The following is a 143452-nucleotide window of genomic DNA, read 5'->3' as shown; positions in this document are numbered from 1 at the left end:
TCTTGGCTCGAACTTTATCCAGCGAGCGTACGAGAAAGCCTTAGCAATGGCTAATTAACAACCGAGGATATATACAATGAGTAATATTATGGGGTTTTAATGATGGAGATGGAGGATACTGTACCTTGTTCTTGGTAAAAATCATCCTTTCATTCTTAAATTCCTAGATCCGTCACTATGTAATACAATGATCAGAATTTGGTAGATTTTTTCATAAATTTTAGGGTCATTATTAAGGGTGTTAAAATAATATATATCATATATTTTTATATTTAATTTTTAAAAATTATCTCTCTATATATGATTAATTGCATTTTGCATTGATTAAATATTTTGTATGAAAATAGATTCATTAAAGAAAAACATAGTAGGTAGATATCATAAATAAGATTCATTCCAGTTTTTTTTTTTTTTCAAAAAGAAAATCATTAAAATCTGGGTCTTTAATGATGATGCTAAATATGGATACATTGTGATTTTTGCCATGATATAATATCGCAAAGTGTGATTTTTTAAAATTGCCCGCAGCAATCTTATTTTTCTTATTTAAAAGCTAATTAATAATTTATTATAGGTAAATATCATTAATAATATTTAATTAATTTTCTAACGACCAGATTCATTTTTTAACCATTTAGATTTACTGCTATACAATTAGGCATATGAAATACTTGCTCACAATGGCCTGATGATGGAAAATTTAATGATCATATATATAGAGAGAAATTTGTGAGTTTACACATCCTTTCAATATGCACGCTTGCGTGATTTTTATATGTCAAGGTACATAGAGCCCTTTTCGAGTGCTTCAATTCACTTTTGAGAATCAAAGTACTCTGAGGAAGTTTCGGGCACTCGGACATGTGAGAGTCGTTCAAGAGTATACACCAAATGGGTGTGCAGACTAACAAACTTTCTCTCTCTCTATATATATATTTGATATTTTATACATCTTTATATAAGCAACCAAGGGCAACATATGACGTGGACACCTGATGTGACCAAAATCTAAATTTATTAATCTCTTTCATCTGCAGGCAACAACTTTCTTCTTTCTCATTTAATTGCATGCAAGGTGGTGTTGATTTTTACAAACCATCACCAAAGTCATGCCGATACCACTAAATCAGAACCATCCACATTGGTGCTAGTTTATACAAAATGCTGGTTTCTATAAATCAGCACCAAAATGATGATAGTTTATAAAAACCAGCACTAAGGTAGTGCTGAGCGAGGCCCCTTCCCCTCTTAAATAGTTTGATATAAAATAATAGAGTACTATAGTTATAGTAGCCTTATATTTTAAATAAATTTTACTAATCTATTATTTATAACTATTACTATAGTATCATTATATTTTAAAAAATTTACACATAAATTATAATTAATAAAATATTCTTTAAATACTCCTTCATTAATCTGCAGTCGAATGTTCAAATCAAAAGGAATTATTTCTCTCACGCATATATTCCAGACTTTCGCATCATTTGACCGAGTTATAAGCGAGCATGCTCTCATGCCTATGTCTCAGACTCTCGTGTTGTTCGGCCAAGTTATAAGAGATCATACTCTTACGCCTATGTCCCAGACCTTCGAGCCATTAAGTCCAGTTATAAGCAAGCATGCTCTCGCGCCTATGTCCCAGACTTTAGTGTCGTTTGACTGAATTATAAACAAGCATGTTCTTCTGCCTATGTCCCAGATTCTAGAGCCGTTAGACCAAATTATAAGCGAATATATTCTCGCGCCTATGTCCCAGACTCTCGTGTCGTTCATCCAAGTTCTAAACAAGCACACTCTCGTGCCAATGTCTCAGACTCTTGTGTCATTTGGCCGAGTTATAAGCGAGTATGCTCTTGTGCCAATGTCCCAAACTCTTGTGTTACTCGACTGAGTTATAAGTGAGCATGCTCTTACGCTTATGTCCCAGACTCTTAAGTCTTCCGACCAAGTTATAAGCGAGTATGATCTCGCGCCTATGTCTTAGACTCTCGAGCCGCTCGGCTGAGTTATAAGCGAGCATGCTCTTGCACCTATATTTCAGACTCTCATGCCGCCTGCAGCCCCGGTCCTTCGAATCAGGAGGCCTTGGGCGAAATAATAAAATGAGATCCCAAATAAATTTCTAATTATATATAATTTATCTACAATGACTTCTTCTAGCATTTCTATTTGCAAAATCTTTTATAATATTATCAGTTTCAAGATTTTCCAAGATGTCTTTCTCAATACATAAAATTGTCAATCCATTTAATCTTTTTTGAGACATTGATGATCTCATATATGTTTTTAATAATTTTAATTTTGAAAAACTTCTTTTAGCCGATGCTACTGTAACAGGCATAGTCAACAAAATTCTATAAGCAATTGCTACATTTGGATAACAATCTACACTTTGAACAAATTCAAGAATATCAATTGCAGACATTATCATATTTGGTAAAGTCATTTGTAATATTTTTAATTCAGTAAATAAATCATCTAACTCAACATCTGATGAGTTGTCATGAGTTAGAGTAGATTTTAAATTGACACAATATTTTCTCAATTCATCATCATCCAAAGTTCTTAAGGTTTTTGAATCAAATAAAAAGTCAAATATATTTTTAAAGGTTTTCATTTGCTCGAATCTACATTTTAAAGAAGGAATTACCATGTTCACAACAACAATAAAATAATCAATTCTAAAAGACTCTTCTAATGATAGTGAAACTTCATCATCTTCTCTTTCATTACATTGCCTTTTCCTAAAAATACGACGTTTTGTTGGAAATATTGGCTCTATATTCATATCTAATGCAAGACTCTTAGCAATAGTCAAACTTGCAGTATAACCATCATTCCTATACTTTTCAAAAAATGAGATTACACCTTCTAATTGTTTATGGCAGAGTCAATACACATAGATTTTGATTATAATTTCTTACTCACCATGTTTATAGCAAATTAGATATCATACCAAATGACCATATCAAGTAAAATTTCAAATTTTTCGATTGAATTAACTAAACTTTCAGCTTCACTTATTGACTTTGCATCATCACAAATATTGTTTAATTCAAGTAAAGCTGTTCTCACTTCCACAATTTGAAATCTAATAGCTTGAACACTTTTAATACAACTTTCCCAACGAGTATTCGACAAAGATTTGACAGATAATCCCTTCACATTATTAAGTAAAATTTTCCATCTCTTAGGAGAACTTGAAAATAATATATATGTGTTGCACTACTCCAAAAAAAGAAACAGCTTTAACATAAGAATGTGTCATATCACTAAGAGTTAGATTAAGACTATGACAAGCACATGATATATACAACGCTCTTGGATTTATTTCAAGTAACCTCTTTTGAACTCCTTGGTGTTTTCCATTCATATTGGAACAATTATCATAACCTTGACCTCTAATATTTTCGATACTAAGATCAAGTGATTTTAACACATTTTGTAATTCGTTAAAAAGTCCTAAACCAGATGTATCATCTACTTTTAGAAACTCTAAAAAGTGCCCCTCTATTTTCACTTTATTACTTGACATATTAACACATCATACTATAAAAGTCATTTGTTCTTGATGACTTATATCTGGGGTACAATCAAGAATTATTGAAAAATATTTTGTTCTTTAATTTTATTAATGATAACACTTTTAACATTATTAGCTAAAATAGAAATCAACTCATTCTGAATTTTATGGCCTAGGTAATGATAATGAATTTCATTACTTTGAATACGTCTAATATGATCTTGCATCACATAATCAAATTCAGCAATCATTTCAATCAACCTCCAAAAATTTCCATTATTGTCTTGATAAAATTTTTCATTAGATCCTCGAAAAGCCCAACAACGTTTAGAAAGATATTTTACAGTTGCTATTATTCTTGTTATAACTTGTCTCCAATGCTCTTTTTCTTTGGAAAGTTCTCGTTGTAAGTCTTTATCAATTGTTAGATTTTTATCTAATCGCATTTTTAATTCATTCCAAGTGTTCATGTTAGTTATATGTTCAATAGTATTTTCATGTTCTTTAAATCGTTCACTAAGGTGTTTCCAATCTCTAAATCCATCCTTTGCTAATGAACTTCTATTGTTTTCATATTTAACCAACTTACAACAAAAGCAATAAACTTTATCGACATATTTACTGTAAACCAACCACTTTCAGTCTCTTATTTCTCCATTACTTAAATGTATAGAATAATGAGCACAAGAAAAATGCCTAGAAGTATCATCCAAAGGATATACAATATTCATTTCTCTTATAGGTCCCTTTTCAACTAAAATATCACGTGCATTATTATCAAGATTATCCCAATTTCTTGGATCATATATATCAAGTGAAGAAATAAATTGTTCATCAATGTCAATATTCTCATTATCTACCCTATTTATAAAATTTTCATCTCACTCAAATTTTCCTTTTCTTCATTAACATCGTGAATCTCATTACACTCATCTACATCATTCACAATCATAGTTGAATTTTGTGTATTTTCATGAGAACTTTTAATAAAGAATTTATTAATAGCACATCTTTGTAATTCAGTCAATTGTTCTAGTTTTTTTTTCTTTTCTCACATCCAGAAAGATGTTTTTTAGGCAACATATTGTAATGTACAAAACCATAACAATTACAAAATAAAAGATAATTCAAATTATTTCACTAGTAAAGGAATAATAACACCTGGAATATGATAGTTTTTAATATTAATGGAAATGCCCTAGGTTGTTAAGTTAAGCACCTCATCAGACAACACATGTTAAAAGAAAATTAAATCATTATCAAATTAAAACTAATTAGTAAAATTATGGTATTTAAAGAAACAACAATACTAATTATAACAACATAAGTTCAAGCGCATAAGTTCAAGCAGAAACAACACCCTTTGTAAAACACATTAAAATAAATAATTCAGTTAAATAAAACTTAGCCACTTGAGAGTATCATTGTACCAACAGACTTAACATTTCATTTCCATTTGAAAGGAGAGTTATTTTGTAATCATTCTAACATCCTAAGATCAAGTCTCTTTATATTTGTGCTAAATTTTTATATTAGGTTTTCAACTCTAAGTCCAACTCTATCCATTGCACATTGTCATTTACAAATTACACCATGTATATCTGAGTTAACAAACAACAAATATGCAAAATGTAACCAGTTTTTCTATTTGATTTCCTTTTTTTTCACATATGAATAAATTCTCTCAAGACACAGTCTTATATATCATTATTGATTAACAAGGGCATGCACATATACATTAAAAGAAGTCTGTGGCAACGTAAAGACAAGAAAATAAATTTACACACAAAAAGAGAGAGAGAGAGAAGAAAGATTGAATTCTGAGTTACATACGCATGCTACAGTAAACAATTAAATTTTCCATAGATTATCTTGTAACTGCATACAATATATGCATGATCAATATGAGTTGACTAATTAAATCATTAGCTTAGCTGCATACAACCAAGAGCAATTCTTCAAGTGAGTAAAGAAAAACAACACTTTAAGAAGCTCACAAAAAAGTGGATACTGGAGATAAAACACAATATAAATTAGCAGTTCAAAATTAGCTTGTTAAGTTATTAAGTACATCAGATAACATCATAGTGAGACTTCTCCTTGGCCTTATTAACTAGTTCCTCATCCACCTTGGTCTATGAAAAAAATCACTTCCACTGCAATATCAATAGGCTTTCCTAACTATTTCGTCGAAGCATATTGATGATAGTAGTATATTCTTTCAAGTTCCAAGTTCAGTAACACCAAATGATTCAATGAATACACTATAGCATGTTTATCTGAAATATTTTCATAGATACCCGTAGCAGTGTTCACAATCATTGCTCTACTATAAGATTTAAGCTAGTTGTATATAAAGAAATAGCTTATAATTCACTATACCAACTATAATTCACTATGTTCATACTACTACATATTTTAATGAATTATAAGCTATTTCTGCAGCAAGTAATGCAAGAATCATTAGAAGCAGAAACAAAGTCTAGAAGTAAAGTTGAAGAAAGACAATTAAATCATTAGCTTGACTAAAGAAAACAGCACCTTGAAAGCTCACAATTAAATCATTAGTTTGGTTGCATACAACCAAGAGCAAATGAGCAATTCTTTAATTTTTTTCACAACGACAATAGACAATCAAAGCTCACAATTCAGTTCACAATGAAAATTCTAATTCAATGGGTTGTATTTATCATCTCTATGGATACAAAAATAGCAATAAAAAAAATCTAGAGAAGTGACATAGATGTGAAAGAAGAAGAAGAAGAGATGCGACATTGTGACAGAAATAGCCGTTGAAGACGAGCCGTGAGTGAAAGAAGAAGAAGAGATGTGATAGGGATAGAGAATTTCAAATAGAAAAGGAGGAGAAGACATATCTTTGAGTCCTCTTTCTCATAGGCGCAGGTCGACAGGTGCAAGCAGCAGGCGGCGCCACGACGAGCACCTTAACGAGTCTTTCATCACACATGTGCAGGCGACGACAGAAGCAAAAGCCCTAAATCTGATTTTCATTCCTGCGCTACACCTATTAAACATAATATTAAAAAATAAAATTTTGGGCCCCCAAAAATCTAGGCCCAGGGCCATCGCCCAAGATTGACCTCCTCCAGGGTCGGGCTTGGCCGCTTGACCTAGTTACATGTGTGCCTGCTCATACGCCTGATTCAGATATTCTCGGGCCACCTGATCGAATTATTCTAGCTCGCCGAATTATAAGTATATATGATCGCTCACACGCATGTGTTGCTGACCTTCTAATCAATCAATATTTTTTATATAAATCGTCGCTCGCTTGGCACACCACGTGAAGTGACGTTCACTTGGAACTCATCTTGCAAACCCAATTGCTCATCAACAACAGAATGTATAAGATTGCAAATACATGTTTTATAGCTTCCTCCCCCAATGGGCTTAGGGCCAGTGGCGGACCGACTAGGGGGGCTTCAACCCCCCCCCCCCCCCAGCGTGGCTGCCGTCCACTGATATCGCCGGATGATAAGAAAATTTCTGAGAGATGCAAGAGGATGAGAGGAGGCTTCAGCCTCCCCCACCTGGACGCTGCCCACGGCGCTTGCTGTCGCCTGCCAGTGCCGCCTGTGCGGCTGCTGCCGTGCTGGTGCGCCGTGCACCGGTGCAGCGCTGGCGCTGCCCTGTCGCCGCCGCGGTGATGCCGCTGCAGGCCTGCGGCGCTGCTTGCCAATCGCCATTCGCCACTGTGCGTTTGTCGCGTTTGTGTGGTGCGTCCGCGTCGGCGTCGTGCAGGTGGCCAGGTGTTGAGGTGCAGGTGCGGTGACAGAGAGAACAAGGCGTTTTTTTTCATATTCTTACTTCCTTAGTTTTTTTAATTAAATAATACATAACTTAGTGGTAAGTGGGCCCACGTTAAATAAATAAAATAATTATAAAAAAGTGAAAACATTAAACACGACATCTTCTTTTATTTTCTTTAATTCAATGCCGATTTGCCTCTTCGCTGCTACTTCACAGAACGGCGGCAGAAACCCTAAAGGCCTAAATCCCTAATCTCTTCCTCTCTCACTCCAACTCTCCTCCAACTCCAAGGCTCTAGAGTCTAAGGCTCCAATCCTCCAACCAAGTCTCCAAGTGTGGTAGTCGGTGCCTCTGAGCGACTGAGCCTCGATGGAGTCGCGGTCTCGCGGACCTACAGGCTGCAGTCTCGCTCGCGAACAGCCAAGCGGCAAGCGGCGGCGGCGCTGCGGTGGCAGTAGTCTCCATTCTCCAACCGGCAACTGGATCTCTAAGGCTCCAAGCTCCAACGTCATTTCTCCATAAGGTTTGAACTTTGAATTTAGATTTGTTATGTTTTATTTTTTTTATATAGTTTGATTTTTTTTTAAAAAGTACAGAATAGTAGTTTTCCATTATTATTTGATTTTTTTTTTTGTAAAATGTATAGAATTGCATTTGTACATTTTTCCATTACATAATTTATTAACGTTTATTAAAGTTTTAGTTTATGAAAGTTTTAGTTTTAATGTACAGAATTGTATTTGTACATTTTTTCCATTACATAATTTATTAACGTTTATTAAAGTTTTAGTTTATTAAAGTTTTAGTTTTAATATACAGAATTGTATTTGTACATTTTTCCATTACATAATTTATTAAAGTTTAGTTTTCTATTGCATTTGTAGTGGTAATTTATTAAAGTTTTAGTTCAACATATATTTTTTCATTACATAATTTATTTTATTACATAATTTATTTTTAGTTATTTATTTATATAGGATATGGAGAGATTTTTTAAACGAACTCGTAGTTCCGGGCCTTCCGGCTCTAGCTCCTCTAATGAGCCGAATGTTATTGAACAAGTGGAAAATCAATCCCGTGTAGGATTAAATTTGGATGATATTGTTAGTGATCCGGGATTACGAAAACCAATTGAAGACTTTGATATTGCTATTCCAGATCAAGCTCGAAGAGAGTATGTGCTCCGAGGGTCTTGTCAACCAAATGGTTATGTGTATCCGAAAACAACTTTTGGTAATCAAGAAAGAAGTTTTCAAGGAACTTGGTATAAAAAATATACATGGCTAGAGTATAGCATATCAAAAGATACTGCATTTTGCTTTTGGTGTTATCTTTTCAAATCGTTAAATAAAGAAAATGTAGATAATGCCTTTATAAAAGATGGATACAACAGTTGGAAAAGGGCATTAGAAAGATTCAATCGTCATATGGGGATTGTGAATAGCTGTCACAATGAAGCTAGAATACAATTTGAGGCTTTTCAAGATCAAAGGCATAGTGTCGAGAATATTTTACGAGTACATAGTCGCGATATGGAAATTGATTATCGCACTCGTTTAACAGCAATGTTGGATGTGACACGCTTTTTATTGAAGCAGGGGTTATCTTTTCGAGGACACGATGAGTCAACTAGTTCTTCAAATAGAGGTAATTTTCTTGAGTTGCTTGAATGGTATAGTCAACGAAATGAAGAGGTTTCTAAAGTTATAAAACAAAATGCTCCTGCAAATAATCAATTGACTTCCCCAAAAATTCAAAAGGATTTAACACGTGCTTGTGCTTCAGAGATCACACTTGCTATAATCAATGATATTGGAGATAAATTCTTTTCTTTGATGGTTGATGAGGCTCGGGACAGTTCAGTGAAGGAACATATGAGAGTTATTTTGAGGTATGTGAATAAAGAAGGATGTGTGATTGAACGATTTCTTACGGTTGTGCATGTGCCTGACACTAGTTCTCATTCTTTGAAAATGGCTATTGATACTTTATTTGTGCAACATGGTTTATCATTATCTAGATTGAGAGGCCAAGGATATGATGGAGCTTCAAATATGCGTGGCGAGTTTAATGGATTGAAATCCCTGATACTACAAGAAAATCCATTTGCAATGTATGTTCATTGTTTCTCTCATCAGCTCCAATTAGTTCTTGTTGCTGTTGCCCATGACAATTTTACTGTGAGTGAATTTTTTGGGTATATAACCATGATTGTGAATATATCTGGCATCTAAGAGGAGATCAACTTAGAAAGATTCAACATGATAAGATAATTGCTGAATTGGAAAGTGGAGAAATTACTAGTGGAAAAGGAAAAAATCAAGAAACTAGTTTAGCAAGACCTGGAGATACTCATTGGGGATCACACTACTTAACATTACTTCGTTTATGCTCTATGTGGTCTTCAGTGATAGAAGTGTTAGGAAATATACATGATGATGCCTCTTATTCTGCGAATAAAGGTGTTGCCGCAGGTTTAATTGAGAAGATGGAGAGTTATCAATTTATTTTTGTGTTACATTTGATGAAGTATATATTGGGAATTACAAATGAGTTATCACTTTCCCTACAACAAGGGGATCAAAATATTGTTCAAGCCATGTCCTTGGTTAGAAGTGTGAAATGTCGACTACAAGACTTCAGGGAAGATGGATGGCAGATAATTTTGGAACAAGTTAACACATTTTGTGAATTGAATATGATTCCAATACTTGATATGGAGGACAACATGCTAACTCGTGGTCATGGTAGGCGTAGAGGGCAACTCATCACTAATTTTCATCATTATCGTGTGGAGATTTTTTGTCAGGTATTATTTCTAAAAATCTTTTTTTTTGTTAAAGAGATTTCATTGAGTATTAATGTTATCATGGTTGCAAATTTAAATGCTAGGTTGTTGATTTAATTATACAAGAGATGAATAATCGGTTTTCAGAAGTTAGTACGGATTTGCTTGGTTGCATATCATGTCTTCATCCAAGAAATTCTTTCTCTCAATTTGATGTTCACAAACTCATCCATCTTGCTGATTTTTATCTCGAGGACTTCTGTGGTACTGATTATTTATTTTTGGAACAACAACTTATGAGTTACTTTTATAATCTGCGGGATGATCCTTACTTTTCTTCAATTGATGACTTGGGAATTTTTGCTAAGAAATTGGTTGAGACTGAAAAACATTTGGTGTTCCCATTGGTTTATCGTATGATAGAGTTGACATTAGTTTTACCAGTTGCAACTGCTTCGGTTGAACGAGTTTTTTCTGCAATGAAGACTGTGAAGACTGATTTACGCAATAGAATGGGCGATGAATGGATGAATGACAGTCTAGTTGTATACATTGAAAAGGACATTTTTTCTACAATTGAAAATGAGCAAATATTACAACATTTTCAACAAATGCAATCTCGTAGAATCCAATTGCCTCCTCTTGTATCGACTCGTTGACCGTCGCAATCGCAGACTTCTGTGCCAACCAGGAAATGAAGCTCACCTATGGAAGAAAGGTAGACTAATCTTTCCTAAACTTCTAGTTTTTTTCTCTTGCAAGTTAGATTAAATGTTCTCAATGTTACTTTATCAGGTTATGGTGAATCAGTCGAGTATTAAGTAGGACAATGGAAAGACTCTCGAATTCTAGTATCTTGGACTCTTGGTAAACTCTAACAATATCATTTCAATCACATATTGTAAGTATTAGTATTGCAGCCTGTTATATGGTTTAAATGAGAATCTTAAGTGTTCAATAAGATCAATTGGTTGTGGTTAACTTAATAGGTTAAATGGCTAATAGCTTTTGCATGGAGAGTGTTTTATGTTGTTAGTCATCAAGTGGGTTGCAAAATGAGATGTAGACCTATTTCTTATTGCTTCTATATTGACAGAAACATTTGCTATTAAACTGTCCTTTGTTCATCGTTGATTCCTCAAAATTTTGAACCTCTTTTTTTTTGCTCGGTTCTACGCTCTCTCTCATAAAAATTCCGTGCATATTACAATTTATGCGAATGACGTTCATGTTTATTTGGCTGCAGTTTCTGCAGTAACGTATATTATGCAAGAGTTGGAGCCTTGGAGGGATCAGCACAGTGGAAATGAATAGACTAGAGTTTAGAGCTTAGCTCCTTTGTCCGTTAGATTCCAGATTTCATATGTATAGTTTCTGCAGTATCGTATATTATGTAAGAGACTAAGAGTTGATGTAAAACTTTAATTATTAAATATTTTTATTTAGTCATAAAATAAATATCTGTAAAATTCAGTCCCCTGAATTTTTTTTTCCTGGTTCAGCCCTTGCTCAGGGCACAAGTAGTGTTACATTATCTTATCGATCATGTTTAGTGAAGAGGTCGACCAGGTGTTCATCTAAAATTTGTTAGCAGTTCAAGAAGACCGTGCAGCAACTGCAGCTCGTGCTTATGAACACCGGCGTTCTTGAAGGATGGGCGGGGAAGACCGAGGCCAGCAGAAGAAAAGTGGATGCGTTGGATGTCGACAATGTGTTTGAACCGACGGATGCTCTATCAGGACAGATACTGGAGTGCACGGCAGCGGACTTGGCGGTGGAGGACACGATCTACTCACTGGACAAGGCGGTGCACAACGGGTCAATCACCTTCGAGACATATTTGAAAAGTGCGAGGACATTGTGCAGGGAGCAGTTCTTCCACAGGGATTTTTGGCCAAGGCCCGTGCTGTCCAGGTGCAGGCTCAGGTCACAAGAATGGCTGCAAGGTTTCCACTCCATGCTTCCTAGGACGGAGCTTAGTAGTGATCAGATCTCGTATCATAAAATTTACTACCTTTGCTTCTACTGGCTATTTTCTGTTCAGATATTTGCTACATGATACATAACTGTTCTCGCTGAATAACTCATCCGATCCGCAACTGTCTCTTTCTTCATCCATCTGGAGATCCAAATTCTTGTATTGGAAATCAGGAAATTTGTTATTCCTAGTAGGCATGTTACACACGAAGAAGGCTTTGATTGTATTTATCAGATCTTGCATAATTTTGATAGCTCCGTCGTGTTTTACACAATATTTCTCACTGGAGTTAAATATTTCTTGTCAAGTCGTTTTCTCATCCTAACGTTTATAGTCTTATTGTCACGACACTTTTGGTTTATTTGCGAGTTCCATCTTGTAAAAAACAAAGTGTTATTTGGTGTTCTGCGGCGAACAGAATATTTTGATAATGGATGAGGAGTCTAATTTATTAATAGATACAGCAATCTATGGTAACATATTGTTTGACCACATTTTTTTCATCCTCCTTCAACTTAGTTTGGGTATAATCTGATGACACGGAAGATAGTAACACATTTGCATCATATAGAGGAAATGCAGTGTGGTGCTTACAGCATGTGCCTACGAACCCCTTGAATTGCTTTCGAAAACACTGCCCAGTATTCATTGTCGAACTGACTGAGTTGCAGAGACTACTTGTACAGTAAAATGAGACATCGTTGATAGCCATTAAGTTAACTCGAATGACATTAAAATGTTGATGTAATACATAAGCTTAGGAGGTAGTTTTGGTGAATGCTCGAGCATTAGCAGTAAGACTATGAAACAAACTTCCCAAACTCAATCTATGCACTCCTTTTGCCATCAGAGCGTACTCTCAGCTTTTGAGTTCGTGAGCGTTGGATCTCCGGTTGATGTCGGGAACATAGGGCTGAGAGGCGACATGTTGAAGGGCGATTGATACCTCTTGCATCGAAGGTCGAATGTGGGGCTGATCGTGGAGGCACATGTTAGTGATTACGGCGAGCTGGTAGAAGGGTCGGAGAGGGTAGTGCCCATGGAGCAAGGGATCTGCCAATTGGATGAACTTCCTCTTGTCCTTGATGAAAGGACGTGACTGTAAAACCAAAAACATCAGAAACTCTTAAATCCACAATAATATGACATTATGCATACATATGGAGACTATTTAGTTAATTTGTCGAAAAAAAGGATTATGCTAGGTTGTCTGTTTCTTGGAAGGGAATGTGTTGTAAAATCTGACTGTAACGTTTCAATAAGGATTGTTACATTTCTATAACTCGAATGTAGTATTAAATATATAAGATTTTGCATTACAGAGTCCAACTATAACATATCGATAAGGACCGATCATCTCCATGAGAACTTGGGTGTAGTATTAAATAGACAAAAATTCTCACACCATATATTGAATAAGAATAAATATTATAGAAAATTAATAGTCTAAAATTTGAAATATAAAATATAGTAAAATAATGAAAATAATAGATACGATGATTATGAGAAAAATTATTATTTTATGTATAGAAAATATAAAATAAATCGGTGAGAAGACAAAAATAATAGAGAACTCAAATTTTAAATTATTATACTAAAAAAAAAGTAAAACAACAAACGAAATGGTTATTGAACGCCCAAAGGATGTTCACATATCTCTATAATAACATGATATTGTTCACTTTAAGCCTAGACCCTCATGACTTTGCTCTTGGATTCTTCCCAAAAAGGTCTCATGCCAATGGAGATATCATACATCCTTTTAAACTCATGATCTTTACTAAATCTTTCCAATGTGGGACTTTGATTGAACCAGAACAATCCTTCCCTCAAACGAATGACCATAATTACTCTCATGGTCCGGACCTTCCCTGAGCATCCAGTCACTCTTGACCTGTTTCGGGCTTCCTGCAAGCATCCGGTTACCCTGACCCGCTCTGGGCCTCCCTGCGAGCATCAGTCACCCTGATCTACTCCGGACCTTCCCTAAGCATCCGGGTATCCTGACTCACTCCAGGTCATCCCGCGAGCATTCGGTTACCCTAACCCGCTCCAAGCCTTCCTCGTAAGCATTCGGTCACCCTGACCTGCTTCGGGCCTCCCCGCAAGTATCCGGTCACCCTGACCTACTCCAGATCTCTCCGCAAGCATCCAGTCATCATGACCCGTTTCGGGTCTCCCCACGAGTATTCGATCACCTTGACCTGCTTCGAACTTTCCCACAAGTATCTGATCACCCTAACCTACTTGACTTCCCACAAGTATTTGATCATCCTGGCCTCCTCGCAAGCATCCAATCAACCTGACCTACCTAGGCATACCCTCAACTTCGTTCAAGGCCACCCCACATAACATCTGGTCTGGACCATGACTCTGATATCATTTGTTATGCCCAAAGGATGTTCATATATCTCCACAATGACATGATATTATCCACTTTAGGCCTATGTCCTCATGACTTTGCTCTTGGACTCTCCCTAAAAGGTCTCATGCCAATGAAGATATCCTACATCCTTTTAAACCCATGATCTTTACCAAATCTTTCTAATGTAAGACTTTGATTGAGCTCCAATAAATAGTGATGAAAAAACTATAGAAATAATTAACATACCTTAAGTAGGATTAGATGAAAATACCAAATCAAGATTTTGGGATGACCTAAATGAAGTATTATAAATACTTCCGTCAAATAAAATAATTTTAATAGGAGATTATCTAAATAGACATATCAGAGTGAATAATGAGTATTATGAGAAGGTGCACGAGAGTTATGAGTTTGGATCAAGAAATAAAGGCTAATATATATATATAATTCATAGAATTAAATGGTGGAAGTTAAAGGATATAAAATAAGACATATTTAAGAAGAAGGTAAGAGTACAAGCATTAGGTGCAATATATGATGACTCTAATACAACATGAGATAAAATGATATCAAAGTTAAAAAAAATAACCAAGAGTGTACTCGGTGAATTAAAGGGGCATGCACTATCAAATAAGGAATCTTGATGGTGAAATGAAAAAATAAAGGAAAATGAACCACCGATAAAGACATATATTTGTAAGACAAAGGAAAATTTTAAAAAATATACAATAACCAAGAAGGCTAAGAAAGCAATGAATAAAATAAAGAATGAAACTTTTGAATGGATTATCAAAAATTAGATATAAAAGAAGGGGAAGAAGACATTTATAATAGCTAAAATTAGAGAGAGATAGACAAGAAATCTTATCCAAATAAGATATATTAAAAATGAATGCAAAATGATACTAGTAAATAATGGAGAAATAAAATAACAATGAAAAATATTTTTTCATCAACTTTTAAATGCAGGTTTAAACGAGCAACTTAACTTAGGTAATTGAAGTAGATCAAATGAGTATAGAAATTTAAATTATTATCGTAGAATTCAAATTTTAGAAGTAGAACAATCTTTAAATGGGATGCATAATGAAAAAACTGTTAGACCAGATGATATTTTGATTTTCAGTGTCGAGGGTCATAAGGCATTAAATGATTTATAAAATTATTTAACATGATATTTAAAATAAAAAAATATTTGATTAATAGAAGGTAAGTATTTTAGACGTACAAAATTGTGCAAACTATAGTGGAATTAAATTAATAACTCATATTATGAAATTTTGGAAAAGAGTAATAAAAAAAATAATTATGGTAGAAGATTACGATGATCAAAAATCAATTTGAATTCATGTTTAGAAGATTGACAATAGAAATTATACATTTTCTTAGACAACTAATTGAAAAGTATAGAATAGAAAAGCAAAATCTACACATGATATTTATTGACTTAAAAAAATCTTATGATAGAGTCTCAAGAGAAATTATAGGGAGAATTCTAAAAAAAAAGTGTTAGCATAACCTATATTAAATAATTAAAGATGTGTATAAGAATGTAACGACAAAATTTTAGACAGATTAACTGAAACATTTTCAATAAAAATAAAATTATATTAAAGACCAATTCTAAATCTCTATTTTTTTTACACTAATTATGATACTGTATGTGTGTTATTTACATATGATATTATTTTATTAGATGAGATATGTGAATAAGTAAATATTAAACTAAAGTTTTAATAAAAAATACTAGAAGTGAAAGATTTTAAGCTTAATATAATAAAAATAAAATATATATATTTTAAGTTTAGTAATATTAAACGTAATGAGACAATAGTTAAGATAGGAGATGACAAGTTATTTGGAATTAAAAGTTTAAGTATTTAAGATTATTTTTACAAAATAATGAAAGAATTGAAAGAGATGTCTTACATAAAATACAAGTAGAATAGTTAAAATGGAAGAGAATGTCGAATATTTTATATGATCATAAAGTACCTTTAAAATTTAAAGAAAAGTTCTACAAAATGACGGTTACGCCAGATATATTATATGTTGCTTAATGTTGATATATAATTCATGCATATAAGCAGAAGATGAAAGTTGTAGAAATGAGGATATTAAGGTGAATATGTGGATATATGATATTGTATAGAATAAAAAATGAGAATATTATAGAAAAAGTCGGAGTTAAATCTATTGAGAAAAAACTTCGTTAGACATGTTTGAAATGATAAACATGTACTTTGATAATCAATAAATGTTTTAGTTAGGCAATATGAAACTGTGACAAATACATACATCAAATATAAAAGACTAAAAATAATTTAATAATAATAAAATAAGACAAAATTTATTTAAATATAGATGATATAATAGATCACCTAATGGAATAAGGCATAGTGATAATAGTTGTTGTTGGGTGGGAAAACAAAGAAGTATTTCGAAAGAGAAAAAAACATACCCATTGAATCAAATTCTGTTCCCCTGATCTCTTAGTGCAGTCAAAAGCCATCCTTCCCGTCATTAGCTCCAAAAGAACCACACCGAAACTATAAACATCAGACTTAACGGTTAATTTGCCGCTCATTGCGTAATCTGGGGCGCAATAACCGAACGTGCCCATGACCCTTGTTGAGACGTGAGTATTGTCGCCGACAGGCCCAAGCTTTGCTAGTCCAAAGTCAGAGAGCTTGGGGTTGAATTCATCGTCCAAAAGTATGTTTGCTGATTTCAAGTCACGGTAAATGACAGGAGGGTTAACCACATTGTGCAAATATGTAAGCCCTTTTGCTGCCCCTACAGCAATTTTTACTCTGGTATTCCAATCAAGAGGTTCTTTATTAGGTGGCAAATCTGAAAGGAGAAGAGATAGCTCATGAGACATGCAGCAAAAGTATGATTTTAGACTATCGATATCAGTGTCTTATTTATGCAGATGTGCAAAGAAGCAGGCATTCTCCGTCGAGAATTAATGATTCAACGGTAGAAGCACAGAGAGAGGAAGCGTACCAAATAAGTGTTGTTCCAAGCTCCCCTGTGGCATGTACTCGTAAATCAACAGCTTCTCCTCTTCTTCTGCGCAGTACCCAATCAAGCTGACGAGATTGGGATGGTGCAGCATCGTCAACATCAAGCACTCCACGAGGAACTCTTGGCTACCCTGCGTCCCATCCTTGTTGAGCTGCTTAATTGCAACAACCTATTATTCAAATTTCAAAAGCTAGATCAACGCCATTACAAAATCTGAGCTTTTCAAATAAAAAAGAAGAGAAAAATGGAAGCATCATTGTTTGCCTGGCCAGATTCTAACGTCCCTTTGAAGACGCATCCGAAACCCCCTTCTCCTATCAGATTAGCCATCTTGAAGTTCCGGGTGGCGGCGGTGAGCTGCCGGAGGGTAAACCTCTTGGCCGAGGTCGTCGCCGCATCTGTAGAAATTGCCTCCGCTCCCTCCAATTCTGAGCTCAAACAACCGAAAACTAGTCACGCGAAACCCTAACCGAGAAACGATCTTGTACCTGCACAAGCATCATTGCATCAACCACCGGAAGACAAACCTTCGGAATCGGACGAGGGATGCTCGATGGGCCGTTCCCGAGCCTCCCGAAGATGACGCGAACTGACGCAGGAAAAGCACTTCATGGCTCCGGCTGCAGCACCGTTTTTCAAGGACTCAGAGGAATCGACATCAGCCAACTCCTCCTGTCCTGGCGCCTCCTCGGAATGGGGCGAATCCTTTCAAGGATGGGAAACGGCAAGATGAATGGCGGCTCGAGGAGCACAAGGGTCATGGCCGGGGAACTCGAAAGATAAATTGATCGAGGAGGAAGGGGAAGATGGTAAGAGAAGGCCATGAGACGGCGCGACTTCTTCGGGGCAAAAAGAATGGACGAAGGCAGAAGGGAAAGTCGGTGTTCCTTCCTTCCCCCAATTCTATTCTTGGAACCCTATTTAAATGACATTTAACAAAGGACGTGCTAATTCGGTGGTTATATTATCGAACTGCATGCTATAATTTTAAATTTATTTAAGCAAAATTTAACTATAAATTTTACTTTAAAAGGAACATTTTTTTAATTATCATAAATTTATTATTTATTTATTTTTAATTTAGGTATTCAGCTCAAAAAAAAAAAAATCCCTGCAATACATTATAGTCAACTTTAAATCTTTTCAATCTAACTATTTTACTATTATCCCAAGGCATGATATTCATACAAGTACCTGAATTGACTTATCATTCTGATTATTAAAAGATCATCAGTTTTTTTCTAACAAAAGTGCATTTAAAAACTAATAACATAAATGAAATCAATATTGTCAGTAAACACAATGGTAATAGCTACAGAATCATATATAGCTTAATAACTTTTGGTGTCTATACAGAAAGATTTGTGATCTATGGCATTCTCAAATGGCCTCCTCTCAAACCCCACCGTAATTTATTCTTCTTTCTCAAAAGATGAAGATGAGAAAGAAGAACAGAGAACCAGCATCAGTAGAAATGCACCATGAATGCACATAAAGGGAGAATGCAAAGCCTTATATAGATTGTTTTTTTTCATATGTATAATAAATTTTATATGTACAGAATTACATGTATAGTTTTTCAATCTTCTCATGTGGTTTATCCTCCTCATCGATCGTATCCAGTGCCGGTCTCCTCGATCGGCACGTCCTCAGACTCCGCGACCACATATCGTCCATCTCCGATTTCGGCGCATCGAGCGGCCCCGCTTCCACCGGCGCGGCGGCATCCGGCGACGCCAGCGCCGCCACGTCGGCCGTCGTCATGATCGCGTTCGCCCTCCGCATGGGGAGCATGACGTAGACCTCGCCGGCCTCCAGGGTCCTATCGGCCGGGAGGGGCACGAGGCGCCTGCCGACGCCGAGGGAGCTCGCGCGGACGAGAAAGTGGCCGGGCGCGTCGAGCATGAGCTCGGCCGCGGTGGCCGGCCCGTCGATGTGGCGGGCTTCGGCGCTGCCGGGAAAGATGATCTGAATGGAGCTCGCGCCGGAGCCGATGGCGCCGGCGGGGAGGGTGCAGGAGCAGGAGACGCAGTTGCCCATGGAAATGGAAACGGAATCGGAATTGGAGATTGGAGTGACGACGACGGATTTGGCATTAGCTGTCTCAGTGTTAATTCAGGGAGGAAATCGAGCAGAAGGAAGGAATTAAAAGGCGGTATTAATTTGAGAATTGAGGATTATTCTGGTGAGTTGGAATGTGAGTTGGCTTTATTGTTATAGAACAGGGCAAACCAAAATTTACAGAGAATATGGATCAGATCGGTCGTTTAATCCATTAAAATGAAAGAAAAAAAACGTAACGTCATAGTATTTATTTATTTTAAAAAATAAAAATATTAATCATCAGAAAATCTTTATCAAGAGTTCATTCCATAAAGAAGAAAATGATTAGGGAAGATACGAGACCAACAATTTTCTTGACGTGCTTTGGTTTCTTTCAAACCTGCAGGAATTGAAACATTGCAATATTGGTAGGGCGGATGACCTGATCTAATCACATGTTATTTTATAATATTCAAAACAACACATGCATTAACTGAACGATCTTTATTCCACTGTCAAACTGACTACTACCTACCTTCTCCAGCATGCTCTGACATGGCAATCCTAATTCAAGAAATGGTTTGATCCATGTATTAGAGTTCAGAAACTGGATTTGGTGAGTTCGAGTAAATAAGAGTTTGTTTCAATGATGGATATAATAATGTGGAAGACAATGACAATTGTTTCAAGTGTTTTCAAGCTATCCATGCAATTTATTATAAACTTTATGTACTAATCAAGATAAGGATGGATATAAGAATAACCAAATAGATTATGGAAGGACTTCATTTATGTAGTGAATTTTATCTAAAGCGTATTTTCTGTCTAGATGTTTGTGGTATGATTCTCTAAATAACATGCTCAATGTCATCGTTGGCATGGAAAATGCTCTCTAAAAGTTCATCTTTGCTAAACCATTTCATTTCACTCTTTCTTTAGGCAGGCAAACGATTGAAGCCTACTTATTGCATCAATTTTTCTAGTTGAAACACTAGGAATGCAACAACAAAGCTTGAGTTCTCACCCTGTGGCACTGTCTGCAAATAGCTAAGCAGCAAGTACTGCAACCATATTCAAGAATTCATTACCTTCACAGCATGTACAGTCTCACATGTTGCTATCAATATCTTCAATGCAGGCAAACTCTGGCAGCTGCATCAGATGTTTGTTCCTATACTCGCCATGAAGTTTTTCCAGCTGGAGCTTGTCATCTTGCATGAATCCATCTACGGCATACCAGAGACGGCACTGACTGCTCAGCTTGCATGGTTATCACTTACTGCTCGATCAACCATCTTATGAAAATAACCCAAAAATATTTGTTATTTGTTTAGGCAGGCACAAGCAAGAATGACGAAGACTTCGATAAACACAGGTGTTTTTGACATTTTTAGTTCTTTACCATCAGCTTCTCTTCTACAATGTCCACTTTTTTTTCCCGACTAAACTAAGTTCATATTGGAGCAAATAGAAAGGTTACAAGATTACCCCATCGTCAATAATTTTTCTTGCTACCAACTGAAAACATTCCTTTGTGCCCCTCCTAATGCGCATTCCTTGACTATCTCATGGAATTCTAAAAGTTAAACCATCTAATAAGTATACCCTGTTTTGTTTTTCTTGAACAGGAGTATTTACAGGACAAGCTGCTCGTGGCTTCTAGTGAATGAAAATAACGTTTCAACTAGTGCTAATGGCACTTCGATCCACATCTATGTGTGAGCAGATTGAGTCAATAACTTGGCATGGTTATGTTCTCCTTCATATGTCACAATCAGCATTGTTGGATCTTCAACACACCTCTCTACATGCTTTCTCGCCGGGCATCCTCGCACACTGCTGCATTTGTAGTATCCTCTGCATAGTTTTGGCAGATGAACATATTGGATGGTTTCATTGAAAAATAACCAGCAAATGAATAGCATTCAATATTGAATCAAGCTGAATATGCTACAGCATTTCAGAGCATAGACTACCATTTATTTGAAGAGATTACTCTGAAATATGGCAAAAGTGTTCCACAATGCTTTTATGAAGATAATTTGTTGTTGCTAAAAATATTTAGCATGCTCTTCGTTCATGATTTTGGTATTTAAAGGTCAGATTAAGCAATAATGAGCTTAAATTTACACAAGAACCAATAGTCTCATCTGCTAGTTATTGTTTTAATTGCAGATCAAAGAAATGCTGTGATTGTTTACAAGAAAAGCTACCTAATGTTACTACCACCAATCCCTTACAGTTTACAGAATTGGCAAATGACAGTTGTCGTTCTAAGAAGACCAACTAGACTAATAAGGCCTTATAGTTTTTTTACTTGAAGAATAAGAAAATTGCCAGTATTGTATGTGCACTTCTAAACTTAATGATCAATGATGAGTTGACTTCATCTGAGACAATTCTAGTATGACAACAAAGGTAGAGAATAGTGTGTTGGACTTGAACTATAAACATCTATTGTATAAAGTTATTAAATTCTGAGTTTTGAAAAGACAAGAAACCTAGAAGTTTTTGCTACTTGATACCTAGGATGCGGAGATCCCTTGATTGGTTTTTGCCCATACTTCCTCCAAGAGTAGTCATCAGAAGGGATATCTGCAACCTTGTTGCTTATAGCTGGAACCTTAATGGATCTCCTCACTCTCAATTTCCTGTACAAGAACAAGCAAGGGTTGATTTCATCTAAATCAGAGCAGCTTCTTGCAGGGGAAAAAAACAAAAGAAGAAATGAAATCATGTCAGAAAAGCTCCAACCTCTTCTTGGAACAGTGGCACCTGCTTGCTTTTACACATTTGCCATTCCCTTCATCACCTCCACCAGTGCACCTCTTCCTGTTGGGTAGGTGCCAGTTTATTGGATTGACCGACTCTGATCCACCAATCAGATTAAGGCCATTCCCACCCATGCTTCGATCCATGCTCAGGGATGACAGGAAGGACCTCGAAGACGACACAGTCCCTGTGCAACTCGAGTTATTGCTCCTCCCATACATTCCATTGTGGAGCTTGAGCTGTTGCTTTAGCTGAAACAATTGGCTGTTGTGGTGCTGATGGAGGAAATGAAGATGGGCAGGCAAATGGTTGCTGAGAGCAACTTGAACATTGCTTTTGGAAGCAGTCTCCATTTCCACTCTAGAGTTATCAAGAAGCATTCTGGAGGGGATTGGTGAAGCAAGTTTGGAAGAGGAGCTCAAGCCAATGACTGGATTTTGTGGTAGGTCTCTTGGAAGGAGTTGGAGCAATAGTGGAGAAAGGTCAGGTCTAGGTACTACTGTGCGATCTAAGAAAATACTATGATTAAATTGGAGCTGTTGAGGATTCTTGGGCCTCCTAAATTTTGCATGACCCACACCATTACTGAGCACGGAAACAACCTTCTTAAAGCTAGAAACAGCCTCCCCCGTCTCCGCCATTAGATTTTTGCAAGCTAAGGGATGATCTTGGCTCTCAGTCAGTAAGCTCAACACTCTGTGGCAATTCTCCACGGCTGCCCGTGTAGCTTCTTCCACCCCTTCCATCTCAACAAAGCAACTTCTCCAACTCTCTCAACGATCAGTCTCCTGTGACTCAACTTGGAGCAGCCGTGATTAACGGGACATATAAAAATGGCACATTCAACAAGATTTAGCAATCTTTCTCTACCTTCAAGTGTGAACATTTGAATCACCGAAAGCAGACTGATTGAAAAAATACAAGAGGGAAGATTGAACGGTCGTCATCTGAACAGGCTACGATGGCTAAAAAAGACACACGGCATCCAAGGGCCTCAGACCAGGTTAAAGTAAAAGAAAAACCCAACGCCAAAACCAGTTGGGAGGAAAGAGGTAAGCAAGCACAGGGTATCCAAGATCCAATTTTGACCACACCGATCAGATAAAGCTACTGTCTTTTGCAATGCAACAAGCTTTAGACAATAAAGTTAAGATTCCGAAACAGAAATATGTATGAAATAGTTCGTCGCGGACCAACGAAAGAAAGCAAAAATGCAGAGAAAATAAACCCTTGCTGGATTGAAACCCTAGGAAGCGCTTGCAGATGTTCTTGGTTAGTCCTCCATCAGTGAAGGAATGAAGGTCTAAACATCGGCGATGGCGCAGATTGACGCACTTATTTATCGAACCATGGAGGCTCGCGAAGCCGTACTCTGGCTACTTCACTGCTCGAAAGGCAGATCGCTGCCGTCTAGAAATGATCGGACGGTTCAAAGGCAGACTGGGGCCTATTCGCCTTCCATTGCGAGTGGCGTTAAGCGGTTTAAGTTCTGCGTCAGTCGTCCGTTGTCGCGTTGCAATTTTCACATCTTGCTTTTTTGAGTTTGGGATTCCCTCCAAGTACTGTGGAAATCATATTGATCTGACGGTCGCTAGTCTCCAAGCGGACGGTCAAGATTCAATGGAGCGTGGATTCTGAACGAGGGAAAACTGGGAGAGATCCTGGCCATTTCAGTTGCGGCAGCAAATGTTTTGGCGACACGCCGACATTTCATGTTGACCGTGACAGATTGTTGGGCGGGTGGGACCCAGCTCTGTGTGATTGAGTTAAATATCCTTTTTTTTTCCTTATAAAATAATAGTTTAAATAAATTTTGACGCAATTTACAAATTATATATTTCAAATAAATTTACAGGCAGAGAGTTTCAAATATTTATTTACAGTATATTTCATGGCTCAATGGAAACCTATAGTGCTCTGAATACAACAATTGAAGAATAATACAAAACTAAGATAGTCAAATAATATTCGAGTCGACTATCTTAAAACTAAGATCGAATTCCACAACAACTCGATCGAGGCAGTCAAATAATCTTTGCTGCAAACACTATCAAACTTTTACTTTACAACGTTTTATCGTGCACGGATCTCCACAATATCTACAAAAAAAATGGCAGTCTTTAGCCAAAGAAAAAACAAACACAAGATCGAAGGAAAAAAGTAAATAAAACGAGAAAAGTGAAAATCCAAGTCTTATCTTGCTTCCACCGTTCCACGCTCCGCGTGCGAAGTGGAGACAGATTGAAACAGGCAAGAGACAACAACAACAAAAGGAAGCCTAGCCATGCACATAGACATAGGAATATGGATAGGCAAGGAACTCCCTACGAGATTGTAGATTTAGGACTTCGGACCTAAAAGCTTCAGACAACAACACTCCAAACACGTAGAAACAGAGGTTAATCTTAACTACAAGTCTACAATCAGCTATTGTTTATTTTGCTAATTCTTTTAAGAAAACCTTTTTCTCCGGATGAAGGTTTGAGACGATAACATTATATATACATATAATTCTAAATAAGTGAATTTGTACCATCTCAATCTCTCGCGGTATCTATAGGAAGAAGAAGAAGAAGACAGAAACTAATGGGACATGGTGTCGACTCGAAAGGGGGTGTGTGATTGATTCCTTGGCGAGGCAAGAGGAATAATGCCAAAAATCAAAATGCAGCTCGCTCGTCTTTCTATGTACAGATTTCTTGCTTGGCCACAGTTTCCAGACTTACAGAAGAGCATAACAAACATTAGCCACAGAGGAGATGGAAGAAACTCAATGCTGCAGGCTTTTCTGTTTTGATGAACTTGAGAAACTTTTTTTTTTTTACTTGGCTATTTTCTGTTTTTTGTTCATCAAAATTTTTGGTCGATTTTCAATCTTCATACTCAGGAATTGTGTATATATATATCTTTTTTGGGCGTAATTAATTTTTGTTATGAGTGGTGCCTTGTTCATCAGGCAGCATTGTTAATTTATCATTTTTTGGAAGTAAAATTTGACTTGTCCAAATGATTCCTGATTGGACTAGACATTAAAACTGAGACTAAAAAAATAACTCAGAATGAATTTTTTAAAAACAAATCAAATCCACACATTGATAAAAGATTTCCAACGTTAATTATTTCACAACTTTATAATAAAATAGCAAAATAGGAGGCTAACCACCCAACGTTATTTTTTTTTTCGAGTTGCTTCGATCAGAAACTAGAAATTAGATAGGAATTCAAAATTTGATTTCATTCAAAATATGACTTAACAAAGTTATCACATTATCTGACTGATTATTAATTAAGCACTAATTTTTTTTTATCGATCTTCAAAATGAGTCTTTAAATTGAATATTCTTAAGTGACAATTCATTGAAACTCAAAAAAAACAATGCAATTTTATGTTAATAAAATAAAGGTTGGAGACCAAGCAAATATAAATAATGCACAAGAAAAATAAGAGACTGTGTTTAGCATAGAGTGCACCCCAACTACTACTATTGAGGGGAAATTACATACATATATTTTGTATATATTTTCTCAGGATTTGTAACACAATCAAACATACAAATTACGATCAAACACCACATCACAAAGCTAGTATGCAAGTCAATTTTGAATTTCAGCTTCATTTATTTTTGAGATTTATTTGGAATTAAGCAGTAGGAGCAATAATTATATGAATGTTTCTCAATATCTACGTAGGATAACCTCCCATGTCTTCTATCTTCATCATTTGGATTCCTTATTTACTTTAGTGATTCTGCAGAGACACCGAAGGAGAAGACATGGGCTCAGGTTTCCGGACACTAGAAGCTGCCGGAGCAGCGTGTGATGAAGAAGCTACTTCTAGGGTGGTTGAAATATTAATGTCAAAATTCATCACCGGTGTCGGAATATTCTCTGAATGTTCTGCGAGACTGGCCGGTGGCGGAGCACTGCTGCTTCTGCTGTTACCCTGCCACAACTGGGAACTCACTAAATATTAGAATCCAATTCCATGCTTTAATTAACTTAGATATTTATTAATTAGTGAGAATTTTGACTTATGATCTGCCCATGCATTGCATGCTAGCTTAATAATGTTATTACCACAATTTCTTCAGCTAGTTCTGAATGCCGATCTCGATAAATACCGGGCGATGTGGGGAAGAGTGGCAATTCCTTTGCTGCAGGGATCTCCTCGTGGGTCATGGCTGCAAACGTAATACATATGGTGATCGAATCAATAATCACATATATCTTAAAATTTTCTTTAATTTTCATACTGAAACAATTAAAATATACAAACTCAAACTCTTACCATTGTCCAGGCATTCGAAGAAATTCAAGTCCATGATCTTAATGTTCTCCTTCTCAAGGATCAGCTGATCAGAAGCATTCAACCCTCGTTTCCACTCCTCTTCATACCACGGATCAGGTCACAAATCAGTGACGTACGGCCGTCCCAAAGTAATATCAGAATTATAAGTAATCAATTCTGAAAAATAATGGAGGAAACAGACTCGATCTCTCCTAACAAATTAAAATATATATTCTTATCCATGATATATTATCTCGTGCTCCAGAGGCCATGCATGTATGAACTTAAAATTAGAGGTGCAAATGAAAGACTAATTAGGTGAAGAATAATGGGAATCATGCATGAAGAAGGAATTGAGACTTACCCTTGAACTCCTCTGCTCGATTTGCTTCGTCCATTGTCTCTTAATTCGATCGAACACAAAGAACACCAGGCATGGATGTGCATGTGTATTTATAAGCATAGACGACGACAGAAGAAGAAGAATAAGAAGAAGAAAGTAATGGGACATGATGTCGACTCGAGAATGGGGGTGGTTTCATTGAAAGGAAAGAGGAATAATCCCAAAAACTAATATGCAACCTGCTCGTCTTCTATGAACAGATTTCTCACCTGGCACCCGAAGGCAACGGGGGAAACTTAATGCTTCAGAATTTTCTTCTTTCATGTTTGAAAGCACATAAATATCTTCTGTCCCACTTCAGTTTTTCCCTTGATAAATATCAATATTTTGGTATCTATATTTTTAATATAATTAATTAATTGATTCGAGACATCTACACGTGTCTACGCAAAGTATGGCCAATAAGCTTATTCACGACCACCCGATTTATAGTCAACTGCAATCTCCACCACGCAACTCCTCCCCGCGCGGATCCCACCTCACTATAAATAAAGCATCAGCCAACAATTTAATTATATTAATCGCCTTCGTCAACCTCTCGACGACTGCCTCACGTATACATATTCGCAGACCATGGCAAGCCTCAAGATGGCCGTCGTCGCCTTCCTCCTCGTCGCCGTGCTCGTGGCGTCGTCCGCACCGGCCGCCGACGCCTTCGGCTGCTTCAGCGACTGCTACGATCGCTGCGCCAACGGAAAGATTGGCAATGTGGCCTGCGCCACCATGTGCTCCCAAGCCTGCATCAGTACCAAAGCCGACAACATATTGTCCAATGACGGACATTAACCACTTCTAAGCTACGTACATCAACTGGGAATAAATAAATAAATAAATAAATAATTTACTGTGGATTTATCCAGAATAAACTCATCGTGACATTTTCTTTTATTGTTTCGATCTTTGATCTTATATAATATTGTATGTTTGCTAGTCGATTCTATAAATAATTTTCCTATATACGTGAATTCGATATTAATGGTTCTTATTATTGTTTGTAAAAAAATATTACTTCTTTATTGCTGAATTAACTTAATAAATAGCCTATTGTTATTCGAATCATTGCCAGCCAACCATCAACTGAAACTTAAAGTGGACCCCATCAACAAGTCTTGTCTCAAGCCTACGTCAGCTCTCCAAGTCTCCCGCACCGTCGAGATAACTCTTGACCGCTTGTATTTTAATAATCGAAATAAAATCTTTATCTTTAATTATTCTTTTTGTTGCTCCCGAGCTGCTGCGAACTGCCTTTCTCAACTGCAAGTCGAACTGTTTTGTTCTGGGACCTTATGGACCGCCAAACCTAAGGTTTTTTTTTTTAAAAAAAAATTATTATCAATTCGAAATGATTTTTAATTCACCTTTATAAAATTGAAAGAAATAAGTTATTTAATTATAAAACATTTATATCATAAATAAATATAATTTTAAAAAACAAAAATATTAAATTTATATTTAAGAAAAGCATAATCATTCCGGTAGAAAAAAAAAATCATATTTAAAATAATTTTTTAAAAAAGAGTTAGCAGAAAATCGCCGATTACATAATTGTATACCCCCTTCTGCTACATCCTCGTGTCTGATAAAATTGTGGCCCTGCAATGGTAAGATGTCAGATGTGCGATGACGGGTAGGTTTGAGATTTCGTTTCGAGAACGAAGGCCTTGTGTTCCCGACGTCCTCATCTGGAGGTCCACCGCCGGTCCCCGCGTGCATTGATCGAGAGAGCTCCCTTTGCCTCTTCGTGCCTCATCTCTCCGTTCCCCTTCGTCGGTTGACCCGGCTCGCTTCTTCACCAATCTCGATCCAGGTCAAAGGGAAAAGGGGGAAACTGATCGCGAATTCGATGCTGCAATTGCTGTTGGCGGTGGCGTTCTCTGCGGCGCCGCTGACGCTCTACGTGCCGCCGATACGAACCCTCAATCCCTTTATGCAGGTCTTGGAGATGTTCGTCAGGGACGTCACTGTGTACTCGCAGCGGGCGTACCTGCAGATCCGCCTCGGAGTCTTCCGGATCCTCGCCGTTGTCTCCCGCGCCTTAGGTAGATGAAATCCGAGTACACGCAGAGATCTGGTTCCTCTTTCGCTTCTTCTTTCTTCTTCTTCTTCTTCTTCTTCTTCTTCTTCTTCTTTTGAAATAAGATGCAGAGAAACCAAATTGTTTTTGTGTGTGTGAGATTGTGGTATGATGTAGTATACAAGGGTTTTGAGTACAAAAATGCTTCTTTTCTTTCTCCTTTTTTGGTTGATAGGAATTATGACGATCGATCAAGTGTATATTGACTTTACTGTATGGCAATTTTTTCTTTCGGCGATTGGAAGTATGAAGGTAGCCAGAGTTGCAGTCGCGCTTTCTCTTTTTTTCTCTTGTTTCATTCATTTTGACGCAGCGATTCGACTTTTTGTTCCCCCCTCTGCAGTTTAGTAAGAAGAGTAGAATTGCTTTCTGGACTCATGTGTTTCCTAATGCTGAATGCGAGTCATCTTCTCTGATTGAGATCGGATTCATAATTCGATTTTGTAAGAGTACGAGTAGATTTTGGGGCAGAAGATGAATACGTATGTCAGGTTCAGATATGAAGATCAACACATTTCAAAATTTAAAATTGTTCGATAAGGCATTGAAGTTGAAATTTATCGGGCTTTGTCTTCTTCTCTTCTCTTCTTTTTTAACAAAGAATTAAGATTAGGAGTCTCTTAGGATTTTCCTGTTCGTTAGAAAACAATTATAATGTTTCTTATCTTTTACAATTCTGGAGCTAAACTCATTATTAATTTTAAACTTTGGAGTGGTTGAGTCCACCACTTATTCCACGTAAAGGCTACAATTTTCCTCTGATCATTTTGCTTCCTTTTGTTGTTATGCTCCTTTTTTTTAAAAGATTCAGTAATTCTCAACAAGTGACTAGGCCTGTGACATCAATTAAACTTTTGGATCATGTCGGTTCTCTTCAATGTATTTATGAACTTTACTTTAATCATTGCCTAATATATTATCCAACAAATTTCACTAAACTGGTCTTGTGAGCCTGTAAAAATCATTAAAATATGAGCATGGTCATTATTATGATAGTTTTTATCCTTTCTTTCAGGATATAATAGTGACTGTAACCTCCTTTGTGATTTGGTAATATAATAATGAATTTCAATGCGATTGATCCTTTTACCATCTTATTCTTCCGTTTAAGTAAACACTGTAAAAGCCATAAAACTACCACGTGCGAGAACAGCATTATAAAAATATCCTCTCCTTTTTTCTTTTTTGCTTGATAAAAAGTTTCCTCTCCTGTTTTTCCGCACTCTTGACAGCGAACCGACAAACGGCATCTAACTTTGCTGTTAACGACCCAGCGTAACTGTGCCAGGCAGTAACTTTGTTGGGTGGGTTCTTTTGATCTAGAGAACATGCTTTATTTAAACAAAGAACATGCTTTTGATTAGAGCCACATAGTTTGAAGCAGAAATTTATAGATTCGTCAAAAAGAAAATCATAAAAAAATTAATTTGTTATCTTACAAATCAAAACACACAAATACAAACTAAAAACTACGAAGCCTCTGAAAATCAATATATTTTAGAAAAATGGGCCAGCCGTCGCACTTGGTTAACTGCTGGGACTCTGCTCATCTGTCGCTGTAAACGGGGCCCTCGAGTGCGGGCCAGGACAGTTTCATTCGACACGGGAAGCTGTTTCAGCGGGGGAATAGAAGTTTCGTCCCTTCGTTCCTCGTTCGCTCCGCTTCGGCGCTTCCCACGTTTCCGATCGCCTTGAGGCCGAGCGAAGCGTAGCTTGCTCAAGAGATCCAAGTCGTTTTTTGCAGCCATACGAACTGTTCATGTTTTTTTTTTCTGTGCAGAGATTGACGAGCCCTCGCCCTCTCCCTCTCCCTCTCGGTAAGTTGATGGGTTTAGCTTGCATTTTTCGACTCAAGATCTCCATCTAGTTTTGCAATCGCTTATTTATTTATTTTTTTGTCGAATTCCGTCGCAGGGGGCGTTAGTAGCTGAGGGAGTTGGCGACCGTGGCATTGGGGTTGGGCGCTGGAAAGGGGAAGACGGTAGGTTGGCTCCCCTTTGCTGTAATTGATCTCAGTCGGTTTCTTCTCATTTTCCTGCACAATCACGGCCATCGCCTTATCTGGAGGCAGTAGGTATCCATTTGCATTCTTCCCTTTTATTTGGTACATAGATTTATGGTTATTCTTGGGACCAGTCACTCCAGGGAGGACAGAAAGAGGGAAGGTCCACATAGCCAATTCACAACGAATTTAGGGAATAATGGGGTTAAAGAAGGTTGGCAAATATGATGTCGGCGGAACAATTGGACAGGGGACCTTCGCCAAGGTTAAGGTTGCTGTCAATACAGAGACCAGTGGGAGCGTTGCCATCAAAGTCCTTGCAAAGAATACCATCCTCGAGCATAAGATGGTCCATCAGGTCTCACGGTTTTTGTAACTTGGAGAATCTTTATTTTTTTTTTCATAGGCAATGGAATTTTGCGCATTATGAGTTACCCGTGTTTATTGGCTTCAGTAACTTGAGGTTTGGCTAGTTGAATCTCAAGCATAACAACTATATTTTCAATGGATAATCAGCTAAAATAGCTGTATTCGTGCGTAGTCATCAGTTAGATGTCTCTATTAGCACATTTTTTTTCACCTTTTGGTTCAGATTAGAGGATATATTGCAAGTTCTATGTCCAAATTGAATAAAAACTACTTCAAATTTACTGCTGCCCATATAGCATTCCAAAAAGGATAGCAAGGTGACGAGTTATTCCAAAAAGGATATCTTCTTTCTTGTTTTACTTTCTTCTTAAAATTCTCTACTAAGAAAATTTATCATTCTTTAATTGCGAGTTCTATTTAAGTTTTGTTTGATTATGTTTACTATACGACATCCTGTTTTGTTGTTTTACATGTTGACACGTATGATTTTTTATAATACATTAAGTTACCAGTGGAGAATTTATTTTCTCATGGAAAAACTAGTTAACTTCAATGTTTTCAATTTCTTTTATTTCAGAGGTTGTGCATAACTATAGTAGTTATACTATCATGACAATAATTTTTAATTGCTTCCTTTAGTCTGAATCTATTATAATCCTATTTCCTAATTGAGTGTTTTGTTTGTTTGGTTCAGATAAAGAGAGAAATATCCATAATGAAGATTGTGAGGCACCCGAACATAGTAAAACTACATGAGGTATGTACCAAATGGCTTCTTTTCAAATCCATGTGTTCAACACTTGCGATACATTTTTTTCTTTTTATATTTACAAAGAACTTCAGAGCAGCTTCTTCAATGGGATTATCAGGTTTTAGCCAGCTCAACAAAGATATACATCATCCTGGAACTTGCCACTGGTGGTGAATTATTTGATAAGATTGTAAGACATCTAACTTGCTCTTATCAGATGTGCATATCAATAACTAAAAATGAGTCATGATTGTTGCTGAGTTTCTTATACATTAAACTCTATTATTACTGTATTTTTGTATTGCTTTTGTGCACAGCAGCACAGATATAAGTTGAAGAGCTTGGTTTAGATTGTAGGGCTGTATGCTTGAGTTTTTAGTTGCATTAGCAAATCTGCATATTAATTAAGTCTGTTTTTGGTGATCATGTAATTCAGTCTCATATTCTTCCAATTAGATTTTAATGAGCTGGAGGAGATTAAGAGGTGCTCTAGTACTCATATCCTTATGTGTATAAAGTGGAGATAGTTGCATCAGAGTCTATGAACTAATTCTTGGGAAGTTTATGTCATATGAGTTAAATTGATTGTGGCATGCAACAACTAAGAATTGCTAGATAAAAATTAACTTACAATTACTACATATAGAAATGAATAGAAAATGGATATGTTATTAAAAGTACATTCCAGATTGTACTTTCAACCTATACATATTGAATTTTTTTACACAATTTCTAAATAAGTTTTACAGGCATGCCCAACTTAATTCTAATGATTCTCTCAGTTATTGTTATCATCTTCTGTTTTTTCAAACTGTTTAATACATATAAACATGCAAATAATTCAACATAATTTAATGCTTTAATTTCTAGCATATCAAAATTTGGTCCTTTTGTATTTAAGTTGGCAATATTAAAATCTTTCTACTAAAAATGTTTAATTTCTTACAAGTATTAGTAACTATATTTCATTTTATTGCTTATAGACTTTTACTTGTATTGCTTTTCATGAATTTTGTTTTTTTTTCCTTTTTCCTAACTCTTCAACTTTTTATCTATCCAATTACCATTAATGAATGATAGCCCCAACCAGGGTAAATCCCTTTTAACAAATTGCCAATGACGGGACTCTAACATGGCCTAGAGAAGTCATATGTGTGCCCAATAAAGTGATATAATTGATAGAAATAAAAGTCATTATGTCGAACCACTATCACAACTAATACATAGAAATCATTAGATCTACAAAAGACGTAAATTCATGTCCTTGACGACTAGCATTTATGAACTAACATTTTGTATTACCATAAGTTAGGCATATTTATGAGTCTCACATTGCCTAACTAGGTTATTAATTGGACACCTAAGCACGTGCACATACCATTTTAAAAGTGTGTCTTGGAGTTTTTTCTCAATAGTTGGAACTCCTATTTTCTTTCTAATGTTCTTGTTTTTTATCCCTTCCTTCCTCTTATGTCCGCATGTACCTTAACATCCTCGTCTCTGTGGCTTTGTTCTCTCGCTCGCGTGCTCACTTCATAGTCCAACATTCACAATGCACAACAACTTTTACAAAAAAATATGGTTTGATTTGGACCCTTAATATTCTTTTTTCCCAAAATATGTAACTCACTTATAGTCAAAAGGGTAAAGAAAGATGACCTTTTAATATTTTAATCAAAGGAGTGCCATTTTGATTCTTCAAGAAAAAAGGTTTTTATGGAATCTATTGTATTTTATGAACACTTGTCCTATTAGAATTTCCAATTATTTTGTGTATCTTCCTTCATTTAGCAAGTTTGGTTCTCATTATTGTGTTGCTGATAACAACATAGTTTTGGTCGTACCAACCAAAACAGAGTTTGTCTTAGCCACTGTCAATGAAATCAATCAGAAACAATAATATTCACTTTTATAACCCATCCTTCAATTTTGTTTTCCGATCATTAGGAGGAGATAAAACAAAAAAGGGTGGAGAGGAAGAGAAGCACACAATATCGACTGAGACACTAAGATTCTCTTTTCATGATTTATCTTTTGAGTCCATCTATTTGTCACAAGGAGCTATAACATTAAAAAGAAAAGGGAGGAGAAGAGATACACCAATTGAAGCATCACTAGTAGCAAAGGGAATTGACACTAGAGTAAAAGAATTACGATATATACATAGTTTGTACTTGTAGTTGTTCCAATTTCAATTGTGAAACAAGTTAAACTCTAGCAGTCAATGGGCATGTGGATAAATCGATTCTAATACCAGCACAAAATATTATTTGTTATAGGTCTTAGAAAATTGATTAAATTCAATAAGATGCTATAGGAGCTAATGATCTCATTTGATGCACAACTCGTTTTGGTATTAAGAAGAAATAAGCATTAGTCGAGATGCTTATTATATATATTTTTTGCAACTTGTTACTCTAGTATTTTAATTCAGTTAACTTTTTAATTGTTATAAAGATGGTAAACAAGTTAAGTGAAAATATGTGATTAAAGCTCATTGGTTTGATCCTAGAACAATTTGAGGTTTGAAGCTCTTGCACGCAATGAAACTGCAAGTTTTGCCTAAATGTGCTACATGTGCCTAATAAAACCCATTTGGTAGTACTCATGTGCACATATATTTTAGTATTTTTCTTGGTCTATACTTAAATATATCCAAATGTTTATTTTAGTTTTTCTCTTACATTTTTTTGGGTGTAAGTTGTTCACATTCTTTTCCTCTTTCTCTCCCTCTCTCTCACTCTTGTTATTTGATTTTGCTGAGCTTTTTTATACTGAATTTGAAATTTTCTTTCTTTATTTTCTCTCTACTTATATGAATATTTTAGGTACACCAACGAAGACTTAGTGAGAATGAGTCTAGACGGTACTTTCAGCAGCTTATTGATGCAGTAGACTACTGCCATAGCAAGGGTGTGTACCATAGGGATTTGAAGGTCTGGTATGCTTGTGTATTCTTCCTATACATTCTTTCCATGATTTTGACTTTCCTTGATGTCTTGAAATATCTAGCCTGAAAATCTTCTCCTTGACTACCAAGGAAACTTGAAAGTCTCAGATTTTGGACTGAGTGCATTACCCCAAAAAGTAAGTGTGACTTTCCTCTGAGGTCTGAAGCAACTTTTCCATTGACTTGTGGGTTTATTTTTGTTTCAGGGTGTTGGACTTCTTCGTACAACTTGTGGTACTCCCAATTATGTTGCCCCTGAAGTATGTATATATATATATATATATATATTTCAACCCCCTTAGTGTTTTTGGCAGTTCATGTTATACTATTTTGCAAATGGTATATTGTTTCCAATTGAAACAAACAAATGTGGATGATGTCGATCTTGGTAGATGATAAAACCTAAGTAATTGAGGATTAAACGTTCAAATTTGGCAGTTGACCTCAATCATCTGTTTGCTGATTGTACTAGCTTCCGTATTTGGTAACTATTGTCGTTCATTTGTTTGTACTAGCAAAGTCTGATCATATGGCACCCTTTTTTTAACAAGGTGAACTTCCACAAGATACGAGATGTAGTAGCTCGAGTTTAAGTTTGGGGCTATATCCCCTGTTTTACTAACCAAGTGCCAGTTGGTATGCTAAAATTAAATTGGCTGAAGAACCACTTTTTATAGGTTTGTTAACTTTGTTGTCCTTGGTATATATAAGTAACCAACCAACTATTGATTATTGAAGATAAGAGATTATGAATTTTAGACTGTACAAAATCATGTAACTGCTATAGTGCAAAAGAGTCTAAACTAGCCTGGAGATAACTTGCACCGGAGATTTCGATTTTAGAGGGGACATTGTTTTTTTTTAATTTTTTATTTTCAATGAGATTGCCTATAAAAGAGATAGTATGGTATAAAGCTTTTGTGCAAAGGGTCGCAGGGGCGGATTTACCCTAGGACTCGGGGGGGCCACGGCCCCCCAGATTCAAAATACGGCCTTAAGTCTTCGGCGGTGAGAAGACGAGAAAGGGAGGAGAGGGAGAGGAAAGGGGAAGAGTGAAGAGGGAGAAGAAAAAGTAAGGGCTTAACACGGGTAAGAGGGAGAAGAAAGAGACCTTTCTCTCTCTCTCTCTCTTTTCCCTTTTTCTTATGGATTAAATAAATTATTTAATTAAAAAATTAGAATTTCTTAAAGAGGATTTACAATGATTAAACGGTTTGAAAGTTTCAATGGGTGATTAACTGTATTTATGCCAAATTTTATGTTCACCCATGTAGTTTTAGAAAATTATCAAATTTTCAGCAAACATTACTGACCAATAAGATCTGTTTATCATGTCAATCGATTTGAATCATTTCTATGTCAGGATAGATCTAAGAATTCTTTAATTTTTAGGAATAATTCGGAAAACAGCCAAACGATTGGAGGATTTATCAACATAGAAAGTAATAATTAACACAAATTTTCACAGTTGCATACAAATGGAGGATTCAGAGCCATAACTCGTTAATTTAACATTGTTTGTGCCGACATATTGGAAGAGACACAATGACAAAAATAAATTTAACATTGTTTGTGCCAACAATGTTAAAGGATGGAAGTTAAAGGATGGGAAACAACATATATTTAAAGAGAAGGTAGAAGTACAAACATTAGGTGAAATATACGATGACTCTAATACAACATGGGATAAGATGATATCAAAGTTGAAAATAGTAGCTAAGAGTGTCCTCGGTGAGTCAAAGGGGCATGCACCGCTAAGTAAAGAATCTTGGTGGTGGAATGAGAAAGTACAAGAGAAAGTGAAGGAAAAACGAATAGCTTATAAGGAATTATATATTTGTAAGAACGAGGAAAATTTAAAAAAATATACAATAGCCAAGAAAGAAGCTAAGAAAGTAGTGAGTGAAGCAAAAAATAAAACTTTTGAACGGTTATATCAAAAATTGGATACAAAAGAAGGGGAAAAAGACATCTATAGAATAGCTAAAGTGAGAGAAAGAAAAACAAGAGATCTTAGCCAAATAAAATGTATTAAAGATGAATGTAATAGGGTATTAGTAAGCGATGGAGAAATAAAAGAGCGGTGGAAGAGGTATTTTCATAAACTTTTCAATGAAGGTTTAGGTGACCAACTTAACTTAGGTAATTTAATTAGGTCAAATGAGCATAGAAATTTTAATTTTTATCGTAGAATTCAAACTTCAGAAGTAAAACAAACTTTAAATGAGATGCACAATGGAAAAGTCGTTGGACCAGATGATATTCCGATAGAGGTATGGAAGTGCTTAGGGAAACAAGGTATTGAATGACTTACAAAATTATTTAACATGATATTGAAAACGAAAAAAATGTCTGATCAATGGAGGATAAGTACTCTAGTTCCCTTATATAAGAATAAGGGAGACGTACAAAATTGTGCAAACTATAGGGGTATTAAACTAATGAGTCATACTATGAAACTTTGGGAAAAAGTAATAGAAAAAAGATTAAGGAAGGAGACCATAGTGACAGAAAATCAATTTGGGTTCATACCTGGAAGGTCGACAATAGAAGTTATACATCTTCTTAGACAATTAATTGAAAAATATCGGGAGCAAAAATAAGATCTACACATGGTATTCATTGACTTAGAAAAGACATATGATAGAGTGCCAAGAGAAATTATATGGAGAATTTTAGAAAAGAGAGGTGTTAGTGTAACATATATTGAACTAATTAAGGATATGTATGAGAATGTAACGACCAGAGTAAAGACTTCAGGTGGAGTAACTGAAGCATTTCCAATAAAGATAGGGTTACATCAAGGATCAGCTCTAAGTCCCTATCTTTTTACATTAATTATGGATGAACTCACTGCACACATTCAAGACACAGTACCGTGGTGCATGTTGTTTGCAGATGATATTATTTTGGTAGATGAGACACGTGAAGGAGTAAATGCTAAGCTAGAATCTTGGAGGGAAACACTAGAAGGGAAAGGTTTTAAGCTTAGTAGATTAAAGACGGAATATATGGAATTTAAGTTTAATAATATTAGAAGTAATGAAATAATTGTTAAGATAGGAGAGGACGAGTTGCCTGGAACCGAGAGATTTAAATATTTAGGATCATTAAAATGATGGAGGGATTGAAAGAGATGTCTTACATAGAATACAAGCACAATGGGTGAAATGGAGGGGAGCGTCGAGTGTTTTATGTGACCGTAAAGTACCTCTTAAACTTAAAGGTAAGTTCTATAAAATCGCAGTTAGACCTGCTATGTTATATGGAGTTGAATGTTGGGCTATGACTCGAGCACATGAGCAGAAGATGAGAGTTGCAGAGATGAGGATGTTAAGGTGGATGTGTGGACATACGAGGATGGACAAAATAAGAAATGAGAGCATTAGAGAGAAAGTAGGAGTTGCATCTATTGAGGAAAAACTCAGAGAGACACGTTTAAGATGGTATGGACATGTACTTAGACGACCAATAAATGCTCCAGTTAGGCGATGTGAAACTATGATAAACATGCATATAAAACGAGGAAGAGGAAGACCAAAAAAGACTTGGTTAGCAACAATAAAACAAGATAAAATTTATTTAAATATAGATGATGATATAATAGGAGATAGAGCTCAATGGCGTAAAAGGATTCATACAGCCGACCCCACCTAGTGGGAAAATGCTTGGTTGTTGTTGTTGTTGTATTGTTTGTGCCGACATATTGGAAGAGACACAATGACAAAAATAAACTTTCAGAATGACGACTACTTGCATAATTCATGAAACAACAATTATTCTTGATTTAAAAATCAAGAAGAAAGAAATCTCCGGCATCAGGCGAGGAACCCATGATTTACTCCCTCAAATTCACAAGACTTTCTCCCAGTCTAATCGGCATATTTATGCTCTTATATCTACCCTAATTTGCCATGATTTTTTTTTTCTTTCTCTCTATTTCTCAAATCGAAACCACAATCAATGCCGCTGAAACACAAAACAAAGTTTTAAAATATTTTTCACAACATAACTGTTGAATAGAAAAATGGAAGGCATGGATATCAACAAACAAGGAAGAAGAATAAGACGAAATGCAGAAATTGTCCACCTTGCAAGCTAAAACCCTTCGATTCTTCTCCTGGAATCCACTCTTGCCCCTCCAAAGATAAATGTGCATAGTTGATCTGATGGTATTCATCACTTATTATGCCCCCACCCCAAAAACAAAAAAAAAAAACCTAAATCCTGGATCCACCCCAGAGGGGTGATACTTTAGATATCTCAGCAGGAGAAAAATATATTGCAATACTTTTAAGCTAGTCTTAGGATACATAATATTCAACTCTTGCATTCATGGGGATCACATTTGCTTGTTAGGACTTTTTTTTGTTTCATATATTTATCTCTTTCAAAGTTGTTATGAATAATTCTAATTTTAAGAGGGGCATTATGCTATGGGAGTTTTGAATATCTTGGATATATCCTTCAGTAAGGAGATATTGATAAAGTTATTATTAACATGATAAAAGTTGGATGGTTAAAATGCAAAGAAACTTGTAGCTTGTCCCTTTGGCTGAAAGGAAAATCTTTATGAGACCATACTACGACCTGCTATACTGAATATGTAAGATTGTCGGAGTATTAGGAAGCAACACATAAAAGATTAAGGTAGCAAAGATGAGAACATGAGGATGATGTGTTGCTATGTTAGAAAGGATAAAATAAAGATATTAATATCTGGGTGCAATTCAGTGATTAAAGAAATTATGTCGAGATAGATGGAGGTGTTCAAAGGCAACCAATATATTTTAGAATAGCTGAATCAGTTACAGTTTAAGATTTAAGGGGTAGTGCAAGATTGCTAGAAACTTTAGTTAATCAATTAGAAATAATTTAATTGATTTGGATATTACTAATGCATAGCTTTGTCATAGGGGTCAATAAAGGGATTAGATCCATCTAGCTGGCCTTAAATAGTTGAGGGCCTTGAGGCAATCATCACTGATGATGAGATGACATTATGCTACAATTTTTCTTGGTTCGGTTGGTAGAATTTCAAAGATATCTTGATAAAATCAAAAGAATGCCTAATGCTTCTACTTCTAATTTGTCTCTAGATTTATTTCTCAAGTTACTTTTTATGGTTCACTTAGAAAATGAATTGATGCTTCTTATTGGTTTAATCCTGATTGATTTTTTTTGAATCAAAACACTCTAATCCTCCTCACTGGAGTGCATTGTCTGTCAATCTTGCATAAAGTTCATAGACTATAGTTTTAGTTTGGTGATTCCTAATCAAGCAATCACCCATTTAGGTACTTGGTCATCAAGGTTATGATGGTTCTGCTGCTGATATATGGTCATGTGGTGTCATTCTATTTGTCCTGATGGCTGGATATCTTCCATTTAATGAGGTGGATCTCCCAACTTTGTATAAAATGGTAAGTGATACATCTCTTTAAATTAGCTTCTTCTCATATTATAAAAGGTAAAGGATACATATTCATCCTTAGTGAGCTTTCTTTTGTGTGTGTGTTTTTTTTAAAATTGATGTGGGTTATCCTCTTTTCCTTTTATTTTTGTTTTGATTGTCTTAATTAGTTAAGTCATATACTTGATCCTTATGAAGAAACCTATACTGTTGATCCTTCAAAAATTTTATTTTTGTTTTGTATATGCATGTTTTTTTAAAAAAAGTGTATGCAGATTGTATAGGTCTAGCTTCTTCAAAACCATTATGCATGTTTTTTTTTCAATTTGATAAATTTTGACATAAAAAATAATGGTTGTTAATGTACTTTTATATTATTTGGTTCACATAGGAAATATGATGCAAATTATGAAATTTGTGTTGTTTGATACATACAGAGATAATTTCTTCTAATCGTCTTTGATGTGGGTAGAGATCATCTTTATATATGTTTGACCTTTCTACGTTGTTCTCTTTCATTTTGGGCTACATTTTCTGGGAATACAGATCAAATTGGAACTAAGAACATGGAGTGCAAATGTTGGATTAATCTTTTAATTCAGTAAGCGGAATTTGTAGATCATTTTTGAAGATAATCTCTTTCATAGATTAAATACATAACAAGAGAAGATTGGTTTTATGTTTCTGTCCCCAAATACTATTACTTATTTAGTTGTGTTTTACAATCACATTTAATACAATAGTCTGATGTAATTATCACTTTGTATTTCTATTATCATGCTACTTAATGTCTTGGTGAACACACCTAAGGTGAGTCTTCTAATTCTTTTGTTGTTATATAGATCAAGGCTGCAGAATTTACTTGCCCAATACACTTCTCTTTAGGCGCTAAGTCATTGATACATCGAATACTTGATCCAAACCCCAAAACTGTGAGTATGGAGACAACTCTCTCATCTGTGATTTGGCATTTTAACATCTGAAATAATGTAAAGGTTGCATTTTGTGCTCTCTGATTTTGTTTTAATAGAAAATCCACTTGGATTTTGTCTACTGAACAAGGTTGTAGCTGTTCTTGTCAATGGAGTTTCAGACTGAGTCTGTGTTATCTCAGCCTCAATAACTGCAATGTTCAGATCTATAACATGATAATATTCCCTTAATCACTCATACTATTAAGTGGTACTATTCACTATTCACGTAATCACTTATACCAGTAAGCGGATAATTCTTCACATTTATCAACATATTCAGTTTGTCATTGGCAAATGTAGGATGTTAATAGCAAAGACTCATTGAGTCATTGTCCCTATGGTTGGCACTTGAGACTTGATACAAAAGGCTAGTTTGTTTTGTGGAAAATAATTTAGATGAGTAAAACACTTTCCAAAGAATTCTTTTACAAAAAAAATGATTATTTTCCCTTGTTTGACTATGATATAACAAAAATATGTTTCTTTGGTTTCTCTTTCTCTTTCTCTTCAATTCCATTCCATGACTGGCAAGAATGTTCAGTGGCTGTTGGCTGATCAGTTGGTAGGGATGGAGATTGTTTATTGGTTGGTTTGCAAATGGGGACAATCGAAGATTACTGGTGGATGGGCAGGTGGGGATGGTCAAGAACTGTTGACCAGTTGACAGACTCATGTGGGGTTCACTAAGGGCTAGAGGTAGTGGAGGGGGTTTGAGGGAAGAGAAATGACTCGCTCTTTTCAAGTGGAAGTCATTTTCCTTTATGATACCTCATGACTGGCAAAACGTTATCCATTGCCCATGATTGTTTGGCGGGACAAACACTAAAAGAACTGAAAAGTATTGTTCAGAAGATATTTTTCACAAAATGAATGGACCTAGTTTACCTAATCTTTGTTTCTAGATTCCCATTAGCATGTTTTTCATTTTCCAGTATAGACTTTAACTTTTGAACCTATTGTTGGTGTAATCTCCGGTTTTAGAAAAAAGATATTAGCATGTGATTTTTATAGTTCTAGCATTTTTGGTCGACTATGAGGTGACTAAGATGTGCTTTGTAAATATAATTATTAGTCACACCATAATTAATTCCAGTAAAGATCTCAGGATGTACAATAATCTACTTTAGCTTCTCTTGAAGGTTTATTTTATAGTGCATTTGCAAGGGAGATCCAGGTTGTCACTTAAGATGAGATGCAACATGCCATCTCATGTCTGATTCTTAATGAATAAATTATATATATTAATAGTTAATAATATGCATGCAAGTGTCTAAGCTTACATCTACTCTATTACAGACACACATAATTTACATAGACGATACATTTAAAGAATAATTTTCATCTATCATGTATACCTAGTGAAGCGCATATTATATGCTAACTAATCATGGATTATATTTGCAAATTTTCTATGAAGTTATTATCTTCTCAAGAAGGGAACTTGTCGAACAAGTTTTCATCATAATGACCACTGAAATCTTTGTTGTCAATCTCTTTCAACTATATTAAGTCGCGGTCCTTTTATTTTCCCACAGCTGAGACCATAGTTGGCAAACTTGGTCTCCCAATACGGATTGACTGAGTTGGATCACCATTAGCAATGACCGATTTCATTGCAGTTGATTTCTCGATCAATTCAAAATTATCTCAAATGTTGAAAAAATAATAGTAATTAGAGTAGATTTCAGGAAGAATAGATGAAATTAGAAGGAATCAACCGAATTGGCTGATTCAAGTCCCAAATGATACCAGCTGTCAGAATAGAATTGCCAACGACAACAAGATCCCAAACTAGCAATCTGTGGAAGAAGAGGTGTTGAGGTGAGCCATGTTGACCAGCGGTTTCTGTGTTAGGCAGAGGAGGAGTCTAGGATTCCAACATTGGTGTAGAGTTTCAAAGAGAATGTTTGGCAGAAAATGTTGTTCATTAACTATAGACAAATGAAGCCTTTGGGACATTAGTAAGCACATTCTGGTTATCATGATCAGTATTTTCACACAGGTATATTTTATGCACTTTCAGAAAATTCTCATTGGCCCTCATGCTAGTTGGCCTTAACTCCCAAGTTCAATGTGTTATCCATAGTAAAGCACAAATGATGAGATTAATGATAAGTTTCTTCTTTAAAAGTTGATGCCTAATCTGATAATAGTATCATGATGTTTCATCTTACACTCTTAGTATAGTTTGTTCTGGTTACTTGAATTACGACATGAAAGCTAGCATTCTCTTATGTGCTTCAGGTAGAATCATCACCAATTGGATTCTAAAAAGTTTAAAGCCATGAGTTTAAGCATAATTGATGTTATTTGCTTTGGTCTTTCTTCTAACATCCTGTGCTTTCTTATTGAAGCGAATTAGCATTGAAGGTATTAGAAGCGATGGATGGTTCCAAAGAAATTATATTCCCATTCGACTGGGCATAGAGGAAGAAGTCAATTTAGATGATATTGATGCTGTTTTTAATGATATTGAGGTGTGTATGCCGCCTGACTGATTCTATCTTTCATTTTGAATTTCACATTGTCTATTTCACATAAAAGTTGATTATGATATGGATTCACCTAGTAGGGTCTATATCAGCCAAAACTGCTATGATTTTTCTGAGAAATCGGGACTTAGACAATGATGTCCAAGCAAAAATATGCTTAAATTACAAAACTTGCCCAGTATCAAACTTATTCTCTAAAAAATTCTACACGGATTAGGTAGAGGTCTGTTGATTCTTCTTGAAATCAACTAGTCGAACTTATACTTATTGAATAGGTACCAGAAATTTAAAAGGAAAATTCATTAAAAAAAAATGAAAAACAAGGAGACAGCCGAATAAAGTGGCAATCCAAAGAATGTCACTGGTCGCTTTTCATTGTGAGAGCCACTGTGTTTTAGTTGTCACTGCAATGTGTTATTGTGGTCACTTCTTTGATTCTCTACGTGATGAAGGGAAACAGAATAAACCATAATATATAGTCCCCCCAAAGGTAAACCTTTTTAAGCTTTTAATGAAAGATTAATATAAGTATAGAATATTATGGATATTGTGTCCAAATATTTATTATGATGGGAACAATACATTATAACTCACAAGATATACTAATGTACCAGACAGACATGTCAACTGTTTGTGACAGGGCTAGGCATTGGCTTGGGATGTTCTAGCTTGATCTGGACCTAGTCCAGCTTAACACAACCTAGTCTCTTCTTGGCCATGGCCCAACTTAGGCATTGACCCAGCCAACCTCTAGAATTTCTTAAGAAGTAAAAAAGTATAAGTTATTGAAAAAATTAAGAATTGGAAAAAATGTAAATTTATTCAGATTTGCATTTTATCATTCGCCTGCCTACATATCTTCCTTAGTGGGATTTGAACCCACGAAGTTCTATTTCCAGTATGCTTATGGCTAGCCTTCTATGTGTTGGGGTTGCAAGGTTGCAAACATAGTCCCACATTGAAAACACATGGAAAAGATCATGGGTTTATAAGAGAAAGATATCTCCATTGGCATGAGGCCTTTTGGGTAGAGCCCAAGAGCAAAACCATGAGGGCTTAGGCCCAAAGTGGACAATATCATGTCATTGTGGAGATATCTAAATTCTTTTCGATCCTACAATTGGTATCAGAGCCCGGACTGCCAGAAGGTTTAACCGCCGACTGTGCACAAGAGCTATGGTCTGATTGAACCATGTGAGTACAATATTAACCTCGAACAAAGAAAGTGGGGGCTCCTATGTTCGGATCAAGAGGACCAGACACCTGGCAGGAAGTCCTAGTTGCGGCTAGGCAAGGAAGTCCTAGTAGGTCGGGTGGACCGAGGGGCAGGAAGTCCTAGTAGGTCGGGTAGACCGAGGGGCAGGAAGACCTGGTGGGTCGAGGATCGGACGTGGGAAGCCCATGGTCCTTTGTTTGAGGGGGGGATTGTTGGGGTTGCAAGGTTGCAAACATAGTCCCACATTGAAAACACATGGAAAAGATCATGGGTTTATAAGAGAAAGATATCTCCATTGGCATGAGGCCTTTTGGGTAGAGCCCAAGAGCAAAACCATGAGGGCTTAGGCCCAAAGTGGACAATATCATGTCATTGTGGAGATATCTAAATTCTTTTCGATCCTACACTATGCTCCAGTTATTCCTGCAACAGCATCATTGCTATCTTCATTGTCGGTGTCCTATTGTTTTAAATTTAAATAACCGTTTTGAGTACTTTTGATTCTTGTTTTAATCCAGCTGGTAAAATTGATAATATTTTTTTACAATTAGCAGATATTGATAGTGCAAACAGTGTTTATGCACCATAACACCAACAAAGCTCCAATCTCCATGGCTTGGCATCTGAAACAGTTTAGATTTTCTTTTCCACAGGATCAATATGTAACTGAGCAAGTGCGAGATAATGATACTGGGCCTCTTATAATGAATGCCTTTGAGATGATAACTTTATCTCAAGGGTTGAACCTTTCAGCTTTATTTGATAGACGCCAGGTATAAACTTTATATTTCACAAAAATTATTGAACTGGTCTTGCTTTCAAATGTTTTGGCCTATATTGTCACATTTGAAATATTAATAGGTTATTTCACTTAAGTATTTGTTTATCATGTTTAGTTGATGGATTTGTGGTAATACCGAGATTAAATCAAGAAAACAGTAAACATCATTTTGTTTCATTCTTTACAGGATTATGTGAAACGTCAAACTCGGTTCATTTCACGCCAACCAGCAAATACCATTGTAGCAACAATAGAGGCTGTAGCAGCATCTATTGGTCTAAAGGTCCATTCTCAAAACTTTAAGGTATATAGTTCCACTGTAATGGCATTTCTGTTCACTATCTTTTCATGATTTTCAACATGTTATTGTGGTAATATGCTTCAAAATAAAGTTAAGTAAGCCTCACCTTTATGAGCTACTGAAGGAGAAGAGAAAAAAACAGTGCTGAGCATGTAAGTTGTTTTTCAAATATGCTTGCTCGTAAACATGATTCAGGACCCAGGTTGTATATATTAAAGCAGCTGTTATGGAAATTAGACAGTAACAAATCCATTTTAAGAGTTGTACATCTTGATATGGGAGACATGATTTAGATACCTTATGAGGATTTAGAATTATTGCCTCACAAGATCCTTCATTTTTATTTACACCTCATCTCTTCACTACTATCAAGAATTTTATATTATTGCATGTACAAAAATCATTTAGCATTTTAAGTGGTTTTCAATTGATCGCCTAATCATTGAAAAACTTATTCATTAAATAATTACTGTTGCCTCGGCTATTTGATTATTTCACAGATGAGGCTCGAAGGATTATCTTCAAATAAGATGCATCAGCTTGCTGTTGTGCTAGAGGTACTCTTATCTAATCTTTTAAAATCATGACAATTATGAAAATTTTCAGTCTAAAACAATATTTTTTACTCACATTTGTAATTAATGTAGGTCTTTGAAGTGGCACCTTCACTTTTCATGGTTGATGTTCGGAAGGTTGCTGGTGATACCCTAGAATATCACAAGGTTATACATTTATTTTCAAGAAATACATGGTTAATCTATTTGTTTACAAACCAACCTGGTTCCTAATCACATGGTTCAATGAGAAGATGATGTTTATTGCTTATATCAAATTTCTCATTTTTTTTATGTTTCAGATTTTGGAGTCGGTGCCATCATGTTTCTGCTAATGTCTTGTTTAATAATGTTTTCAATGAATAATAAAGGCTGACACAGTGTCACGATTAAGGAGACATTTTGTTTAGATTGACAGGATTTTGGTTTGTACAGTTAGGTTTGCCATCAATAACCATTGTCATTGTCTGATTGCGTGTTTTGTTCTTTTTTGTTTGTTTGTTAGAGTGGTAGATTACAGACAGCATAAATATGATTGTTTCTGATTTCTAGTGTTTCAAAACAACCTTCGTATGGAGCCTCTTCCATATGTTTATTTTGTCATTAGTATTGTGAAGATGCCCTTTTTCAAAGATGGTAAATAAGGGATTTATAAGGTGTATGTGATGCAGGTGTGGGGCAAATATAGCCATACACTAATACAAAAAATAAATAAGTAAAACTGCACCATTAAGTGTGAAATTAAGGAGTGAATATACCATCATATTATTCTTCTTGAGTATCATTTATACAAAAGACCCTCCCATGCATTCACTATATGTAGTTCCTTGATTTACCTCTTCTGTGTTAGCCGTGGGACCGGTTGGCGGGGGCGCTGAGGGTGAGCGTTTTGCCTTTGCACAATTGAGTATCATTCATACCCTACAATGAGGTAGAGATCAATTTCCGGCGGGCACATGCCCTTGGGAAAAAACTCCTTTTATCCCCTAGCCGGTCAGATACAAGATGACCACGTGATTTACCTCCCTTCACATAACCTGGAGACAAGCTTGAGGAGTGCCTGTGAGCGTAATCACTTTACTACAATTGAGTATTATTTATACCAATTCAAGTTTGATTTGACCAGCCCTTAGCGGATTGAGATTAAGTGATTTTGTTATATAGGGATAGGTTATCCTGCTTGGTGGAAGTCATAAAGGCTTGCATGATAAAAACAAATAGTAAACTGTAAAAGTGACAATGCATGTAATAGTGGTTTCAAACCTTTTTAGTTATCACATGTAGATAAGGAACAACATGTTTTCTGGGCGTTACACTAATTTTAGAGCACAAAATCTTAGTCCATTATTTGTGATTATGTATACCTTGCTTGTTACATAAACCACTAAATACATTCTTCTATGAACTGCCTTTTGAAATACCACACTTCACTGCATCATCATCAAGTTGTATTTGTTAGGTGGTTGTATGAAGTTTCTCTCTCAATTGAATTTTATGTCAGACTATTTTCACTGCTAATATTTAGATCTCTTAACCATATAAACTACTTGATTTGTCGTATTGTCCTATCCTCATCTTTTAACTATTTAACTTAGTTAACTATGGAACCTATTGCCAACTCTTGGTGCCATAGACGTGCTCAAGTATTTTTGATTTTATCTTAGTAAACGGATTTAGTCCGGTGTTTTTATTTTTGCTAGATTACTAAATTTTACATGTTCTCTAACTGGAAATACGCTTGATCAACAAAGTTCCAGATATCAATGTCTAACGTTATAATTTTCTATTAATGATAACTATGATTAATATGTCTTGTGGATGATTGGTTACTAATGTGAACGTATATGATTATGCTTGCAATCTTTGAATCGTACTGCTCTAGGAACACTAGCCTTAGATAATGATTAATTCTGTTGTAGTTTTACAAGTCGATGTGCAATAAGCTGGAGAGTATTATCTGGAAGCCAAAAGTAGACGCTAAGTCAGGTCTTCTCAGAACAAAGACTTCTTGATATCAACCTGAAACACAGATGAATCCGTACAGAAGAATAGTTCTGCTTGGGAACTGTCTATCCACTGCTCGCTTCACGGCTCAGTATTGTTTATGATTAGCCAATAGAGCTTGTAGGTTGTATCGCATAATGTATCAGTGTGATTATGTAGCTGGTGCTAAATGAGGTGGACAAGATTAACGAGGAACACTGTAGTTCAGAAATTTAGTTGTCTTGAAGGCTTCTGTAATAGTTATCTAATTCATGTTTCTGCTGAGTGAAGTAGATATAATGTTTGTTTTATCTAGTTACCAAATAGTCGGAAGAAATCGTTGGGAAAGGGGCCTATTGTTGAAGGTCCGATATCTGGAGACAGCCAGACAGGTATCAATTTACTGTCAAATTTTCCCTTTTTTCTGTGAAAAACTTCATTTTGCCTTTTGTTCTTTCCCAAAATGTTCCATAATAGTCTTTTACGGATATGACAATGATTCTACCGAGGAGAGGATGAACCAATTATCTCTATGAATCATTATTTCAATTGACCAGAAAGAGGAAAATTAACCACATAGTTATTAATGCAGCGTCTTGGTTAATCCAGTCATCCAGTTCTTTAAAATTTTCCACGAAAGTGCGAATGGCTCAAAAGTGGGAATGGCTTGTCCCTCGAGTGTTCCAGAGTTATCTTCTCATTGGAGAAAGACATGCGGATGCCTAATTAATTATGAAAGATACCTAGCTAATTAACTATGAAAAATGTTTTACGGCTAATGCAGCGACTTCCTGCCTTTAACATAAGTGGATGTTAAATATTTAACTAAAAAATATATTAATATTTTAATAATATTAAAATCTTAATAATACTTTTCAAAACTAACTAAACTTTGAATGAGACCAACATGGCCACCACCTAGTCTCACAGCCTCATTATATTGCAAATGTCTTTTTAATTACTTGACTTTGTCTGTGTGAAGACTTATTCAAGTCTATGTTTAATGGGAAACTAATTACGTGTCTTACTCCGTTAATACGGAGACCACTGTGGAGACATGGACATGGATCTTATCTGATCAAATCATCAATATACGAGTCTTTCAGTTTTATTCGTCACTCGATTAATATCATAAAATTCATCTTCACGGTGATCATTTTCCTCGCCCTCGATCATTTTTTAGCCATAAAAAAAAAAATAATCCTAGCTGATTGCGATTTGCAGATTCATTATTTTGCTTTGCTAGTCAAGTCAACGCGTGCGTAGTTCATCAATCTGAAATATTAATTTCCAATTATAACTACTGGAATGATGTCCGAAGACTGACGACGGGGTCAATAGAATGAACACCGCGTTTTAGTTCAAACCTCGCCTGCCACGGAACAGGCCATTGCCATTTGCTACTTGCTAGCTAGCGACTCCTTTGTTTTGTGTATAAAAGAGCGAGTAGTTGCGAGCCTTTGGATCATCAGTTACACACAAGTCCCAATCCACTCCAATTCCTCGCCTCAATTCAAGAAGTTAAAGAGCAGTTTCTTATATCTCAGGATGGTTCAGGTGAGTGCACTTGTACAGCTTTATATAAGGAATTGTTACATGCTCTTCTTCTTCTTCTTTTTCTTCAGCTTCTCTGTTTAGTTGCTGATTGAATTTCTGTAAACATAAAAAAATAAACAAATTCAGCAAAAGATGGTGATGAAGCTGACGATGGAAGACCCCAAGAAGAAGGCGAAGGCTCTCAAAACTGCTGTCGGCGTGCACGGTGCGTTATTAATCACTTCGTTCGTTCGCGAGGATCAACTTCCTCTGTTTTTTCTCTGCTTCTTCATTCTCGCGCTCTAATTGATTATGCTTTTATTTGCTACCGGCATATATGCATGCAGGCGTCATATCGGTGGCGCTGGAAGATGATAAGATTGTCGTCGTGGGAGATGTTGACTCGGTGGATCTAACAAGGATTCTGAGGAAGAAGATGGGGCACGTGGACCTCGTCAGCGTGGCTGAAAACAAGAAGGAAGAGAAGAAAGAAGAGAAGAAGGGAGCGGAACCAGTAGCTGTAACTTGGCCCAACTATGGCCCTTTCATGCAACAATATCCTATTATGATTCAGGAGGATCCGTATTATCGAGAACCAACTGGTTGCATAATAATGTAGAAGAAGAGATGATCTTGCAGCAGAGAGAGTGATGAAACTATACCATACAGTTTGTAGTTGAAGTGGCATCATCATTTGTAAGAAATCTATATATAAGTTTCTGATGCAGAGAATGTTTTTTTCTAAATTGCGATTGGCAAATCATTTAGCCGGATAATAATCATAATATTTTTTTTTCTCTCTCTCTCAAGAAAAGATCGATCATATATCCGCGTTGATGAATCAATAAGTTATAGTTTTAGAAAAATAAAAGTAAACAGTAAAACTATATTAAAAAAAGTTTTAGAAAGTAACTTTATAATACCAAATGACGTTATTTAGATTTCTCACGCGACTTTAGATTCGCATGAGATCACAGTGGCGGTGTAGTTGATTAAGTTAAAGAAGTACCTTTCCAACATACATGCGTCATTAAATCATGAATCATATTCCTGTGTGCGTATCTACAACTTGAATATTCCCGATTCGAGCGTGAACCGATTTGTGTAGACGGCAATTAGAAAAACAACTTTTAAAAAAAATTAAAACTAAATGAAAGGCTCATTTTAATCTATTTAATGGGAAACGAATCACTTGCCTGATAATTTATTAATTTTAAGAAAAGATTCTTGGGATATTGATCACCAATAAAAGAGCTGTTGTTCTCCGGAACGGTACGGTAGTTGAAGCATGGGATATTATCATATGAAATTTTAGAATCAAAAGTTGATAGGGACTCAGGCGAGTGAATCGTCTTTTGCCCCATCAATAAAATAGTCGTTAGCCACTTGAATATCATTATAAAATTCAACTATCCTAGCTAATTGTAATTTCCCAAAATGCATTAGTTTTATTTTACTAGTCAAGTCAATGGATGGGAAATTTCTAAAATATATGACAAACGACCTAACAATACTCATATATAGTGTGTTTTCATCAATTTAAAATATTAATTCCCAATTATAATACCATTATAACTTAGTATAAAAGTTTTAAGAAAAACCCAAAATTTTGTTTTTGAATTCATTAGAACTTTATAAAAGCTATAATAAATCGGGAACAGAATAATGAAAGGTATAGGAAAAGGAAAGATTGGTTTAATATATATGATGTTTTTTTTAAAAGAACAGTTCCAATCAACTTCATAATTAGGGACAACTTGCACTTTCATGTTCAATAATGGATCCATCACCCATCAAAAAAATATTGATTCCATTCTTAAATCTTATCTATCAGATAAGATCGATTGCAAAAGCTCTCAAAATTGTTGTCACATGGTAATAACAACGGATTAAAATTCTCATAAATTTCAATCAATAATTTTTTTAACATATTATTAGTATTATTCAATTATAATAACAATTCAACGATTTTTTTTTTTTTGTTCTTATTCGCTCATGACATCAATGGAATCACCACGCACGCCTAGACAAAAGAACACATGTAATATATCACATGTTATAGATTTATAGACATTCAAAACTGTTTATATTATATAATAACAAGTTACAAAGAATCTTGAATAATTAAGCTTCAGATAACTAGATTCTATCGACTCTAGAGCGGCAAATATAGTGGTTAAAGGTAAGAAAATACTTATAGCGAGAAAGAAGACATTGTTTAAGGAAAAAACAAGAGAAAAAACAAGGCTATTATTTGAAATTAAGGATAGAAAAGATCACTTGAAATTAGGATAATTTTATATCTAAATCACTGTTGACTCTTATGAGATTCATCTTCACTAGGAGTGAGTCAATATTAAATCTATTTTTAATTAATTTGGTAAATTTATAGATCCAATTAATCGAATACACACCCTCAACCCTCACCCATTTCTGTGGTTTGACAGTCTTTTGGATTATAGCTAGGAATCCAGCTTTATTTTTGCCTCTTAGATTACGTCGAAGATCCAGATCCACTTGCTTGAATAGCCAACGACAATATTATAAAAAAGATCTCGTTGTCGGACTTGGCTAGAAAATGTCCATGCCTTCCAGATCTAATCCAAGAATAAAGACCACGTCACTACCATGACGAATTGGCAAAATCATTTATTTTTTCGAGTGAAGAAAAACGATATCATAATCTGACTCACATCATATGGTCGCATCGCGTTGATCCGAATCCAAAACAGAGGCCAAAATATATATTCAATTTAACCGGAATTATAAGGAGGCCACGTCCGCAGCCAATGAATTAGCGACAAATCAACAACTACTTACTATAGCCACAAGAAAATTCATTAAAATCGCTTTCGTTGATTTATTTGCGAAAGCTATTCTGCGAGGAAATTAAAACTATCGCCGCCCCATGAGTTTATTGACTAAATAATATTGATTTAATCAATAAATTAAAACTAAATAATATTGACTTGAGTATTGACTTGGGTTACTGCTATTTAATGAAAATTAATTGCTATTTAATAATAATTAAAACTAATAATATTACGGGTTTCAATCAGCACTATAAGAAATTTAACAATTAAGTCAGAAGATTTGATCGCTAACGGATCACTAACTGTTAGGACACCTAAGCGAGAGTGAATACTTCACGTCGATTCTTCTTCTTAATTAGGATGGATATGTGAAGCTGACCACTCCATAATACTAACATCTTAATTTTTTGTATCCATCTCCTTGAGCTAATTAATCCAAGAATCAATACTAATAATCACAGTTTTCATTATAAACTCTTATTCTCATAACAATATTGGAAAAATCTTTTACAATAATATTAGAATTTGCAACTCTCATTCAAGTAAAAACACAACACAGACAAAAAGTAAAAGGGATTAAACATGATTCTCCTTGTTTGAGTTGTTTGAGAGAGTGTTACTGATGAGATCTTGATTTTGAGCATTGGATTGTAATGGTTACAAATAAAGTTCAACAATGGTGGCAAAGGTGAGTATGCTCGCCCCCAGTGCCTTTGTCAATTCGTCCCAGGGCTAATACGGAAGAGGTAAATCACGGGTGATTACTAACCTTTGGAATAGTGCTTAGCGCATGAGGGAGGTATTTACCTCGGCTATGTCGAGAATCGAATCTCAGACCTCATGGTGGCAGCACCTTATGCACTAGCCACTAGACCGTCCTGAGGAGACAAATAAAGTTCAACAATGAAAACACATGAAAATGATCATGGACTTATAAGAGAAAGATATCTCTATTGGTACGAGCATTTTTGGGTAAAACCCAAAAATAAAATTACGAGGGTTTAGGCCCAAAATGGATAATATCATACTGTTATGTAGATATCTTAATTTTTATGATTCTAACATTAATCTTAGGTAGAAAGAACGCAATAGAGCAATGGAGCAGTAGTCCTCTTTGTACCCTGAGTCTCGCTTTTAAAACACTTAAGAATTATTTTTTTTTTTAAATTTTTTTGGTCATCATCAATCGATTAGCAAAAACCCTCAATTGATTACTGATCGTCTGACTATTCGTTGAATGGTCATTAACTCTAGATCGTCTGATTATCCATTGAATGACCAATCATTATCAACTGGTACATCATTTGACTAACTTTGGAATTCCGGATTTACATTCCATTCGATTGGTAATGCAAATCCCGGAATTTGAAGTTTTAGCTCACCAATCAATTGTTGATTTTCATCCATTGATTGGTAAATTCTAAAATAGGAGTTTTTCAATTCCTAAACCTTCAAGCACATATTCTACATATTCCATTTACTGTACCGATCGAAACTAATTATCTTAGGTCAGGTCAGATGAACCTTTTATTTCTTGGACTTTGTATCTAGAGTTTTATCATCTATACGTCTTCATCTACTCTAATATCCGATCGAGCAATCACCTCTGATTCCAGCCTTTTTGTCAAAAATCTGGTTATCCACCTTTTTACATGTCTCTTACCTTGTATCCCATCTTCGAACCTATAAAAATTTCTTCTTACCCAGAATTCAGTACTCGATAATCCAGTCTTTCGACCTGGAAGACTTTTCGCCAAGTACAGCAATCAGTTAGTCAAAGCTCTGTTCATCCGACATGTTTTTTAGAATATATATTCTTCATATTATTGTATAGAGAGATTCAATTCAACGAATGAAACACGTCAAAATTGTCAGCTCGTGTCAATTTATATAATGATTATAATGCCAATATACATAAATACTAAATTCAGCTGGGGGTTCCGATTAGGATTGGACTTAGGCTGTATTTGGACTTAGGATTATATAATGATTATAATGCCAATATAATGATTATAATGTCAAAAATAGAAGGAACAAGAAGGTTCTTCTAAAGTTAAAAGAACCATACATTAAGGATACATGTAGTCAAACAGATTAAGTAAAAAAAAAATTTAGAAAAAACAGGAATCTTATACATACAATTTGATGTTGCTTTATTGAATCAATGTTTGACATGGAATTCATCACAGTTAATTAGTTTTTTTTTTTTTTCAATTGTCAATCCAAATGGAAAAGTTACACAAAAAAAAAATGGCATTATTTAGTTTCAAACCAGCAAACTGGAAAGGTTTAGCAAATACAATATATAAGAAAATGATAAAGACTGTAAATTATTGAATGTTATTAGCAGTCTTAATTATAACTATTGGAATATTAATTTCCAATTATAACTATTGAAATGATGTCCGAAGACTGACGACGGGGTCAATAGAATCAACACCGCGTTTTAGTTCAAACCTTGCGTGCCACCGAACAGGTCATTGGCATTGCTACCTACTCCTCTGTTTTGTGTATAAAAGAGCGAGTAGTTACGAGCTTTTGGATCATCAGTTACACACAAGTCCCAATCCACTCCAATTCCTCGCCTCGATTCAAGAAGTTAAAGATCAGTTTCTTGTATCTCAGGATGGTTCAGGTCAGTTCACTCGTACACCTTTATATATGGAATAGTTATTTCCTCTTCTTCTTCTTCTTCTTCTTCAGCTTCTCTGTTTAGTTGCTGATTGAATTTCTGTAAAAATAAAAAAATAAACAAATTCAGCAAAAGATGGTGATGAAGCTGACGATGGAAACCCCCAAGAAGAAGGCGAAGGCTCTCAAAACTGCTGTCGGCGTGCACGGTGCGTTATTATTAATCACTTCGTTCGTTCGCGAGGAATTAACTTCCTCTGTTTTCTCTCTGCTTCTTCATTCTCGCGCTCTAATTGATTATGCTTTTATATCCATGCAGGCGTCGTATCGGTGGCGCTGGAAGATGATAAGATTGTCGTCGTGGGAGATGTTGACTCGGTGGATCTAACAAGGGTTCTGAGGAAGAAGATGGGGCACGTGGACCTCGTCAGCGTGGCTGAAAACAAGAAGGAAGAGAAGAAAGAAGAGAAGAAGGAAGAGAAGAAAGATGACAAACCAGTAGACCTAGCTTGGCTTGGCCAAGGCCCTTTCATGCACCCCCCGTATCCTTTTGTGATTTGGGAGGATCCGTATCCGAATTATTGGTAACCAGCTAGTTGCATAAATAATGCAGAAGAAGCTAAGAGATGATCTTGCAGCAGAGTCATGAGTGATGAAACTATACAGTGGTTGAAGTGCCATAATCAGAAATCTATATATATCTCAAGAAAAGATCGATCATATCCGCGTTGATGAATCAATAAGTGATAGTTTTAGAAACTAAAATTAATCAGTAAAACTATATAAAAAAAAACGCTTTAGAAAATAACGTTATTTAGAATATAATTCTTAGGTGTCTTTAGATTCGCATGAGATCATAGTGGGCAGTGTAATTGACAAAGCTAATTGAAGAAGTACCTTCCCAACATACACGTTATTAAATCATGAATAATATTCTTGAGTGCGTATCTAAAAACAACTTGAATATTCCCGATTCTAGCGTGAACTGATTTGTGTAGATGGCAATTAGAAAAAACAACTTTTAAAATAATTAAAACTTAATGAAAGACTTATTTTAATTACTATATTTAAAGGGAAACGAATCACTTGCCTGATAATTAATATTAATATTAAGAAAGACTCTTGAGATAGTGACCACCAATAAAAGAGTCGTTAGTCACTTGAATAGCATTATAAAATTCAACTATCCTAGCTAATTGCTGTAAGATTTGCAATACATCTTAAAGGATGTATTTCTTTTAAGGATTTAATTATCATCAGTTTTAAAGTATATAAAAAAAAAGAAATAATAACCTTTTAGATGACTGACTTGAATTCATCGTAAAGATTAGTGCTTCTTACTTGTCGCCGTAGTATCCCGCGAGCGCAACGGACATCTTCCAAAGGATTGAGCCGGCAAACACTTTTCTTCTCAAATGGGGAAGAAGAAACCAGAAGGAAGAATTAGGTTCAGCATACTCTAATGAACCCTATCTCTTCCCTTTTACACTTGGCCCAACATATGGGGACTATTTATCATAAAATCTCATCCATCATTAACAGCCCATCAATGTTAATGAACCGAGTTATAGGATCTACACATTAAATCCATATCTATTTAATCCAAACTCTCTTTATATGCATGAAGCATGAAATCACTTAATTGGTTTAGTTACTTTATTGGTAATTGGTTATGTATGTATTAATCAAGTGTGAGCCCATCCTTATGGAGATTAGTTACTTTATGATTGACCATTCCAAGAAGCCTTAGAGAATGATCTACATATGTTCGTATGTATAAGTTTCACCATCACTCCGCATTGAGCTCTTATTACTTTTGTTAGTTGTTTTTCCCTTGATACACTCTATGCAGATTTCAAAATCTGACATATCAAGAGAATTGAGAATTTCTAGTGACATTAACCTTTCTAGGCGTTATTTAGAGATATGTCCTAAATGTCTATGCTACAACATGGATGAATTCTCATTTGTCACACCACGCTTCACACCTATACTATGCATCACAAAGATTATTCGTATGAGTTTCAGTGTCTAATCTATATAGTTTGTCAATCAAGGAATCAGTACCACACAAAATGGAATTACAAAAAAATACTAAACTTTCCATTTCCAAATGAACAAGTGTGTCTGGATTTGTCCAAACATGAAATAGAAATTAAGTTTCGTTTAAAAGACGACACTACAAATGTATTTTCCAAATTCAAAAGTACATTGTTCCCCAAACAAACTCTAAAGACACCTATTGCCTCTACTTTTGTCTTCTTGCCCATTTCGGTATAAATGAATCTTTCGGCATCAATTAGCATTTGGCTCGTGAGGCAACCCTGTATAGTTACACTTATGTGAGTAGTTGCACCAGTATCTATTAACCAAGTGTTATTAGGTACTGTAGCTAGGCTGACTTCTGAACTAACAAAGTTGATAAGTATATCTTTCTTTGCATGTCAGTTGACGTATCTAAGGCAATCCTTCTTCAGATGACCTTTCTTTTTAGAAAAGAAACAAGTTAAGTCCGGATCTTGTTGCTTTTGCACCTTATGCCCTGAAGCCCCAGACACTGCAAGTTGTTTACCCTTACCCTTACCCTTACCATTACTCTTCTTCCTTTTCTTGTTCGAATACTGAGATGAGGATGCATAGTGAGCACTTTGAGATGTCTCACCACTTAACCTCTCTTTTTCTTATACACACTGAGCTATGAGTTCATTTAGTGTCCATTTCTCTTTTTGAGTATTATAACTAATCTTAAAAAGAGTGAACTGTGTAGGCAGAGAGATTAAGATGAGGTTCACAAGGACACTTTCAGATATATCTAACTTTAGTGTCTTAAGCCTTGTATCCAAGTTAGACATCTCCATGATGTACTCTTTAATGTTATCCTTCCCTGTGTACCGCATGGACACTAACTTCGTGAGAAGTGTAGTAGTCTCGACCTTTTCGTTTGAGGCGAATCGGTTCACTAATTCCTTAAGGAAGGTTTTAGCATCCTCCTTCTCAGTTATGGAACCCTTAGTGATTCCAGAATTGACATTTTCATGATCATTAGACTTATGCGATTAGATCGCTCCCACTTGTCAAAGTTTACCTTTTGATCTGTAGTCGAATCATCAGTCAAAGGTGTAGGGCGATCATACCTAAAGGCATAGTCCAAATCCATGCAACCCAATAAAATCGTAATATGCTCTTTTCATGGTCCAAAATTTGTGCTAGTAAGCACGGGAATGTTGTTCAGATTATCAGACATTGAGAACACTACATAAGCATATGCAAAGAACATAGCTCAATTTAGTAAACAAGGCATGTATCTAGTGCAATAACAAAAGCAATAAATAAAACATGCATCTATATAGACATACATAGAGATATCTAGTGCAACATTACATTAAGTCTTTGGACTAAATTATAACTTGCTATTGGTACTCTCTAAATAACTCATGATCACCTTCATCTGCCATATAACTCGCCTTCCTTTGGGCCGGTGCATCATGTGCATGATACTTTATTCATGAGCTTCTTTATTTAGCTTATATTTTCTAGCCACTCAAAATACTTCCAATCGGCCACACAATGCCCCTTTCTTTGGGCCAACACACCATGCACATGATCAAGAAGTTTAACTTAATTTGTGAGTTTCCTTAAACATATATCCGACATAAGAATGATTTTCTTTTGGGCCAATCACCATTAGCATGGACATACATCCCTCTACACTAATACTCCTAGTCTCCTTAATAGTTCTCGCTTTGGCGATAGTATTGATTCGACTAAGTAGCAAGAGCGAAAAAGAATCTAGGAAGAAATTGCTAAAAACTAAGCTAAATTCAGTTATCAATCGATTGGTATTGGATATCAATTGATTTACACCCTTTTAATTGATCAAGAATGGATGTGAATCGATTCACACTGTGCCAATCAATTGAACATACATGAATCGATCCATTGATCGATCCAGAAAGCTTCTGTTCGCTTGTTCATCCACCCAAATCAATCAGTTGATCGATTGACCAACGTCAATCGATTAACCGATCGATTCAGAAACCTTCTGTGGATAACCCAGCGAACTCCAATCGATTGGATGATCGATTGATGAATCTCAATCGATTAGTCGATCGATCCAAAAGCTCTTTGTTGGCTTCTCCTAATTTCAATCGATTAATCGATCGATCCAGAAGCTTCTACTGGCTTCTCCCAATTTGAATCGATTAGTCGATCGATTGGTAACCCCAATCGATCATCCGATCGATCCAGGAGCTTTCTGTTCGATTCTTTCGAACTTCAATCGATTGGCTGATCGATTGGTGACCCCGATCAATTAGTCGATCGATCCAAGAGCTTTTTGTTCAATTTCTTCAACTTTCAATCAATCAGCTGATCGATCTAGAATGATTCTTGTCATGAATTGCAGTCTGAATCGATTGATTCCTCATGCCAATCGATTGGTGAAGATCAATCGATTAACCGATCAATTTAGAGCCGTTTTGTTCGCGAACTTGAGCATCCCAATCGATCCAATCTTACATCAATCAATTGGTAAGCACCAATCGATCGAGCGATCGATTCGAGTTGCTTCTGTTCATGAATTCACGACTCCCAATAGATTGGGAACCTTCCCAATCGATTGATATCAAAAAATACTCATTTCTGAAATGCGATTTTCTGCCCTAAAATCACGTCGCTAATCTCATTCTTCGCGAATAATGCAAAAAACTCGATTCAAGGGTTAAATCCTAATCTATTTATGCTACATTCAACGAATATACATCAATTTCGCTCATCCACATGGAATCAAATGCAGAAATTGATGAATTTGTGCAAAATAAACGTTGAAAATCAATCCTTACACCTTAAAATTGATAATAAGCAATCCCTAAACTCTGATACCATTGTAAGACTTGCAATACATCAAGAACAACTTAAAAGATGTATTTCTTCCAAGGATCTAACTATCATCAGTTCTAAAGCACAAGAAAATGAAACAATAGCTCTTTAGATGACTGACCTGAATCCATCATAAAGGTTAGTGCTTCTTACTTGTCGTCGTAGTATCCTGTGAGTACAGCGGACGCCTTCCACAGGATTAAGCTAGCAAACATTTTTATTCTCAAATGGGGAAGAAGAAACAAGAAGAAAGAGCTAGGTTCAGCATACCCTAATGAACCTTATCTCTTTCCTTTTATACTTGACCCAACCTATGAGTACTATCCACCATAAAATCTCATCCATCATTAACAGCCCATCAATATTAATGAATCAGGTTATAGGATCTACACATTAAATCTGCATCCATTTAATCCAAACTCTCTTTATATGCATGAAGCATTAGATCATTTAATTAATTGGGGTTAGTTACTTTATTGACAATTAGTTATATATGTATTAATCAAGTATGAGTCCAACTTTATAGAGATTAAGTCCACTCATGTGGACTCAATTGAATCTAGTCCACCCATGTGAACTTCATCTTACAATTACAATTTTACAAAATGCATTAGTTTTATTTGTTAGTCAAGTCAATGGGCGGGAAATTTCTAAAATATACGACAACAACCTAACATGACTCATAGTGTGTTTTCATCAGTTTAAAATATTAATTTCCAATTATAGCTACTATTAGAACTTAGCATAAAAGTTTTAATTAACAAAAATCCAAAATTTTGTTTTGGAATTCATAAGAACTTTATAAAAGCTATAATAAATCGAGAAGAGAAAAAAAAAAAAAAGAAAGAAGAAAAGTATAGAAAAGGAAAGACAGGTTCGATGTTTTATAAAGAACAATTCCAATCAAATTCATAACCTTGGATGCCTTGCAGTTTCATGTTCAACAATGGATCCATCATATACCTCCCATGTAATGGTGCAACGGTAAAATATCTTTTTAGTTTTTTAAATATTTAAGGATCAAGTTCTCATTTTAATAAATTAATGAATGATTTTTTATAATAAATGATTAATTTAAAAACGCTAGACGGATGGTTGCGCTTCTTAATTTACCATAATGACAGATCGAAAGCTTCTATGAGACTGAAGTAATTATCTTAGAGTTAATAAACTAGATATCTGGTGTGCTAACTATAAAAAATATATATAAAGGATCCATCATAAATATTAATTCCACTCTTAACTTCCTCGATCTGTTCATCTGAATCCAAAACAAAGGTCATAATATATATCCAATTTAACCTGCAGCAATTATTGACTCGATTAAGTTTTCTTCATCCGTGAATATTGACTTGAGGTAGTCAGCTAATATTCCAACTGAGTCGATATCAACACATTAATTACTATTTAACCATAATTAATTAAATTTGTGATCACTTTTAATATATCAAACTAGCGATACACAGTCTGCATAAGGCTGAATTAGTTGCGCTCGCGTAGACTTTTCGCCAACTACGGCAGTCAGTTAGTCAAACTGTTTTCATCCAACATGTATCCGTCGAATATAGCGCGCGTCTTAGATTCTTCATATTATTGTATAGAGAGATCCAATTCAACGAATGAAACAGGTCAACCTACAGCGTCTTAGATTCTTCATATTATTGTTTAGAGAGATCCAATTCAACGAATGAAACAGGTCAACATTGTCAGCTCGTCTCAATTTATATAATGATCATATAATGCCAAGTTGAGCCTGTTTCTACGTTGAGGTAGTACGGCTTCTTATACCAGTCAAAACAAATAAATAAATTTTACTTTGAGAAATGCCCCTCAAAGTTTTAACTGCTTTTTCAAAATACCTGAAGAGTGAAGATCTAAATATTATCAAAAGTACCCTCATAATCTTAATATTATCAACAATGCTATTCTTCTTGCAAAAGCTTGTTTCCTTGTGTAACATGACTGAAAACAATGCAGAAAGTCTGCCATTATTTTCAAGAAATATGAAAGCAATTCTAGAGCCACATCTAATCAAGGATACAACTAATTAACACCATGTCTGTTGAGGTCATAATAATAACGATATTCTTTTCTTACCTTAAATCACAATCCTAAATTCCTAATCATGAAAGCAAGCATCTGCATCCTGAGTTTAAATAAACAAATCATTGTAACGAACCAAAACCTCAGCCTCCGCGGATAGGCTCATATGAATGAAGTCGCTAAACAAATGTCACCATACTAGATTTCCTCGAAGCAACAAATACTCCAACTTATCGACATTATTCTTAAATGATTTACATATGGAAAAATAAGAAACATATGCAGCCGAGCTGTACAAGCCGACAACGAGAAGCGTTTGTTCCCAAACATGTAGCGTGGCCTTATGTATCATCAACTTGAGAATGGAAAACAAAGCTTGGAAATGTCGTTGTGATGTCCCTACAAAAGGGTAAGATTATAGTGGTGAGAGATCATATATGAACAGATTGACTTTCTAATGTAAAAAAATGATGGATGATTGTGAGCACTACTAGTCACTTAAACTGTCTTATAAACCAAAATCATAAATAAATGTATCATACAAAACTAATGAATCTGATCACTTGGCCAGCCGTTCCTAAAAAAATCATTTGAAGCCATAGTACATGAGCATTAGAAAATTGAAACACAATTTCAATGTCCAGCTATACGACTGCAATCGCCAGACTATAGCAAGCAACATCTGTAATAAAAGAAAAAAAAAAACATAATAACCCCATGCTCACCTGTATTAAGCCATATTTTTTATTTTTTTTGTTTGATCCCTAAATAAGTTTTTGTTCAACTAAAATACACAATCACCATGCACTAGTTCAATACAGTTAACAGAAATGTAAAATTTGCTCAAGACGAACTTACTTTGTGATATACTTAAGAAGCAGTTTAGTTCAAGAAACTTAAATGGCAGGTCTTCATATAACTACCACACAGTAGAAATTATTTTCTTAACCTGTTCATGGTATATAGTTCAGCAAAGATGTTGAGAATTGAAGAATAGGCTAGTGAATGAATTTGTGCAGGTTACTTTTAGGCAAGCTTCATGGTCACAACCAACATCCATTAACAAGACTTTACAGAGTCAATGATCTGAACAGCACTGCTATGTGAGTACAAAACACATGAATATAATAGGGTATGCATGTCTCAAAGTGGCATGAAATAAATAAAAGAAATACCTAGCACAATGAATTGAAGAAAGAAATCTATTCCTATGTGAGAAACTTTGGCATGAAATTTACAAGGTATGACCAGGAAGTAAAATAAGATTTATATTTCAAGTAATTGTGCTCTGTATATATATTTTTCTGTATATGTCACTATAGAATCACTGCGACATTGAAACCTGTTGTCTGAGAAATGAGCTCTACCTCAACTACTGAGGTAAGGGTGTTTTACAATTATCTTCTGTACAGTTGCGTGTCGACAACAAAGCTAAATTTGTGGTGTCCTATCATAAAAATGTCCACCTTCTTTACCTATATATGTATTTATTTAAATCAGTTGTTTATTACTCACCATGTTTGTTAGATTAATAAGTCATCAATTCTTTGATCAGTAAATGGAATTTTAATTGTATAATATTTTGTTCATCCCAACATACAGAAGGTTCACTGAATCAGAGACTAGATCACCTGAGGTATTGGAGAGTCATATTTTTTAAAAGAGAGGGATGCCGCAAGACAAGACTACGCCATTCTTCTTTATCAATTCTTCCATCATGTTTTGTGTCAGCCTCCTCAAAAGTCTACAAAATATAGAAGGAGCAAGAAGGTTCTTCTAAAGTTAAAAGAACCATACATTAAGGATACATGTAGTCAAACAGATTAAGTAAAAAAAGTTTTTTTTTAAAAAAAAAACAAGAATCTTATACATACATTTTGATGTTGCTTTACTGAATCAAATGTTTGACATGAAATTTATCACAGTTAATTAGTTTTGTTTCCAATTGCAAATTCAAATGGAAAAGTTACAAAAAAGGGTACTATGTTAGATAAAGATTCTAAGGATAATCATGTTTAAGTTAAAAAACTATGAGAGAATTTTGTACTAAAGTTGGCTTTGGAAAATAAGATGCTAAATGTATAAATGTGAGTGCCCTCAAAAACGATTATATAATCAAATCAAAATTAAAAGAGAATTTTGGAAGAAACTAGATGAAATTATTCACTGTCTCCAAATAGCTGGAATAAACAATGCTTAGCTGCTGCTGCTGATGATGCCTATTGATCCCGCTCAACTATCTTGGACATAGAAATTGAACTCATTGACAAAGTTTTTCACATAAGCTGGATTTAAGAAGCGGACAGAGATTGTAAAAAAAAGTAAAAAATGCAGCAAACAGACTTGCCCATGTTTTGAAATACACAAGCTGGACACGAGGTTCAGAAAATAAAGAAAATTATTTAGATCATAGATTCTGGAAGCCTGAAAGAAATCATCCTATACAAGGTTCATAGTAACAAATTTTCTACTCTGACAAAATTCAACCCTTAATATCCAGGAATATATTTTTATCCAAATTTAGTTTCAAACCATTAAACTGGAAAGGTTTAGCAAATACAGAATTTAAAAGCAACCTTGTCAATGATACTTTCTATCACATCATCTGAAAGATTCATTCCAGACTCAGAAAGTGTTGCAACTACCATTTGCTTAACCTGGATCAGAAAATGATAAAGATTGCAAATTATTGAATAATTAGCACTCTTAATTCCCAGTTAGCAAATCATATATAAGAAATAAACTAAAAAATCCAGAGAAATTCAGAACATTCAATTCCAGTTGGTAACCTGAAATCTACTGCTTAGTTCAAATCATGATCTCAATAAAAATTGTTTAACATAATAAAGAAAGCAAAGCAAAATCTGGTTAAGAAGCTCTATTAGAAAACTATCGAATGTGAAGCTTCAAAACACTGAGTTGGCATTGACATGTGTATTTTGCCAAATTTGACTTATGCATTTCTATGCCGCATTATCATCTGAGTTTGCATTGACAGCAATAGGAGATATATACATGTAATAGCATATTGTTAAAGTTAGCCAGGCATTTTCTGGATACATATTCCGAAGAAATCAGAAGGCAAACTGGTTCAGATGGTTTAGCAACAACCACCTGAATCCTAATTATTCAGGGTTAGCTAAAGGAATCTTCTAACGCATTGAATTCCAAGGATTTAGATACTTTTTACACTATTTTTGAAGTCTAACCAAAATCTAAACCTTTAATCTTTATCAACTGGATTTAGCAGCGTTGGCAGTTTTGGGGGCAGTTTAAGCAACATGAAATTTATTTTGAGGAAACCAGAACCAAAAATATTGTTAAGATTGCTAACCAAGATGCAGCCTTTTGTTAGCAAAAAGGGAAAATTACATCTTTCAAGTGACATTGGCAGTTTCACAGACAGCTTATGCATAAATTAGAACAAAAATTATCCTTCAGATGCTAGCTAACCTAAAAACTCTTTGCCAGAGAAGAAGGAAAATTAAATCTTTCTTCAGTTTTCTAGATCAAGATAATATTTGTCCTGAAAAGTAAATACATTCTTCTACTTGTTCGTATAAAAAAGGACCTCATGGAAAATGCTGGCTTGTCATTAATTTGGTCTATTTAATCTAAAACATCATAAATAGATAGAGTGTATGTCTTCAGATTTCCTCACAACTCTGACATTTTTCTAGACCTTCCTATTAGTATGTTCAAAATGAAACTTATACTGCATGGGAAGGTGTTATATTTGAAAAATGTCATGTGGGTCAAATTGATGGAAGTGTACCTCTTGTCTTTCAATGAAACCTTGCTGCTTCAGGTCATATAACTTGAAAGAGACTGCAATTACAAGATAAGTGTCTTGAAAATTCCATATAATCAAGAAACATTTTTTTATCAACAGAAATTGATTAATTTTGATCAAAATATAGTGGTTAAATTTAGGCAGGACCATAATACATATAAAAGGGCAGCCTGATGCACGAAGCTCCCGCTATGCAAGGTCTCAAGGAAAGATTCATTGTACGCAACCTTACCCTGTTTTTTTTTTTTTTGTAAGAGGCCGTTTCCAGGTAGGACCATAATACATATGTAAAATGAAATTTAGTAAACACAATCGCCAATAACTAAACAAAGGTGATGATTGACTAATCACGAGGATACCACTAGTGTGGGATTTAGACAACCAGTAAATAAGAAATGTCAATAGCATTTTAGCACATTGCTGGGACAATTTAAATTTCATAATCAGAACTACAACAATGCACCATTCAACACAAACTTCCCATTATCCTAGAAAGTGTGAATTATTAAAAAAGGGGCGAGCCTGCTTTAACTAAAGGGACAGACGGTACCATGGCTGGAACCTCTTGTTTCAGAGGGTGAATCCATCAAACTTAATCAATCATTAACTAGCAACCTAAATGTGGAAGGCTTTGTAAGGGAGATGCAAAAGCAATGTTGGAACTCCAAGGTTGTTTTGGTGTGATCAACAAGTTAAGTTAGATCCTGTGTGTTTCTAACCTTGTGTCTAAGTGTGCAGGAGCTTAGAAGCACAGGTAGTCGAGCGGAAGACGCAGCTAGCGAGAAGGACGGCACGCGGTGCGCCCGAGGTACGAGGCGCTGCGGGAGAGTACACCGGCGGACGAGAAGGAAGCGTGCGGTGGTTCCGAGGGACGAAAGCTGGAGCGGAAGATTGCTCGGGGAGCAAGAGACGCAGCTAGCGAGAAGGTCGGCACAGGGTGCGACTGAGGGACGAAGACTGCGAATGAGTACGCTAGCGGACGAGAAGGAAGCACGCAGCGATTCCGAGGGACAAGAAGCCGAAGCGGAAACCCGCTCGAGAAGACCGGAACTTGGGTTCGGGTGAGCCCTTTTCCGGATGACAGAGATCACCCAAGCGAGCGAATCCGGAGTAGAAGACCCGGACTGAGGCGAGCAGAGCCGGAGCAGAGGACCCGGACCGAAAAAGTCAACCAGAGTTGACTTTAGGGTCCGGGGTGCCCTGCCCGAGGCGCCCGGAAGGTTCCGGGCGCCTGGACCTAAAAAGTTGACCAAATCGCGTCAAACGCGATCTGGACGTTGGGAGATAAAATTTTATCCCCCCAGGGCACCCGGAACCCTCAGGGTGCCCCGACCAAAGCTATAAATATAGCCTTGGTCCAGAAGCTTTTTCAACAACTCAGAAATTGTAATTCCAACACTTGTGCGCTCTCAGTTGTAGTTTATCTTCTTTCCTTTGTGCTTCATCGTTGTACGAGGCTTCTCCGCCTGAAGGAGTTTTTAAGTACGAGCATCTTTCTTGGATTAACAACCTCTCCGGTTGTAACCAAGTCAATTCCGGTGTGCCTCGTTTTTTTATTTATTTACTTTCTGCTATTACTTTTATGCAAGTGTTCTGTTGAGAGTTCGAGAAAGGTGTTCTTTTATTTTGCAGGCTATTCAACCCCCCTTCTAGCCGGCCGCCAACGGTCCTACAAGTGGTATAAGAGCCGAGGCGCTTCAGGAGGACTAACCGCCAATCAAAGCAAAGATAATGGTCGGACCAAGCATCCACCCGCCGAAATACGAAGGGGATTTCGCAACCTAGAAAAAACTGATGCAGGTATTTTTCACAACAGATTTTGAATTAATTTTAACAATGGAACTTGGCTTTGTAGCTCCAGAGGGTAAGGAAAAAAAATCAATGGACGAAAAAGGAGCAGGTTGAGTACGTGGCGAACGGCAAAGCAGAATACCATCTGTTAAGCGTTCTTCCGCCACAAAAAGTCAATCGAATCGAAAACTACGACTCGGCAAAGGAACTTTGGGAGAAGTTCCTCGATCTGCACGAAGGAACGTCCGAAGCCAAGCTCGCCAGAAGAGATCTACTTCGCAATTAACTCACCAACCTGCGACTTGGGGAAGATGAGACAGTTGCGCATCTGCACTCAAGAATCAAAGAGATCATCACCGGACTGTCGAATCTCGGAGAAAAGGTAAGTAACCGAGATTCGCTAAGGTACGCATTAAATTCGTTTCCGAGAAATTCAAAATGAGCATCACTAGTAGATGCCTTTTACATTTCGAAAGATTTAGAAAAAATTTCATTAGAAGAATTCTTTTCAACATTTGAAGTGCATGAGTTAAGATGTGCAGGAATAAAGGAGCCCAAGAACAATGTCGCCCTCAAAGCTACGAGAGACGAACCTGAGTCGGAATCTTCTCTCGACGATGAGGAAATGGTAATGATGGTAAGAAGATTCAAGAAATTTTGTAAATCTAGATCTACTAACCATCCACAGGGAAAAAAGAAAAGGACGATCCGTTGCTACCACTACTACGAAGAAGGGCACGTCAAGGACAACTGGCCCAAGCTGAAGAACAAGGACAAGAAGAAGGGTAAGAAGCCTATCCAAAAGCGAAAGGCCCTAAAGGCGAGTGGGACGATACGTCGTCAGAGTCGGAAGTCGAGGCATTCTCCAGACTTGCTCTAATGGCAAGTCATCAAGACGACGACTGCGAGTCAAGCTCTACCGAAATGAGCATCGAAAGCATCGATGAAGGGGGAGCCACGTCGGAAGAAAGCAGCAGTTCAGGGGGAGAAACAGACAACGAGATCAATAAGGTAAGTCAGGTACGATCTCTTCCTCCCGACAAAATGTTTAAGTTCGTTAAACTTCTAACAAAAGATTGCTGCAAATTAGAAAATAAAAATTTAAAAGTAATTCTAGCTAAGTCTTGTCCCTTAAAAGAATTAGACAAATCAAAATTAGAAAATGAGAAATTGAAATCAGAAAATAAAGATCTGAAAATTCAAGTAGATAATTTGAAAAACCATGCATGCTCAACTACCTTTAGAAAATTTAAAAATTTGAATTGGTATTATAGATATCACCAGGGACAGATTAGGAATATTTCAAGAAAATATATCCCTAAGAAATATTTGGTTAACCCAGTAGGCTGGAACCTTTATTGGGTTCCTAAATCTTGCTTAACCTAAATTTTAAATAGAAATTAGCGCTTTCAGCGAGAAAATTAAACAATGAATTTCTTTATAAGGCTTTGTCTAAGGAAGTGGTTGTTGCTCTAATAACCAAGAAGGCCTAGTGTCTCACCACGACCTGGAAGCCAAAATATCGAAATAAAATGTTTAATTAACTTTCTGATAAAAAGCATTAAGGTTGAATTTAAATAATGCTTTAAAAAGTTATTCAAACAATTTTTTTTTAAAAAAAAATTCTTTCAAAAATAATTTGTTTAAGATTTTTTTAACTTAAACAAAAAAAAATTCTCAAAAATCATTTTTTTTTGTTAAAAGCTTTTATGAAGTTAGAAATTTCTGGTTAAAATTTTATTCTTAGAAATATCTTCAAAAATAATTTTTAACAAATCTCTCAAAATTTTTGTGAAAAATTATTTAACTTAGAAAATTTCTCTGATATTTCTTACTTAGAATTTTCAAAAATATCTCTTACAAAGTTGCCTAAGTCAGAATTTTTTTTGAAAATTCTTTTACTTATAATTTCACTTAGAAAATTTTCTTAGAAAGTTGTTTTTACTTAGAGATGATTTACGTGAAAATTTTTTAAGTCTCAAAATTTTCTAAGTATTACCCTTAGATTTTTCTTGCAAACCCTATTTTTTTATGTGATCAACGGAGGAGAGGAAAAGTATAAATCTAGGAGGAGGTAGACCAAAAATAATTAATCTATCCTTTTGCACTTAAATTGCAAATTAAATTAGTTTTATTTATTTTTGTCTATTTTTTACCCTAGCTTAACTTGGGTTGTTCACATCAAAAAGGGGGAGATTGTTGGAACCCCAAGGTTGTTTTGTTGTGATCAACAAGTTAAGTTAGGACCTGTGTATTTCTAACCTTATGTCTAAGTGTGCAAGAGTTTAGGAGCACAGGTAGTCGAGCGGAAGACGCAGCTAGCGAGAAGAACAGCACGTGGTGCGTCCGAGGTACGAGGCGCTGGGGAAGAGTACACCGGCGGACGAGAAGGAAGCGTGCGGTGGTTTCGAGGGACGAAAGTCGGAGCGGAAGATTGCTCGGGGAGCAAGAGACGCAGCTAGCAAGAAGGTCGGCACGGGGTGCGACCGAGGGACAAAGACTGCGGATGAGTACGGTGGCGGACGAGAAGGAAGCACGCAACGATTCCGAGGGACGAGAAGCCGGAGCGGAAGCCCGCTTGAGAAGACCGGAACTTGGGTTCGGGTGAGCCATTTTCCGGATGGCAGAGATCACCCAAGCGAGCGAATCCGGAGTAGAAGACCCGGACCGAGGCGAGCAGAGCCGGAGCAAAGTACCCGGACCGAAAAAGTCAACCAGAGTTGACTTCGGGGTCCGGGCCGCCCGGAACCGTCCGGGGCGCTCGGAACCCTTCCGGGCGCCTAGACCTGAAAAGTTGACCAGATCGCGTCAAACGCGATCTGGATGTTGGGGGATAAAGTTTTATCCCCCCAAGGGCCCGGAACCCTCAGGGCGCCCCGACCAAGGCTATAAATATAGCCTTGGTCCAGAAGCTTTTTCAACAACTCAGAAATTGTAATTCCAACACTTGTGCGCTCTCAGTTGTGACGCGATCTGGATGTTGGGGGATAAAGTTTTATCCCCCCAAGGCGCCCGGAACCCTCAGGGCGCCCCGACCAAGGCTATAAATATAGCCTTGGTCCAGAAGCTTTTTCAACAACTCAGAAATTGTAATTCCAACACTTGTGTGCTCTCAGTTGTAGTTTAGCTTCTTTCCTTTGTGCTTCATCGTTATACGAGGCTTCTCCGCCTGAAGGAGTTTTTAAGTATGATCATCTTCCTTGGATAAACAACCTCCCTGGTTGTAACCAAGTCAATCCCGATGTGCCTCATTTTTTTATTTATTTACTTTCTACTATTACTTTTATACAAGTGTTCTATTGAGAGTTCGAGAAGGGTGTTCTTTTATTTTGTAGGTTATTCAACCCCCCTTCTAGTCAGCCGCCAACGGTCCTACAAGCAATACATTAAGATCAATTATGGGTTCAAGGTATTTTATTTTTATTTGCATCTGTTATTTTGGCACAAATTTTTTGCTCTTAAAAGTAACAATTTGAAAAGGTGCAATAGTGCAAAATAAATTTCTAGGTGTGGGGATTTCTTAACATCAAGTTGGTAAAAGGTGCCAAATTCTTGGCAATCCATATATACAAAAAGAAGCTTGCCGATAGTTTTAATAACACAATATAATAAATGTTTAAGTATATTATTAGCAGATAGTATCAAGATATTAAATTATGGGAATTTCATAAAGTGCATATAATAGTAAGAACTAACCAGTTCTATGACAATGAAATAAGAAACAAGAGGATGCAACAAACAAACTGGTCAAGACTATACCATCCATTTTAATCATAAAAAAAAACAATGAAATCAGAGGCATACAATCAATTTTGTCATCAATAGGAGCATTAGGATGGAAGACAGACAGTGCACGTGCAAACTCTTCAAATCCTAGAATTCCATTGTGCTTTGTGTCAAATAAGTCAAACACCTGCAAAGTTTCTTTAAAAATTTCAAGACTCTAGATCATAAACTAAACTGAAAGAAATTAAGTGGTATCCAAAGATATAGCCTTGAGATGGAAACAATTAAGGGAATCCACAGCACCTCATTATTAATTCGCAGGAACCTACAATTGAAAATAGAGTGCTACTACTAGTTTGAAAAAACATTTCATGGCTCATGCAAATTTTGGAAGAACCATCAATTTATGGTTCATAAGATTTTCAAGCTTGATGACATAAACTGCCCACATTATTTTGTTTCTCCTATATTGTTGTTGGAACCATCTAAGTTGTTTGCAATGATGCAAAAATAGATGATACATACACATTGGTAAATCTTGAGCTATCTGATATTACAAACAGCTCAATCTTTCCAGTAAAAAAAATATATATATTTGGTGCATCTCTCTCTCATTTTTTTTTTGCCAATACATAAATATGTGAACAAGTTCTACTTAAGCATCCAAATCTAGATCCCTCACTTTTGTGATTAATTTAATTCAAAATTCATAATCCACACACATATGGAGAGAGAAAGAGACCCGATCAGCGAATAAGCTCTCCTTCTTTCTAGTCTTGAATAGTGCCAACTGAAATTCTTCCTGCATGATAGCAAAACATGTTTTAATTCTTGAAGATCCAATGATGCAAATTAACATAAAATAGGATCATTCCTAGAAGGGGGTAGGCCTCTACCATTTAAGATAAATGTGATTATCGAAGCTCCTGAGTAAGAGGATGAATACTATAGAGTCCTATGCATTTAGCATGCTACAAAGCATATGATAGCTTGACTACAGCTCATTAATCAGACTAGGGAAATGAGAATAATTACGTCTAGTACCTTATTGATTAGTCCATCATCAATCACAGCACTACTAATCTTTTTGAATAGCTCATATAATGCTTCTATTTCACTTACACTAACTGCAAAATGAACAAGCACACCTTTAGCTAGAATTGAATGACAAATAACAATGATGAGAAGTAAAGGATGTATCCAACAGTCAATAATAGCAATTTCAAACCAAAACTGCTGAAAATAACAAAAATTGAAAAAGAATATATAAGAAATTGATAAGTCATGTAAGAAACTAGTAGCTATTGCAAAATCTTGCATATATACATCTCTAGGTACATACACACTGTTTCCCTAGCTAACCGTTCTGGATCCTTGAGTTCTTTGGGCTGATACAAATCAAGATCACAGCACTTTCCTAGGACAGCAATGAAATGCTCAAACCATTCTAGGCACTGCAACATGATATCTTCTGACTGTTAGCACACTCCATACCTGTAATTTAACAAGGCAAAAGTAATTAAAATATTCCTGGTACTTTAGGGGAAATAGAAAAGCATCATATATTGCTAGAACAACCTTTTCCACATTTTATATTGCATTGTAGTTCAAGCTCACGAGTAAGGTAGACCCCAAGATGCAATCAAACTAGAATCTGAAAAAAGAAAATCCATTAGGTCATAAACTCAGGTTCAAGAAATCAGGATGTAGCAAAGATGCAGGATCTTCTCTGGTGTAACATCAGGGGTAGGAAGAAAATAATGTAACGCCAGATTCTTCTCTGGTGTTTATATTTCTTGACTTTATTATGATTAAATAGCCACAATTATTATTAATGACTATAATTATATTGGTCATCAATGAAGAGACAAGTTTGGTGTCCAGTTGACTAGAGGGTGGTAAATTTGCTACAATGGGGCCTAGATCAATTCCTGGTGGACACATGTCCTCGGGAAAAAAACTCCTCACAGCTTGGGATGAGCGTAATTACCTTTTGCTACAATGAAGAGACAATTCTCATATTCATGCAATATAAGAATGAATAATTTAGAAGATGAAAAATTTATTTTCACATTCATGCAATATGAGAATGAACAGATTGAATTAAAAGACATTTGAATGTACACATTGATGGAATGTGTAAATGAAAGGTTACAAAATGGTCCTCCCTATACCCAATATATAGGCCTTTGCTCCATCAAAGAGGCTAAGCAAGGAGAGAGGTCAAGAGGGAGAAACACAATTGTATTAAGGGGCTCTAGTTTCTTCATACTCTAAGGTCATCATGAGCCAAGGTATGTTTTAAGTATCATATTGTGAAAATCATTTATTTCAAAATCTTGGGCATTAAGGAATATGCACTATGAGAAACTTAATTCGCATATGCATATTCATGTTGATAAAGATATATGTTATAACACCATTGACGGATTGAAAGGCAAAATTTTCATATTAAAAATACCTACACGCAAATCCATCATATGCTCACTAAGAATCGAATCACGTTAGACTATCTTTCGTTAATTTCCTGTCCGTTTCAAGGAAAAATCGAGCCTTTTCTCCTCAGATTCACAGAAAAATTATCAAGCAAATTAGTTTCAACATAGTTTTATTAGCAACCACGGACATTATTTCACCACAGCACGAGAGCATGATTTGATCCCCACGAAAAACAATCAAACAATACGGGCGAATCAGTCGAGTAAGGGTGCCCATCTGCGCCCGACCTCGAATCAACCAAGGTATCGCAGCTGGGAAACCAAGAAACCCATATAAAGGACCTTCTTTTCAAGAAGAATCACGGTTCCCAACAGTGAGGACTGAGGAGCGTATAAATCTACCCGATCTAAAGCCGATGTCGTCGCTGGCGATCCTCCTTCCAGCTCCGATCAAGGCAGAGGGGGCTCCCAATAATAGAAGAACCGGCGTAGAGGGAAACTGAGATGCGAATCAAAATAGGTGCAGCCTGGAGGCGAGCAATAGATGGGAAGAATAAAACAAAACTGGCAGTCGGATTTCGTGTGCTGATATTATTTTGTATTGTTTAAATTTATTTTGCAATATTTCATTGAATTTCCATATCTGGAATTTTAAAATTTAATCTAAAATATTCTCTCTTCTAGATCACAAAATTATTTCCACTCTAGGAGTTTATAAAATGACTTGAAAGATCTCATCGCAAAGCTACTACATTCTAGACATCTACGAAACTAACAGGTAACATCACCAAGTTATTATTACTATCAATGAAACAAAAACATGAATATCACCAAGTTATTATTACTCTAGATATCAATGAAACAAAAACATGAATATGAACCTTGTGAAATAACCTCTAACACAAGGAACATCATCCTCAAAATGGCATTCGTTAAGACACACTAGAAGAACCAAACAAGAAACTGTCAAATATCGAGCCTTTGTGAGTTGTTCGTTGTCTCGATATAGCTTTCTACATGCCTTGAATAATCGCTGGACCAAAGAAATCTTTGTCCCAAAGCCCCTCACAATCGAGCATCAGAAACATAAGTGGGAATTGGATTTCTCTTGATGTTGGCATAAAGAACACAGCTTGTCGGTTACATATGACATTATATCCGTTATCCTCAATCGCCCATGAACCACTAACTAAAGGATGAGTCAGTGCTTAAGTAGCAAACTGGTCCTCCAAATAACCGATGACCAATAAACCATGGTGGCACGCAATCTAAACAATTCATATGCATTGACTGCCCCCTTCTTTTCCACTGCAAACCATTCTATCATCTTCATGTTCACCGCTCCTTAGTTCCCCATTCTTTGCAATCGATTATCACAAATTTGTAATAAGTGCTTGTCAAAAGAGAATTTGACGACTTTCCTTGCTAATGCCAAAAATCTACACCTTTAAGGTAGTGGTGACTCACTCATCCAACCCAAAGTGAATGCATCTTATTCTGAACATTCCAAAGTGTCCGGCATAATAGAGCGTTGTTCCAAGCTTACAAATCCCTAAGACCATAACCCCCTTCTTCATTCAGTAAATATATTGTTGTCCAAGAGATTGATAGATACTTAGTAAACCAAATGAAAGATCAACACATATCATAGAGTTTATCAATCAGCACACAAGGCCTTGGTAACATTCAACATCTTGAAGCACAGAACGTATTAACTCTAACCGACCAACATAAGATAAGATATGTTTAGGCTATGTCGCAACCTTCTTCGCCACCCCATCAAGTAAATAACTGTAGTTAGCTATGTGAAGTCTCTCAGTAGCTAGGAAAATGTCAAGGTATTTAAATAGGAAAGTATACAGAAATAAGATGATTTAAAGTATATTATTACGAGATTGATCATCAACACTGCCATGTAAATATTGAACTTCAATGGATTAACTCGGAGTCTAACCTTGTCACAAAAATCTCTGAACACCTCCACCAAGATAGAGATATCGGTTCTTGCAAACATCAATAGATCATCAACATGAGCTAGGTATGTAATTTGGGCACCTCCACACATAGGAATAAAGTGAAAACCGGACATGATCTAACAGTTGTTTTCGGACGTGACGTGATTGGGATCGACCTTACCATTGGCTTGTATGTGATTATATTTTTTCTAATGATATCATATTTACCTCTTTATAAAAAAAAAAGTGTGAAAACCAGACTGCCATGATACATTCTTTAGTTCTCTAAAAAAAACCTCCAAGCATAGTGCAAAAAGAAGGGTGAAAGTTAATCTCCTTGCCTCCCACCATTAATACTTACAGAGCAAGAGACCGTGGAGACACATTCATGAATCCAAGCTCTACTCGCCCGCCTGCAAGTATCTGGTCACTCATGACCAGCTTCGGGTCTAGTCATCCCACATGGCATCTGGTTTGAACCATGATTCTGATATCATTTGTTATACCCAAAGGATGTTCATATATCAACGCAATAACATGATATTGTCCACTTTGAGACTAGGCCCTCATGACTTTGCTCTTAGGCTCTCCCCAAAGGTCTCATGCCAATGAAGATATCTTACATCCTTTTAAATCTATGATCTTTACTAAATCTTTTCAATATGAGACTTTAATTGAACCCCAATACTGTGCAAGATTAATGTTCTCCCTAATGGAGCAGCCTTAAATAAAAGTCACTTGCGCCGGATCTAATAAAACATTCATTACCTTCGCCAACACCTTTGAGATGATCTTGTAGAAGACGTAAAACACAATATTGGTCAGAAGTCCGAGACCCATGGTGAATGATCAGATTTGGGTATAGCGCAATCAAGGTGTAATTCTATTGCTTGAGAAGCCGCCCATGCTAGAAAAACTCATAAACTGCAGCAAAAAATTTTGCTCGTACTGTGTCCCATACTGAGATAAAGAACTTAGCATTAAACCCATCGGGATCAGGGGTTTTATCCTTCCCAATATCAAATAGTGCAAGGCCAATCTCCTCATTGGCCACATGCATGGCTAGCTTCTTCATTTGGCCATTAGACAGCTTCCTTCCATCCATGTTACTACTGTCCAATGGAATACAAGGTTCGCTAGCTCCCAACAACCCTTGAACATATACCACAAACTCATTGCTAACCTTCTCCAAACTAGATGTTCGTTCTCCGGACTATTTGATGATGACGTTCTTCTTGTTGTTGCACTTCACCAAATCATGGGAAAATTTGATACACTTGATACAAATTGATAAATTACATAAAATATTTTATTCTAAAATAGCGATCTTTTACATGAGAAGTTAAGATATCGAACGAGATATTATGTATCCATTGATAAATTGACTCCAAAATCTAGTAAAATAAATATCTATAATATCTTATAGGTACCAATTACACCATCCCATAGGACACATTACATAAATTGACCATATGTAAATAATGTCCCCGTGCAATTTGCCCAATAAATGATTTTAAATAAAAAAAATTAAAAGATTATTCTTGAAATTCACACGGAGCCGTAGTACAGTTTAAACGATTTTGGCTCACTTATTTTTGAATTTTTTAAACTAAAAACAGATTTTTAAACTCAAAAATTTTAAATATTCCTTGAAACTCCAAGTCTTTTGTTAAATGAATAATTTTGAATCCTTAAAAATAATTATGTACTTTTAAAACGGACCCTTGTAGTACAATTTAAATGATTTTAGCTAGGGGTGTAAATGAACCAAGCCGTTCGTGAGTTATTTGAAGCTCGATTCGATAAAAGCTCGTTTGAGCTTGTTTAATAAGGCTCGTTAAGATAAGCAAATCAAACTTAAGCTTCGCAATACTCGGCTCGTTAGCTCGTGAATACGTTCGTTAAGCTCATGAATCAACTTTTAAATTAAAAAAATAATAATTTTGATATTAAATTTATAGATTTTACACACTATTTATAAAAAAATATAGACAAATATATTAAATTTATCTATTAGAAAATTATAAATTTTAATAAGAATATTATAATTTTCTCTAAATATATAATTTAATTTTTAATGAATATTTGAATTTATAATTTATACTTATTAAGCTCGTTTAAGCTCGATAAAAACTCGTGAGTCATGAATATATTCGTTAAATAAAGCTCGAACTCGGCTCGATTATAAACGAGCCAACCTCAAACATTTAAGAGTTCGGCTCTGCTCGGCTCGGCTCGGCTTGGCTCGGCTCGATTATATCCCTAATTTTGGCTCACTTATTTGTTGTATTTTTTTAAACTAAAAATAGATTTTTAAACTCAAAAATTTTAAATATTCCTTGAAACCCCAAGTCTTTTGTTAAATGAATTATTTTGAATCCTTAAAAATAATTACGTACTTTTAAAATGGAGCCTTTAGTACAATTTAAATTATTTTGGCTCACTTAGTTTTTTAGATTTTTTAAACTAAAAACAGATTTTTAAACTCAAAAATTTTAAATATTCCTTGAAACTCCAAATCTTTTTTAATGACTTATTTTGGATCCTTAAAAATAAATACATACTTTTAAAACGAAGCCTTTAGTACAATTTAAATGGTTTTGGCTCACTTATTTTTTGGATTTTTAAACTAAAAACAGATTTTTAAACTAAAAAAATTTAAATATTCCTTGAAACTCCAAGTCTTTTGTTAACTGAACTATTTTGAATCCTTAAAAATAATTATGTACTTTTAAAACGGAGCCTTTAGTACAATTTAAATTATTTTGGCTCACTTATTTTTTAGATTTTTTAAACTAAAAACAGATTTTTAAACTCAAAAATTTTAAATATTCCTTGAAACTCCAAGTATTTTTTTAAATGAATTATTTTAAATCCTTAAAAATAATTATGTACTTTTAAAATATTTTTAACTAAAATTTGAAATGTTTTTTATAGGACAGAATTTGGTGTGTGTGTATAATAATAATAATAATAATAATTTATTTTTAGTCTCTAGTTTTTTTATGATATTTTTTTTATGGATACTGCCATTTTTGTGAAAATAAGAAATTATGTAGAGATTTGTGGGAGTTTCCTCTAGAATATCAAGGTCTTTTTTAATTGAGAAAAAAGTTGTCTTGAGTTGTATAAGTGATTATTTGGGATTTGAAAACACTCATGAAAACCTTAATCATACCCAAAAATAACTTATTTATTTTTATAAAAAGTATTAATAATATTCTTAGAGTTTCAAAAAATTATTTATATTTTTAGTTAAAAATATACATCCATGAGTTTTAGTTTTTTATTTGTAAAGATTAATTAATTCTTAATGACCATCTTAAACGCATTTTATTTTATTTTATTTATAGAAATCACTCTCACATGTGAAATGCACTTTTTTATTTGTTAAAAATTATAAAATCTTAATCTTAATTTTTGATATAAAAATGGTTAAAAACAATCTTAATTTTTTTAATTAAGGGAATGACCAATTAGTCATCTAAGGAAGAAAATAAATAAATTATATTTTCATAATTTAACAAATACACATTGAATTAAACAGATAATTAACTCTTTTTAATTTTCATAAAATAATTTAAATTATTCCAGTCCTTTGGTTTTTCTAATTTATACTAAATCTATAGTTGAATAAGAATAGAGCAAAGAGCAATAAATAGACACATTAATACATATTCACATCATCCCTTAATTCATACATGTATACATATGAGTGCAAATTGTTTAACAGAAACAAAGGATTGAACCATGGAAAACAAAACTACACAAAAATATCAAACATGTAATCCAGATTTTCTTCTTCATCCCAGTTTTTCTTCTTCGTTCAAATGCCATTTAGCCTTCACTCAGCTGCTTCTGCAAATCTGCAAATGAAGACTGTCAAATGGTTACTTTCTGCTGCAATATCTGTCAATATTAATTTGTTTGCTATAAATAACATAAATCCAGCATGACTGCATATCCAATACCGTCACAGGCTTCCTTCCTCATTGTTCTGCCGGTGCCATGCAGCAAAACCATTTCTTCTGCTATCGCAATGAGATGATTAATTAATTATCAAATGTAAACGAAAAGTTATAAGAGTAAATAATTATCTTACAGCATGTGCCTTGGAAGTATAAGGTCCTTGTTTAAAAGCCATCTCCTCCTTGCTAGACTTCCTCTGTTCGTTAGTCTTGGCACTTGTTTTCCTCTCATCTCGAGCTTTGTTAAAGATCACAGTGAAACCCTCTGCAGAAGCAGGATCATTGACATCCCACTCGCCAAATTTGGGCAGAGGACGACCCTTGTCCTGTCCAAGACAAAGAAACACATAATTAATTCTAAAACTTATATCATGAATTATGAAGATTTTTTGTACGAGCAAATATACTGGAAAACAGAAGTTTGGATCTATCATCCATTGGCTGAATAGCGAGGTTAAAGAAGAGAGGAAAAGAAACCAGAAACTATTGAAACAAAAGGTGCTGAATATAAACGATCGAGACTTACAGTCATTCTCCTTTCGAGAAATCGAGAGGAGGAAATGAAGAGGAGGGGAGGCGGCGGAGGAGGAGAGAAACCAAAAGGGAGATGGTTCAACAAATTACGTCAAAGGAGGGGCATGTTTATAGTCCGTAACAACTGTTGATAGGCCGCCATTAACGGGAGACACAAATAGCCATCCAAGAAGAGGAGTTTAGTTAATTAATTAAAACTCTTTTTTTTTTTTGTTTTGAAAAAAAATGAAGTAAATTAAAACGGATCTTGATTTTTGGTTTGGTTCTATTTCAAAATTTATTTTGTCTCAATTTGGCGTTAGTTTCAATCAACAAAAATAGATGGCTATTACAAGCCTAGGTGTATTTTTGCAATTGATTTTAATTATAAATATCAAATGGAATGTGTTTAAATTATTTTCTAAAAATATTAGTTTTATGGTTTTTAGACCTACTAATATCTTTCAACTTTTTTTTTTATAAAAATAAGTTCAAATAAATTCTGCGAGTTTTTTTTTTTTAAAAAATGTGATCATAAGTGGAGATAACCATAAAACTTATCATTTTCATTTTTTTATAGGTTCATCATTTGATGTATCTGTCCCTAAGCATTTCACTAATATTCTTTCTTTATGCATATCATTTTTCTTAAACTTAACACTACACGAGCTGAAATAAGTTGCTTTGTTTTTATTAGAAGAACAAAATCTTTACATCTTGTATATTTGATGCTTAATGTGCATCCCGATGCAGTATAAATTTAATGCAATTAGACCTAAATGTGGACTGGTAACTTTATCAGACCAACAGTCAGATCATCGTCTCGAATTTATCAAGCTTTTTAACTCTTTGCATGGATCTGAGTACTAGAATCAGGAAGACACCTGCATGTTTGTAAGGAGTGAGTACACTGCCAAGTTTACAGATTTTTTTTTTTTTAAAATTAACAGACCATCTTGATCTGTGAGTGCACAAAAGAAACAAAATAAAGGCAGGGAATAATGTTAGTAAAGATGAAGAAATTGTTTAATTGTCCCTCATCTCGTTTGAGGAGCTATACCAGAATTAAATGTCATGGTAGGTGGAGATATCCTAGTGGCAGCAGAGGTGAAACCATCACTTGGTTCCCTCCACTGTCTGGAATGAAAGAAAATCACGGGGGTTTAGTCTAGCAATAGCAGCTTATGCAAGGAAGGATTGAGACAACCAACAGAATATTTTACACTAACTAGGAATCAACCCTAAGACTATTGACATCAACACTCTTGCATGAACTAACTACGCTAGACAGAACGAATATCACAACTCAAAAACAAACGAATAGTCACTATTTTGCTACCACTCAGAAATCTGGTGGTGATCATGAAACAAAAATTGCAACTAAAAAACCTTAAGTTGCCTGGACAAGGAGGTGGTGAGTAAAGCAGGATGCAAACAGTGGTGCAGAAGGGCAAGCCATCCTTTCTTTGATGAGAAAGGGTTATTCCTATATCAATAGAGAATAAATGGAGAGTTAAAGCTACTCCATCTTTAAAGATTCAAGCTTACTCGACAATGACTGTGTGGATCGCCAATCTTGTGTGCTGGAGAAAAAATCCACAAAATGGGGCGGTTTGGATCAGTGAATATGTTGGTTGGCTTACTATGTTACTGGAGGTGGCAGCACCACAATGAAACTGGGGATCATTGACTACTCAGCTGTACTGACCGCACTTAAATAAACGTTCACTATGCAAGATGAGTTTGCATCCGTAGACTATAGATTGCTTCAATTAAACAAAGTTCAAAATTTGCAGTTTTGTTAATAGCTATGTTAGACTAATCACTCACCAGCACCAATAAAAGATCCATTTGCAATCGGTTGGTTTCCCAGACTGCTCAGTGTGACTCCAATATTCAGTAAGGTTCCACTTGCGGCTGTATAAATGGTAGCCATCTGCAACACTGAGGCTTTTCTTGCAGCTCTTTCTGACTGGAGAATGAGTTAATCATAAAGAATCCATGAATCACATTTAAGTTCTAAAATCTTGACATGGATATTAACACATGGTGGCAATCAAGAGGAAAAAAGGGGAATGGTAAGTGAACAAAGCATGCCAGTCAATTAGCAGCACAGCTATAAAAGCCACAAAGGTACATAAAGTAACAATTTCATTATTTAATTATATTACTTCCATTTTTACAATCAGGTTATTTACGTACACAAAACAATTGGTATGATATTCATTATTATTTCAAACGAAAATGAACAGAAAAAAAAAAGGAATATTTAAAATGGCTGAACAAAAAAAATCCTAAGAATTTTACATAGTGTAAGAATATTGGTATGATTTTCACTATTATTTCAAAAATAAATAAATAGAAAAGAAGCTAAGGAATAGTCAAGACGGTTGGACAAAAAAAATTCATAAGAATTTTACATAAAATGTAAGAAAAAAGTTTTTCTAATAACCTCACACATCCATCTTAGTCTCCTCTCTACTTATTTTGTATGTTTTATTTCCTAACTGCCAGATAGTTGACACAAGAAGTATGACCAATTGTACCACTGTCTTATAACTTTTAATCTGAGACGCACATTAATCACAGAAATCCTACAAGTTCTTCATAATCACTTTATATCCTATTGACGATATTCATTAATTATAGCACCTATATCAGTAGTAACACCTATGCAAAGACTATTTATATCACATTTTGAACCATTGAGCTTTATGCAAATTTATCAATAGTAGCACCTAGATCTTTTAGCACTTTTAGTTACCCCAACTAAAATTTTCTTTTACTTTGCCTCTCACATTTTTAATTATAATCAATTCAATATGTCAAATTATAAAATCTAATCAACATATTGATATCATCACAATTCACAATCTTTTTCCCCCTCTTATTCGAAAAACTCAAAATGCTACTGTGTGATTAATTAGGTGCAACACCCTAATAGATAATAAAATGAACAGAAACAAGTTATAAGGGTTTGAATATGTTCAAAGACAAACTTGAATTTTTATTAGAATTGATTAGAATATAAAATGTGAGAGACAAAAGGAGACCAGTGAAAACAATTTCAAAGAATTAATGTGATATACATAATCCAGAGGTTACCATCAATATAGCCTTATGAAAGTTCAATGGCCCCATAAGATCCATGTAGCCGTATTTGGGACTCATGACATTGTAGGTTAAACAAAATCAAATACTTGCTACATTCTTGCCTTTCCAATACATTATCATGGTTCATTTATGAGAAAAAAGCAGATCATCTTTGCCGTGGTTGTATAAATTCCACAAAGAGAAGACCAATTCGCAAGATTTCTGCCAATATAGTCTCAAGAAGCCTTATCACAAGATGATGGTGGTTACAGCATTGGTTATGTAGATCATGATTAGTCAAGATTTAGTAATGCCAGGAAACCTTCAAGTATTCCTAATCAAGATTTAGTAATGCTAGGAAACCCTCAAGTATTCCTTTCCAGCAAATGAGTCTGTAATTCTAGAACAAATCTTTCTGAGTAGTCATATTGGTCATAATTATTCTATTGAAAGGAACAAACTATATTGAATCAGCATGAATAAGGAAGCAGGAATGACTGTCAAATGGATCAAATCCTACTAGTATTCTTTTTGGAGAAAAGGGTTTGAGCAAAAGCTTCTCATTCAGCAAATGCTCCAATATTGTTTCAATGGCCCATTTCCCTTGTCATCCATGTCTTCAGTTACAAAAGGACTCCTTGACAAAATGCAGTTGCTTAAACATAGGAATATTGTTAAGTGCAGTAGTGCATAGTGATACCTCAAGCACTCTAACTCGGAGTTTTAGATCTCCTGACTCGAGTTGGGTCACAATGTCTTCTATTCTCTGTATCCTGTATGGCATTGAGATTGTAGAATCCCGAGCCTGCAATTAATGAAGTGAAAATGAAATCAAGAAAAAGGGAAATCTAGTCAATTACTTTGAAATTTTAAAAAAAAATACTGGAAGTTGCTTGGAGCAATAATCTCAAGTTTGTGAATATTTGTAATAATTTATCAGGTAAGATTGTCGATCATGCTCATGTTATGCTACCATTAAAAGCTAGTGAATAAAGTATAAAATGGACAAGAAGTTCTGCATAGCAATATCAAAAAACATAAATTGCTAAACTAAAACTGAAATATTCTCCGAAAAAGCCATTAGCATGGTCAGGCATACAAGTGCAACTCTTATAATAACAAATTGTATATAACAAGCCATCAGACTGAGAGATGGGAAGAAAAGCCAATAAGATATATTCCCCATACATCATTAGCTTGTTTACGTATCTCTTGAACAAGTTCAGCTCCACCCCGTTGTTCCTGTCGTATGTCAAGTAGTTCCTGAAGGTTTCATTAGAAGTAAAATTATCAGTTGTGAGCTATGGCCAAGGGATATGGAGTTAACAATTAGAAAGCAAAATAAAAGGGTGTTAAAAGCAAATAGAGTTGGTTTAGGATTCTCATACAGATGGCACTGAAAAAAATATAAGTGAGAAATCGTTTAAAAGAAATGAGACCAATGAATCGAAGGATGAGAAATTTCTTTGAGGAAACATGCCCTGACTTCACAAAAGATGTTGAATGAAGAAGGTCAGAAACATGAATGGTGTTGAAGACAATAATGTATAGCTTGCGATGTGAGTATTAATGATGGGAAAAATAAAGTAAACCATCAACTAGCCACCAAAACCAGGACTCTGACGAGTAAAAAAGCATGAACCATTTTGACCTGAGCATATGGAGCAGCAATCTTCACAAAGGAAAAGTCAGGATCCAACGTATACCCAATACCTGCAAGAACATAATCTAGTATGAAGGCTTAGTGCATAAATGTGCCGTCGGAGTTTATTGCTAGCTAGATGACAATAAAAAACATGGAAAAGGAGGAAAATCCCATAAGAGATATATGCAAATCACAATAACAAAGGTTTTACAACATGTTCCAAAATTCCAAAAAAAGAAATTGACAACCTGAAGAAATAAGAAAATCATGGAAAATTTTATGCCATGTCCAAACCTCAACCACATCAAAATTTAGTCACAAATTTATGCACTTCAAATAACTATGAAATGTCCAATCACCATTAAGAGCCATAAAAAGAAATCTTGAACAAGAACAGCCACGAGATGTCAGAAATTCATGCTATTATCGGAAGTCAACTTCTAATAAGAATTATTGATTGTTGGTAGAGTTGATGAGGACCAACTGTAGAGCAAGACATTTTTCTCATTTAAAGATTCAAAATTAAAAACAAAAAAAAAAACAATCCGGTATATGAAGCTCCCGCCAATACGAGATCCCGGAAAAAGGTTGGACTACATTGAGTCTATTGTAAACAGGTTTACTCATGCATTACAAGAGATTGTTTCCACGACTCGAACCCATGACCACAAGATCACAAGACAACAATTTTACCGTTGTTCCCCTTCTCATTTAGAAATTCAGAATGCTAAGTAAAAAAGGCAAATCAATCATCAAGCATAGTTCTTTCAAAGAAAGTCAACTCAAGTAACAAAATCGATGAAATACACTCATGTTTCTGGGATCTAGCACCCATATTTGTTCCCTAATGGTTAAAACTGACAAAGGGTTACGTAGTAGTGTGATCATCATGTTTCCTAGGTTAAGAGGAATAAGAGTGACCATTCACTATAGGTCAAGTGTTAAAAAAAAACAGTGTAGCAAAAATGTAAGAATGAATTTATGGGGAGGATAAATTAATAACTTATTTTTCTCCAATCAATCAGGTAGCACTAAGAAAGCAAGAGAACATTAAGTGGTATAAAATATAGAAAGACAGCTAATAGATTATATAGTTAGGAACAATTTAATCAACAAGAGTTAAGAGTGCATCAGATGAGAGACTATAGAACATAGAAAATATAGCCAAACCAGAGAGGTTAGTCGTGCCTATAAGGTAGGTCAAGTCTAGTGGGTTTGACAGGCCACTCGAGTCAATTAGGCTGGACAAGTTGAGCAATCGTGACAGGTAGCGTCATAAATGAGCCAAGACAAACCAAGTTTCGTATTGCTCAAACTTGAAAGGTAACCAAGCTAAGATAAACCGAACCTAAAATTAACCAAGCATAACGAGGGATAATGTTCCTTATAGACTTGGAAATAACTAGGCCCTCTTTCCTACAAAAGAAAAAAAATAACTAAGAAAAGAAAAAGATAAAGAAAAAACTCACATGAAAAATATTATAAAATATTTTGACTTTGATTGTGTTTATGGAAGGGAAGAAAAAAAGATAACTTAAAATTTTAAAATTTTATTTCAAACAACTAAAAAATTATTAAAATCTAAAATAGATTTGAAAAGATTTTTTAAATTTTAAAGTTTGAATCTGTTGTGCCAAAGGATGTTTACATATCTCTACAATAGCATGATATTGGAATCATTGCACATGAAAATGAGTTTTATTGCAAATTGGACGGAAGCAAAATAAAAAAATAAATTGGAAAAAGAATTTTCCAGTAGTCTATTTCCCATCAGCATTTTCTGCAAAAGGAAATGAAGAAAAAAGTGGCATTAGAAAAATCTTTGTTACCTTGTTTCCTTCTAATTTCTTTCTCTTGTATGAAACGCACCCTTAGTCTTGTTTTAACTTATAAATTTGCTTTTGAATTCTGCTTCCACTCTCCATAGTTGAAGTTCCAAACTTTTTCTAACTTAACTCACATAAATCAACAGACTAGAATATGTAACATATAGCAGGAATTGTTTCAGAAAACAAACATACATCAGAAACTTATCATGAATATGACTAGCATTTTTATTAGAAATTTTAGATTAAAAAGAAAGCTTTAGTGAATATGATAGAAGTTATAGGTATTATCCAAATTCTGCACCTTCCAGAGTTGAAAATGCTCTTATTACAAACGTAAAGGTAGATGGGAAGCGGAATGGCTGATCAGTTGCTATTGCAAACAAATCCTACAAAATCAACCGCATTAGAGTATTATCTACAGAAATAAATTTGTAAAGTTTCACTCAATTAGTTATTGTGGTTGCTCCAAAAGGTTGTTTATTGATGCATGAACGCACCTCGCCAATCGCTGCCAAAGTCTGTTGCTGATCAGGTGTTTGACTCAAAAGATTATCCAAGAAAAATTGAATCGATCTCCTCACCTAAAAATCATCATAAAGTAGTTAAGCATTAATACAAGATATCAATGGTTAGTGGATTAAGAATACAATTCCATACAGAGAAGAACAGGTTCTACTAACTGGTGACAAGTCTCCTGTTGGTTGTAGTGCTTCAAGATCAATCAGAGATTTCATGACCTGTATAAAACTTCTTGTTAGAACCAAGAACAATGCCAAATGACATAATAATTTTCACAAATTAATGAATAATCCTGTGAACAGATACTAGAAGCTTATTCAATTTAGCCAAGTTACAGCAACAGGGATATGAAGATTTTACAGAATCCAAAAACAAAAGGTTTTCTTCATATCTCATTGAAATGGCATTGGTCTGGAATTTGGCCATGTTTGTGAAAAAAACAAGAAAAAAAACGTACGAAGTCTTCAGTGGCAATCCTTCAGTTTCTGGAGAGATTATTCCAGATCAGAGATGGTATTTGAGATGCCCACAATTTAAGAGACTTAGAATTAACGATGTTCAAGGTCAATCAATAACGTCCAAGTTCAGAGTTGGAGTCAAATATGACTTGCAAAGATAATGCTTGGAATCAATATCATCAAGGCTGAAGTTGAAGGCGGAGACTGCTGAAATCTTGGCATCCAAGTTTGGAGCTTCAGTTGAAGACAAGTTAGTACCACCCTGTTCAGACCAAGATTCCAGATGCACCTTGAGACCATGATCCATCTTAGATCAGAAGATCTTCATGGAACCCTACCAGTGGCAAGTGAGCTTCTTCTTGTCAATTAGTGTTGATTGATACCAACATGTACTGACACATGATATGCCTATTGGCACCAAAATGAATTGTTTTGGGCAACCAATGATATGTGGCATCAGAATGACATTCTAAACCTTGGTTGAGATGCCAGAAGTTGGAGATGCTTTGAGTCAATAGACACCAAAATGAAACTGTTTTTGCCAGTCAGTGATATTCAGCATTAAAACAACATTTAAAACATTGGTCAAGGTGCCCAAATTTGGAGACTCTTAGTCAATAACACTAAGGTTCAAGCTAGAGATGAAGGCACCTAAAGTAGGACAGGCTTGGGGTCAATGATGTCCAAGGTTAGAACTAAGGCTGGAGACACTCGAAGTCTCAGTCTGAGACATGTGGAGTTGGAGTTGATGACATCCAAGGACAGAGCTAGAGTTGAAGAAGCACCCAAAGTTTGGCGAGTGGTGTCGTCCTATCAAATACAGAGTGCTCAGTTTCTTCTCACATATATTTTTATCTTCTTGAGTTTGAAAAAGTCCAAGGGCCCTCTAGACAAAGCAATGGGTAAGGAAAGAAGACACTTAGAATTTGAGACATCCAAGGCTGGAACTAGCCCTCTAGTGTTGCGATCAAAGATGAAAACTTTGGATGTTGTGTGACAATTTACCCTTGTTAGGATTTCTGATATCTTCTGTGACTTTACTGCATGCTTGGGAGTATGCCTGAATGGAGCTCATCATCCCTCACTCCAGTGGTTACTATGTGAGCCCCAGCCCACCAATGTCTTTGAGATTCCCCGTGTTATTACTGGGTGGGTATGTATACTTAGGATTTTGTTCTTTGTGGGATCATTTCATGCAAGATTGCTAACTTGGATCACTGTCACTTGTATGTAGCTGGATCTCTATACCTTCTCAGATCATTGCTACATAGCCTTACTGGTTCTTTGTGCTTCCTCAAGTCATTATGGCATTGGAATACCAAAGCCCTAGTGATGTGATTCTAATGATTGTTTAGCGACTTTTGGATTCAAGCACAAAAGATTATTTTCCATCTGCAACATTCTTCCTAATACTGAACCATAGCCTTTCTATCAATGATGACCTGAAGAGCACAAGCATAATGCAAACTACCAATAGACTAGATATACAAGACGAAGCAGAAACAACTATTGGATTTAATCTTCTTTGGTAGGCTAACAGGGAATTGGTTAACATGCGGATTCATGTCATTAAGAATCCAAACCCATTAAGTGATCAAATTATTATTATAGCAGATTTGAGTAATGGGTATGAGTTTAGATGTATGGAACCCTTTAGTCTGTTCCGTTTTTATTGATGGGATGATAATGGAGCGGGTCCACCATATATATAGGGTTTGGTCCCCGTTGGATTAGGGCATAGTTGTGAAAAGCACACGCCTAGCGTCATTTGTGCGTGGTAGTGACCCAGGTGCAATACTTGAAAGAAGCGTGCTTAAGCGTGCACCTTGTGAGAGGTAAGACGCGCTTAAGGCACGATTTTCCTCGCCTTATTGAAGTGAAAATAAAAATTTAAAGCCCAACCCATACCTTTAATTACCCTTTCAATTAATTAGGTTGCATGCACAAGGCACATTTTTCTTGAGTAACTCTTCCACTCCCTAGAAAATGAACATCAACAGGTTGCATGCATACTACACATTTTTCTTGAGTGACTCTTCCTCTCCCCTAGAAAATGAACATCAACCATTAGGTTGCATGCATGCGACACATTTTTCTTGCATGACTCTTTCTCTCCCCTAGAAAATGAACATCAACCTCCCTTGCAAACTTATTTCTCTTTACATAGCTCTTCAATATTTTAAGTTTGTTTTCTCTTTAGTTTGAAATTTAATTTTGATTATGAAGATAAACTATTTAAATATTTGAATGTTAGTGAATTTTATATTTACATTATTATTTAATAGTTTATGGATTATAATTTTGTTAATGAAATACGTTGGCAGAAATTTCCTATATATGTTTGAATTGAATAAATTTATATCCAAAACGCTTTACTTTCTGTAAGGGGTGTGTCTCACCTTATGCCTAACACCTCAGGCCCCATAACACCTATGCGCTTTTGGACGCCTCACGTCTTAAATAACTATGGATTAGGGCATCTGACTTTTCTCTTTGCTCCCCATTGGTGAAAAGTTTATGGGTTGTCACCATAATTCCTCTGGAAGACCAGCACCCCCCCTTCGTTCTTCTTCCCTCCTCCGCAGGATTTCAAGGTTTAGAGGACGACACATTGAGACGATGGCTCTTCCGCTACATTCAAGTCTATCATCTTATCTCAGACATTTATTTTTACTGCTATAGAACTTGATGAAACTATATCTTCTTGTATATTTTGTTTTCTTCTATTCAAGTTCATTCTATTTAGAATTCATGAGGTTAGGAAGCAAAATATCTAACAAATAGTATCAAAACTATGGCTATTTCGTCATTTTCTATGGCATTAAGGTTTAGGTTTTCGTCGATTTTGTTGTTCTACGCTAGATTTGGATTTGCTATGCCAGCTGTAATAATTTTCGCAAAGAACACGAAAAACAGCAGAAACTGCCTCCATTTTGTGAAAACTGTCACATTTGATCAGCGAATAGAGGTGTTTAGGGTTTCGTCGTAATGCACCACAACCATGGTGCCCAACACTACCAAGCCGTGTCATGTGTTGGGCATTTCACCCTGATGCACCACGTCCGTGTCGCCCAACACAACTAGCCTGTGTTGAGCGTCATGCGGTCGAATATGGCGGTGTCAAATGACACAGCCGGGTCGTGTTAGGCGTAGAATGTGCCAACACGACCGTGTGTTGGGTGCCCGACATGGCCATGCTGCCTAGCACGATCATGCTTCCCAACACAGCTACTGACACGATCGTGTTGCCCAACATGGCTAGGTCGTGTCAGCGGCTATAAGCTCTGACACGATCGTGCCCAATTGACATGGTAAGGCCGTGTTAGGTGTTGTAAGTCACGTTATTGCTCCACTGCTTGGGTTTCCGCATAGGATCACTTGGTAATCACTAGTGGAGCAAATTACTTCGATTTAATTTGGTTTCCTAGGGTTTTCTTGAGTCTATCTACACACGTGCCACTAAATTGAACTATCATGTGGGCCCCCAAAAAAAGACACTTTAGGTAGGTTTAGTATATTTGTGTTGGTAGACATATATTATGCTAAAAGTAGTTAGCCAAAAGAAAATTACTTTTAGGCCAGATATATGTTTAAGTGTAGCTTACCACTAACTAAGGAACACAATTTTGATTATACAAATCATGCGCTTAATATGTCGGCCCAAAGGAAGACACATTATGTGACTAACTAAGATTTGAGATATACTAGAGAGTACTGCTAACAAATTACATTTTAGTCCAAAGATTAACATTACATATTTGGTATCTTATTAAGAGCCCATTACATGCATATTTTATATTGCATACACTTATGTTAAATAACCTATGTTCTTGGCTTAGTAAGCTTATAATGTTGTCTCTCTTCTAATTCAATGCAATCAGTAACTGCCAAGATTAACATCCCCACACTAACGATCAAATTTTACGAAATGGAAAGAGTATGTAATCATAGTTTTGGGTTGCATGATCTTACACTATGCATTGAGATATGATCGCCCACACTCCTGACTAGTGCCAACACTGTATAGCAGAGGGTTGAATTTGAAAAGTGGAAGCGATCAAACTGCATGAGTCTAAGTATCATGAGGCTTTCAATTCCAGCACCAATTAAGGGCTCAATAACTGAAGAGGAAAATACTAGAAGTTTCCTAAACCAATTGGCAGATCGATTTGCATCAAACGAAAAGGTCGAGACTACCACACTCCTTTCAAAGTTAATATCCATGCGGTATAATGACAAAGGAAACGTAAGGGAGTACATTATGGAGATGTCTAATATCGTCACAAGTCTAAATGCACTAAAACTCAAAATGTCTGAAAGTATGTTAGTACCTTTTGTCTTGTTGTCTTTGCCTGTATAGTTCACTCCTTTTAAGATCTCATATAATATTCAAAAAAAAAAAAAAGTGGACATTGAACATGTAAGAGTGCTCACTTAGCATCTTGTTCTCAAGTTCGAGCAAGAAGCTCAAGAGGATCAACAATAAGGATAAAGGTAAACAAACTGTAGCTTCTGGAGTTATGACCCTAAGGAGCATAAGAAACAAGAATCCACTTGTTTCTTCTATAAGAAGAAAAGTCATATGAAGAAAGACTGCCCCAAATATGTAGCATGTTAAAAAAGATAAACTTCTAAACTTTGTTAGTTAGAAAGTTAATTTAGCTATAGTACCCACTAACACTTGGTGGATAGATATCAGTGCTACTACTCACATAAGTATCACTATGTAGGGTTTTAGTCGTCTTCCGCTTGATGGTGAAAGATACATTTATACAGAGAATCGAAATAAGGCTAAAGTAGAGTTCATAAGTGTCTTTAGGCTTTATTTAGGAACTAATGATTTGGAAAATACATTCATTGTACCATTTTTTTAGATGGAATTTAATTTCAATTTCTTATTTGGACAAATCAAATTATTCTTGTTCATTTGGAAATGAAATTTTCATTATTTTCTTTAATTTAATATTGGTTGGTAATGATTCCTTGATTGATAAACTGTATAAATTGAACACTTTAACTTCTATAGTTGACAACGAAATTATGCATAGTATAGATGCGAAATGCAAATTGACTGATGAGAATTTTTCTAGTTTGTGACATAGGCGTTTATGATATATATCCAAACAACGCCTAGTTTGTGTCACGGGTCGTGTGGTGCCCATGCCTTGCTTAAAAAAGGGATTTTTCTTCCCTTTTCACTCATCTTTGGCTTGGGGCTCTTCCCCATTGCTTGGGGAAGGGTTCTCCCCTTTCGGGAGGCCCTAGATCTCCTTCATCTTCGTCGATTTGTCCTCCTCCGAAGCAAGGGAGCGCTTCCAAGGACGCTATGCCTCAAAGATAAGCATTCTCTTCTCTCTATCTCCATGTATTGAGTCATGGTTTGCTTTACTTATCGTCTCTTGGTTGTAAATTCCCTTGCAATGGAGTAAATCTCTAGATCTAGGATGTAGGAAGTAGTTGTGATGTGTTGTGATGTATGAACTATGTATTTGGACATTTTCCTATGTAGTGAAGTGTTTATATCATCATCTATATGTGTTGTGCCTTGTATGTGTTTGACGAAATGTGTGTGAGGTCAATCCATGTAGATGCAGGGTTTAGATCACCGAGTAGAGGAAGAGCTTTGGATTGTAAGACCATAGGACCTTGTGACAGAAGGTATCCCTTACTTTCTACGATATTTCGTTGAAACAGGGATCAATTCTTGTTAGGAAGATTAATTAGAGTTTAGAGGGTTCTCCCAAATTAATGTTAGGAAGTGATCTGTGTAATCTAGGAACGTAGACCATAGACCCTTGTGTGAGAAGGATGTTCCCTATAATCGGACTTCCTAAATTACCTCTTCTACTTAATTGCATTAATCTACCGCTTGGAAGTGATCTATGTAATCTAGGAATGTGGATCGTGGGCCCTGGTGACAGAAGGATGTTCCCTATAATCGGACTTCCTAAATTACCTCTTCTACTTAATAACGTTAGAACTTGGTTAAACTCTTCTGTGCAATCTTCGCGGGATTGTACCGGACTCTAGTTAGAACTCCTACACGAGTGTAAGCATGGAGTTAAGGAGATGAATAATGCATAGGGACATTAACCAGCATCGCAACGAAACCCAAATCCTAGTATCTATCCCCCCTTCATTCACTTGCGCTCTTTACTCTCTCTCTTTTTTCTCTTTCTCGCTAAAGTTTGTGAACCATTTTAGATTGTCTAGATAATTCGCTGTGCAAAGTTAAATAGTACTTAATCAACAGTCCCTGTGAAATCGATAAGCTTTTGTATTACTGACGACGTAACCGTGCACTTGCGGTGACATAACAGTGATACAATATTTATAAAAAACTAAAGATCACATTCTCACGTATTGGAGATCTAGTCACCTTCAGACTCTAATTTTGCTGGATGCTTTATAGCAGGAGGTCCACTTTGGACTATATTTTCATACTTGTTGGAGGGGGTTATATCATGGAAAAGTATTAGGTAGATGCTAGTAGCCACTTCTAATATGGAGGTATAACTAATAGCATGTTACGAAACATCCCATCATGGGATTTAGTTGTGAAACTTTATCATTACTAGACTACTGAGAATCAATGTGATAATAAAGCTGCAGAACTTTATGCCAAGAGCAACTGCAGTTCGTCGAAGTCCAAACACATCAACATCAAGTTTCTAGCAATCAATGAAAGAGTTCAGGTGATGATAGAGCACGTTAGCACAAATTTCATATTGGCAGATGCACTCACTAAAGCTTAGTGCCCAAAGTGTTTCATACGTATGTTGTAGATATGTGGGTCCTTCTTATGGAAGAAATATCCATCTAGTAGGAGTCTGTATTTATTATGTTGCTTTATAATTGCTAATAAAGACAAACATTTTATTTTGTTTATTGTATGTATTTTAAGCTCAAAACATTCCTAGGTATTTTATTTGTTTGACACTCTGAAATAAAATTTTCATGATTTACTACTGTTGTTTAGAATATGGTGTTGATAAATGTGATATAGATCCACATAAACACAAAAAGTAAGCAGTTAGATAAAACCCAAATGAGAACCATGCAGTACTAAGGATAAGCAGAGAAAAAAATACCATATGATGGCTCATGTACAAGAATTGAGACCAGTTTTGATCAAAAGAACATGGAATCATTGCCTAAAAGATAGGAATACCTTGTTTGCATCCTTTTCGTACACTGAATAAAACAAATCAAGTAATCTCTTTCTTGTGAAAGATTTTATTTCACCCATCATTCCAAAGTCATAATAGATAAGTGACACATCCTTGTCAATAGCAAGATTGCCTGGATGGGGATCCGCATGAAAGAAACCCGTCTTTAAAATCTGAGTTTGAAAAATATGTAACATATTAATAGAAGAAATAACTGTATAATTGTTCAACTGGATATCAAGCCATACAGATTTCAAATGGAATCCAAAATAATATGACTAAATGTTTTATGGCAAGTATAAGATATGTAGCTGTCATTTTAAAATCAGACGGACTTCCTACTTATGCGCTAAATCCATAATCTTTATATTTACAGTGACTGAGATACAAATTCTGAAACAAAAACAGGCATTCCAAATATGTGAAAAGAATAACCCAAAAAAATTACAGAAGAACTGTATTTAGCATTGTGACCTCAAATGACAAGGGTAGTTTTAGTTACCAAATGCAAACAATTGATAAAACTGCACAAGAATAATAGCTGAAAAATTCAATAAACCCTTTTACCTGAATCAAGTATGATTCTATTGCACGGGAAGCTATGATGGATCGGCTGTAGCCTCTTGCATCTATCTGTTCCAAGTTATTTATTTTTGTGCCTGCTCAAGATGTAGCATTGAATGTCATATGTTCTATGTACAACAAAGATTCCTTAGTGAATTGCAAAATTGTATGCTATACTTTCATAGCAATGTCAATCTCAAACATGAAAGAGTAATCTATAACAGTCACTACAAGCATCATACCAAGAAAAACATACCAGGAACATACTCCATGGTCAGAACTTTCATAGTGGTGTAATCCCAACGGATAAGCTACAAATTCAACAATACTCTAGGTCAGTTGAAACAATAATCTATTTAAAACTTCTCGGACTAAATGTAAAAAGTTCAGTAGTGAAAGAACCATACAGGTACTCTGACCCACTTTATGTTTCTAAAATCCCGACAAAATCTGTCAGCATTCTTTCCTTCATTGATATAGTCAATTTCTTGGTATAATATCCTGAAGTTTAATATTGCAAACCTAGATTAGTCGAGGTATTAGAAGACAAGCATAAGTGAAACTATTTAACCACAGAGGAGAAAATAACTGGAAAGGACAAAAGCATCCAAAGGTCACAGCTTCACTAGTCCATGGAGTTTTGGCAAACCAGGGGACACAATTAAGGATATAGGCGACTTTACGGTTTGATTATAAAAAAAAAATCCAAATATGTAATTCTTATTTCTGATGAAAAAATACCACCTTTCTAGTCGTGGGATGGCCCAACTGAAACACTAAGCAAAGTGATACAAGAATTTAGAAGAAAAAAACCAGCCACTTAAATCAAAAAACAAAAAACAAAAACTTTCACATATTGTTGATAATTTCAAAGTATTATATATGTGCAATATTAATTTAGAAATAAATAATAGATTAAGTCAAGAACAACTGTATGAAAAGAGATTTTGAAAAGATAAAAGTCATAAAAACAAAGATTATCAGAACAATTTTCATCACAAGTGCAATTCGTTCTATAATTGTCCAAATTCTATTGACCTGAGAGTGTCCCCTTTTTCATCAATATACTAGGCTTATCTGCACAACATGTAAAATAGGTGACACTTTTCTAAAAATAATCATGACTAAGGACTTCATTGACTGACTAATCTAGTGTTTAAAGCTTATCAAGCCACTGTATGACCCTTTGTTATTTCAGTCACATCCTGACATAATTAAGTAACCCCTTTTTCTATGAACTAAAAACATTAGTCTAGAATGAATCCCTTGTCAGTGGAATGAGGGTACGTAAATGCTCCACTATCCATGGTTATCCTTGAGCTATTTGATCCAGTCATCAAGTTTTGCATGTTTTGAACACAATAGGATGACATGATCGTGGATGATCCCCATCTAACCATCACTTGATAGGCTCGAATCACTTGGCTACCATGTTTAGGCCCAACTCAATGTCAGTAGTTGCATATAGGCCTTATAAACAAACACAATCAACCAGACACCTGAAATGTCACACTAAACAAGGTATCCAACTGTTGATCCCATTTCATGCTTCACTGTAATATATCCATTACAATGTATTCCTCTTTTAAAAAATAAAGAAAAAGAAACCTCAATTAGGATGGAATGTCAAATTGCACAAGTTTGCTTGGGTAGCAATGGTATCTAGAGCATATGATGAATTGAGTAGGACATTGCAGTTTCTTGCCTTCTTGTTTATTGGAAAATAGATTGGAAAAGGTTTTCCTTCTTTTTTATTGTCATAAAAATAAAATAAAAAAGTTTTCTTTCTTCAAAAGGTGGATAAGTATCACAAAAAGGAAATGGTTAGTCTCTGTGTCCTCCAAATGCTATATGCAATTATGCATGACGAGAACAGTATGTTTCCCATTACAAATGGCAATGAAAAATATCATTATGAAATTGATTGAAGCCAATGGAGGGAAATGTTTCCCAATTTAATTGCTTACTTTGCACATTCATCATATATACCAATCCAATCCCTTGTAGGACCTCCAAACGTCTCACTTCTTTGAAAATATTCAGCAACCAGCTTCAAGTTTCCTGACAAGAAATCATAGCTTTTCATCATTCATATGGCATTTTCAAACTCAACTGCACCCATATGAGATCAACAACATTGTGCACATTTATCCTGGCATAAAAATGATGTCCCTACAAAAAGGATGAAGGATCAAGTTCACATCAAATTTCCTCAACGTTAAAGTGATATTATGGAAAAGTATAAAGAAAATTAGCTATCATGATTCACATACTTCAAGTCATAGGCAATGCACTTAGCTTAAGACTATTCCTTCAAGGAACTATTTAGTTGCTTTAAGATCAGGTAATGTGAAAAATTTTAGTGTGAGAATAGAACCTTCCCTTTGAGAAATGACTGAAGAGGGTAAGTTATTTCTTTCAGGCTTCATAAAATTCCATAACATAACAATAACAGTTTTGCATGGATGTAAAGAAATATGCAAAACAACTGAAGCACTGGAACAATAACTGTAAAACTTCAGTTGCCTACATCAAGAAACAAATGAAAATAGGATCTACTACAAATATAACTAAAACAAGAAGGTTGACATCGGAAAGATATCTTGCATAAGTTAGCATGATCTTGCATTCAATTATGGCTATTATACAACAGGCAGCATACTTAGATCAATGTCGAAAAGTTTCTTTAGCCCCGGCCTCTGAATTTTCACAACAACTTGCTCACCACTATGAAGGATAGCTCGATGCACCTAGATGATTAAAGTACATAAGAGATATGAGGATCTTCAGTTTACACATTCTAAATAACCACCAAAAAACAACAACCCACATAGAGTAAGCATGATCCATGAGATTGTATACACAAAAACATAGAATGTCAATTTCAGCATCCTCAATAAATAGGGAACAAAGCTAACAAATGAAACTTAGATGGCAATGTCAATAACTTCAAATATAAAGGTTTAAGGTTGGTGCCACTGTGCCAGTAAAATCATGAAGAGATAAGAATCAACAAAAATATGAATCAATAAGAAAATTAACAAAAACAATGAACAGTGTTAATTAAGCAGAAATACAAAACCTCTGCCTATTATTTCTCTGAAGAATTTGAGTTTATATGAAGTGAGAGAAAAAAAAGGCATAATGTAAGACTACGTTTTGGAATATGCAAACAAATAAGAAAAAGAAAAACAAGATGGATATATTGAATCTTTGAAGTTTGAAGTTTGAACTGCTACTCTGGAGTTTTTATGAGTTACAAACCATTAATAAGACCCAATAATAGAATTCAATGTAAAAAGTAACCAAAATATAATAAACACCTGACCGAGACTAGCAGCGGCAATTGGGCGGTCTTCAAATTCCTTAAATAATACTTCGATTGGGCAACCCAATTCACTCTGCACAAATGCTTTTGCTTTTTCATGTGAAAATGCAGGTACTCTATCCTGTGTGAAAAGAAATCAACATTCAAGGTCAGACCTAGAAGAATAAAGCTGTGTAAAGAATTTTAGTCTTTCTGACAAGAGAAGACACATCAAAAGAAACAATGTCCATTTTGCTTGAAACTCACAAGAACTGAGCTATCAAATAAAAAAGTTCAACTCCATGATCTTTCCGAAAAGGATTTGGACATTGGTTACATGCCAAAAGAAGAAAGATATATAAAAAAAAAAAAAATTTAAAAACTAGTAATAAATCAAGGGAACAAAAGCTAAAGTTTGCTAAAAAAATACTAATGAATAATAAAATGTGTAGAACTTTCATGATAAGTTCACAAAGATATGCAACAACTCTTACAGTAATGTACATGCGGTAATACGACCAATATTTCATGTGATTTTACAAAGCATAAAAAAGGAAAGTCAGCAGCCACAAACAGCTAGAAGGGTTTCACCAAAAACTAAGAAACTAATTAAACTCAATACCTGTAACTTAGCAAGTTCATCTACAAACTCTCTTGGGAATAAATCGGATCTTGTTGAAGATAACTGTCCTAGTTTTATAAAAGTTGGACCAAGTTGAAGAACTTGTTCTCTCAACCATGAAGCAGTCTTTTTCCTTCTTAGTTTCTGTACAATCAAATTAAGTTTAACTCAAATGAATACACACATACAGAATTTAAAATTTTCAACAGAAAAATTCAATCAATAAGAAAATTCAAAGCAGACAACTATGCCTTATCCTCAACAAGGAAAAGATACCGGGGGGAGCGAGAGTTGTACAATTGACTAAATTGGCTTTTAGAGTGGTGTGATAGTTAATTTTTAAACAACTAATAGAATGTAGACAAGCACGGATTATGTTTTGTTTTAAGGAATATAAGAATTTTTCCTATGATGACTTGTGGATAAGAACCAAAACAAGCTTTGAAGAACCAGAAGCAAACAAGAAACTGATATGGTCTTTTGCAAAGGAAGGTTTATCAAAGTAATTGCACTTGGATTATAAAAATTAACATCAACTCAAGTTAGTAGGAACTTACCTGCTTTTCCTCCGTAAATCCCTCAAAGTATGCCCATTTTTCATTGTCAAAGAGAACCCGCAATCGGAAGGAAACAACAAAGGACCAGATGTCAATAGTCCTTTGCAAAGAGTTGTAGTTTTCCTTGGCCCAGCTAAAACCCTCATCTGAAGGTAAAACTTTTAGCTCATCTGTATCAGGGATCACTTTTGGATCTTTCTTTTCAGTTTTACTAAGAGTTGCCGTACTATTCCTCTTAATCAGACTAACACCATTAACCATCACATTTGAATTATGCATTGACAATGATTTTTGACGAGAAGAGTCCTTATGTGTCACCAAATTCTTAGTTGAAACCATTTTGGTTTCCCTTCTGTTAGTGTTGGAGACCATTTTAGTCGGCCTTCCATTAGTTCCAAACTTATCAGCTTGTTCCTGTTGCACTTTTGCTAAGACCCGTGGAAGTTTCTTTGTTGCTGAGGATTCATTTATTGTTGTTGTGAACTTGGCAAATTTCAAATTGGAAATTGATCCTGAAAAACTGAGATCTCCCAAGCATCGTCCTTGATTTATGGATTCTAATTGTCGTTGATAACACCTACAGGAAGCCAGAACAGCTGCCATTGAAGAACAAGATCGCTAAAAGACTCCTGCACCCAAATCAAAATTGAACTTAGTGGGCATGATTCAACTTCTGCAGTTATCATTCTGACAAATACAACATGAAAGTTAGGTCAGATGGTGATAAAAAAAAAATAACCAGCACCAAAGTGGGTGATGCTAGCACCACCTTGGTGCTGGTTTCTACCAAACAACACCATCTTGCATGAAATCAAAAGAAAAAGAAGAGAGTTGTTGCATGCAAATGAGAGAGATTAAAAAAAAAATGAATTTTAGCTGCGTCAAATTGCACATCTCGGATGCTGCCCACCGCCCCTCACATAAATGTGTGCCGCCCATCACCTTGGTGCTGATTTCTACAAACCAGCACCACTTTGTGCTGGTTTACGACCCAAGTATTGATTTCTACAAACCGACATCACTTGTTGCTGGTTCTGGTCTTTAAAGACCAGCACGTTGGAGCTGGTCTTTAAAGAACAGCTCCAACATTGGACCTGGTTTGTAAAGACCAGCATCACCTTGGTGTTGGTTTCTGGTGCTGATTTTTACAACCCAAGACGAAGGCGGATGGTCCTGGTTTGGTGGTGTCAACGTGCTGGTTTGTACAAACTAGCACCACCAAACCAGGTAGATGGTGCCAACACCGCCTTGGTGCACAAGGTGGTGCTCGTTTGTGCAAACCAGCACCAAGGTGGATGGTGCCAGCACCGCCTCGGTGCAATCAAAGAAAAGAGAAGAGAGTTAGTTGTATGCACACCAAATTGAGCATCAAAAACCACACTCCTTCCCTAAAACCATAACATGTATAAAGCCAGACACCAGGCAAATCCGCCAGCAATCTGTTTCAATGCGGAATCGTAACATGTATAACAATAAAATTTAAAAAAAAAAGAGAGAGAGAGAGAAAGAATCTTCACAAATTCCACGGCCCCCCAAATTAGTAATTAAAAAAAATGGATGACGGAGACCAGAGGAGAGGGCGAAACACCTGGAGATCTTCAGGGCCTAATCGCCTCGGAGGTCGCCAGAGACAGGAGTACAGGCAAGACAAGCGTCTGAGAGCGGCAGTGGAGATCCGTATGCAAGGCGCAAGCGAAAGGAAATGAAGCGATTGGATCATGGGTGGGTTTGGGCGGATTCTGCTACCGGACAAAACAAAGTGAGGCTTAACTGCCGCCGCGCGATGACGCTGCGTGCCTCAACTTGCTCCAGGCAAAATGTTCGACATTTAAATCTTTGGCATGAAAATTTCCCAGATTTTTTTAATGTTTTTTATTAAAAAATGTTGTCATAAATATATTTTTCTACAAAATATCACTTATAACAAAATCATTTCTATAATGTGTAATTAATTGTACTTATATATAGGTTAACCAATGTAACCAATACAAACTTATTAAGTTTGCATTTACCATGTCCATTTTAACTGCTAGACACATAACACAGATTTGATAATTTTAATAACATATTTTTGCATGCATTAAATCATTAACGTTTACATGTAAAAATTACTTACTTCGTTGACAATTATAATATAAACATTTGTTAGTAGGGGTGTAAATGAATTAAGCTATTTGTGAGTTATTCGAAACTCGATTCGATAAAAATTCATTTGAGTTTGTTTAATGAGACTCGTTAAAATAAACAAACCAAACTCAAACTTCACAATACTCGACTTGTTAACTCGTGAATACGTTCGTTAAGCTCATGAATCAACTTTTAAATTAAAAAAATAATAATTTTAATATTAAATTTATAAATTTTACACTTAACTTATAAAAAAATATAAACAAATATATTAAATGTATTTATTAAAATAAAATTATAAATTTTAATAAGAATATTATAATTTTTTCTAAATATATAATTTAATTTTTAATAAATATTTAAATTTATAATTTATATTTATTAAACTCGTTTAAACTCGATAAAAACTCGAATAAACTCATGAGCCATAAATATATTCGTTAAATAAAACTCGAGCTCGACTCGATTATAAACAAGCCAAACTTAAACATTCAAGAATTCAACTCGGCTCAACTCGATTACATCCCTATTTGTTAGGTATTATTGTATCTTTTTAATTCATAAATATTTTAATTGGAACGAAATATAAATGAATATTTATCAGCATGTCAACACTATAAAACGACTTTCAAATAAATATTCAAGGGGATCGTCGCCCCTAGAGACTGTAAAATCTTAATTCAGAATATTTGAAGAAATCCAAGTTCTGAACAAGGAAAAGAAATCAATAACTTCGACTAGCAACTCTCGACAAGACAACTAACACCGGTACAGAATCAGAAACAAGAACAAATTTCACAGGTTAATCCGAGCTCAAGCTGCATTTTCCTTCTTAAGTTTGGCCAATTCTTGCCTTATGGCACGTCCTCTCTGGAGAAATATTAAAGACTCATCAGCACAATGAATAAACAAAGATTATGGTAAACTAAAAGGCAAGAAATCAAAAGTATATAGCATTTAAATACACGTAATATCTACCTTAATCTTGGCCACCATGACCTTGAACCTGTCAAAGTCATTTAGGGCAGCTCTGCTCTTCTGCACAATAAGCTTCCTGCCCCATGAGCTGTTTTCCCACTTGTTCTTAACATCTGCAGCAGCATGTTTATCACTTAAACCTAATAATTACATGCTACGTTGTTAGATTACATTAAACAGGGATATTGAGTATATGGTACCAGCAGCCTCCATAGCTTGAATGAGGGTCTTCTTCTTAGGGACTCGTGGTATGTCAATCTTTATATCAGTAAGAGAGAGCCTTTTGAAGTTAATTTGGCCACGAATCATATCAGGAGCATCAACCAAAGCCTAAACTTGCGGCAGAATCAAGGCGAGACACAGATCATTAATACAATACTTCAGATTCTCAAAACCAGCGAAAGAAAAAAAAATTATACCCAATTATGGATAATCTCACATCATACTATTTAAGATGAACATTTAGATTGGCATATAGACACGGGTGCCAATGGCTCATCAAAATTCCACGTGGTATTTGCAAATTTTAAAAAGGAAAAAAAACTAGCTAGTTGTGCCCAAAAATATATTTTCTACAACCCAACAAGTAGTATGGAAGTGATATCCTTCAGATCAAATGGTTAAGAAAAATCAAAGAATGTTCACAATTCTAAGGTTGACGTTACATGGAATACTAGTAAACCACAAGCGGTGCTCATATAGCTAAAACAGAAATCAATTGGAAATTTGGAGACAAGTGATATTTTGGCAAGAACTTCAGGATAAATTTGATACAATAAATGTTTTTATCATCCTTATATCACAAATCCTGCACACCCATTCAGTGCACCCCGAGTGTGCACCGAACGAGTGTGCAGGCTAAATGATGGACGCAAGCTACCACTTAAATGAGGGCTGTTTAACTAGGCCCTTGGCAAAAACTTCCAACGTTGTTATAAACTTAGTGGTCGGCACCTTCAAATTAGGCATTTCATTTTAATACTCTACCACTGAGTTCGTAAAACGATAGAGAAATGTCACGATATAGTTGTTTATTATTGATTAATGTCTCAGAAAAGGAATAATTTAGAACACTATCAGAAAGTTAATATACCACTTTGTCAATAGTTGAGTAACAAAAACTAGTCGAAAGATGGATTTTTGAAACGAGTACATACACGTACTAACTCATAAGTTGATCTGCGCAATTTAATCATGCCAAAAATTGAGGCTTTGGAAATCAGGAAATGCCACGTACCCTGTTCTGGTCGATAACGTCGACGATGACGACGAGCCTTCCATATTCCTTCCCATAGTTCACGAGGGCAACCCTGCCGATCTCCACATATCGCTTGAACGGCTACAAGAAAATCCATAGAAGATATACAAACTCACTCGAGAACACAAAGACGTCTTGGATTCGTACGGGATACGAAATTAGATACAGAAATCGAAAGGAACAAGTAGAAGAAAAGAAGAAGAAAAAAAGTTTACCATATTGGGATCACTGAAGAAGAAGGAATCGCGCCGCAGGTGAGAGGAGTGAGCATGCGTCAAGAGAAGAATCAAAGGCTTTATACAAGCCGTCCGATCTAGGGCTTGCCTTCATCCGCTCGTAATCACATTATTGCGTAATTGCGTTCGATGCCATGCCTCGACCGGACCCGTTAATTATGTCAATCCGAACCAGAGTAAAATTTACATTAAAAAAAACTCTAAAAATATAGTTAGGATATTAAATGTGAACAATTTATAGTGATTAATTTCAATTCGAGATATAAACAGAGACAATATAATTTTTAAAAAGAGCATAGAGAGAGAGAGAGTCACGGGCCATCGGCCCACCACGAATGACCATGTTTGCTTTTTGTGGTATACTGGTATTGTATGTTGAACAAGCTGGGCATGTGCGATAGTTGTGCTGATTTTGAAGCAGCCAAACATTACTAAGTTTCATGTCGTTGAAAACAAAAGGCTGGTGATCAATGCGGGAAAAAGGTTTATTTAGACAGGCGCTCACACTCTTCAACATGTCGTTATCAAGGCAGGGGATTCGCAGAGCTGAGCCAGTTCTTACATGAAACTCTGTATTTAAGTTCCAGTTCATGTAGATCGTTTGACACGCTGCGGTTTCTAAAATTTTGTCTATAATTCGGTGGCTCGTAGATAGATCAAATCTTCTCGTGGTGATTTCTCTGAGTAGTAGTGAATAACATGAAAAATTGAGTTTTACATGCACGAAGACAACTCACCCAAGCACTCCCTCGAAAGTCGAAAATGGTCGGTCTTTCTCGAAGGCTTCCATCCTTGTTGCTTCGTTAGCCAGTAAGTCTGCTTTGACGTCATTCTATCTCTCAATTTTTCAGAAAGCAACTTTCTACTGCTCCCCCCAATATCTGTTCTTGAACTTATCCTGCTTGCTCCTTTTCCACGTGCCATATGGTCTGTTCCTTCTCTTCATAATGCGACGCTAGCTTCCCAACTCAGTGCGAATGACAATTGAGCGGATACTTAAGAATTGGGCAACCTCCATCTCATTTGGTTCCTGCCTTTTCACAAAGAAGGAAATAGAATTTTCTTCCACTGTCATAGTCATCTTGATCAAACCACAGGTGAGAGTTATGCTTGTCCCATTCTCAACTTATTTTGGACAAGTAATACTGTTTGAAACCATGCCAGATCATATCCACCGACTCGGCCAATTTTAAAATAAACAAATATAATAATGTTCGATGGAGATAATAATTAAATAATTTAGCGTGGGTTGGTGGAAACAATTATTGATAACTAATGGATTCAATTAAAAAGGACAGATATAAAAACTATATATACCACTGATCAAGTATCAATTTTATCGTCATGTGATTGCCACGTGACGCTAAATATCTTGTGTGCCAATGTATATTTAAGTTTATAAGGGGTTTTTTTCAAATAGATACGTGTTCATTTTAACGAAGTTGAGGCCAGTAGGCTTGAGGAAGACAAGGCAACAACGCTTGACGCAAAGGGGAGAGAAGAAAACATGCACAAGGTTAATGTTGACGGTGATTTCGATGTGATGGCATGATATGCAAGCTGAAAGATCTACAGCAACGGCGGCAGCAGATGAAGGGCATGCGCCTTTACGAAACAGACCTTAATACGTATCACATTAAGTCGTAAATTGTTAATTAAGACTGAAAGTTTGGCTGGGAAATAAAAACAGGCCAAGCAATCAAGAAATCAGCTAGCGTGACATATTTGCCAAATTAATTTTGGCATCAAACAAGATCGATACAGCAGGGATGACCCAACAACCACTCCATTATTGTCACTAAACTGATTTATTACCTCCCAGCACAGCAACAAGCCAACCAACGAGTTAGACCGCGGCTGGTTCATTCCGGTCCGGTTTATGATCCATGCGTATATGTAAATACAATGGCCGCATGGCGGCTGAGGTTCGAATTATATTACAAATATCTTGGAGACCGACTGATTAACGTTTTAAGTATTTTTCCTTTTACTAATTAATCACGCTGCCTGTTTGCCGACACTCTCGAATACCTAGCCTAAGTTTGCTGTTATAATATATATCTTAAATAAATAAATAAATAAATAAAACTTCTAATGCTTATAGTTCCATTAGGTGGAACGTCATAGCCAATATCCCCTGACATCTTAACCTCACCAATGATTTTTCTAACCCATTTGGATGCTTGAGTACACACATGGCTCAATTATTGAGCATCACTTAAGCCTAATAACAAAAATAGTATTGGTGTATTTATGATAATTTCAAACTCTTGTTGTAAAAAACATTTTGATATTCAACTAATTAACTCATTCGAGTTAAATATAAAATAAAGTAAATAGCTAACTAATGATATTTCAAAAATAATATTATTAATTTTGTGAACTTTTGAATGAAGGATTAAATTATATTTTAGTATTAAATTTTAATGAAATACCAAAACTATGAATATTTTTTCTTATTCATAAAATATTAAAGTTTATATGTTATTATTCTTAATTAGTTAACGTTTAATTTTATATTATTTACTATTATTTAAAAATTTAAGTAATGGCAGTTCTCGTAAATAATAACAAAGCCCAAGGGCTTGGTTGTTTCGTGCCAGCGCTATCTCAACTACTTAGCCCTTGTCGCCGGCTCCCCACTCAGTGCCCCAAACTCAGTGCCCCTTCTCTTCCTCGCCAGCGACGGTGAAGAAGCGGCATTCACAATGCGGAGATCCCTCCCCACTCTCCTCGCCGTTGCCGTCGTGTTGATTTTGGTGGTCGGCGAGGCTCCGTTGGCACGCGGCTACAACATCACCAAGATCCTAGCAGCTCACCCAGAGTTCTCCACCTTTAACCACTACCTCACCGTTACTAGGCTGGCAAACGAAATCAACCGCCGGCAGACCATTACCCTCCTTGCTGTGGATAACTCCGGCATGGCTGACCTCCTCGCGAAGCATTTCTCTATCCTCACCATCCGAAACGTTCTTGCCCTCCACATTCTCACTGATTACTACGGGTCCAAGAAGCTCCATCAGCTCACCCATAGCTCCACCCTCGCCTCCTCCGTCTTCCAGTCCTCCGGCCGCGCCATCGGCACCACCGGCTACATCAACATCACTGACCACCGCAAGGGTAGGGTCACCTTCTCCTCCGAGGACGCCGGTGGTGCGCCGCCAGTTTCCTTCGTCAAGTCCGTTAAAGAGATGCCCTACGATCTGTCCGTCCTCGAGGTGAGCTCCATCATGTCCTCTCCTGAGGCTGAGGCCCCCGTCGCGCCGCCGTCCCCAGTCAATCTGACCGAGCTCATGTCCCGGAAGGGCTGTCGCGCCTTCGCCGATCTGCTCCTCGCCACGCCGGATGTCCTCGAGAACTTCGAGTCCAACCTCAACGACGGGCTCACCGTCTTATGCCCGATCGACTCCGCGATCAGAGCCTTCGCCGACAAATACAAGAACCTCACCGCCCCGGGCAAAGCCTCCCTCCTCCTCTACCACGGCACACCCGCCTACTACTCGCCGCAGCTCCTCAAGTCCAGAAAAGGTGCCTTCCCCACCCTCGCCACCGACACCCACAACAAAAAGTACAAATACACAGTGGCCAAATCCGGCGACTCCATCACCGTCAAAACCCACATCGTGAGTGCCACCATCACCTCCACGATCATCGATCAGGACCCAGACGCCATATACGCCATCGACAAGGTCCTTCAGCCGCAGGAGCTCTTCAAGCCCGAGGATCCTGTCACACCCGCCTCGGCGCCCGCCGCCACCAAGAAGCACAAGCACGGCGCCGTGGAGGCAGCGGACGGCCCGGGTGCCACGTCGGACGAGGAGGCTTCGGACAATGCAGCCTTCAGGGCCGGCGCAGCCGGGCGGTGGTTCACGGCCTCAGCGGCCGCCATGGCGGTGCTGGTGCTCGCCGTGTAATTAATTAAGGTGTATGCATTCTGCTTTACTCTTTCGCTGTGTCATAAAATTTCCTTTTTCTTCTTTTTTTTTCTTCTGTAATCTGATGGTTTTGGGAGTGGGGAATAAGTAAAGAAGGGGGAGAGATACGCATACCCTACAATTATACACATGCTTAATTAATCGAGACCTATCTCTCTTGATTTGGGGGTTGTTTGGGTGGATTTGAACTGTAGATCGTGTGCTGTTATTGAGACTCATACATTTAATTTAAATGTTTGTGGTTATTAATTTAAATGCCAACATGGTTGAGGTTGCAAGCTGGACTTGAGAGTGCGTACTCTTTTTGACTTGACTTATTAATCACCTATATGAGTTATTTGGAAAAGCAAAGTCCTCATCATTCGTGCCAGCTATAGTCATATGGCGGGGCATACGCAACGCCCGACAAAGGACCACTAATATGTGCCATAAGATCTGTCTTTTTCTCCTTTATTTTTTTTTTAATTCAATTGTCATTTTGAAGGATGAAATTCTACGAATATTCTAAGAACAGATTGAACTCTTGAGTCGTGAGTATGTATATTATATTAAAACTGATCTAATAGCACAGATCAGTGAAACAAAACATATATACGTTATGGAAGGAATCATGAGGCTATTCATGAGGGAACCTTGAGTTAACCATTGATGATCACGTTGTGGTTATGCGGATGATCACGTTGTGGTTGTGATTTTTTTATTTCATCTCTTTCTATTCTTTTGCCTCGTTTAGAGGGTTATCGATTGTCTTTTGATAATTTTCAATAATCCACTTGATTAAGGTTGGTTTCTATTTATTCCATATAAAAATATATAAACATGTTAAACAATAATGAGCTCAATAAACAACTGAATTTGGAGATTATTGTATTTGGCAGGGCTCACTTCACTGTAACTTAGTTTTACCTGAAAAACATATTTGTTTTTTTTTAAAATAGACAACATAAAAAATATACATTTTTTTTATTGAACCATTTAGCTAAATTTCCTAAAATACCTAAACCCCTTACTCAACTTTACTAAATTACATATCCTATATCCATTTTAGCCCTCTCATTTATACTAGTCAACTGTTATAGTATAATAGTTGACTGGTGTAATTATTATTTTTAAATAAATAGTGTTTTTTAAATATTTATTTATGTTTTAAAAATTATTTTTCTTAATATATTAGGTCGAATTGATATTTGAGCACTTGGATATAATTATGAGAATTAGTTGAATATATACGATCATATCATTCCGAACTCTCTAGGTCCTTCTAAATTCTTTAGGTCAAAATCGATTGATTGACTTAAAGAACTTAAAATAATATGAAACTAAGTTCTATGTGATCGTCTAATTCTTCTGATTATATTCATGTTTTCAAACATCAATTTAGTCTAATATATCAAGTGAAATGATTTTTTAAATATCAATTTAATTTTTCACACTTATTTATATTCAAAAAATCAATATTTTCAATATATTATGCAACGTTGATATTTGATGACATATATATAATCAGAAGATCTAGACAAACACATAAAACTTGATTTCGTATAATTTCAAGCTCTTTAGTTAATTTTTTTTTAGCTTATTCATATTCAAAAAATCATCACTTTCAATATATTAGGTAAAATTGATATTTGAAAACATAGATATAACACTTGGTTTCATACAATTCCGAGTTCTCTATGTCTATTAGTCAATTTTAGCTAAAATCGATTGATGAACCTAAAGAAATCGAAATTGTATGAAATCAAGTTATATGTATTCATGTAATTTTCTTGAATATATTCATGTACTCAAATATCAATTTGGTACAATATATCGAGGACATTGATTTTTTAACATGAATTAGATTCTTAATGGACTTAGAGAGTTTGGAATTACATGAAGCCAAGTCTAATGTGTTTATTTATTTCTCTCGATTATATTTATACATTTAAATATTAATTTAGCATAATATATTAAAAGAAATATTTTTTAAATATAAATAGACTTTCTAAAAAAATCTATTTATCTTAAAAAAAAAAAATAACACCAGTCAACTAGCATATAACAATCGATTAGTATAAATGAGAGGGGTATAGGATCCTCAGTTTAAAAGTTAGATAGGGGATTTGAATATTTAAGAAACTAAGGGTGTGTTTGGTACGTGTGCTTTTCATTTTTATTTTCTGAAAAATGCGTGTATTCTATAAAACAGAAAATGACTTTTTGTCATTTTCTATTTTTCTAGAAAACACTATATATTTTTTTAGAAAATATGCACGAAAAACGTATACTAAATATCATTTTTCAGAAAACGCGTATTTTTTAGAAGATAAAAACGTATTTAAGTAGTTCCGTAAATCAGTTGAAAAATATATAATAATTTTTTTTTCAATGAAATCATGGAATTTTGTTCGACCACCGAGCACTCGTATGTTTGTTCGGCAATCCGTCGAACACTTTGCAATCGAACACAACGGCAGCATCAAGAGAGCGAGCAAGAAGGCATGCAACGAGACAGTTCTAATGGCCTTCATCTGCCGCCGTCTTTCCCTCCTCTCTACGCGCTCCTCCCTCCCCATTCGTCTCCCCACCGTCTCTCCCTTTTCCACGTCTTCCCCCGACAAGATGACCTTCTCCCACATTTTCCAGCACTGCTCCAAGCACCGAGACACGGCCGGCGGCCGCCAATCCCACGCCCGGATGGTCGCCTCCGGCTTCATCCCAACCACCTTCGTCGCAAACTGCTTGATCCACATGTACGTTACCTGCTCCAACTTGGAGTACGCCCACAAGGTGTTCGTCCGTATGCCCCACATGGACATTGTCTCCTGGAATGCTATGATCTCAGGTCACGCTCGAAATGGTACGCTAGACGTTGCCAAGTCCCTGTTTGACAGAATGCCAGAACGAGATGTTATATCATGGAATTCGATGATATCAGGCTTTTTGCAGAATGGAGAACTAAATGAGTCCATTGGTCTCTTCCTCCATATGCTACAGAGTGGAATCAATCCTGATCGAACCACAATTGCAGTGATTCTCAAGTCCTGTGCTGCATTGGAGGAAGTTGATATGGGCACCCAAATACACGGTTTTGTCATCAAGATGGGTTTGGATTGCGACGTGGTGACAGGGAGTGCCCTTATTGACATGTATGCAAAATGCAAGAGACTGGACGAGTCAATTTATTTGTTTGATGAAATGCCAGAGAGGAATTGGGTTTGTTGGAGTGCTCTGATTGCAGGCTGCACGCAGAATGAACAATATGCTGTAGCACTGGAACTGTTTTTAGAGATGCAAAGATGCGGTGTTGGGCAATGCCAGTCGGCTTATGCGAGTGTTTTCAGATCTTGCGCTGGATTAAGCTCTGAAAGAATAGGCAGACAGTTGCATGGTCATGCTTTGAAGAACAATTACAGTACTGATGTTGTGGTTGGGACTGCCATTATGGATATGTATGCAAAATGTGATATTCTGGATGATGCTAGAAGGTTATTCCAGTTGCTGCCAATGCGAAACCTGCAATGCTGGAATGCAATTATTGTCGGATTAGTTCGTAATGGTCAGGGGAATGACGCGATAGGGCTTTTTAAATGCATGAATCACTCTGGTGTTGGCTTCAATGAGATCAGCTTATCTGGTGTTTGTAGTGCCTGTGCAGAGGTCAAGAGGTACTTGATGGGTCTTCAAGCTCATTGCTTGGCCCTAAAGACCGGAACTATTTACAACGTATGCGTTGGGAATGCAGTTCTGGACATGTATGGAAAATGTGAAGCTTTGGAAGAGGCTTACAATGTTTTTGAGGAGATGGAGCAAAGAGATGCAGTCTCTTGGAACGCAGTCATTGCAGCTTTAGAGCAGAATGGACGATATGAAGAAGCTTTACTGCATTTTTATCAGATGTTGCACTATGGCATGCAACCTGACGAGTTCACTTATGGTAGTGTCCTCAAAGCTTGTGCGGGACTTCAATCTTCCGTTTGTGGTGTTAAGGTTCATAACAAGGTAATTAAATCTGGACTTGGTCTCGTTTCATTTGTCGGAAGTGCCCTTGTTGACATGTACTGTAAATGTGGAATGATGGGGGAAGCACAGAAACTTCATGACAGAATAGAAAAGCAAAACTTGGTATCTGCAAATGCGATAATATCTGGGTTTACTCTCCAGAAACAAAGTGAAGAGGCACAGAACTTCTTCTCCAAGATGTTAAATAACAGCATTGAACCCGATCATTTTACTTATGCCACAGTTCTTGATACATGTGCTAATATAGCTACGATTGGACTTGGGATGCAAATCCATGCTAAGATTATCAAGCTAGAATTACACAAGGACGTCTTCATATCGAGCACCCTTGTGGACATGTATGCCAAATGTGGAAACATGAATGATTCATATTTGATGTTTGAAAAAATGATCGATCGAGACTTGGTATCATGGAATGCCATGATTTGTGGGTATGCTCATCATGGCCACGGACTCAAGGCTCTTAAAATATTTGACAGGATGCAACTAGAAAATGTCAGGCCTAACCATACGACATTTCTCGCAGTTCTTCGGGCTTGTGGACATGTCGGTCTGTTCGATGAGGGCATGTCCTACTTCAGTTTGATGACTGACCACTACCAGTTGGAGCCAAGATTAGAGCACTACTCTTGCGTGGTGGACATCATTGGGCGTGGAAAGGGGGTTAGTGAAGCTTTGGAACTTATTGTTAAAATGCCATTCGAAGCTGATGATGTTATGTGGAGAACTCTTCTGAGCCTGTGCAAGATTCATAAAAATGTGGAGGTAGCGGAAATTGCAGCAAAAAAATTAATGATGTTGGACCCTGACGATTCCTCCTCTTGCATTCTCTTGTCAAATATATATGCCAATGCTGGAAGATGGGAAGAGGTGTCGAGAATGAGACGGATAATGAAGGAGAGCAAACTTAAGAAAGAACCTGGTTGTAGCTGGATAGAGATAAAGAATGAGATGCACACTTTTCTTGTGGGAGACAAGGCTCACCCAAAATGCAATGAGATATATGAAAGGTTGGATGAGCTAATTTCTGAAATGATGTGGGCAGGGTATCTGCCCGACTTAGAAACATTTGTTGAGGATGAGGAAGGGGAGAGAAAAGATCAACTCGAACTACTTGCAGTGGGTTGTGGCTGAGCCATGCAATTAGAATATTTTGGTCAACTATTACCAAGAAATCGGTTGCAATACCGTGCAAAAAGACAGCAAACAAGCACTCTAGTTGCTTGAGTTGTACGATATTTATGCACCAGAATAAGAATAAGGTTCATGAACTCTAAACTCCACCCCTCTAGCTAGCACGGTGTAGCAGTAAAACATTCAGTGGATTAGTATCGCGGTTGGAAACTCAGTTGAGGCAAGGGCAGATTTAAGAGTGGAGTTTCGACTGTGGAGATTAGCTGTTGGACGAATTGCCACAAGTTTTTCCGGATTTAACCGGTGGATGAACTAAGAGGAAAGATCGTTCATCTCTAAAATTAAACGATCTATAAGAACTTGGATACCCAGATTAATAAATAAAAAATTCCAACTCCATTTTGAAGTTAGTTTCATCTTTTGTCAAGAATAAGCTTAGTCCAGACATCAGAGGGCTCATAAGATGCTGGCGACGGGAGGGCAGCCATCAAAGATCCATTCCCACAAACTTTTTGATACGTGAAGAATATTTTTGAAATTTTAAGTGACTTTAACAAGGGATTAATGAAGGAAAACTATTTGCCCAATTTCTTTTTCTTTAAAAAAAAATTCAACCGCTTGTTTTCCCTCAAGTTGTATGCCATTGTCTAGGTTTATATCAAAATGAAACCCAAAAACATTTTCATTTCTCACACTCATATTTTCTCGAATAAAAGGAGTTTTTTAGTTAGTAACTTTTCAACCAATGAGTTTCTTGAACAGTGTTTCCAATAGATGCCTCCGATAAGCCTACCAGTTTGATGCAAGGTTGCCAATGCAAGCTCCATAGGTTAAAAAATTTGATAATCAACAATCACATCAGGATCAATAATTAACCTTAAAATACTCAACAAGGGCTTCTATTTGATGTCTAATACCAAGATTACATAAATTCCTCCTTATCCACATCCAGTGGTGGATATCCTGCAAACTCTTGCGTCCGGATAGTGAGACAAAGTAGGAAAAATCAAACATTGGCGTCCCAAATCAAGGCCAACTTAAGATCAAGACTCCACACTGACGGAGCTTAATCAGCACAGATACTAGCAACGCGCGGTCAACCGTTCTATATTAATGTCTTGTATCAAGCATGAAGCATGAATACATAACTAAGGATTCAGGCTTGTAACGGAAGTTGGAAAAAATTGCTCATAAGTAAACTGCAGACATGGGTGACTCGGAAAGTTTTGACACGTTCAGAAGAGGCAAGCTGTGAGCTCCTTAACATCTGCTACGACCTGGTTGTAATCTGATTGCAGCTTCTCTTGCACGTCTTGGGTCAACTCCCCTTTAGTTGGTTTGGTTGTAATCAATACACAGCAAGTTGGCCTCTTGGTGACTCCAGCAACTGCGAGATCCTACGATGAAACGAAAAGAAATTAGCGGGGAAAAAACAAAAGAATGGATAGAAGAAACAGAGTTCTGAAAAGAGCATGCAACAGTCTCCATCTCATTAAGCAATAGAAGCTTCATGAGTAAAATGGTTTGATTGTGACCAGCCTCCAATAGCCTAGACATGGGAAAGAGAATGGTATGCAAAGAGATGCAAATGTAGTCTTGCTGTTTGACTAACAACAATGGCAAGGAGAATGATTCAGAATATGAAACATGAGCACGGAGAAATGCTTAGTTATCTACACACATAACAATCATTAAACTGTTCTTTTTTATAAATGTAACCCTTAACTACTTTCATCTAACAATTCTTTCAGGGTAAAGAGGAAAGACAGAATGACATCCAGATAAAAACAAAAACTCAGGCACAAACTGGTTAAATTGCTGAAAAGGCTCATGAATCCTTTAAAAAGTTAATGCTGTTACATGTTCTTTGACTAAATGGATTTACAAAGCAGAATTTAAAAAGCAAAGGAACTAAGATGAGTCAAACAAACCTCTTTTGATGGAACGTATATATAGGGAATATCAGCTTCCTCCAGTAAGATGGGAACATGGGTAATCACATCAATAGGAGATATATTCCCAGCAATAATACACAATCTGCAACCAACAAAGTGCAATTAACATTGTTTCTGCAGATGAGGGCAGACTAAAATAAAGGTTCATCAGTTGGGTATGAGGCAGACTTGGCATGCTTCTAGATGATATCAGAAGGTTAGATAAATTGAATCAATTTTGGGTGTGAGGGATAGGAAGCTTAAGAACACTTGACATCAATCATAGTGATATAAAAGATTTTCACTTGTGGGGGCAATTTTACATTGGGTTCAATGACAATATAAAATCCACGCAATCAATCTCAAATAATTGAAATTAATGACTTGTATCAAATATTATAGATAATATTTATTAAAAGATAATCTAAGTGTTATATGCAGCATGCATATGTTGAAAATATATACTGACAGACCATTAGTTTGAGAGAGTATATAACGTCAAACTAAATCTAACATAAAGATATCCCATGTAAAACTAATTATATTATATGATAGAAAAAGGAATACAAGATCGTAAATGCATCATAATAATTTCAGACTATAAAACCATACTAATTTAAAACTAATATTTAACTTTTTAATTATAAAACAATCAGTAATTCAAAATCCACCACCAAAATTTCTAAGCAGCGGTGCCAAGTGGGGAGGGACAGTATGAATTTTGCCAAGCTTGGGGCAACTCAAACCTGAACTGGCCGTGACATGCTTGGGGCAATAGGCGCAGGCTAGAGTCAGGCACAACTCTCCAGCCAGGCATGGAATCAGGCCAGAATGAGTAAGGCTCGCAAGGGTTGGCACACAGCCAAAACACGGCCTTTTCTATTTATTATTTTTTTTATAATCATTTTGTAGCTCGATCGTGGAAAGGGAGTGTCTGGGGCACCTATGCTAGGCCTGGGGTGCATCACCGTGGACTGTGCTCAACACAGACGGACCATAACTGGACCTGACCAAATTGAACCTGTCCTCATTGACACGCCTAATTTGTATGCAGGCACTGAGGCACTTCACATTTAGTTGGTTCTTTTCACACATACTGTAATTATAATCAACAACAGAACAAGAAGGAAACTGACCCCTTTTGACCACGGCGCACACTCTTCACTACTTCCTTCACTCCACGTTTCAAGCACTTAGCCTCAGCAGCTGGTAGCACAAATACAATGCAACAAAAAAGTCATAAACTGTACGAATATATCACAGCAAAGAGAGGAATTTGGAGGGCAAAAAGATTTCCTTTTCTATTTAGCCCAAAACCAGCAAACGAAAAAGGCCTCCCAGTGTCCAACTATCATAATAACCTAAATGATACAGGCTGACATTCGCAATCAATCGGAGAAACAAACAGCATCGTTTGTAATAATAGAGGAGACTACCTCGTCGGACGAGCTTGAGGCTCCGCTTGCATAACTTCTTTCCGGCTAAGGGTTTGGCAATCGGGGCGACGGCCATCAACTTCTTCCTCTCCTTCACTGACTTCTCATTTTCACTGTCGCTCCCCATCCCTGTATATCTCCTTATCGATCTCGACGATTCCCGTGAGATACCGGATAGGCCAAGGTTTGTGAGGAACGTACGGCCGAGGCGGCGATGTGCGGCGGCCAATGTTTGGGAACTAGGAAACGCGAGGGTTTTATTCACGCGTTCAGGGTTTAACCAAAGCGTCCGGGTCATGGAACACGGACTTTACGAATGGATTATAATAATAATAATAATAATTATTATTATTATAATAATTATTATTATAGTTATGAATTTGAATCATAAAATTATTTTTTTTAATCCTGTATAAGATGGTGTATAATAGATTAATAGGTTCACGTGATTAAATTATTTTTTCTTAAATATAGAGTTTATTTTAAAATTTATAGTTTATGTAAAAGTCACTGCTACTATTATATTTATTCATAAATTTAGATTTCATAACTACTATTCTTTAAAGTTAGAGAGAGAAAATCTAATACAAAATAAAAAAACATATATCACTTTAGATTTTAGACATATGAATATTGACAAAAAGCTGAATACGCTCGCCCCTAGCGCTCCGGTCAACCCGTCCCAAGGCTAACACGGAGGAGGTAAATCACGGACGGTTACTAGACTTTGGAATAGTGACTAGCACATAAGGGAGGTATTACCTCGGTTTTGTCGAGATTCGAACCCCAGACCTCATTGTGGCAACACCTTATACGTTAACTATTAGATCCATCCGAGGGGACTTAGACGTCTGAATATGATGATAGAAATATGCAACATCTAAGGATGATCATGAAAAATTATAATAAAAATATATATGCATATATTTTTTTTTAAAAAAAATGATAGCAATATTTTTAACTGAAACATAAAAAAAAAATTAAAAGTTAAGATAAAATATAACATACCTCAAAATTAGGGACGGGGCCAAAGAGGGATGATGGTGGCGACCACTCCTCTTCAATTTTTACGTATAAGAAGTGTATGCCATATAGGAATAAGAGGGGTGAAAGAGAGGCGAATGGGAGGCAGCGACATGATCGCCTCCCCACAACATAAACATATATATTTCACCCCCTTAATATGAAATTCTTAGTTTCGTCCTTGCTCAAAATGATCCACTCAATAAGAAAATCATTAGAATCCTAGGTCTCTGGGACTCCAAATGATGTGGGCCCTACATTTGTGAATCGAGAATGAACGGAACTACAAATGCTTGCATATGATGAACTATCTCCTCAATTTGAGCTCGTCGCCCACACATCTCCCTTGCCTTTGCATCTCTCTCAACCATCATCTCCTCTAATGACGAGAGTCGAGTCCACAAATCCTGATTTTTTACCCGCAATGCTTGTACCTCAGTAGATGAGGAGGAATTAGGACACCCCTTGATCCTTGGAGTCCTCATCCAACAAAGACAACTTTGGCTTGAGAGCCAAGCTTGTAAAAGGAGGTCTTCTTCCTTCAACCGATGATGTTATAATAAATGTTAATTATCTCATAGGTGGAAAGAGGCTATGGCTCCTCTCCCTCTACACTAGGCTGAGATGTCTGTACAATTTTAGTGGGCATTGCTTCTTATGTTAAAATAATAATTTTATTTACCTTCATATAAAGTCTACAAATATATTCACGAAATATTCTTACGTTAATTGCTGAGAAATGTCGATCGACAAATGACTCATCCTTCTTCTTATATGTCTTGTTAAATACCTTCCAACAAGTAGCAAGTCTATGTAATCCAGTTGTAAAATATCACGCCTAAATAATAATTAAATAATAAATATTATTGGAGAAATAACCTTATTAGATTTTTAGAAAATTTTTAAAATTTAAACGGAGGTTATATAATACGTTTAAGATGATGAAATGATTTAGCTCGGAGGAAGTTTGTTTGGAATATCAATAAAGTGGGAGTTGATTGGGGATTAACTTAGGGTTTAATTAATTTAAACTAATATAAGAGGAGTTACTATGCAAATTCCTGATTCTTTTCTTTTCTTCTTCCCTCACCACCGCACACTCCTCATCTAATCCCTCTCCTCAACTTCCTCACCAGTACCCTAACCTCAACTCACGTCGCCAATTCCCCCCTTCGTTGTCGATCGTTGGTGTCACATCCACAAGGTGTTGGTCGTCGCCGGAGCAACCTCGGTCATCATCGCCACCGGCCTTTGTGAGAACCGTGAATCTCATGGCCGCCTCTAGTCGTGCATTGTCTCCCAATCCTCCACGCCGCATCAACCCTGCTCTCGTGAAGCTACCTCCCGATCATCTCCAGAGGAGTCTTTTGATTGGATCCTCTATTCAATCTTCCAATCCACACTATCCTGCCTCGTTTCACCCGACGTCATCCTCTCCACCGCACTAGCTATTTCCAGCCTCTCTCAGTCTGTGTACTGGAATGGGGTTGGTAGTTGCTCGAAATTAGAGATGGAGTTGAAATGTCGATTGACCGCCGACCACTCCATGCTAACGGGTTTCAAGCAAGAGTTGCTACTATTGTTAGTTGATCTTTTTCGCCTCTACTTGAACCAATTCCTAGCTACTTGACCGACAGTTGTGGGCCATGACTAGAGAGGAAGGGGCTAAACAATAGTAGTATGTCCTTTACTAGTTGGTTATGTGTCAATGGATGTTGTCACTATACTAATGATGATTGCTATTAGCTAGATTATTCTTGGAACACAATTGGGATCAATGGTGTCTAAGGGGAACATCTTTATTGATGAAGGGAGCTCTTGCTCTTGTTTCTCTATTACGAACCATCTCTGGAATAGTGGGTTGTATAAATGAAGTTGATAGTGAAGGGATAGTTAAGTTGATGCAATTAGAGTTCCCCTAATCGCTTATGGTAGAACTTAGCTATATTGTGTATTAGGTGTTGCAGGACACTGATACAAGATGAGTGTTCTGACATAGGATTTATTTAAAATGATCTACAAATAAAAATTGGTACTTCTTCCTTGGCCTCTATAATTTATTGAACTTATTGCATGGATTATCAAATAGATTTGATTGCTTTATCTTGACTCCACTCATATTTTATCTATGTTTGATACTTATATGCTTGATATTTGAGATGATCTCTTTATTGTCTATATAATCTCACTTTGATATTTTTATTCTGTAGAGTACACACATGTATGGCGTGTACAATAAGAATTTGTATTAAAATTGTTTATATGTAGTCACGTATATAGTATGTACTATAGGACTTATCATTCTGATTATGCATATGCTAGTGTGTACATGCGTAGAGGTGTTGCTACATATTGTAGATGTTGTTGATTATATCAATTTTGTGTGTGTACATGTTTCTATTATGTTTTATTGGAAGTATTATGTTAATTATACTCATAGTGTATGTGCATACATGTCGGGTGAGTATTATTGAAGGTGTTTTGTTAATTATACCTATGTTGTAGTGCCCACGTGTTTGTCGTGTGTGCATGTATGGATGGTGTATATTATTGGAGGTATCTTATCAATTAAGCATATGTTGTGGTGTGCGTACACGTATTCGGTGTGTACTATTAAAGGTATCTTGCTAATTATACCTATGTTGAGTGTTCTCGCATATCTGGTGCGTTCTGTTGGAGGTATCATATTGATTATATCTATATTATGTGTGCATACATGTCGAGTGTGTACTGTTGGGGGTATCATGTTGATTATATCTGCGTCATGTGTGCACACATGTCAGGTGTGTACTATTAGAGAAATCATGGTGATTATACTCCTGTGGTATGTGCACACGTGTCTAGTATTTACTATTGGAGGATCATGTTGATTATACCTATGTTATAGTGTGCACACGTGACTGGTGTGCTATAGGTGTTGCTACTTATTGTATATGTTGTCTGGTGGATACCTGTTGGATCTCTTCGTACATATAGATATATGTAAGTGTTAGATCATGTTCTAGATATACTGAGATTTATTATGCTAGGTATGATTGTGTACCATTGCATAGAGTTCATATACTCCTATCAATGTAGTTGGTTACTATGTAAGTAACACTACACTGTGTCATTATTTGTATATCCTATCAATTAAATCTCCTACGAGTGAGTGACCGACTATAATGTTAAGAGAGTTGATAGTGATCTGTCAACTAAGTCTTCTACTAGTGAGTGACCCATTACAATGTTGAGAGAGTTGATAGTGATTGTAATATGTATATCTTGTCAATTAAGTCTCCTACGAGTGGGTGACCGACTATGATATTGAGAGAGTTGATAGTGATTTGTCAACTAAGTCTCCTACTAGTGAGTGACCTATTACGATGTTGAGAGAGTTGACAGTGATTGTAATATGTATACCCTGTCAATTACGTCTCCTACGAGTGGGTGACCGACTATGATGTTTAGAGAGTTGACAGTGATCTATCAACTAAGTCTCCTACTAGTGAGTGACCTACTACGATGTTGAGAGAGTTGACAGTGGTGGTGATATGCTTACTAGATTGTTATATCCTTTGGCTACCTACAGTGATTTATGATATAGTGATCTCGTGCAACCCGTAGCTAGATAGCTACTTCCTGTCTGCTCATAGTGATCTGTGATAGAGTGATCTTGCGCAGATAAGGACACTGACATTTCTGATTGCCCATAGTGATTTGTGATAAGTGATCTTGCGCAGTCCCTAACTAGATAGCTAAATATTTTGGTCACTTGTATTTCTTGTGGTGGAGCATTGGTCCTATATATGATGGTTTACTTATAGTTTTATCCTTGGGTTATTATACATTGGGCTGCCCACACTGATTTGTGGTAGAGTGATCTCGTGCAATCCGTAGTTAGATAGTTATTTCCTATCTGCCCATAGTGATCTGTGGTAGAGTAATCTTATGCAAATAGGGACCCTGACATTTCTGACTACCTATAGTGATCTGTGGTAGAGTGATTTCATGCAGTCCCTAGTTAGATAGTCTATTATCTTGCATGGTTTTGTATTTATACCAATCGTGTATGTTGTATAGCTTTATTTTCTTCCGCTATATTTTTGTTTCAGCTATGTGGGTTGCCTATATAACTACGTGGTTGTGATTATTTTCAATCGTGTGGGTGCATATACAACTGTGTAGTTGTGTTTGTTTTCCAGTCGTGTGGACTGCATATACAACTGCGTAGTTGTGTTTGTTTTCCAATCATGTGGGCTATCATTTATTACACTTGTGCAACCGAGTGACTATGTATCCAGGTTTCAATTGTCATTATTACAGAGCAGATGTTATATGATTTTTGTTGGACAATCTTACCCTTGGAGCGTGACATCAACATCCCACGTACAAAGAATGGAAATACATTAAAACTAATAAAAAATCATATGTATGAAATTTTTATATAACTTAATTTTGAACTTACCAAGTCAGAGTCATGCTGTACAATAGAGAGATCCAACAGTATGCTTTGTGAATCTGATGCTCGACCCAATAGGCTCTAAATTGCGATTGCCTTAAGCATCGCTGAATTGGACTGCTAATGCTAGGCAACCCAAATGTCTCTCCAAGCCTCCCAAACTACAACAGGGACCTCTGATGGCCTGGTGCCCCTCCTCCTCCACTTGTATAATATGCTAATGTACAATTTAGCACAGTAGTTGTTCTATTTTTTTTTTTTTTAAATTTAGCCTCGTGGCCCTCCTCCCAAATATATCTCTTCCGCAACAATATATTTTGAGAATGAGTACCATGTTAATTTTAAGCTACAAAATATATTTTATATTCAAAATACTTATCAAGAATCCATCGTAATAGAAGTCCTTCATGTCTTGGTCTACAAGCCTCCATATAGGACAATCGTTCTTTAAACTTTTTTGATATATAAGTTGCGACCTAATGGTCATCTAGGATAAAGCTGCATAGAAAAATATCATGTATAATATATGCATGATAAATAAAAATAAAATTAAGTACTAGAATAATTACTAAATACATAAATACTTACAGTTACCAAAACCCCCCAAAACAATCTCACCACCATGTGTATATGTTCTGACAGCATAATTATATATTCAAAATATAGTATAAGATATACACATTTGAAATAAATGTCTTTTAACTAGGGAGATAAAAAATATATAAAAAATCCATACAATATACCATGACATTGTTACTAATTTTTAATCACTTGACGTCATTCTGAATCAACTAAATTAACATTTTATAAGTTTTCATAGCTAGACTTCATTGGTACATTAACCTCTTCATTGCTAGACATCTTTCCATAATCTATTTTCTTGTAAGTAACATTAACATTTACAAGTAATTATGATATGGATTGTATTTCTGAATCAACTCAATGTATCTCGACTTCTTCATTTTGATATGTGTTATGGTGTTTGATATTTTTTGGTTGACCGAGACTTTATTTGCTATATACTACTAGCCATTCACCAGGTCCGTCTCAAAATTCCATGAGGTCCTAGGCCAAAAAAAAATTAGGTCTTTAATAATTTTTTAAAAAAAATTCCAAAAATTTGGTCTTTAATAATTTTTTAAAATAAAATTTCCCCTCACCCTTTTTCATTCAGATTTGGGACCGACAACGGCGGGTTTAATTTTTTTTAAAAATATATTTTTATATAAAATTTAGTTTTCTAGCTTTTTGAGATGTAAAATTATTAATTAAATTTTTATATTCAAGTTTTGATAATAATTTTTTTTTTCAATTGATAAAATTACTATATTATTTAATTTTTCTTGAGACATTGTTAAACGTAAATAAGACTTTATTAATTTTAATTTTAAAAAACTTCATTCTACTGAAGCGACACTAACAAGTATAGTTAATAATATTCTATAAGTTATCCCTGCATTAGGAAAAGAATTTAATTTTTTTATAAGGTTTAATACATCAAGTGCAGTTTTTAATTCTAGATTTATTATTTCTTTTAAATCTTTTAATTCTAAAAATAAATCTAAACCATCAACATCAAATAACATGTCATGTGTTAAAAAGTTTTCAAGATTTAAACATTTTATTTTTAAAAACTCACCATCACTCAATTTTAACTTTTCTATGTCATATAAAAAGTTAAAATTATCTTCATATATTTTAGATTGTTCAAATCTATTTTGAAGTGAAGAAATAACATGCTCAATAATATAATTAAAATAATTAATTTTAAATGATTCTTCAGGTGAAAGTTTCACCTCATTAATTTTATTCTCATCAAATTGTTTATTTCGTCTAATTACATGTTTTTCATGAATTTTGGTTTTATATTCCTTTCATTTGCAATCTCTTTGGCAGAAATCATATGAATCCATTTTCTCTATAATCATTAAAAAAAAAACAAGACCTTTTAACTGATCTAATGCAATAGCAATGTTCATATCTTTATATTGTAAACATTTACTAACAGTATTAACCATAAATAATATATCATACCAAATAATCATACCTAATAAAAATTTAAAATTTTCAAACTCATATATTGTAAAGAATTTGCTTCACTTTTTGTTTTAGGATTATTACTAGTTTATGCAAGTTTATATTAAGCTTCTCTTATCTATAGAGCTTGATATTTTATTGCTTTAACGCTTTCAAGATGACTTTTCCAACGTGTTTGTGATAATGGTTTAAGAGTTAAATTAAAAACATGGTCTTGTGTAGAAGAAAAATTTTCCATCTTTTTGTAGAAGAAGAAAATAATGAGTAAATACGTTGTATCACACCAAAAAATGTTATAACACTAGGATAAGAATTAGTCATATCACATAGTACTAAATTAAGACTATGACAACCACATGGTGTATAAAAAGTTCTACAATTTATATCTAACAATCTCTTTTGTACGCCTTATTGTTTACCTTTCATATTAGCCCCATTATCATATCCTTGTCCTCTTATGTCATTTACATCCAATTCAATTTTTTATTATATTAATAAGCGTATCAAAAAGACTTTTTCCTGATGTATAATTTACTTTTAAAAATTCTATAAAATATTCTTCTATTTTGATTGGACTTGTTGAAATATCTACACATCTTAATATAAGAGACATTTATTCTTGATGACTTACATCGGGAGTACAATCAAGTATAACTGAAAAGTATTTTACTTCTTTTATTTTTTTTTAATTATAATATTGTTTACTTCTTTTCCTAATATATTTATTAACTCATTTTGGATATTATGACCAAGATAATGATTATGAATTTTACCATTTTGGATATGTTTAAGGTGTTCTTGTATTATAGGATTAAATTCTGCAATCATTTCAATTAAACCTAAAAAAATTTCATTATTATCTTGATAAATTTTCTCATTTGTAACATGAAATGGCAAATTATTTTTTGCAAGGTTTTTAACTATAACAATAATTCTTATTAATGCATTCTTGTTTAATGACTTTTAAGATTGGCACAAGATTTTTCCAATCTAGACATTCTTCATTTGCTAATTGAATTGTAATTGATTTTTGACTAAATAATTTACAAAAAAAACAAAATATTTTATTTAATTCTTTTGAATATATTAACCACTTTCTATCATGTTTTTCTTCATTTGATAATTTTCGAATCTAATGAATCATAGAAAAATATCTAGAATTTTTATCATTTGGAAAAGAAATATTGATTTCTCTAATTGGACCCTTTTCAACTAATAAATCTATTAAATTTGCATTTATATTTTTTCATTGTGTTGGATTATATATATTTTGAATAATAGTTTCATCAATATTATTAAAAAAATTATCTTCGTGATCTATTAAGAGGGTGTTTGGCTAAACTTATTAAAAACAGCTTATAAGTTCGTACAACTTATAAGTTATTTTAGGAGCTTATAAGTTGTTAGGTCTTATTTTAAAAATAAACTGTTAAAGTGTTTGGGTAAACTTATTACAATCAACTTAAAGGTATTGATGTGTTTGGTATTATAAGATCTTTTTTATTAATAAAATTATCAAAAAGGGTATAATACTATTAATAGAGGGTTTTGAGTTTTTTTATTAATAGAGGATTTTGGACGAATTTCTACATCGGTGGAGAGAAAATTGGACAGAGGCGTTGATGGAGAAGATGACACAGCGCCGGAAAGGAAGTTGGCGGAGATAGAAAGATATTATGTTTATAAAAATTTATGGAGGATAAGATGATGATTTATGAAATTATATAAGGATATTTTAGAGAAAAAATCATTAAAATAAGATTTTTTAAAAAAAGTATGGTCTTCCATACTTTTTTAAAAACAGTTTATAAGCTCCAAAACAACTTATTTTGACAGTTTATAAACTATTTGAAAAAAAAATTACCAAACAAATTTAAAGAGCTTATAAGCTCCAAAACAGTTTATAAGCTATTTTAGAGAGCTTATAAGCTCAGTTAAACACCCTCAAGTCGTCTTTTTCTTCTTCTGAATTACAATTATTTTCTTAATGTTAATATTTGATGAATTCGATTTGTGATCATTAGAAAGTTCTTGATAGATTTATTTTTCGTCCCCTCGAATGGGTCTAGTTGCTAGCGCATGAGGTGTTGCCACCATGAGGTCTGGGGTTCGAATCTCGGCAAAGCTAAGGTAAATACATCCCTTATGTGCTAGTCACTATTCTAAAGGCTAGTAGCCGCTTGTGATTTACCTCATCCGTATTGGTCCTGAGACGGGTTGACGGAGGCGCTAGGGGCGAGCGTATTCGCCTTTTGCCACCTTGATAGATTTATTTTTCTCCTAAAGTATTATCTTCCGGTGAAAATTCAAGTAGTTTTTCATTTAAATTTTTAATTGTATTATTTCCTGAGTTTTGATTTTGATTTTGATTTTGATTATTAATATAATAAATCTATCAAGTGCACCTTTTTGAGATTGAATAAATTCTTCTATTTTTCTTTTTTCTTTTTTCTTTGTACATTTTATATATCAAGAATTATATATTTTTTAAAAGACATATTTATGTTAAAATAATAATAAATAAAATATAAGTCCCTACTATCTATAAAAAAAAATTTACTTTGAATTAAATCAACTATAAAACTTGATTTATGCTTTGTAATTTTAATTTGATGATATTTCAAACTTTGACTATTACCTGTAAAAATATAAATACAAAATATTAAATTTGATTTGAATTGATTAATTTAAGTAGTTTTTAATAAATTGCACTTAACAAGTATATAATAAATCAAATAAGTGCACTTAAAGAGTATTAAAAATCTATAAATCATATTTTATGATTTTTAAGTGAATAATTCAGGTTTGTATTGGTAGTAATTTGCTTGCATCGAAAAAAGGAAAAATGGGAAAAATTCATACAATTGCTAATAATCTATTTTTTTAGCAATATTTAGGTCCATTTCATCCATAATTTATTATTTATACAAAACAATAAAGAATATTTCGAGAAAGAAGAAAAGATCGAAAAAAATATTACCGGATGATCGATGAAGGTAATGACATCTTTTGAGAATGAGAGAATCACCGACAAAAAAATACAGAGGATGAGATTTGAGAGAACAAGTGAGAATATGAGAAGAAGAATATTAGGAAATAAAATAAAATTTCTTGATGATAGTTTTATATAGGATTGTAAGAGAATATAATAATTATAATTAATATATAATTAATTAAAGTACTGTTGCTGTTGGAATGTATGCAGTTGACTACTTTCCACGAAAAACGAAGAGTTTTACTTAAAATCCAATAACTGTGCTTGTCCAAATTTAAATTTAAATTATTAAATTTATTTTAAAAATTTTAATACTAATGACCCCAATTTTATTGGGGCCCTAGACATAGACCTTAATGACCTATGCCTTAAGTCGGGCCTGCCATTCACTAAGTCTTTTTTTCTTCATTAGGTACTTAAGATAGAATACTTACCAGCTTGTACCATAAAGATGAAAGGTTCAAACTTGTTGAATCTTTTGTTTGTGTTAACCTCAACTAAATTATAAAAATAATATGTTTTGGTACTTGTTCTTAAAGTTGGATCATACCATGAATATCTGAATAATACATACTTTTTTAAATGTAAAACAGGATACTCAACCTCCATAATTTCCTCAAGTTTACTATAATAATCAAATGAGTATCATTGTTATTTGTAAATCCTTTTATGCAAATACCAGAATTATATGTAAGCCTTTGTGGATCACGTTAGGCCACATAAAATCTGAATCGATTAACATAATAACCTGAGTAGACTGTCATGTTATAGAGAGGTCCTGATGTTAACCTTTCATCTTGCATATTTGATATTCTATGATCGTTCGCCTATAACAGTAGTTATAATATAAATTAGATGTATATAATATAGTTGCATTGTAATAAACAATTTAATTGCTAACTTACATAAATTTAAAACCAAAATGCAAATGAATCCTCTAATTTATAATTTACCTCGCTTGCATTTATTGATGAATTTTGTAGGTATAATTGTTGTTCGTATAAGTTGTTAAAGAAGGTAATTTGAAAACCTATTAGATAACATGTCAAATATATGAAAAGCTATATATGTATATATACTTGAACTATTACCTTATATATGATTTGACCTCTTTACAGTTTAAAAATATATATGTCATAATAGCATGATATTCTTGTTCATTTAACCATCTAGAAACAGTTACACCCATTGACTTACCAGAAAATTTGAAAATAGAAAGCATCTTTGAATCAACTAATTGACTCTCATTGAAATTTTGAGGACACTTATGATTTATGATTTTCACATTATTAGTAAAATAATAATAGCAGAAGGAAATTGCTTCTTTAATAAATATGCATTACATATTGATCTCTCAACTCTTACTTTATTACAAACATTATTCTTTAATTCCTTAAAAATCTTTTAAATGAGTACATCCATCTGTATTGCATTAGACCACCTAGTTATGTATCACAAGGTAAATGAATAGGTAGATATTCTATTGAATAAAAAAAAACTAGGTGGGAATATGCACTCAAGCTTACAGAGTATCATTGGAATGTCGATCTAAAGCCTAAGCATATCAAATGTCATAATAACCCTTGAAGTCAAATATCTGAAAAATAGACTCAATTATGTAAGTGTTGTGAAACATTGTTAGGAAGTAGGCCATGGAAGGCTTTTGAAATTAGTCTTTGCATAAACATGTGACAATCGTGACTCTTCATTTCAAATATTTTTTATGTGTTTGTATTCACAATGCGAGACATGTTCGAGGTATATTTATTAGGAAATTTGATTGCTTTCAGCCAAGTACATAATGTTTGTTTACCTTCTTTGTCCAATGTATAACAAGCGTTCGAATATTTATTAGTTGTTTTATTTTGATACAACTCAGGTTTGCTTACTAATTCTTTTAAGTCCTCACATGATTTTACTGTATTTTTAGTTTTCCTATGAACATTCATCACAGTATTGAAGATGTCATCGAAGAATTTTTTTCTCAACATTTATTACATATAAATTATGCCAAATAAGTAAAACTTCTAATATGACAACTCCTAAAATATGTTTCTTTTCCTTTAACCATACTTGTTCACTCTAACAATGTACTTATTTATGTCATTAGAACTATCCTGATATACTAGTGGAAATCTATAACTAACAATTTCATTAAGAACTCTTTCACTTGACTTCCATATTGGGGAAGTTCCATTTCATTCATTTTGAAAATTTTCTTATTTCTCATGAATGGGTGATCAACTAGTAAATTTACGATGATGATCAAAGTAGGATATCTTTCCACTACAAGATAATGAAAATACATCAGACCCCATTATGCAATGTGGACATACTACCTTGCCAGCCATGCTCCATCCAGACAACATTGAGTATGCCGAAAAATCACTAATCGTCCATAACAAAGTAATATGCATTGTAAACTTTGATTTACTTATAATGTCATAAGTCTCTGACCCTATATTCGATAAATGATTCATCTCTGTAATCAAAGGTTGTAAAAAAAATATCTATTTGCCCTTTTGGATCATGAGAACCTAGAATAAATACAGTAGGAAATATGAATTTGTCTTTCATGCATATCCATAGAGGTAAGTTATATGGTGTTAATATAAGTGGTCAAGATGAATATTGTTGTACATAGCTTCCAAATGACTAAAATTCATATATAGAAAGTTTGAGTCTCACATTATATGGTTCCATTGCAAAGGAGGAAAGTGTTGTATCAAGATGTTTCCATGTAGGGGAGTCATAAAGATAACACATTATATCTCCTTTGTGTACATGGTTTTGATGTCATCTCATGTGACTTGCTGTTGCGACAGATACATACAAGCGTTGGAGACTAACAGTTAACTAGAAGTAATACATGACTTTCAAGGAAATATTTTTCTTCTTCTTTCTAGACATGCGACTACTATACTTAAAACAAGGGTGATTACACATTTTGTATTTCATCAGTTCATTATCTTCATTCTAAAAGATCATGAAGTTATTGATATAACAATGAATCTTCTTTATTGGCAAACACAAATCTTTAATCAATTTTTTTGTATTGTAGAAGCTATCAGTCATGCAGTAACGGAGAATAACTCTAACATCAATTAACACATGTCATCGTAACATCATTCAGAGAAATGGTGTTCCGCCTTCATGTTCAGTAATCTTATAATAGCTGATAATTGAGAATGGTTAGAAGGAATACCTTCCCATAATTCTTTTTCATTAGCTTTTAACATGTCATACATTTTCTAAATTTCGGACGTAGATGTTTCCTCTATATTTGATTGATCATACGTATTCATTGCGTTGTAACATTCACAAACATTATATTGATGATTCCTCTAGAACAATTGGGTAGGGTGACAAAGCAACAAAATGGCCAATTTGGTCAAATATATACAACTCTATGTAATAATACCAATTGTAATAATTTGAAATAAATGCATACCTACATATATGTATTTTCATTGTATCCTCATCATGGAAAGCTGTATTTCTACATTGCGCCGATTACATGGATACTTTAACTCGACATCATTCAAATATTCTGGATGAGATTTAGTGAAGTTCACAAACTCTTCAGTTACAGTAAAAAATTCTTGATTGATAAATTCATTGTCTAACTTATTATATATCTGTTCTAATGCCAAAACTATTGGTTTATAATTCTTGATTTTGATACTAAACTAAGCTCTACAGCAGTAATTAACTAGACAATTGGGAAAAGAAAATAAAAAAAAGCATAACTTTCCGAAATCAAGTTATCTAACCAAGTGTATTAAGCTCCTAAGGAAGTTCGATTAATTCAAGAAGAAGAAATCGATTAAAATTTTATTTTGAAAGTAAAAAATAAATCAAACGAACAACTTAACCCACATGCCAATAATCACTGTCGATGGTAAGCAGCTTTGTGATGGAGAAAGTCCTTGCGGCCGAGCACTGCTAGGTGTAGCAGAGCATGATAGTTCTCTGTGCTAGATGGGCACTGTTGGGTGCAGCAGGGCACTGTCGAGCGTGGCAGTTCTCAACACTGGTTGAGCATTACCAAGCGCGGTGGTGCTCGACGCCGACAACCGCGGTGAATTGAGAAAAGAGGAGAGGGAGAGGGAAATACATGCATGTCGGAGGAGGAGAGTACGCCGGAGGGGTATGATCGCAAATAACCGGAGGGGAGATCGCCAATCGGTGGAGGGGAGATCGCTAGTTGCCTGGGGATTGAGCGTGCCAGGAGAAGATCAAGATGTAAATCCTAATTTCTTCCCAAATTTAATGATGGACATTATTTGACAGAATTAAATATTCCGTCGCAAATAATCGACTCATTTTTTAAATTTTATTATATAATTAGCAATGAAGTATCTATTCTATCACTAACCCTCTGTTTGGATGGAGTAAGGGAAGGTTCATTAACGGAAGGGGAAGGGAGGGGAAGGAAGGGAAAGTGAGGGGAAGTAAATTATTTAACTTCTCCTTGTTTGGGAGGAAGGGAAGGTTCATTAACGTAACATGTGTTACTTTGTTTGGGAGGAAAAGAAGGGGAATGAACGTTAAATAGATAAAGTTACAAAAATATCCTCACTTTTTAAATTAGACATTTTTCATAATATTAATATTTTTTTATAAATATAAATTAGATATTTTTAATAATAAAATTAATTTTTTTATATTATCATTTAAATTAGTTATTTTTTAATAAAAAATTAATTTTTTTTATAATATTCATGATAAAATAATGAATTATCGATAATCAAATAATTAAATAAGAAATAATGAAAATAATGATTTTAAAAACCTTAAATAAAAAAATTTGAAAGATAACGACGAGAATTCTTATTCTTTAAAAATTATTAATTTTTGATGGAAAAATTTAAAAATAATAGATATCCTTTTAAATTTTGACGATAAAAGTGATTTCTCCTTTCAATTCAGTTAGAAGACGTGTCAGATCCCCTCTAATGATCTGGCAGCAAGCGAGCTGTGAAGAAGGCGAGGAAATTGGACTCCGACGATATAGAAAAATTAGAAATTGGAATATTTCTTAAACTATTAAGAACAGGGATAAAATTGGAATAATTTTTTTTTTGTTTTCCCTTCCCCTTCCTTACACCCTAATTCGGGGTGTAAGAAAATCTCTCTTTCCATGGAACGAAGGTTAAAGCTTACCCTTCCTTACCTTTCCTTCCCTTTCCTCACTCCTTCCCAAACAAGGTTCAAAGTTTCCCTTCCCCTTATTTCCCCTTCCTTCCCCTTCCCTCACCTCCTCCCAAACAGACCGTAATAGAAATAATCCATCACTAGTAGTGACGGAGTAAATAATTAATCGCTAAAACCGTCGCTAATATATGGTTTTCTTGTAGTGCCATGGCCTCGATGAACTACGTACAAAAGTGAGAAGGTAATACTTTTTTTTTTTGGGAAAAAATACAGCAAGCTAAAATTTGGTCGAATCTTTGGTGCAAGGAATATATAGTGTAGATCTAATAGCAGGCAAAAAAAAGGGTTTAGATTAAGAATACTTGGGCCTTTTAAAGGGTAATTAGCCTTTAGCTTGGTCTAAAGTAGCAATGAATATGGAGACCTTAAAAATAGAAAGAAAGATGTACACTTTATGCTCTCTCTATAGAACATTTACGATGGCCAATTATCAATTATCATACACCTTTTGATTTATTATTTATTGTTTTCTTAAGAGAGAGAGACTAATAAAATTAAGTTTTGGTTCAGTAAAAGATGAAACCTAGAGAAAAGTTAAAAAAAAAGAAAAGAGATTATGATTGAGATTACTGGAGAGTGCTCTCTACCGAAGGTTCGGTAGAGTTTTTGATGTAATTAATATAACAATTTAATGGCTGTTAAAATATTTAAACAAATTAGAGTACCACTTTTGTATATTAATAATCAGAGAAGGTTGAAATCTTGATACATGTGATTGTATCAGACTTAGCTATAAGTGTTTTGATGACTTTAAGAAGATTATTGTGAACTAGTTTAGTTTAGCAAAAATTGCTCAGATGGAAATATGAATTCATAGTTATCTTAGTGTACGCAGATCAACAACAGCAACAAAGAACAAAAATTGATTGTTTGTTGCATGGATATTATTGTGCCATGAAAGAGGAAATTGTAGGAAAAGAATAGAGAAATAATTTACATTGTAGTCATTAATTTGCTCACACTGCCAAAATATTTTGCTTCTCCTGCTCAATCTATTTATCTCAACATTGATTCCTATTCTATGATATTCTGTTGTTCTTAAAGTTCTGCTTAATTCTCGAGTGGATACTGCAAAACAAATTCTTGAGAAGCTCAAATTGTCACGGTTTAGTTTCACTAACTACTTGAAGGATTCTGATAACCCAATAAAGTGAAACTTAAATCAAGTTCATACCCTAAAACATCAATCGTACAAGATAGCAACTACATCTCATATATAACTCTGCATTAAGCTCATAAAACCACATATAGCAAACAAAAGAGGATTAACCAGTGCTGAGTGCTTAATCAGTATCAAGTTGCAACACTGATAGAAGTGGCTTCATGACCTTGAGAATCCAGTGTATGGTTGATCTCGTGCTCGAAGGAGCGAATCTTGTGGAAATTGGCAATGAAGGCAGAGGCCTTGTCGTCCACGTCTGGGTCACCTATCCAACTCTTCTCTTCTTCACCGCTGGGACGGACTTTTCTCGAGACAGGATGTCTCGGTTCGCGGTGATACTCAGAGTCTTCAGCTTCTTCGACCTTCGAGTGCTTTGTGCTGAAGGTGAAACAGGATGAGCAGCTTCCTCCCATGTGTTTGGTTGAGAGAAGATTGGTGAGGTACGGGGATGGGAAGAGCTGCCTTCATTTATAGAAAAGAGGAATCCTTTTAGTGGTGGGGAGAGATATTGGATCCTTTTGATGCTTATTTTTGACACACTGAGTAGAACTGTAAAATTTTTGAGAGACAAATTCTATCGAGTCAACTTGGTGCGACCATTGACCCATTCAATTTTTGTCATTCTTCACAATGAGTTACATACGACAGATGAAGTATCTCTTCAGTCTTCTTGGATGAATATGATCATTTCTTAGTGTATTCCAAATACAAGTTCTTTGAAATCAAACTTGAGAAATAGCTTATTACTATGCATCCGCAGATTGTGAATTTGATCAATGAGTGCATGAAACATCATCAGCAACATCTGGGAAATAGCATATTTTCAGAAGAATATTATGGTCCTTATAAATTAATTAGGAGAAGGGACAACATAATGATTGGGCTTAAAAGGATGCTAGTTTTCTACACACCAGTGAATAAAAAGCAACTGCTGTTCAATTTTATGAAAGAATATAATGATATGGGAACTAATTATCTTTTCCAACTCCCACTTTGAAAATCATTTTTGACAAGTGAATTAGACAAAGTCCTGTTCCTAAGTTTACTTATCCGACAACCAGGTCCGAATCAACTTTGATTAATATGCATGGTTTAGCTTCGCAGGCAAGGAATGGCCAGAGCTAAGATCATTTACTGACCGCAAAGTTAAAACCAGTGAGGTCGCGTTTGTTCTGTATCACTTTGAATCAATGCCATCAGAAATTGGTTGGTGAGAACTGGTTTTAAATTAGGGTTCCGATAGCTTCATGTCCTTCGTGTTTTCAGACCTGTCCTTTTCCTCTGGCATCCTTTTATATTTGTTTGACTTGTCCAACTTTAAGAAAATATCACGTTGCTTGCTGTATCACAATGAGATTAGTTTATTATAAAGTACTATAGAATTTTCATCATGAAAGAGGATTGTGTGTGTTGGGTGATGCCTATGTTGCAGAGCTATGAGATTCATATTCTGATAGTACAAATAATTAGACTTGGATTAGTGTCAGAGTCATTGGAAAATAGTGCTAAAGGGAATCTCAGAAACGATGAGGGTAATACTCCTCTCTTGAAGATAAAGATGAATCATTTTAGTGGTCCACAACATTGCTTTTAAGAAAAATTAAAATAAGCTTGACCCAATAGAAGAAGGTAAGTAATAAGTTAAGGATTTTTTTGTATTAGGACTAATCATCTGATGTGTGTCTCACTCTTCTTTTGGGTGATAAGATATCAAGATCTAACAGAAATATATATATGACATTATTGCTTCTAAATGTAGAAATGTAAGATCCTAAGATGTTTAACGATACTTTCATGTAAACAATACATTATAAGACAGATTCAGCATAGATCATATCAGTTTTAGATGTACACTGAAGATGCTAAGAGAGATTCCATATGGCCAATACAAACAATATTGTGCTTGAGTTTGAGCTGCAACTTAATGTAAACTTCAGTAAATTGGAAATTGTGGGGGAAACCTGGTATTATTTTTAACGAATAGTTACAATTATCCACTTAATTCTGAAAATCTGAATACTTGATCCGATAGACACGCACGTGCAATGAGTTGAACAAAAACCCCAGGATCTACATCAGCAAAAACTACACTAACGCAAAAACATATATCCAGCCATCTGAGGTAGTCTGTGTCATCTTATCTCTGTCCATCAATAAAGGTCACTGAGCTCTTTTTATTTCTGTGGATGCTTTGGTATCTTAAACAAGCAAGATCGGCTGTCGAGATATGGAAATGAAAACTGAAACATGCTTGAAACCGAGATTATATGTTTTTATTTGCCTGAAGAGGCATGTCGAGTTTGATCCCTGTTTCGAGCCAACCATCCATCCTTTGGGGAAGACGTTTTCCCTTGAGTGGTCCGCCTTAGCATCTCTGTAACATAAAGGGAAGTCCATTTAAGATGTTAAACAAGTTGAAATCTAAGATACAGGGAATTTACAAAATACCTCTTTCCCTCTCAAGTTCTTGATCGAGCTCTTCTTTCCACTTTCTCTGCCGTTGGGGTGAAATTTCTCTTAGAATCCGATCATCCTCTTCTTCACTTCTTGACTCTTGCTTGCTGCAATGTCCAGGGCTCGCCTTATTTGCTAAGTCAGGAAGCTGAGCAGTTGTTCCATTGGCCACCTTGTTGGATGACATTTTGATCTTTGGAGGTAATTTTGGATTTCTCGTCGCATTCTCCTCGCATTTCTTCCCAGAACTGTGCTTGTTTTTGTTGTTCAGACTATTATAGAACTCCTCATATAGTGGCGTCTGTAGCTTCTTAAGATCAAGGGCCTATCAAAACAAAACAGGAAAGCTCTCAAGTCTCAACCAATCCCATAAACTTAATTTAAGCTATCATTCAAAAAAATAAAAATAAAAAAAAAATCAAAGATTTAATGCAAGAGAAACAAGAAGCTGAGTCCCCTACCTTCTCATCTAGAAACGCTCTAATTTTTGACTCTGTAACTTCATCATCATCCTCCACTGGCTCCGAAGAGAATGCGAAATCATTTCCCCTTCTTGTGCATGAACCCTCAATGACATGCTCATGTGAGTCGTCTAGGTGTAGTTCTGGACTGACATCAAACTTCTCTGGCAGCCATTCGTCGAAGGGTTCAGACATTGGGTTGAAACTCTAATAGAAATCAAATGATTAAAGTCACCAGCCAACTTCATTACCACCAGATCCTACTGATTTACATGCAATCGAAAATAGAGTCTAACATGACCGTTTAATGCAACTTACTGATCCAACATTTGGAAAATCATCTGTATCATCTAGTTGGCACATGTCACTACTATTACTTAATTCCCATATAGGTTTGACATTAATAAACTCCTTGGGAATAACGGAGCAGCTTCTGCTATCATTGCCATCTTTATCCAATTTATCACCATCATTGTTGCTGCTCAAGCATTTCTCCATAATGAATATTGTGATCTGAGTGAAATCTACAAAATATAACTAACTTACATGCTTTTTGTGTACAGCTTGGATGCCAGGGCCACATCTCTAGAAGCTTCCTGGAAGTGAGTCATGTCAGTTCAATGTGGAAAAGAGGGGGAAAAAATAGAAGCAATGGACTCAGAATGAACAGCTTCCAGATGAAATGAAACTAACTCCAACGTCAGAATGGTGTATTGGATGCAGATCTTCAAATTCTTTAGTAACGAATGGATGCTGCATAGTATTCAAGACGAACATATAATAGTGTTCTAACAATCAATTAAAAATGTTTCCTGGATAATAAACCAGGATATTCAATACAAGTTTGTTGACTGTACCTGGAGCAAATCAGAGGCAGTAGGCCTCAACTTTGGTTCCCTATGGATAATAAGATATTAGTGGCCAAAAAATCCGGCAATAAGCACAAGGAGAATAAAACACTATGCAAGGAAACAATTACTAATACAAAATCATTGGGAAAAAAAACAGATTTTATAGCAATAACAAGCTCAAGAAACTGAGAAAATGATTGCTAATGGAAGACTTGAAGTTGGAAAATAATTGGTTTAGTCAAATTATATAAGCACTCAATTTCTGAAGATATACCTAATGTCTGTTTTCTTAGAAATGCATTTGATAGTAAACAACTCTGCATCTATCACCAACAGAATAACATACGGAAATTGTTGCCTTCAAATGACAGCCCTTTTTGATTTATATTACCGTTTAGAAAACTTATTTAAAAGTATCAAACAGAAAAGTAAATGAAATAAGAAGTTCAAATGAAAAATGAAGACATGCATACTTCTGTAAGCATTTTAAGAGAAAATCTTTAGCTCCTGAAGACAGATGTTCTGGTATTGGAGGATGAGATTTTGTTGTTCCAATATGGAAAAGAGCGGCAACCTGAATGATATTTCAGTTGTAAATCTCAAACATAGACGGATATATATTTGACAAGTGAACAAAAAGTAAAGGGCAAGGTCATACCTCTTGATACTGCTGACTCCAGGGGGGCTTACCAGTAGCCATCTCTATGACAGTGCAACCAACACTCCATATATCAGCTGAGCTGAAGCAGTTTAACTGACTTTTAGTGTTTATAAAAATTTCTCAAATGGAATATAATGTTAAGGCAAAGGAACCTAATCAATATATAATCTCATAGTGGACTAAATTTCACAATAAGTGAAATGCTTTGGAATCAATAAGGAAAATACAAATAAGCAATAGTTACATCTCAGAAACACAACACATTTTCAAAAATTGCAGGAAAGGGGCAGTGAACAATAAAAGTAGAGTATAATATAAGCATCAGTTTTTCTTCCAATCTTCTTTGGTGAATAAGCTAACACAAAATGAAATTCACACATGTTTCATGCTTGTTGCACCTCTCAGAGTGTGGATGAGACAAGACAAACTATGTCATCTAACTCATAAATCTGGTACTAGTGATGAGTAGAGTGTATCTGATGAAACACATAATTGACAATGATATTACGTTAAATGTTCATTTGGATATACAAATTTGAAAAGAATGGATGTAATATCCTCAAAAGATGTTAATGTTTCAGGCATTTCTAAAAAATTGCATAAAAGCGATAAAATAAAATTGATGCAAAGATTAGAAATTATTAATTGCTACTGCCCCAAACTTGTAACATAGTAATGCATAGGTAAAAATCTAAGGCCAATACACTCCTTGTCCTTGGAAACACCAATTTACTTATATTTGTGCATTTCTGTGGACGACAAAATAACAACATTGCTATAACAAAGTCTAACCTAATCTCGCAAATGTTTAAGTAATATGGAGGACAGTCTTCCCAAACAAATAGTGAAACTAACACTAGTATGCAACTCTGTGAAAAGTTTTTTTGTGTGTGAAATATGAACCATACAAAACATGGACTTAACAAGACAAATAGTGATTCCTTTTGTTGCATAGAAAATTGGGCATGATAACATTTGTGTTTTATAACAAATGGAGATGGATGCCATCTTTGGCATAGTATTAATTTATCCCTTGACTAGATATTGAAGAAAATAAATGGTTGTATCCTTCAAACCTAAACGAATGTACAAATGACTATGCATTAAGATTAAAAAAAAACAAATTAAAACAGAACACATTTTATAGACAGCAAAAATACAATATGGGAAAGCATAAACAAGGTGATCATGAATGTATTTGTTGGCTCCATGTAGAATTACTTACTCAAATCAACTGAATATTCATACTGTGCAGGTTTCATCTCATTATTTTGTTTCAAAGCTAACATGGTAAACATCAACACTTACAAGCTATGCCCAGTTTGAAGAATTACTTCTGGTGCCATCCAATATGGAGTTCCCTTCATTGACTTGGCTGCATTAATAGTGGCCTGAAAAAAATCACGTTGGTACACTAAGAGAGTTTTCTCACGCAAAAGATTTTCTAGCAAAGACAATTGTTCAAAATAAAAAAGATGGTATCTGATTTGGCCATATGTTGTTGGAATTAGTTGATGTTGATCCAAGATCTAACCGGTGAGCTCATCGTCTAGTCAATGGCTTGAACTGGTGGGGTGTTGGTATGATGTAGATAATGAGTAGTAGTTAGTTGACTCACCCTTTTGGCTATGGTTGGTTGCACCCTTTCAGATGTGGTTGAGGCATGGCTGACACACCCTTCAACTATAGTTGTCGCTGACTTAATATCATCCTTTGTTAAATCACCCTTTTGGGAAGTCAAGATCCTCTCATATAAGTAGTTAGGTCGAGGTTCTCATGTAAGTAGTTAGGTTGAGGCAAGGGTTCTATCTTTGTTTTAAATGATAATGCCCTGTACAAGTGTACTTATGATTGATTGGCAATTATCTCACTCAAAATACGAGTACTTCAAATTTTAAGTCTTGACAAACTTTTAAAACCTTAGAATTCTTTAAAAATGAAAGATTTGGACTGAACAAATCCATCATCACTCAAATAGTTTTGGATATTAATTTCTCATTTGCCCAAGAAACTGATTTATGATGGTCTACTCACGAAACAAGTCGTCAATGCCCCTACTTGATTAATTGGTCACTTAAACCAAATTCCAACACCATATTCATAGTAGCATGAGAAAGCCTAAGTTGATGAGTCATGAGAGTTCATTAAATAAATGAACAACTACCCTTAACACAGACCAATTGTTTCCTAAAAATAATACCAACATAATAAGAGAGTCTTCTCACACATTACAACTTTAATCAATGTTCAAAATAAAAACGTATAAAAAATTTCTGGTACCAGCTTTGCAACTTGTTTTGATGCCCCAAAATCTGCCAACTTGATGCAACCCTTGTTGTCCACAAGAATATTAGCCCCCTGAACCAAAAAAAAAAAAACTACAATGACGAGGGAAGCTAACAAGATATTAAAACCAGAAATTGCCAAAGAAATATCATGCCTTTATGTCCCTATGCATGATCCCATTTTGATGAAGATACTCGAGCCCCTGCAACAGCTGCTTGGTATACATTCTTATAACCTGTTCAAGGAGAAAAATTAGTTAATTTCAGCAGTCATCAGCATTTGCATAAGTCCAGTAAGCATTATCATAAATTCAAATACATACAGCTTCTGGAAAAGACCCAAACTTTCCGAGTAAAGATGAGATGGATCCTCCTGGAACAAACTCCAGAAAAATATTTAAAGTTTCCTCCTCTCTAGTTGTTCCCAGATATCTCTGTCATGTGTAGAAAAAATGTCTTTTAAAATATTTTTTAAAAAAAGAAATAAATGAATAGTCTCAGAACATAGAGCAGTCATAGCACCACAACACAGAAAGCACTCACAACAATATTTGGATGGGAAAGGTTCTTTAGAAGCTTTACTTCTTCCTCAAGCTCCCTTATGTGAGCCTACCAACAAGTTTATAACAAATCATAAATAAAGGGAACCAAAACCAAGATCCACACTCATTTTCACATAGAATATATGCATATAAAGAAGAGATCATAACTTGAGCTTTCTCCTTGGAAGCACTGTTAGTCCCAATCAAGACCTGCGAATAAGGGACCCTTTGTCAAGAAACATCACCGGAGGGATGCAAGTAGACGCCCAATCCGATGGGGAATACAAGAATATGAAACAAGAATCCCCCACCTGCTTCACGGCAAGTAGCTCTCCCGAATCGAGATTCATACCCATATAGACATGACCAAAAGCGCCGCAACCGATGAGTTCACCCCTTCGCCATCGGATCGGAGGTGCATTATCTTTCTCCTCTGAGGGCGTTGGCGGAGGGAGTTTTGGAGCAAATCCCCCAAACCCTAGCCCCAATCCAATCCTCGATTTCCTCAGGCAAGATCCGATCTTTTCCACGATCCTACCACCGCCTACGCCGTCGTTCCCATCAGAGTCTGTTCGTAACGCGAGGGATCGTCGAACCGATCCGAAGAGGTCATTCATCGTCATTTTCCGCTGCGGGTGATGTTCTGCTTGACTCCGATTGGGGTGCTTCCGTCAGCGTATCTCAGCGGCGTCCTCCGAATCTCATCTGGGGTGGAAATAGGAGTCGCAGTGTTCAATTGCGGACTTGGAAGTGAGCAAACAAGCGCAGATGCCAGGAGATCGAGAGAGACAGAAGAGTGAGGAACGGTGATGGATGCGGCGTGGCTCCTCTCTACCGCACCCTCTTGGCCTTTTCAAAAGTTTCGAGTCAAATGGACCGAAAAGCCCCTCAGAGCCGTTAGATGAACACGTTAGTTCTTTGCATTTTTTTTTAAAAATCTCATATTCTTTAAAATTTGTGGAAAACATATATTACCTAATTCTATTTGTACTATATATATATATATATATACAGAACTTGTAGCCTGCGGCATTTTTGCTGCGGCGCGGTGCGGCGAAGCAAACGTGGCGCTGCCACGTCAACAAAGAATTTACAAGTTCTGCGTAAAGAGAGGAAACAAAGCCCTAGCCGCCGCATACCCTTCTGCCGCCTCCTTCTCCGCGAGTCCCCTTCTGCCGCCTCCTTCTTCACGAGTCCCCTTCTGCCGCGGGAAGAGACCTCTCCCCCCTCCTCATCTCCTGTCGCGAGCCCTAGATTTTGCGCCGAGCTCTCCAGCCGCCGTCCTCTCCTTTCTCTCCCCCCTCCTTCTCCTCTCCGGCCGCGAGCCACGACAGAAGCGTCTAGCTCTCCCACTCCGGCGACAGGTCATCTCCTCGAAGCCCTAGCAGAAGCGCCGCACGACGCCGTAGCAAAAAAACGCCGCAGCAAATAAACGCCGAGCTCTCCCCTCTCCTGCCACGTCCTCTCCTTCCTCTCTTCGCGAGGAAAATCCTTCTCCGGTAAATTCTTGCTATATTTTTGTATACTCAATTTAGTTTGCATTTCATATATTCCTTTATCTTGGTCTCCGGTAAATCCTTCTCATTCCTCTCTGTTGCCAGTGTGCTG

At 35.6% G+C, this 143452-nt stretch overlaps 13 protein-coding genes across 17 annotated transcripts; 6 read left to right on the top strand and 7 right to left on the bottom strand.

The window, feature by feature from the left end:
- Positions 1-8277: 8277 nt before the first annotated feature.
- LOC122010516 (zinc finger MYM-type protein 1-like) lies at positions 8278-9531 on the top strand. Its single transcript, XM_042567049.1, has one exon. The coding sequence runs from the start codon at positions 8278-8280 to the stop codon at positions 9529-9531; it is 1254 nt and encodes a 417-aa protein (XP_042422983.1).
- A 3143-nt stretch (positions 9532-12674) lies between these two features.
- On the bottom strand, positions 12675-18375 carry LOC122012469 (probable serine/threonine-protein kinase PBL21). The gene is made up of 5 exons (XM_042569016.1): positions 17986-18375; positions 17723-17886; positions 17438-17627; positions 16890-17281; positions 12675-13162 (listed from the first exon to the last, which is right to left on the bottom strand). Exons 1-5 carry the CDS (start codon positions 18068-18070, stop codon positions 12923-12925), a joined length of 1071 nt encoding a protein of 356 aa, XP_042424950.1. The 5' UTR covers positions 18071-18375; the 3' UTR covers positions 12675-12922.
- Positions 18376-20951: 2576 nt separating this feature from the next.
- LOC122008221 (protein WRKY1-like) lies at positions 20952-23579 on the bottom strand. Its single transcript, XM_042563869.1, has 3 exons — positions 22256-23579; positions 22027-22152; positions 20952-21358 (listed from the first exon to the last, which is right to left on the bottom strand). The coding sequence occupies exons 1-3, from the start codon at positions 23017-23019 to the stop codon at positions 21214-21216; spliced, it is 1035 nt and encodes a 344-aa protein (XP_042419803.1). The 5' UTR covers positions 23020-23579; the 3' UTR covers positions 20952-21213.
- Positions 23580-30593: 7014 nt separating this feature from the next.
- On the top strand, positions 30594-49101 carry LOC122012462 (CBL-interacting protein kinase 24-like). 4 transcript variants are annotated; one of them, XM_042569007.1, is made up of 17 exons: positions 30595-30746; positions 30819-30855; positions 30953-31108; positions 31175-31398; positions 32104-32166; positions 32279-32350; positions 34989-35096; positions 35173-35247; positions 35317-35370; positions 40408-40533; positions 41366-41455; positions 43852-43974; positions 45760-45978; positions 46174-46290; positions 46788-46844; positions 46935-47009; positions 48761-49101. In XM_042569007.1, exons 4-17 carry the CDS (start codon positions 31240-31242, stop codon positions 48851-48853), a joined length of 1431 nt encoding a protein of 476 aa, XP_042424941.1. In that variant the 5' UTR covers positions 30595-30746; positions 30819-30855; positions 30953-31108; positions 31175-31239; the 3' UTR covers positions 48854-49101. The 4 variants fall into 4 exon arrangements, with proteins under 4 accessions (XP_042424943.1, XP_042424942.1, XP_042424941.1 ...); XM_042569009.1 differs by having other exon boundaries at positions 30594-30855; positions 30953-31019; XM_042569008.1 differs by having other exon boundaries at positions 30594-30855; positions 30953-31112.
- A 1063-nt stretch (positions 49102-50164) lies between these two features.
- Positions 50165-51169, top strand: LOC122012467 (disease resistance protein Pik-1-like). The gene is made up of 3 exons (XM_042569014.1): positions 50165-50381; positions 50508-50586; positions 50708-51169. Exons 1-3 carry the CDS (start codon positions 50373-50375, stop codon positions 50977-50979), a joined length of 360 nt encoding a protein of 119 aa, XP_042424948.1. The 5' UTR covers positions 50165-50372; the 3' UTR covers positions 50980-51169.
- Positions 51170-55647: 4478 nt separating this feature from the next.
- LOC122012468 (disease resistance protein Pik-1-like) lies at positions 55648-56526 on the top strand. The gene is made up of 3 exons (XM_042569015.1): positions 55648-55808; positions 55935-56013; positions 56124-56526. The coding sequence occupies exons 1-3, from the start codon at positions 55800-55802 to the stop codon at positions 56390-56392; spliced, it is 357 nt and encodes a 118-aa protein (XP_042424949.1). The 5' UTR covers positions 55648-55799; the 3' UTR covers positions 56393-56526.
- A 6218-nt stretch (positions 56527-62744) lies between these two features.
- Positions 62745-75055, bottom strand: LOC122012464 (calcineurin B-like protein 3). Its single transcript, XM_042569012.1, has 10 exons — positions 74876-75055; positions 73614-73689; positions 73378-73529; positions 73080-73162; positions 72778-72837; positions 72114-72222; positions 66501-66553; positions 65302-65382; positions 64357-64469; positions 62745-63124 (listed from the first exon to the last, which is right to left on the bottom strand). Exons 3-10 carry the CDS (start codon positions 73496-73498, stop codon positions 63067-63069), a joined length of 678 nt encoding a protein of 225 aa, XP_042424946.1. The 5' UTR covers positions 73499-73529; positions 73614-73689; positions 74876-75055; the 3' UTR covers positions 62745-63066.
- A 5059-nt stretch (positions 75056-80114) lies between these two features.
- On the bottom strand, positions 80115-102478 carry LOC122012461 (protein ACTIVITY OF BC1 COMPLEX KINASE 7, chloroplastic-like). Of its 2 annotated transcripts, XR_006120223.1 has the most exons (20): positions 102261-102478; positions 100673-101301; positions 100116-100259; positions 99510-99635; positions 98849-98936; positions 98154-98247; positions 96594-96687; positions 96443-96497; positions 96190-96281; positions 95625-95795; positions 88157-88213; positions 87974-88057; positions 87778-87862; positions 85654-85715; positions 85191-85265; positions 84703-84807; positions 82740-82881; positions 80531-80722; positions 80400-80456; positions 80115-80294 (listed from the first exon to the last, which is right to left on the bottom strand). XR_006120223.1 is itself a non-coding variant. In XM_042569006.1 (18 exons), exons 2-18 carry the CDS (start codon positions 101273-101275, stop codon positions 81720-81722), a joined length of 2151 nt encoding a protein of 716 aa, XP_042424940.1. In that variant the 5' UTR covers positions 101276-101301; positions 102261-102478; the 3' UTR covers positions 81580-81719. The 2 variants fall into 2 exon arrangements, 1 of the variants encoding a protein (XP_042424940.1); XM_042569006.1 differs by lacking the exons at positions 80115-80294; positions 80400-80456; positions 80531-80722 and adding an exon at positions 81580-81793.
- A 954-nt stretch (positions 102479-103432) lies between these two features.
- On the bottom strand, positions 103433-105410 carry LOC122012466 (probable 60S ribosomal protein L14). The gene is made up of 5 exons (XM_042569013.1): positions 105251-105410; positions 105015-105116; positions 103978-104107; positions 103778-103890; positions 103433-103669 (listed from the first exon to the last, which is right to left on the bottom strand). The coding sequence occupies exons 1-5, from the start codon at positions 105251-105253 to the stop codon at positions 103613-103615; spliced, it is 405 nt and encodes a 134-aa protein (XP_042424947.1). The 5' UTR covers positions 105254-105410; the 3' UTR covers positions 103433-103612.
- Positions 105411-107889: 2479 nt separating this feature from the next.
- Positions 107890-109461, top strand: LOC122012463 (fasciclin-like arabinogalactan protein 2). Its single transcript, XM_042569011.1, has one exon. The coding sequence runs from the start codon at positions 107980-107982 to the stop codon at positions 109183-109185; it is 1206 nt and encodes a 401-aa protein (XP_042424945.1). The 5' UTR covers positions 107890-107979; the 3' UTR covers positions 109186-109461.
- A 2129-nt stretch (positions 109462-111590) lies between these two features.
- Positions 111591-114954, top strand: LOC122012460 (pentatricopeptide repeat-containing protein At3g02330, mitochondrial-like). The gene has a single exon (XM_042569005.1). It carries the CDS (start codon positions 111616-111618, stop codon positions 114343-114345), a length of 2730 nt encoding a protein of 909 aa, XP_042424939.1. The 5' UTR covers positions 111591-111615; the 3' UTR covers positions 114346-114954.
- Positions 114955-115206: 252 nt separating this feature from the next.
- Positions 115207-118002, bottom strand: LOC122012459 (H/ACA ribonucleoprotein complex subunit 2-like protein). The gene is made up of 4 exons (XM_042569004.1): positions 117716-118002; positions 117416-117485; positions 116277-116382; positions 115207-115742 (listed from the first exon to the last, which is right to left on the bottom strand). The coding sequence occupies exons 1-4, from the start codon at positions 117840-117842 to the stop codon at positions 115581-115583; spliced, it is 465 nt and encodes a 154-aa protein (XP_042424938.1). The 5' UTR covers positions 117843-118002; the 3' UTR covers positions 115207-115580.
- An 18536-nt stretch (positions 118003-136538) lies between these two features.
- Positions 136539-142689, bottom strand: LOC122012836 (mitogen-activated protein kinase kinase kinase NPK1-like). Its single transcript, XM_042569493.1, has 16 exons — positions 142156-142689; positions 142013-142054; positions 141846-141911; positions 141626-141736; positions 141458-141538; positions 141298-141375; positions 140326-140408; positions 139015-139096; positions 138830-138930; positions 138363-138402; positions 138199-138258; positions 138052-138101; positions 137824-137983; positions 137506-137712; positions 137039-137369; positions 136539-136964 (listed from the first exon to the last, which is right to left on the bottom strand). The coding sequence occupies exons 1-16, from the start codon at positions 142465-142467 to the stop codon at positions 136864-136866; spliced, it is 1905 nt and encodes a 634-aa protein (XP_042425427.1). The 5' UTR covers positions 142468-142689; the 3' UTR covers positions 136539-136863.
- Positions 142690-143452: the final 763 nt, after the last annotated feature.

The sequence above is a fragment of the Zingiber officinale genome, chromosome 8A, assembly GCF_018446385.1.
Source record: "Zingiber officinale cultivar Zhangliang chromosome 8A, Zo_v1.1, whole genome shotgun sequence".
Taxonomy (NCBI): Eukaryota; Viridiplantae; Streptophyta; class Magnoliopsida; order Zingiberales; family Zingiberaceae; genus Zingiber; species Zingiber officinale.
The sequence above is the reverse complement of the archived record's forward strand: the minus strand, read 5'-3'. Positions and strand labels throughout refer to the sequence as shown.

What these genes read in the sequence shown, in the direction of transcription:
- LOC122008221 (XM_042563869.1), bottom strand. Translation starts at nt 23,019, where the DNA reads ATGGAAGGGGTGGAAGAAGCTACACGGGCAGCCGTGGAGAATTGCCAC. An exon ending in TGCCACTGTTCCAAGAAGAG is followed by an intron (nt 22,153 to 22,255) that starts GTTGGAGCTTTT and finishes GTTCTTGTACAG; the next exon opens with GAAATTGAGAGTGAGGAGAT. An exon ending in AAGGGATCTCCGCATCCTAG is followed by an intron (nt 21,359 to 22,026) that starts GTATCAAGTAGC and finishes AAAACTATGCAG; the next exon opens with AGGATACTACAAATGCAGCA.
- LOC122012462 (XM_042569009.1), top strand. Translation starts at nt 31,240, where the DNA reads ATGGGGTTAAAGAAGGTTGGCAAATATGATGTCGGCGGAACAATTGGA. An exon ending in TCCCAACTTTGTATAAAATG is followed by an intron (nt 40,534 to 41,365) that starts GTAAGTGATACA and finishes GTTGTTATATAG; the next exon opens with ATCAAGGCTGCAGAATTTAC. An exon ending in AGCTTGCTGTTGTGCTAGAG is followed by an intron (nt 46,845 to 46,934) that starts GTACTCTTATCT and finishes TAATTAATGTAG; the next exon opens with GTCTTTGAAGTGGCACCTTC.
- LOC122012459 (XM_042569004.1), bottom strand. Translation starts at nt 117,842, where the DNA reads ATGGGGAGCGACAGTGAAAATGAGAAGTCAGTGAAGGAGAGGAAGAAG. An exon ending in CCTCAAGCTCGTCCGACGAG is followed by an intron (nt 117,486 to 117,715) that starts GTAGTCTCCTCT and finishes TTGTGCTACCAG; the next exon opens with CTGCTGAGGCTAAGTGCTTG. An exon ending in TATACGTTCCATCAAAAGAG is followed by an intron (nt 115,743 to 116,276) that starts GTTTGTTTGACT and finishes GTTTCATCGTAG; the next exon opens with GATCTCGCAGTTGCTGGAGT.
- LOC122012466 (XM_042569013.1), bottom strand. An exon ending in ACGTTATCGACCAGAACAGG is followed by an intron (nt 104,108 to 105,014) that starts GTACGTGGCATT and finishes CCGCAAGTTTAG; the next exon opens with GCTTTGGTTGATGCTCCTGA. An exon ending in TCATGGTGGCCAAGATTAAG is followed by an intron (nt 103,670 to 103,777) that starts GTAGATATTACG and finishes ATATTTCTCCAG; the next exon opens with AGAGGACGTGCCATAAGGCA.
- LOC122012468 (XM_042569015.1), top strand. An exon ending in AACTGCTGTCGGCGTGCACG is followed by an intron (nt 56,014 to 56,123) that starts GTGCGTTATTAT and finishes ATATCCATGCAG; the next exon opens with GCGTCGTATCGGTGGCGCTG.
- LOC122012460 (XM_042569005.1), top strand. Translation starts at nt 111,616, where the DNA reads ATGTTTGTTCGGCAATCCGTCGAACACTTTGCAATCGAACACAACGGC.
- LOC122012463 (XM_042569011.1), top strand. Translation starts at nt 107,980, where the DNA reads ATGCGGAGATCCCTCCCCACTCTCCTCGCCGTTGCCGTCGTGTTGATT.
- LOC122012836 (XM_042569493.1), bottom strand. Translation starts at nt 142,467, where the DNA reads ATGACGATGAATGACCTCTTCGGATCGGTTCGACGATCCCTCGCGTTA. An exon ending in CTCTTAAAATGCTTACAGAA is followed by an intron (nt 138,403 to 138,829) that starts GTATGCATGTCT and finishes TATTATCCATAG; the next exon opens with GGAACCAAAGTTGAGGCCTA. An exon ending in CTGCCTCTGATTTGCTCCAG is followed by an intron (nt 138,259 to 138,362) that starts GTACAGTCAACA and finishes AATACTATGCAG; the next exon opens with CATCCATTCGTTACTAAAGA.
- LOC122012467 (XM_042569014.1), top strand. An exon ending in AACTGCTGTCGGCGTGCACG is followed by an intron (nt 50,587 to 50,707) that starts GTGCGTTATTAA and finishes ATATGCATGCAG; the next exon opens with GCGTCATATCGGTGGCGCTG.
- LOC122012464 (XM_042569012.1), bottom strand. Translation starts at nt 73,498, where the DNA reads ATGTTGCAGTGCCTAGAATGGTTTGAGCATTTCATTGCTGTCCTAGGA. An exon ending in ATGATGGACTAATCAATAAG is followed by an intron (nt 72,838 to 73,079) that starts GTACTAGACGTA and finishes GCTATCATGCAG; the next exon opens with GAAGAATTTCAGTTGGCACT. An exon ending in ATGACTCTCCAATACCTCAG is followed by an intron (nt 63,125 to 64,356) that starts GTGATCTAGTCT and finishes ACCCTTTTGTAG; the next exon opens with GGACATCACAACGACATTTC.
- LOC122012469 (XM_042569016.1), bottom strand. Translation starts at nt 18,070, where the DNA reads ATGAAGTGCTTTTCCTGCGTCAGTTCGCGTCATCTTCGGGAGGCTCGG. An exon ending in TCCCTCGTCCGATTCCGAAG is followed by an intron (nt 17,887 to 17,985) that starts GTTTGTCTTCCG and finishes GTTTGAGCTCAG; the next exon opens with AATTGGAGGGAGCGGAGGCA. An exon ending in AACAGAATTTGATTCAATGG is followed by an intron (nt 13,163 to 16,889) that starts GTATGTTTTTTT and finishes TTGGTTTTACAG; the next exon opens with TCACGTCCTTTCATCAAGGA.
- LOC122012461 (XM_042569006.1), bottom strand. Translation starts at nt 101,275, where the DNA reads ATGGCAGCTGTTCTGGCTTCCTGTAGGTGTTATCAACGACAATTAGAA. An exon ending in ATATATGATGAATGTGCAAA is followed by an intron (nt 96,688 to 98,153) that starts GTAAGCAATTAA and finishes ATTAAACTTCAG; the next exon opens with GATATTATACCAAGAAATTG. An exon ending in TGGATCTTTTATTGGTGCTG is followed by an intron (nt 81,794 to 82,739) that starts GTGAGTGATTAG and finishes ACAAACATGCAG; the next exon opens with GTGTCTTCCTGATTCTAGTA.
- LOC122010516 (XM_042567049.1), top strand. Translation starts at nt 8,278, where the DNA reads ATGGAGAGATTTTTTAAACGAACTCGTAGTTCCGGGCCTTCCGGCTCT.